The following is a 144,179-nucleotide window of genomic DNA, read 5'->3' as shown; positions in this document are numbered from 1 at the left end:
ATAATTATTCCCCCCTCTCCTTTTTATCATTATTTTTTGGGGGTGGGTGGGGGAATATGTCATTATAGCTCTAAAACATTCCAAAATATCGTGGGGCGTTTAGCCAGGATGGCGAGAAGAGATTCCTGTAAGCATCTAAGCATCCCTGCGCATGAGGAGAGGACATATGCGCATCATATTCTGGCTGGAAAGGTTACAAGTATCCATTTGTGTAAGGGAAGGTGCATTAGTGCTCCGCTTTCCTTCCCTGCACCAAATCAATCTAAGTGCTCCGAAACCATGTCTGCCACCCGGGGAACTGGGCAGACCAGACCGCTTAGAGATCGTAAAATATTAATAATCCTCCTAATTGACACTCCCCTTTCATCCCCCCCACCCACTGGTGCCCTTAGGAGATCCATACAAGAAAAGAAGTGTGTTTGGAGAGAGAGAGAGAGAGAGGAGATTATGATCCAACAAGATATTGGTGGTTCTTATCCTTTTGACCCTATATGGATTGATTTCCTCTGAAAATGGGGGGTACTTCAGTAAGGAGTGTGCAACATTTAAGGGGTTTCAGATCAATTGTGCTCCTGCCAAGTAGAATTTAAAGGAGGAGGGCGGGGGAGGGAAAGGAGAAGGAAAGAGCAATGGGAATCATGTCCTAGAGGCAGAGACAGTAACCTCTCCAGCAGTATGGCCACATATATGGTGTCAAGGAGTTCCTGGGGCAGTTTTGCTCACAGACTGTCCATATGGTGCCAGCTATTAGAACTGGGTAAAGTTGCCAGCTGTCGCTAGGCCTAAACACTGGCCGTAGTTTCTGGCTTGCACGACAATAAAAAAAAAGGGGGACAAACGAAACTTGTTCAGGTCGCGCTCCTGACATCTGGCGAGAGGAGAACGTGTACCATTGACAAGCCAGAGAGAATGGGGTCTTTCTTTCTTTCTTTCTTTCTCTCCTGCTGATCTTTTCCTGCTCATTGAGCAAGTTTTGACTTCAGGATCGTTGGTGCTCTTTTACGACTCGTTTTGGTTTGGCGTTTCCGAACTATAGATTGAGCTGCTCATTTGTGCCTATAATTTTTTTGACAGGTCTATACTGGCTGGGAGTTGTACTCCAGCACATCTGTAGGGCTACAGGTTGGGGAAACTGTCTTAATAGCATGTATCTCGTGTGCAGATGTTCTTATTGTTTTGTTTTTGTGGAGTTGATTTGACTTGCTTTTAATAGGAGTTCCATTTTTGTAGGAAGAGAAACAACTAACCCTGATAGTAATGAAAACAGGCCCCGATCCAGTGCATATTTAGACAGAAAAATGTCCTACAACTTCCAGCGTGCCCCAAATAGCCATCTATATGATTGTGTCCTTCATAGAATCATAGAATAGCAGAGTTGGAAGGGGCCTACAAGGCCATCAGTCCAACCCCCTGCTCAATGCAGGAATCCACCCTAAAGCATCCCTGACAGATGGTTGTCCAGCTGCCTCTTGAAGGCCTCTAGGGTGGGAGAGCCCACAACCTCCCTAGGTCACTGGTTCCATTGTCGTACTGCTCTAACAGTCAGGAAGTTTTTCCTGATGTCCAGCTGGAATCTGGCTTCCTTTAATTTGAGCCCGTTATTCCGTGTCCTGCACTCTAGGAGGATCGAAAAGAGATCCTGGCCCTCCTCTGTGTGACAACCTTTTAAGTATTTGAAGAGTGCTATCATATCTCCCCTCAATCTTCTCTTCTCCAGGCTAAACATGCCCAGTTCTTTCAGTGTCTCTTCACAGGGCTTTGTTTCCAGACCCCTGATCATCCTGGTTGCCCTCCTCTGAACCCCCTCCAGCTTGTCTGCGTCCTTCTTGAATTGTGGAGCCCAGAACTGGACGCAATAACCAGGGCCGAATAGAGAGGAACCAGTACCTCACATGATTTGGAAGCTATACTTCTATTAATGCAGCCCAAAATAGCATTTCCCTTTCTTGCAGCCATATCGCACTGTTGGCTCATATTCAGCTTGCGATCTACAATTCCAAGATCCTTCTCGTTTGTAGTATTGTAGTATCTTTACTGTATTGTAGTCCATATCACTGGTCGTTCTATTGTGTTGAAAGAGTTGTGACAACACAGTTGTCATTTCATTGGCTTCCAGTTTTATGAGGGCAGTAATGACGTTTCCAATTCTTAGTTTCGTTTCTTTTTCTTATGCATGGGAAATCAATCTGAGGGCGATTTATTCAATGTTGCTCAGTGATGCGAAGGCCTTGGAAGCATTGCTGAACTTGGGTGCAAACCGGGTTCTATGGTTGACAGAAACTGTTTTTAGCTTAGAAAAAAGACGGTTCAGAGGAGACATGGCGGAGATGCCTAAAATTATGTATAGTGTAGAAAAAAACCACGAATAGAGGGATTTTCTTCCCTTCCTCTCATAATACTAGAACTTGTGGCATAGAAGCTATGAGACGGGTTGACAGCAGATGGTTTAAAACAGAAAGAACAGAACTCTTTTTCATAAAACAGCAACAGAGTTTTGTGACACCTTAAAAAGAAAGAAAGAACATATTTATTGTTTCATGAGCTTCAGGGACTATGTTGAGCCCTGGCCCACGACAGCAAGTGCCATGATGACGTGGTTAGTCTGTACGGGGATGCAAGTCTCTGTTGCTGTTTCTGCCGCAACCGAATCTAACACCACCAGCCCTCTGGAAACGCCTCTCTGATTGTACGGCGTATCTATTTGTGCCTTGTGAGATCTGCTGCTGCAGGATATGTCCGCTAGCTTTAGATGTGGCTTTACAACGGGATTACACAAGTTCATTTCTTTATTCTTTCTTTCTTTTAAAGCATTTTGCCCCGCTGTTCATTTGAAAAGGCTTCCGGATCAGTTTATGCACAATCGATGAAAACAAGGCACTCCCTGACTGCGGGCTTACGATGATACCGAAAGGATAAAGGCATGGGGAGGGCAGAGGAGAAAAAGCAGACTCAGGCATGAATTCTTCCAGCTCAGGTTTATGAAGGATGGAGAGGTGCCTCCAGGGCCGGCGCTATCATAAGGCCAACTAGGCAGCCGCCTAGGGCGCAGACCTCAGAGGGGCACAGTACTGATCTTTAAGGGTCCTTTGGGCTGCCGTGGCGCCCCTCATTTGGGGTAGAGGGGGAGTGGCCTCTGCTTGAATGGGCGGAGCCCAGCCAGCCACCCGTGGGGACCTGCTTGGCAGGTGGGGAGCCTCCGCTGGAGCCGGGAGTGGCGTGCCGCGGGCTGGCTGAACGGGCAGAGAAGGTACCCCGCTGGCACTCCCGAGCACCCCCTGGGTGGGAAGGCGAAGCGAGCAAGGAGAGGCTTTGCGTCGCTCCAAGACCCCCCACCTCCCCCCACAGCTTAATATGCGCCACTCTTGCCAAGGCGTCCTCCAAACTTCTGCCTCTCAACCGCCTCTTTTCCCCCTCTTCTCCCCACGTCAGATTCTAGGGACGGATCCTGCAGACCTTTAAGGGCAATTTCTTTTGGGGGGTGCAGGTGCCTTGCCTTGCCTTGCCTAGGGCACAAAATAGTCTGGCACCGGCCCTGGGTGTCTCTCCCTGGTTGGATTAATGGCCAGGCTCCTGCTGTGAGGGCCCACGTCCTCACAGGAGCTCCCTGGAGCTTCTGCTCCTGGCTCTCGCTCCGGCTCAGACAAAGGGGATGGTGAGATGGAGGAACAGGAGACGCCCCGGCCTCCTTGCTCCGTGGCTCTCTGTCTACCAAACAAGCAAGTGGGAGCCATGATGAGGAAGAGGAGGAGAAGCAAAAGCAGCTGGTGACCATGACGGGCAGAAGGTAGACTCACTTAGGTAGGGTGACCCTATGAAAAGGAGGACCGGGCTCCTGTATCTTTAACAGTTGCATAGAAAAGGGGATTTCAGCAGGTGTCCTTTGTATATATGGAGAACCTGGTGAAATTTCCTCTTCATCACAGCAGTTAAAGCTGCAGGAGCTATACTAGAGTGACCAGCTTTAAAAGAGGGCAGGGCACCTGCAGCTTTAACTGTTGAGATGAAGAGGGAATTTTACCAGGTTCCCCATATATCTAAATGACACCTGCTGAAATTTCCTTTTCAATACACCTGTTAAAGATACAGGAGCCCTGTCCTCCTTTTCATATGGTCACCCTAACTTAGGGAGGGATCTATGGAAGGTGTCTTGCTCAAAGCCCCCCCCCCCAAACCTGGAGCCCGCACTGGGTTTACCAATGGCTGTTAGTGAAGTTCAGCGGAACTATACATAGGAAGCTGCAGTAGGCCCAAATATATCCACCCAATGTTAGAGTGACCCTATGGAAAGGAAGACAGGTCTTCTGTATCTTTAACAGATGTATAAAAAAGGGAATTTCAGCAAGGACAGATCTACACCAAGCAGGATAGAACACAGTTCTAGCTCTTCCTTTGAGGAAGATTCCTCCAGTAGAGGCATGACCTTGGGGGCGGGGGGAATCCATCCACCCTGCCTTGAGCAGACAACCTGGTGCCTCCAGATTTTCGGGACTTCAACTCCCATCAGCTCCAGCCAGGGATGGTGGAAACTATAATACAAACCCATTGGAGGGCACAGGTTACGTACTCTATCACCAGATTTTATTTAAAACAAATTCAGAGGCAAATTTAATCATCTTCTTCACGCAAAATATATTTTTTAAAAAATATATATATCTGAGGCATTCCAAGGAAAAGCCAAAGAACTATTTTTAAATCTGGAAAAACTGTCTAGATTGGGTTCAGGTGTCATTTGTATGCATGCATCACCTGGTGAAATTCCCACCATCACAACAGTTAAAGCTGTAGGAGTTATACCAGAGTGACCAGATACAAAAGAGGGCAGGGCTCCTTTCACCCGGAGCTGCATGCGTAACAATGACACCTGCTGAAATTCCCTTTTCTATGCAAGTGATAAAGATACAGGAGCCCTGTCCTCCTTTCCATATGGTCACCCTACCCAATGTTTTCATTTACCCAGTATCTAATTCCTAAACCAAAGGGACCTGGGGGGAAAAGACCATGCCCATGTTTTGCATTTTGGATTAGTCTTTCTCTGTGTCTGTAATGAAGGGGAGACATTCTTACTCACAAGACAGTGAGAGGGTGGGGAGGATTTAAACATTTGGAAAATCCAAAGTTTGGAGAACTGCACCTAAAATTGGCTTAAAATTGTTCACAGATTTGGAATAGATGCCACACCTTTAATAGATAAAAGCAGGAATTTTGAAACAAGCAGCTGCTGACTCTCTCTCTCTCTCTCTCTCTCTCTCTCTGTGTGTGTGTGTGTGTGTGTAATATATAATTTCTATGGGAACTGAGAGAGGAAATCTTGCTGCTTTTATAACCAGGCCATTTTTTGTAAGTATCCTCCATTTACAAGGTTAGGATCAATTAGATTCTGGCTAGCTTAGGGTGACCATATGAAAAGGCGGACAGGGCTCCTGTATCTTTAACAGTTGCATAGAAAAGGGAATTTCAGCAGGTGTCATTTGTATATATGGAGAACGTAGTGAAATTCCCTCTTCATCACCACAGTTAAAGCTGCAGGAGCTATACTAGAGTGACCAGATTTAAAAGAGGGCAGGGCACCTGCAGCTTTAACAGGTGTGATGAATTGGAAATTTCACCAGGTTCCCCATATATACAAATGACACCTGCTGAAATCCCCCTTTCAATACAACTGTTAAAGATACAGGAGCCCTGTCCTCCTTTTCATAGGGTCACCCTAGGCTAGCTATCCTCTACAGTCCCTGCGTGGGCAACTCACGGCCCTCCAGACGTTTTGGTCTACAACTCCTGTAATACATCACCATTGGCCATGCTGGCTAGAGCTTAGGGGAGCTGAAGGCCAAAACATGTTGAGGGCCATAAACTGCTCAATCCCTGCACTGAACCTGTGTTTAGCTTTGGTATTATTTATTTATTTATTTATTTCATATATATACCGCCCCATAGCCGAAGCTCTCTGGGAGGTTTACAAAAGTTAAAAACAGTAAACATTAAAAAAGTATACAAAATTTAAAAAACAATAAGAAACATTATGATGATGATGATGATGATGATGATGATGATGATGATGATGATGTGAAAAAGTCGTCAGTTCAAATCTTGCACCGGTCACAAACACGTTAGAGCAGTACGACAATGGAATCAGTTGCCTAGGGAGGTTGTGGGCTCTCCCACCCTAGAGGCCTTCAAGAGGCAGCTGGACAACCATCTGTCAGGGATGCTTTAGGGTGGATTCCTGCATTGAGCAGGGGGTTGGACTCGATGGCCTTGTAGGACCCTTCCAACTCCGCTATTCTATGATTCTATGGTAGGTGACCTGCAGTAATAAGCCGGCAATGTGCTGTAACTTGGGTCATTCTGTAGGATGACTGAGAGGACTCTCTCCAGAGCCCGGTGCCCTCTTTATATAGTGGACTGCAATTCCCCCCATGCCCAGCTAGGCAGGGGGAGGGTTGGGTAGATGAGCGAGTGGAAAGGCTCTTCAAGGTGTTCGGAAGAGAAGCACCGGAAACATCAAGGACAGCCCAGTTCACATACAACCTATTTTGCATGTTGAGGTCAACTGGATTTGACTCCGGGACGAATTGGATCATGTTGAATGAGATCAACTCACCATATGAAAATAGTTCTTGGGCAGATGTTAATGGGGGGCGGGGAGCACCTGGGAAACGAAAACAAAGCTGAAGTGCTCCTAATTCCATCACTTGTGTGTAGGGCCTAGAGTGGCTGGGTGGCCCCTTTTACAGATGGCAGTCCTCAGTTTGAAGGTGTCTTCTATTTGTAGGGCTGTCCCGTTCAATTGCAGTTTAAAGATAAAGAAACACAAGATGTGTTTCCCATCAACAGTGAGCACCAGGGCAGGCGAGCATGCAGGTCCTCTGGTCACAGTCTTCTGCACTAGGGTGAGATTTAAGAACATAAGAAGATTCCTGAAGCTGGATTTGACCAAGGGGCCATCTATCATAGAATCATAGAATAGCAGAGTTGGAAGGGGCCTACAAGGCCATCAAGTCCAACCCCCTGCTCAATGCAGGACTCCACCCTAAAGCATCCCTGACAGATGGTTGTCCCTCTAGTGTGGGAGAGCCCACAACCTCCCTAGGTAACTGATTCCATTGTTGTACTGCTCTAACAGTCAGGAAGTTTTTCCTGATGTCCAGCTGGAATCTGGCTTCCTGTAACTTGAACCCGTTATTCCGCGTCCTGCACTCTGGGAGGATCGAGAAGAGATCCTGGCCCTCCTCTGTGTGATGACCTTTTAAGTATTTGAAGAGTGCTCTCATGTCATTCCCTCATGCCCAGAGTGCTCTAGCCCAGCACTCTGTTCACACAGAGGCCCATGGGAAACCCACAAGCAGGACATGAGTACAACAGCATTTGCAGTATTTCTATTTAAATTGAAGCCCGTCATGGGCCATGGTTCTAGGGTGGCCATGTGCCCAACTTTACAGAGGGCAGTCCTCTGTTTGAAGGGGTGTTCCGTCTACGTCCAATTTGATGTTCAAGAACCGCAAGAAAGCAGAGCTGGGTCTTTTAAATTGCCTTTCCACGCTAAGCAGACTGACCAGGTGCCTAGATCACCTGGTTACAGTTTATGATGGAATATATTGTTCTGTGTTTTAGAATTTTAGATTTTGTATACTCATTTTTATCTTAATTTTAGAATTTCTGTGAACCACCCAGAGAGCCCTGGCTATGGGAGCGGTATATAAGTGTAATAAATAAATAAATAAATAAATAAATAAATAAATAAATTGCATTTCTGTTTAAATAGTACTAGTTCCAGTAGAGGCTGGTGGCTCCCATGTCAGTGGGGCAGTGAATCCCCTCTGGAGAGCTCCGTTAGAGTTCTGACTGAAATCCAGAGTGGATTCCCTGCCCCACTGACATCGGAGCCACCACTGAGTAATTCCTTCTAAAATTGCCTTGATACATATAAATCAACATATGCGAATTTTATGCAAACATGTGTCCGCTTTGGTCCTTTTGTGGGGGATGGTGATGAGTCAGTGGGTACCCTAAATGTCTCTGTCTGGACTCTGAATGGCATCGCTCTTTCGTTCTGCTCCTCTATGGTGAAGACCACCTCTGCTTTTCATTGGAGGTTAAAGTCCGTTTGATGCCTGTGTGGACTGTCATTTTTATGGACCTCCAGTACTTTTATGAGTCTGTGATAGCTGCGGATCGTCTACGTGGCCTCCCTCTCGCCTCCTCTGAGCTGGTGCACCTTCACGGTTGAGGGAAGCTGAAACTCGTGGGCACGAGAGAGAATTTGGCTCTTTTCCCAGCTGGCAGCGTTTCCTTTTAAACCACCCAGACACATACTGGGATTATCCAGAGGCAAAGTCAAGTCAAGGAGAGTTCAAGCCCCAGTATTACGGAGTTGGCTCCCTCCTCGCCTTGTCAACTCCTGTCTTTGAGGGGAGGGAGTGGCCAGTGGCCATTTCGTTGTTGCCCCATTTTAAGAAGTTGAATTGCCTCTCTTAAGGCTTAGCTACTGGCAGACAGAAGCTAAAAGATGCTGGTAGTTTTGGACACATCCCCTTTGCCCCCGGCCCCCACTGGAACGCACCCCCCCCAAGGGCTTCTCTGAAATTGAATCCGGCCCTCCAGCTGTGAGAGATTCAGTAGCCCTGACTCAAGGAAAAGATGGGATACCCATGCAAAAGTTAAATAGTTTGGCAAGTAGAGACACTCGGAAGGTAGAGAATGGATTAGATTTATGGGCAGCCTGTTACCAAGGGCTGTGGCCACGTGGCCTATAGGAAACCACTGAAGACTGTCCAAAAATTTTATTTGGTGGCTGCACAGAAGTGTTTGTGGGCCTGGCGTTAAATGCATATGGCTGTCTGAAGTGGCGTATGTCATCGCATGTAATGCTAAAAGAAGAAGTTTATTTTGTACGCATAAACGTGCAAAGCTGCCTTTGGCTCTTTGTCCATCTAATCTGGTAGTGTCTGCCCTGACTGGCAGCCGCCCCTTCAGGGTCTTGGGCAGAGAGAAGGGGCTTTTCCATCACCCGCTATCTGACAGTGCTGGGGTTTGAACCTGAGACTTTCTGCATGGAAGCCAGGGGCTCTGGCACGCTTTAAAACGGGGACTTAAACTGACAAACTGGCTTAGCAATACTACAAACGAGAAGGATCTTGGAATTGTTGTAGATCACAAGCTGAATAGGAGCCAACAGTGCGATGTGGCTGCAAGAAAGGCAAATGCTGTTTTGGGCTGCATTAATAGAAGTAAAGTTTCCAAATCAGGTGAGGTACTGGTTCCTCTCTATTCGGCCCTGATAGGGTGACCATATGAAAAGGAGGACAGGGCTCCTGTATCTTTAACAGTTGCATAGAAAAGGGAATTTTAGCAGGTATCATTTGTATATATGGAGAACCTGGTGGAATTCCTCCTTCATCACAACAGTTAAAGGTGCAGGAGCTATACTAGAGTGACCAGATTTAAAAGAGGGCAGGATCCTGCAGCTTTAACTGCTGTGATGAAGAGGAAATTTCACCAGGTTTCCCATATATACAAATGACACCTGCTGAAATTTGTTTTTCAATACAACTGTTAAAGATACAGGAGCCCTGTCCTCCTTTTCATATGGTCACCCTACCTGGTTAGGCCTCATCTAGGGTATTGCGTCCAGTTTTGGGCTGCACACTTCAAGAAGGACGCAGACAAGCTGGAGCGTGTTCAGAGGAGGGCAACCAGGATGATCAGGGGTCTGGAAACAAAGCCCTATAAAAAGAGACTGAAAGAACTGGGCAGGTTTAGCCTGGAGAAGAGAAGATGGAGGGGAGACGTGATAGCATTCTTCAAATACTTGAAAGGTTGTCCCACAGAGGAGGGCCAGGATCTCTTCTCGATCCTCCCAGAGTGCAGGACGCGGAATAATGGGCTCAAGTTACAGGAAGCCAGATTCCAGCTGGACCTCAGGAAAAACTTCCTGACTGTTAGAGCAGTACAACAATGGAACCAGTGACCTAGGGAGGTCGTGGTCTCTCCCACACTAGAGGCCTTCAAGAGGCAGCTGGACAACCATCTGTCAGGGATGCTTTAGGGTGGATTCCTGCATTGAGCAGGGGGTTGGACTCAATGGCCTTGTAGGCCCCTTCCAACTCTGCTATTCTATGATTCTATGACCTGGCCCACTTCCCTCCCCAGGCTCAGTTCCTGGGGAGGAGATAGGGAGATGAATCCGCTTGTTTTTTATTTATTTATTTATTTATTACATTTCTATACCGCCCAATAGCTGGAGCTCTCTGGGCAGTTCACAAAAATTAGCTGTGATTCCCCGGCATGCTGGCCCCTCCCAATGGGAAGGCAAGTGGTGCAAAGGGGGAACCCCTAGGTAAGGGAACAGGAGGGAGCCAGAGAGCCAGGGATTCTGCTCTCAGCTCTAGGATGGACCAGCATTTAGGGCAAAGATGACAGTGACTTTCACGATGAAATCCATTCCAAAATCTGTGAGCTCCCATTCCAAAATGGGAACGTTTGGGAGGAAATATCTGCTTTTTGGGGTACCAGATACACACAACTTTGCCAGGAGCAAATAGAGAAGGGTTGTAGCTCAATACATTATTTAATTATTATATTATTATTATTATTATTATTATTATTATTATTATTATTTACGACCCCGTAGCCGAAGCTCTCTGGGCGGTTTACATAAGATTAAAAGACTTAAAAACAAACTACAGAATTTAAAACTGCAAAAACATATGACATACACATGAACAAACATTTAAAACAACTACAAATAGCTTTGAAAACAAATCTGGGATCAGTAAAGCTCATCACATATTGCTAAATGCGTGGGGAAAGGCAAAAGTTTTAACCTGGCACCAAAAAACGTTGGCGCCACGCGGGCCCGGTTGGGGAGATCATTCCGTAACAGGGAGGCCATCATAGAAAAGGCCCTCTCCCGTAGGGTTTGCATGCAGTAGGTCTCAGGTTCGATCTCTGGTAGCATCTCCAGGTAGGGCTTGAGAAATCCCTGCCTGAAACCTTGGGTTGCTGTTGCCGCTGCCGCCAGTCAAGTAAACAGGATTGCGTGTGCATTCTATGCGCTGCATTGTTGCTGTGGAAGAGCCACATTTATGGTTGTGTGTGGGATTCCTTATTTCAGAGACCTCTGCTTTTTCTTGTAAAATAAAATTTCTAGGCTTTAGAGCTGTAAAGAGAAGCTTCAGGAGCTATACACACACACACACACACACACACACACACACACACACACACACACACACACACTGCAGTGAGATGCATTGATCTGTCCGACCCGAGTTTTCCATTGAAAACCTGTTCAGTGAGGGAGGGAGGCCAATGTGTGGGAGCCAATGTATGTTTTGTGTCAGCCGCACCACCTCCAGGGAGTTGATTGGGGCTGTGTGCCTAGTTCCCAGTCCAATGTCGGAACCGCCCGTCCACCCTGCAAGTGTGCTGGGTTTCGTAGCTTCTTCTGACAAATAGAAAATCTCACTTTCCAAATGCCAAATGCAATGCTATTGCATGTCTTCTGTCAAATACAAAGCACTGTTGACTGTCAGCTGTCAAGTACTGTGAAAAGATCAAACAATTAAAATCGGTTCCCAGTGGATGTATCGCCTCTTGCTTAAAGATTCCGGAGGTCTTGAGAATCGAATCATAGAATAGCAGAGTTGGAAGGGGCCTACAAGGCCATCGAGTCCAACCCCCTGCTCAATGCAGGAATGCACCCTAAAGCATCCCTGACAGAGGGTTGTCCAGCTGCCTCGTGAAGGCCTCTAGTGTGGGAGAGCCCACCACCTCCATAGGTAACTGATTCCATTGTCGTACTGCTCTAACAGTCAGGAAGTTTTTCCTAATGTCCAGCTGGAATCTGGCTTCCTTTAACTTGAGCCCATTATTCCGTGTCCTGCACTCTGGGAGGATTGAGAAGAGATCCTGGCCCTCCTCTGTGTGACAACCTTTTAAGTATTTGAAGACTGCTATCATGTCTCCCCTCAATCTTCTCTTCTTCAGGCTAAACATGCCCAGTTCTTTCAGTCTCTCTTCATAGGGCTTTGTTTCCAGACCCCTGATCATCCTGGTTGCCCTCCTCTGAACACGCTCCAGCTTGTCTGCGTCCTTCTTGAATTGTGGAGCCCAGAACTGGACGCAATACTCTAGATGAAGCCTAACCAGGGCTGAATAGAGAGGAACCAGTACCTCACGTGATTTGGAAACTATACTTCTATTAATGCAGCCCAAAATAGCATTTGCCTTTCTTGCAGCCATATCGCACTGTTGGCTCATATTCAGCCAACAGGTGGTGAATATTTGCCATCAGGATTGGCAGAGGCGTTTTGGAGGGGAGCAGGGCTTGTTTAAGCTCTAAAACCAGATGACGGAGGGATTAAAAATAAGATCTTGGTCAATGGCCAGCTCTAGGAAAGGCGGACGGATCTCGGTTGCTGTGATACAATGGAAGGTGTGTGGAGCCCTGTTTTATAGCCAGGATCACCCTTTGCAGTTATTTGGTGGAATGCAAGGTGGTGAGGGGTGGGAATGGCCGAACGCCGATACGAAATTCCTCTCTAAAGCTTAAATACTGACAGTGAGAAGCGTCAAGTTAAAATATGCTGGTATTTCTGGTATTTTGGACTGTACCCCCATTGTCTTTGGCGCCTGTCCATCACTGGGATGTGGGCCCCGGAAACTCCTCTGAAATGGAATCCGGCTCTTGAAGGGCTTCGATTCCGCTGATCTAAAGGGATGTCGGAAGTCTGGCTGGAGGTGGCGGACGGGGACGTTCACCCCAGCCACTGACAATGAGACCAGGAACGGTGTTTTCCAATGTTGGGGAAGAGGGATTTAAGCTTATTTTAATGGCAAGACAAGATGGGACTAGCAGCCCCACCCCCCGAGATGAGGGGGTGGGATTCAGATAAGGATCATGATACTGGGGGAGGGGGTTTAACCCACCCCCAATGTACCATTTCCTCAATCCATATTGTGTTCCCTTCTCTTCTCTTTGGCCCATGGGGGGAAATGTCCAGAGGTATTTCTGTAAATGTCCCACAATAGGGCAAATGCCTTCAAGGAGGATTTCAGTGGGGAAAATAAAGGTTGCGGAAGGGTTAATCTTGTTTACCACCATTTATTTTATTTATTTATTATTTATTTATTACATTTCTATACTGCCCAATAGCCGGAGCTCTCTGGGCGGTTCACAAAAATTAAAAACATTCGAAGTATAAAACAGCAGTATAAAACCATAATATAAAATACAATATAAAAGCTCAACCAGATAAAAACAGCACCAATGCAAAATTACAAATTTAAAACACCAAGTTAAAATTTATTTATAGACTGTTAAAATGCTGGGAGAATAAAAATCATCCTTATCAGGGCCCCCCTACGCTTGACTATTATTTAAAAACATTTGGGGGGGGGTTAATTGTGACTCTCTCGTAGCATCACATTTCATAGAATCATACTGAAAAGATCAAACAATTGAAATTGGTTCCCGGTGGATGTATCGCCTCTTGCTTAAAGATTCCGGAGGTCTTGAGAATAGAATCATAGAATAGCAGACTTGGAAGGGTCCTACAAGGCCATCGAGTCCAACCCCCTGCTCAATGCAGGAATCCACCCTAAAGCATCCCTGACAGATGGTTCTCCAGCTGCCTCTTGAAGGCCTCTAGTGTGGGAGAGCCCACAACCTCACCAGGCAACTGATTCCATTGTCGTACTGCTCTAACAGTCAGGAAGTTTTTCCTGATGTCCAGCCGGAATCTGGCTTCCTTTAACTTGAGCCCATTATTCCGTGTCCTGCACTCTGGGAGGATCGAGAAGAGATCCCGGCCCTCCTCTGTGTGACAACCTTTCAAGTATTTAGTTGTTGGGGGGGGGGGTGGTTCTGACAATCTCCTTCCATGAAGGTTTTCCATTAAATACTTGGCCAAGCATCTGTCAAGGTTGCTTTAAATTTACGGTATCCGATCTCCAAGATGACCCAACCTGTCTCTTTCAACTCTTAGGATTCTTAGACTAAATATCTTTTCTTAGCACAGATAACATCGTCTTCACCTTCAGGGAAAGTCTGTCCCCAATGTTTATTTATTTATTACATTTCTATATTGCCCAATAGCTGAAGTTCTCTGGGAGATGGGTAGACACAGTGTTGGGGATTTTGGGGTGTGTGCTTTTAGCATATGTTTTCCAGGGATTCTAGTGCCTCTGCTAGTAAGAGGGCTGGTAGGGAAAGAAAAGTACTGATGCTAGAACTGCTAAGGATTTAGGTTTGGTTTGGTTTGGTGTTTCATAAAAGGCCTGTGTGTGTGTGTAAATAAATCTGTCTGGTTCATGCAAGTGTTGCATTGCCTTTTGTTTAAACCTAATCACAAGACAGCAAGATAATGTGCAGTTAATTTTTTTTTGATTGTAGTGATGAGAGTGAGGTGAAAAATTCCTTGCAAGCACCTACGGCATTATTTTGCTTGAAGGATGTCCGTTTATCTTGAAGTTGTTGCTGGAAAATGGAGTATCACCTTACTGGGGCAGACAGTTACTGATTCACACAGACAGTTCAGATGATGGTCTCCTTGTGTGTAATGTGTCATCGTAGAAATAACTTTTATATCATCTCCTGTCCTATCAAATGCAGTGCTCTTCAGTGCAATTGACGCATGCAAGGAGTTGTGAATCATGACTGGCTCAGGAACGCTGGAAATTATAGGCCATTTTTCTGTCTAAACATGCATATGAGTTTACCCTAAATGTTTCCAGTTGCCAGAAGGGTAGCAGTGTCAGGCTGTTTTTTTAAAAACAACCAAGAATCTTGTGTCACCTTAAAGACTAACACGTTGATTTTGGCATCAGCTTTTCTGAATACTGTCTGCTTTGTCTGATGCACCTGATGAAGAGGTCAGTGTCTGTGAAAATTTGTGCCAAAATAAATTTGCTAGCTTTTAAGGTGCTGCTAGATTCTTTGTTGTTTAGAGATATAATGCTGTATGTAAACGTGTTAATATTTTTGTGGAAAACCTGAAAACCCTAACAGGTTTGTCCCTACATTTAGGGTCAAACAGCTGGCACAGACACCATGATCCTGGGTACAAAATCAAGCCAAGTCCCAGCAGAAAAATAATCTGGTTGCTGTTGTATGAAATCCTATTGGGCTGAGGCTTTCATCCCAAGCATGCTGGGAACAGATTTGGCTTGAAAGCATCCGGAGAAAAGCATCGAGGGTCAGGCTGTTGATGGTTTACAGCCAAATTTGCCTTCTGGGGAAGGCGGCCTGATCCGACGCATTGCTTACCAAGAGTGGAGTCCTGCTATTTAGGGCCTGGGTCTCCAACGTGGTGCCCGTGAGCACCAATGTGCCTGCAGAGACTTCTCTTGGTGCCTGCCTGTCTCCGTAACCCTTCTGTTTTTAAGATTTTTTATTTTAAAATATTTTATGTTTGTACGTATGTATTTGCATGCTGGCCTGCTGCAAAGTAAAGTGCTGCCCATCAGCACCATCTTTATTTGGATTCAAAAGAGTGAGTTTGTGTTTTGGGGCTCAGAACCCACCTCTGCCTTGCACTTAGGTTTTTGAGCAAGGTATTCATAGAATCATAGAATAGTAGAGCTGGAAGGGGCCTACAAGGCCATCGAGTCCAACCCCCTGCTCAATGCAGGAATCCACCCTAAAGCATCCCTGACAGGTGGTTGTCCAGCTGCCTCTTGAAGGCCTCTAGTGCAGGAGAGCCCACTACCTCACCAGGCAACTGATTCCATTGTCGTACTGCTCTAACACCCAGGAAGTTTTTCCTGATGTCCAGCCGGATCTGGCTTCCTTTAACTTGAGCCCGTTATTCCATGTCCTGCACTCTGGGAGGATCGAGAAGAGATCAGCCTCACCAATTTGCCTCTTAGGAAATGAGTATTTGATCCACCATGGCAGCTATTTTGTGAGCAAACTCCCCCCCCCCCGCTATGTGGAAGCCATTTCGTGAGAGTGCACATGGCGTTCCAAATTCCAAATGTGCCCATTGACCCAAAAAGGCAGAGGACCCCTAATTTAGTGTGTGTGTGTGTAGGGCTAAGTATATAGGAACCTAGGAAACAGCCTTATACTGAATCAGATTCTTGGTCCATTTTGCCCAGTATTGGCAGCACTGTCTGGCAGCAGCTGTCCAGTGTTTCAGGCAGGATTCTTTGCTAGCCCTACCTGGAGTCTCCAGGAATTGAACCTGGGCCCTTCTTCATGTAAGGCTGGGGCTCTACCGCTGAGCTATCCCCCCCTCTACATGTGTGAAGGATTCGTAGAATCATAGAATAGTAGAGTTGGAAGGGGGCCTATAAGGCCATCAAGTCCAACCCCCTGCTTGGATTCGATGGAGCCCTAGATTTCATCGTGCGAGGATGTCACAGCAAAGGTGGGTTTTGAGGCAAGAGAACGTGGTTCCTGCTTCTCTATAATCCCCCTTCAAAATCCACCTTCAAAATCCACCTTTTCTAAAACAGCTGTGTATTCCTCCCAGGTAGTGCACCGAGATTAAGATGTTAGTCCTCCAGATGTTTTGGACTACAACGCCAGTCATCCATGACCATTGGCCATGCTGGCTGGGGCTGATAGAACTTGGACTCCAACAACCTCTGGAAGGCCCACAGGTCTTAGTTATTATCCCCAATGCAGTAAAGATACATATAATTAAATTTGCTTATAGCTCTTGCTAGACTTAACACACTTGTGCCTACTTCACTCTCTCTCTCTTAATAATCAAATTTTCCACTGTATGTTCCTCAGGGCAGGGGACTGGGCCCCTTTGCTTTGCTGAAAAATACCATGTAGTTGGACAGCACGCTCTAAATAACATTTACTTTTTGCTGATGAGGGCTAGTTTACCACAAATGGTTTCTCCCCTTCTCACCACCTCGATCATATTTATGAACGTGTATGAATTGTATGAAACATCTACTCACTGGGCCCTTACTACAAAACGGGTGGATTTTATTTATTTTTTTAATTTCCTGGGACCTCAAATGAGCAATTACTGTTTGGAAGAAGACAGGCAGCGTTTCAGTCTCGAAGCCTTCAGGTGAAGCATCCTTTAAAATGATATTTCTTCTCCTTTTGTGTGATTCACACACACACCCCATCTCCTTTTTCGATATGGTAGCCAGGAAGCGACAGAAAGGGGGTCGGGCAAAGAGAACAGACAGCGGTCGACAGTGAACCAGTACTTCCTAATTAAAATCTAATCCTCCCAAGCTTACAGTTCTAAGATTTTCATCAAGGCAAAAGCCTGCAGGCTTGTCGAAGAAGTGTGGGCTTAGGGAGGGAGGGGCCTGGACGGACGCTTGCTACTCGGTCAACAAAGCATATGGTCACCACCATGATTGCTAAGATGCGATTAAGGTATCTTAGACTGTGGGGCCTTTGCTCTCAGCGGCAAACGTTGCCACGGCGGTCCGAGCCTTTGTAACCACGCTGCGGCATGACGATTCAGAGCCTTTCGACGGCATTTTTTTTAGTTTGCGAGCTGCTTCCGGCTTTATTGTTTGCATGTGTTTTTAAAATCTCTCCCTCCCTCGTTTGGTTTTGAGGCTTTGCACTGCAACAATAAGAAGCAGCAAACCAGTTAAGGCTTTGCCACGGTCGGGGAGAGAGCCACTGTTTTTCCAGGGTGGGGAACTGAGGCTCAACGAGGCTGCACCGCACACGATGCAGGAATAGGTGTGGACAAGGGGTGTGCCGGGTGTGCCCAGGCACACCCTAATGGCTCAACCAATTAGCATCTCATCAGTCTTCCTCTCCCCTGCAATGGCCCTCCCACAGACAGACAAGCTGAGCGCGTAGCAGGCACCAGTGTCTACAGTGTTTGATAAATAAATGAATAAAAATGTCCTTTAGAATGTGAGTATTCAATAAATGTTTACCTTAAAAAAAATATCCCTGGGTGCACATCCTAATGAAATGTGCTGCGCATAGAATCATAGAATCGCAGAGTAGGAAGGGGCCTACAAGGCCATCGAGTCCAACCCCCTGCTCAAGGCAGGAATCCACCCTAAAGCATCCCTGACAGATGGTTGTCCAGCTGCCTCTTGAAGGCCTCTAGTGCGGGAGAGCCCACAACCTCCCTAGGGAACTGGTTCCATTGTCATACTGCTCTAACAGTCAGGAAGTTTTTCCTGAGGTCCAGCTGGAATCTGGCTTCCTTTAACTTGAGCATGCCTAGGGTTGCCGGGCAGAAACCCAAGACTGTCCCAGAGTTGGCCCAGCCCTGCTCCTTCGCAAATGATCCTACCTGATGCATGGGCTTGTGGCATTCTTGCAGTAAATTTTTTAGGTGCACAGTTAAACTATCTTAAGGGTTCAATTCTATGCATATTTAGACAGAAAAAAGGCCTACAACTCCCAGCATTCTCCAGCCAGCTTGTCTAAACATGCATAGGGTTGCACCCTTAGGTATACATCTGGCATAAAGAGCTGCGTTATTCCAAGTCAAACCACGGGTCCATCTAGTTCTGTATTGTCAACACTGGCTGGCAGCAGTTCTGCAGGGTTTCAGGCAGCAGAGGGCTGTCTCGGTTTTACCCGGAGATTGAACTTGCAACCTTCCACACGCAAAGCATGTGCTCCACCACTGAGCCATGGGACTCCACCACTGGTCTACTGGCCCAGTGCTTTCTACTCTTGACTGGCAGAGGTTGCCCTGGGTCTGAGGTGGCAAGAGAGGTCCTTTCCAGTTCTATGACTTCATAGAATCATAGAATAGCAGAGTTGGAAGGGGCCTACAAGGCCATCGAGTCCAACCCCCTGCTCAATGCAGGAATCCACTTTAAAGCATCCCTTACAGAGGGTTGTCCAGCTGCCTCTTGAAGGCCTCTAGTGTGGGAGAGCCCACAACCTCCCTAGGTAACTAATTCCATTGTCGTACTGCTCTAACAGTCAGGAAGTTTTTCCTAATGTCCAGCCGGAATCTGGCTTCCTTTAACTTGAGCCCGTTATTCTGTGTCCTGCACTCTGGGAGGATCGAGAAGAGATCCTGGCCCTCCTCTGTGTGACAACCTTTTAAGTATTTGAAGAGTGCTATCATGTCTCCCCTCCATCTTCTCTTCTCCAGGCTCAACATGCCCAGTTCTTTCAGTCTCTCTTCATAGGGCTTTGTTTCCAGATCCCTGATCATCCTGGTTGCCCTCTTCTGAACACGCTCCAGCTTGTCTGTGTCCTTCTTGAATTATGGAGCCCAGAACTGGACGCAATACTCTAGATGAGGCCTAACCAGGGCCGAATAGAGCGGAACCAGTACCTCACGTGATTTGGAAGCTATAGCAGCCCAAAACAGCATTTGCCTTTCTTGCAGCCACATCGCACTGTTGGCTCCTGTTCAGCTTGCAATCTACAACAATTCCAGGATCCTTCTCGTTTGTAGTATTGCTGAGCCAAATATCCCCCATCTTGTAACTGCATTTGGTTTCTTTTTCCTAGATGTAGAACTTGGCATTTATTCCTATTAAATTTCAATCTGTTGAGGTAGGACTTGAGATAGAAAACCTACTACATGCCAACGATGTGCCCTATCTCAGATCTGTAGTTCTTCCCCAAGCCTACAAATGTAATAGTGGCATGCCCAAGGACACGCATTGAGTCTGTGTCAGAGGCAGAACTGGGACCTAGGCTTTCCAGCTTGCCTTTCCCAACCCCTGAATCACAGCCCCATCTCTGGCTTGGCTTACGGGAATGGCTTTGCCATGGTTTGTTAATTCATTGTTTCCATTCCCGAATTGGTATACATTTAAAATGAATTAAAAACAGCCTCAAACACAGCAAATACAACACTATTCAGAAGCAGTGGGAAAATTAGTAACCAAATACAGTGGTCTGGGAGATTCAGGACAGATAAAAGGAAAGGCTCCTTCAAACAACTGTGGAATTTGCTGCCACGAGATGTAGTGACGGCCACCAATTTGGACGCCTGTAAAAGGAGGCTAAACAAATTCAAGGAAAAGGTTATCAATGGCTGCTAGTCCAGAATCAGAGGCAGTATGCCTATGCAAACCAGTTGTTGGGGAACATGGGTGAGAGGGTACTGTCGCACTCATGTCCTGCATGGAGCGTGTTCAGAGGAGGGCAACCAGGATGATCAGGGGTCTGGAAACAAAGCCCTATGAAGAGAGACTGAAAGAACTGGACATGTTTAAAGAAGATGGAGGGGAGACATGATATCACTCTTCAAATACTTGAAAGGTCATCACACAGAGGAGGGCCAGGATCTCTTCTTGATCCTCCCAGAGTGCAGGATATGGAATAATGGGCTCAAGTTACCGAAAGCCAGATTCCGGCTGGACATCAGGAAAACCTTCCTGACTGTTAGAGCAGTACGACAATGGAATCAGTTACCTAGGGAGGTTGTGGGCTCTCCCACACTAGAAGCATTCAAGAGGCAGCTGGACAACCATCTGTCAGGGATGCTTTAGGGTGGATTCCTGCACTAAGCGGGGAAATGGATTTGATGGCCTTGTAGGCCCCTTCCAACTCTACTATTCTATGATTCTATGTGTGTTTCCCACAGACTGCTGGTTGGCTACTGTGTGAACAGAATGCTGAACTAGATGGAACCTTGGTCTGGTCCAGCAGGGCTCTTCTGACGTTCTTATGGACTCTGATATTGCCTACATGGAGGAATCACAGTGGCAGAAGGAGATGATAAAATTCCTTCCTGTGCAAGTGCCAAGCACCCTCCAAGGAGGCGTGGATATTTTTTGTAGTGGGTGGGGGACCATGTCACCTCCCCTACCCCATGTGATTCCTGCACACACACGTTGTGGGAGAGTTGCAGGACTCAAATCTAGTAATGTAAAAACATTCCTTCTTCAACCTGGTGTGCTGGACAACAACTCCCATAATTCCACAACCAGCCATGTAGGACATTTTGGTGCCTTAGGCAAAACTTCTGAAAAGCTGCATGTGGAAGTAACGTGTGGGTTAATTCAGGGAATGTAAGTCCTGATGGATCCAATGAAGTCATCTCCATCTATCCCAATAACCTGTCTCCAGTGTTGGCCAGTTGGATGCCTTCAGAAAACCAACGAGCAGCACATGAAGTCAAGAGCCCGTGGGGTATACTGTCTTTCTCCCTGAGGTGCTAATTTTCTATTTGAAGGGACTTTGTTTCAAAACATGGGAGGGGGGGGATTAAAGAATGGTATCTCCCATCCACTACCTGCAGTGGAATGGCTGATTCCACGATTCTACCACATCATCCTGATGCACGTGGAAACCAGGCCAGGGGAGAATTGGGACTGAGACGTTGAGGAAGAAGCATGGCAGCCACCATAAAGAGCCACCTTCCGCCATCTCCTCCTAACTCTAAATGAGGGGCGTGACTCTCCACAGTGCTGCGAGTTCTTGTGCTTCCCTGAGAGGCAGACGACGGAGTGGAGCGCTGGAGCTGGGCCATTTGCAATACCGCATCTTGCATTCTTGTATTGAGAGGAGACAGGGCAGACGTCCTGTTTTAAGCGGCGCCGGCTCGAATTCTCGAAAAGCGAATGGAAAAGAACGGTGTGTTTTGAGGTCAAGGGGAACTTATGTCTGTGGCCATGAACCTGTGGTGGCTTACTGCACACGGGGCTGTTATCGCTTGATGTTTCAGCCACTCAGAGATGAAGACAGGTACAATAGTAATAATAATAATAATAATAATAATAATAATAATAATAATAATAATTTATTTCTTACTCACTTCTCCGATTGGATTGAGGTGGGGAACAGCAATCATAAAATACTGATATAAAACATAGCACACACTGTTAAAAACATCCTAAAAGCATCCTAAAATTCCACTGGATAGGCCTGCCGGAAGAGATCAGTCTTAATAGCTTTCTTAAATGCTAAAAGACTGTAAAGTTGATGAGTCTCCTCCGGCAGGCCATTCCACAGTCTGGGAGCAGCAGAGAAGTAACTGGGTAATGGTTGTCAGCCTAACTTTGACTGAAGTAGATTCTTCCCAGAGGACCTGAGTGTGCGGGGCGGATTGTACGGGAGAAGGCGATCCCGCAGGTAGCCTGGACCCAAACCATGTAGGGCTTTAAAGGTGATGACCAACAATTTATACTTTGGCAGCCAGTGAAGAGATTTTAAGACCTTGGTGACTGGCAGCTAAGTAGGTAAGGTTCCGCTGAAAACCCGTGCTGATGGAGGCGAGGCGACTTTTCTAGGTGCGCTGGTGCGTCCACTGGTGCAAGTCACCATTCGACGCTGCGGTCGTCTTATGACGAACAGGCTTGTGCAAAACCATCCCCTTTGCGTTGAATGAGTGGCTTCTGCATAGTGCTTAATGTGGTACATTCGGAGAGGCGCCATTTGAGAAATACTAATAATCTAGGATGAGCATTTTGGATGTTGAGGCTCTTTTGTCCTGGGCTGGAACGCTACGGGCCTCACTTGTGAAAGCGTGCAAAGACCAAACAGCCGTAGAATCTCCTTTCTTGGGAAGTGTGTGTGTGGGGGGCGAATCCCTTGTCTTTCCTCTTGCTCCTCTTCTCCTGGCAGGTCTGACTCGGGGTGAAACACACTCCTGTCCTGTGTATGGCACTGGTAGAATTCACTGTGAAAAGACTCTGTCAGTGAATTACCATAGGGCCATAAACAGAGCAGAGAAAGAACCACGAGATAGTGCTCCTCTCCACGGCTGTGCGAAACCGTTGCCCTGCTCGGTAGCCCTCGTGCTAACGTGCCCAGTGCCAAGATAAAGGCAAGCGAGCCCTGCCTGGCATGCGGACTAGTCCACGGGCTGGTAAAGAGAAGGCTTCCACCCTGATGGAGTATCCACATGCACAGTGCGCCAGTTGGGCACCGGTGTCGTATCTGCTCCTGGTGTCTGAACCAGGCTAGGGCCCTCCAGACGTGTAAGACTGCAACTCCCATGGCCATTGGCCATGCTGGCTGGGAATGATGGGAATTGCAGTCCCACACATCTAGAGGGCAGCAGCCTGGAGAAGGCAGCTGTGAACTGCGCCAATGCACCATCCCATTGTGGAACTGCTGTGTCATCGTCCAACAGCAATATGAGAAGCTAATGTTGCAGGGAGCCCTCCAAGCAGAGCCTGGCTCAGCCAAATGTCTTCTCCTAAGGTTTTCTCTTCCTTCTCTTCCCCTTCTCTTCCCTCTTGCAGGGTTGAGATTTCTAATTCCCCCTGACCTTTGCATGGCTGTTGTCCATTTTCAATGTCCATTTGCCTGGGGGCTTCGTAAAGGGTTCTATGTGCTTTGGGGGGACAGGACATCAAGAGAACGGGTGTAACGCTTCTGGCTCAGCTGCCCTGCTCCAGGGAAGAGACCTGGAATCTGCGGAGAATCCTCTGCTTGGCCCTTTTTGGCACTAGCACATTTTTGCTGTTGTCTATATACGTTGAGCAATTATGTGTAGTGCCAATATGGGAGAAGACGGAGAAGCACGACGGCTTTAGCCCTGTCCCTGGGGGAACAACCGCTGCAGCTACTGGCATTTCGCATTCCTTTAACGCCCTTGCAGTTACCTGCTAGCCCGGCTTGCCAGCTCCTGCCACGGGTTTGTGGTCTTCCTCTTCTTTATGCTCTTGTGTCCACAAAGGCGCTGGTGTCAAATCCCATGCTGTGGTAGAACCAAGGGCCTTTGCCCAGATTTGTAAACTCAGGGTAATGTCAATGGCTATACACAGTGCAGTTGGGACTGTGGGAGGAACATGAGACGAAGCGATAGGCCCTAGATGGCTTTTTAGGAAGGGATTTGGCAAATCCATGGAGAGGCCTGTCAGCCAAGATGGCTGATGTTTAGTGGCAGTAATGCCTTTGGGTACCAGATGGTGGGAATTAACAATAGGTGTAAGGCCGGCTGTGAGCCACAGGGTGCTTAACTAGATGAACTTTTGGTCTCGTCCTGCAAGGTAGTTCTTATGGGCTTATGACTTGCATCTCAACATGGATCCTGTGCACACATTGCTCAAACACAGAGTTTTGTTTTATCTTGAAAATTTCAAAATGCGGACTTGAAATTCAACCGTAACATTGACAGAAGTCTGGGTGCTTTGATGAGATGGCTTTTGCGGTAAGCAGCTTCAGATCGTAGAATCATAGAATCGTAGGGTTGGAAGGGGCCTACAAGGCCATCAAGTCCAACCCCCTGCTCAGTGCAGGAATCCACCCTAAAGCATCCCTGACAGATGGCTGTCCAGCTGCCTCTTGAAGGCCTCTAGTGTGGGAGAGCCCACAACCTCACCAGGCAACTGATTCCATTGTCGTACTGCTCTAACAGTCAGGAAGCTTTTCCTGATGTCTAGCCGGAATCTGGCTTCCTGTCACTTGAGCCCATTATTCCGTGTCCTTCACTCTGGGATGATCGAGATGATGTCCCCTGAATATCATCACCATCAATTCCTCCTGCCCACACCCTCTGCTTTGGTTTGCTTGTTTGTCCACTCACAGTTCTTTCTAAGGCAGGGAGCAAGGCCTTTTCTGCGGTGACTCCCTGTTAGGGTGAACACTTATGAATCTCCGAAAAAGAGGAAATGCATCACTAAAAATAAAAAGAACAAAATAGGTATGTGATCGTTTAGAAATAAGTATTATTTTAAATAGAAAGGCAGTACATCTCACCCTAGTGTGGGTGGTTGTGATTCAGCAACCAATTCTTTGTTGATGGGCAACTGTTCTTATGGCTGTTTATCTTTAAACTAGAAATGGATTTGACAATCCTTCAAATAGAGGGCTTTCTAAGAGAGGACAGATGGGTAGCCCGCTTTCCCTGTGCGAGAGAACTCCCTATCGAAACAGGCACACCTGTTGAATTTGGGATGCAATGCAATGAAAGGGCTGTTCTCTGAGAGACACACACACACACACACACACACACACATATCAGTGAATGATGACACTTATTGATCTGTGATTGTTTCTAAATATTGTAAAATGGAAGAAATCTGTAAAAAAAAAAGCCTAATTAGCAAAGGATTGTAAGCCTTTGGGGAAGGACTTTACATATGCTTGTCCTACGATTTGTCTCTGCCCATTTTCAGTTGTGGTTGTGATGGTGGTAGACCTATGTATTTTATTTATCTATTTATTTATTTATTTATTACATTTTTATACCGCCCAATAGCTGAAGCTCTCTGCAGCTTTTATGGAATTTCCCTAGGAAAAATATTCCTAGTATAATTTTTTTAACAAATTAGAACTTTGCACATTAGCAAGACACCCGATAATAGTACAATTGACGTAACTAGGACAGATCCTCACTAAATGCAACTGGTGCCCCATAAACAGAGGTTGAAGTTAGAAGGCAGGAATCTTCCTCGAATTCTGGAGCCGTTGTAGCCTGGAAGAGTTGGAGCAAAAGGACTTATGTCATGGGTGGGCAACTGATGGTTCTGTCGGTGTGGGGTGTATGGGTGTGCATGTTGGAGAAAGGTGAGTAAGGATTGTGCAATGTAAACCTGAACATATTTTCTCAGAGGTAAGTCAGACCCTTTGATTTCAATGGGACTTACAAGGCCATCGAGTCCAACCTCCTGCTCAATGCAGAAGTTTGGGATTAGAGGCCAAATGAATGAATTAAAACTGTGATGTGTAGTGAACTGATCAGCTTAAATTGATCTGAAGATGTTTACTATATTTCTTCGATTCTGAGACACAGTTTTTCCCCCATATAAACATCTCTAAAAACGGGCTGCGTCTTAGAATCGCAGGTGCGATTATTATTCTTAGAATCAAAGCTTTTTTTTCTGTTGGTTGTACTGAAATTAGTGTGCGTCTTACAATCGATGGCGTCTTACAATCGAAGAAATACGGTAATTAGTTTAAAAAGTGATGCTGATTAATCAGGATTGTTATTTAAAAGACATTTTAATGTACATAACAGTATTTGAAAATCTTTGGAAGGCGTGCAAGCGGCAATGCGTCTCACGTAAGATGGTCGCCTGCTCCCACATGTGGGTACCATCCTTTCAAATCAAAGAAAGTAAGGGATGGATCCAGATTGGTGCCCATTTGGTACCTCTATCCTGATGGTGCTAAGATGTTCATTGTGTTACCAGTTGAAGGTGGCCATGCTGGGGTTTTCCTGCTAGGGTCACCTTTGTATTCTTTGAAGGGGGCCCTTTGTGGTGTTATTTTCTGGTCTTTTTGGGGGGATACAATCTCCTTCAAGAGATTTATTTTACTGCATTATTGCCTGATCTTCCTCGCCCCACGGCCTCTGTTCTCCTAGACTCTCCTCCGCTTTTGGTCCTCTTAATCTCAATGCACGGGGAAATTGAATCGAACCTTCATAGATCTTCCAGCGAACTTTGCTGTAATAGATCAGCTGCTCCAACCTTTTCTTTGACAACTGGCTGGCAAAGCCACAAACCTGTGAAGTGAAGGTGTAATGGAAGCACTGACGGGATATTCTAGATGTATCCTTGGTGGAGCTTTGTCAGTGGCATCGGCTAGTTTGGCTCTTCCGCTTTCCAGGATGGCTACATCTTTACGGGATGCTATGAAAGTGGGAATCCCGTGAACCATCCACATTTATTTCAGAGAGGAATGAGTCTCTCCACCGGCCCTTTCTTCGCTACTTTGAACTAGGTCAACCTTTGTAAACCGCCCAGAGAGCGTCAGCTATGGGGCGGTATATAAATGTAATAAATAATAATAAATAATAATATGAGCGTCATCACACAAGGGGAAGTCGCGTTTGCTTCCCGTCGCTTCTCCGCCTGTGCGTTTGTCCCTCATTACTTTCTCTTTTGAAAGAGGAAGTAAACACCGTGCTTGTGGCCCATTCAGTGGGCCGTTTTGATCCCGCTGCTTCTCCTACACACAGCAGGAGATAGCAGCAACTTCCGTGTTTGAAATAAATCGGACTTTCCAGGTGTTTTTTTGTGGCGCGAAGAAGGCTAGAAGGGGCGGGAGGCACACAATGTCGTGAGAGGGACCCGCGAAAATCCGTGAGTGCCCAGTAACGAGTGTGCAATAAAACGCTCGTCTGATGGAGCTCTGTGACAGCATTCCTCAACCAGATGCCCTCCAAATATGTCGGATTACAGGTCTCATCATCGCCAGACATTCTCCGTAATTCTAGATGCATGGGTTACTCTGTATGGAGGGAAATGCACTCTGTATATGATCAGAGGGCATGCTGGCTGGGGGTGATGGGAGTTGTAGTGCAGCATACCTGTATGATACCAGATTGTGGGGAGGCTGGCCTATGATACTAGTAAAAACAAGAACTCCAAGATTTAGAGAAGGTCCGTAGCTGAGTGGGTATACAAAGAGGAGGCCCTGAACCAGCTGGAGTCACAGGCAACCAGTCATCCATAAGAACTGGTGTTCCTGGGTTCATAAATACATCTCTTCTGTAGCCACCTCAAAAGACTTATCCAGTGAGTTCAACAAAACTCAGATGAGCGCTGCAAACAGGATATGCTTGCAAAAGCTAATAATAATAATAATAATAATAATAATAATAATAATAATAATAATAATATCATCCCACCTTTTCCCCAATACTGGGACTCAAGGTGGCTTTACAAATTAAAACATGTACAGTTAAAAACAAATAGATATACAAAAAAATTAAAATATAATTAAACATGGTGCAATATTAACACATTTAAAACCTTTAAAAACATTTTAAATGCGAATAATTTTTTTAAAACCCAATATATAAACAACACAGCAACAGAGGCCCAAACTACTCCCCAAAGGCCTGCTGAAACAGAAACGTTTTAGCCTGCCTCCGAAAGCACACCAAGGAGGGAGCCAGTCTAGCTTCCCTGCGAAGGGAGTTCCAGAGTCCCGGGGCAGCCACCGAGAAGGCCCCCTCCCGCGTTCCCACCAGGCGTGCCTGTGATGGGGTGGGACCGAGAGAAGGGCCTCCCCTGAAGATCTCAGGGCACGGGCAGGCTCCTAAGGGAGAATGCGGTCTTTCAGATAACCTGGACCCGAGCCTGCATACATTTGCTAGATCAGGGTGTTTCTGTGTAGATTTATTAGGAGTCTTGAGATAAGGAAATAGATACAGAAACAGCCGTAAAAATCTATAAAGTACTTCTGAAATACTGTTCCATGGTTGCCAACTTTTTTTCCTTTTTAATACCACTGTCCTAACTGCCTCTTTCTTTGTCAGGCTCCATGTGATTGCCAAAGGCCACAATGCAGCCCAGGTTGCACACGGTGCCGTGAATCGCCACCATGGAGGCGGCAGTGCCTGACTGGAAGGCTGAGGCGTCCCAGCTTTACCATTGTTTTGGGCGGCTTTCCATTTCTTGAATGGTTCCCAAACAATACTTAAGGGGAGTTTTCCAAAAGCTGAGCGTGCTCAATCAAAGCAAAGCACTTTGCAAGGCAGCTCCTCAGCAGGCGCTGCAACAGCTCAGCTCCTTTGCAAGGCAACGGAACTTTTCTAAACATACAGCTCAAGTAGACCGAGGCCCTTTCTACACCTGCCTTCCCCCCCCCCCCCCCCGGGATCGTCCCTGTGCATCCAAATGGCACACAGGAGATCCTGGGAGGAGACAGGGATGATCCCTCCATTTTCCAGGAATAACCCTTAGGTGTAGAAAGGGGCCCTAGTTGCTTGGGGTAGTTAGAGAAGTTTCTTAATTAACTGTTCCTGTCTGCTTCCCAGAAGAAGTACTTTGGAAGTGTTGTGCTGAGAATTAGTAAACATGATAGCACTCTTCAAATACTTGAAAAGTTGAGCAGGTTCTCCTCTTGATCCTCCCAGAGTGCAGGACACGGAATAACGGGCTCAAGTTACAGGAAGCCAGATTCTGGCTGGACATCAGGAAAAACTTCCTGACTGTTAGAGTGGTACGACAATGGAACCAGTTCCCTAGGGAGGTTATTATTATTATTATTATTATTATTATTATTATTATTATTATTTATTTATTTATTTATTTATTTATTTATTTATTTATTTAGATAGCACCATCAATGTACATGGTGCTGTACAGATTACACAGTAAATAGCAAGACCCTGCCGCATAGGCTTACAATCTAATAAAGTTGTAGTAAACAATAAGGAGGGAAAGAATGCAAACAGGCACAGGGAAATGTAAACAGGCACCGGGTAGGGTGAAGCTGACAGTATAGGGTCAGAACAAACTTAATATTTAAAAGCTATAGGGAAAAGAAAAGTTTTTAGCTGAGTTTTAAAAGCTGTGATTGAGTTTGTAAAGGTGGTGGGCTCTCCCACTTTAGAGGCTTTCAAGAGGCAGCTGGACAACCACCTGTCTGGTATGGTTTAAGGTGGATTCCTGTGCTGAGCAGGGGGTTGGACTGGATGGCCTTATAGGACCTTTCCAACTCTACTATTCTATGATTCTATGAGAGCAGAGCACTTGAAAATGAATGAATGAAATTTCCTATCCAGAACTGAAGGATTGCTTAAAAAATACAATTAAATAAGATACACCACCTTGTTTTTCCTTTGAAGTAAAACTATGGTCTGAGCCAATTGACCTTTTAAGATATGAACATTTGAAAGTGCCTGATATAGAATCGGACTGTGCAAAGTATGTGTTCTACACTATAAAAACACCCAGATTTATTTATTTAATAAGTTCTTTATGCTCCACTTTTCAAACTAAGTTCCCAAAACTGCTTACATGAAAAATCTCCCTGTTCAGAAGAAACACCACCACCGTCCGTGTACCTTGCACACAGTACAAATACAGCTCTCTGTCCTGAGGCGCTTACAGTCTTAAATGTCAACAGAGAGGGGAGGCTTGAGTCAAAAGGAATAAACACGCGTGGTTGGGTGTGGAAACGTAATTACATATATTGATTGATTGATTGATTGATTGCATTTCTATACCGCCCAATAGCTGAAGCTCTCTGGGCGGTTTACAAAATTAAGACAATTCGAAACAAAACAACAGTATACTAATGCTTTGTTTCGTTTGGGGATGAGGATCAAAGTTTTAAAACCAAGGCAGGCCCGGCCCTACCATTAGACAGAGTGAGATACCTGTGTCAGGCAGCAGATTTTAGGTGTCATGAAAGGGCCACAAAGTGTTTATTTAGGGTGCAATCCTATGCAGGTTTAGACCAAAAAGACCTACAGCTACGTTAGCTGGGGAATGCTTAAAGTTGTCTGACTTTTTTCCCCTGTCTAAATATGCATAGGATTGGGTAGGGTGACCATATGAAAATGAGGACAGGGCTCCTGCATCTTTAACAGTTGCATTGAAAAGGTACAAAAGAGGGCAGGGCTCCTGCAGCTTTAACGGTTTTGACGATGAGGGGAATTTCACAAGGTGCTGTACGCATAACAATTACACCTGCTGAAATTCCCTTTGCTATATGAAAGCTACAGGAGCCCTGTCCTCCTTTCCATATGGCCACCCTAGGATTGGGCCCTTGATTTGTTATTATTGCACTTTGCTGCCAGGGATGGAGAGAAGTGCTTGTGAGATTTTTGGCCCCATATTTCTTTTCTTTTCTTCTTTATTACATTTCTAATCTGCCCAATAACTAAAGTTCTGTGATTAAAAAAAAACTAAAATGCCGTAAAACATTTTAAAATTTAAAATACAATGCAATGCAAAATAATTTTTAAAAGCTTGGGTTTGGGTACTTTGCACCTTGACATGGATGGTTGGGTGGGGGAATCTCTGTTGCTCCACTTCAGGCGGCAAAATCGCTTGGGCTGGCCCTGATGAACGGATTCACAGAAATGGTGCATTTTTACAAGGGATTGGAGAGGGGTAAGCGAGAAAGGAGCAGTGCCATGTAGACGTTCTGAAGGGCACTGAAGGACGCAGAGAAGAGCTGCTTAAGGACACAGGACCTTGAGCTGCTCTAGAGGGTGGAAGAAGTGAATTGCTGAGGCCCGTTAGAAACGACCTGGCAGCATTTACATGAAGGAAGTGTAAGACATGGCCGCCATTTTGTTTCAGTCACCAACATGAAAACAACCTCATTAGCAACTTGTTTTGTTTTTGCTTGCGAGGAATAAGTGCTGCCGTTTATTCCCTTATGGCGTCCAAGATAATATGCAGCAGTGTAACACCTCAGTCCCTTCTTACGCAGCTGGGACATCGGTGATCACGGAGGTGACCATTTTGAAAAACAAGGGTTGGGAGAACCAGCCTGTGGATGTTGGTTGAGGGGGGAAATGGCCACCTCCAAAGGTGTATGAAAACCAGTCAAACCAAGAACAACACTTGGAACTGGTGCGTCTTAATCCCCAAAAAGAGATGTTCAGACTTCCGTAAGGTTTTGTTTCAATGACTTAAAAGCATTCTAAATTTTTTTCATTTCCAAATGTGTATTCTGCCTTGAGATCTTGCAAGAGGGCTTGTACTGAGACTCTCCCACCCTAGAGGCCTTCAAGAGGCAGCTGGACAAGCATCTGTCAGGGATGCTTTAGGGTGGATTCCTGCATTGAGCAGGGGGTTGGACTCGATGGCCTTGTAGGCCCCTTCCAACTCTGCTATTCTATGATTCTATGAAAAAGTGCAATGCAAAAATATTTTTTTGTGAACCGCCCAGAGAGCTTCAGCTATTGGGCAATATAAAAATGCAATAAATAAATAAATTTCCATGTGAAAAATGCGTTGTGTACAAACGGTAAAATACTACAGAACACCCTAAAAATGGAATGAGTCTGGAAGTCCACCCATGCACCCCAGACTCAAGAATAAGCATGGCGGACCTGATGGTTGTGACAATGAGATTTACTGGTAATCCACTTTGGAAAACTGGGGGGAGGTTATCAATCAATCTTCCCCAAAGTGGCGGCTTCCAGCTGTGTTGGATTACAGCTCCCATAATTCCCGGTCAGCATGGGCCTTGGCTGAGGATGATGGGAGATGTAGTCCAACGCAGCTGGAGGGTGCTGTATCGGAGAAAGGTGCTATATAAATCAATATGTTTCCTTCATGCCATACTGAACTGTGCGTTGAATATGCTCTGTTTTAGGCAAGGCAGACCTGTCGTCCTGCTGCAGAAGGAGCAAACCAAATTTCTACCTGGACGCACCGGATCAACGCGAAAAGGAGCAGAGGCAGCGTGGACATCCTGGAGCCTCTCTTCTCTCCTTTGCCAAAGAATTGCACTGGTCAGGATGCGTCCTGCTTGGGTCTCTTTCAAATCATTCTGCTTAGCACTCACTGGGTCTCTCTCTCTTGCTGTGTTTGGCAATGGTAGAACTCACACTGGTGAGGTATCAGGATCCGGTGGTTCTAGACTTGCCAACTACCGCTTGAGGGTCAAAGCCGCCGTGGCCTCAACCTCCTTCTGGGCCACCAGTTGACCAATTGTCCTGCTTCTGGGAGAACAGGACAGCTAGCAAACACCTCCCTCGGTCAGTGGCTGAGAGCAGGGGCAGCCAGAAGTGAATTCCCAAATTCTCTGCCTACTCAGGTCACAGAGCTACTCGTGCTTCGAGCAGTGCATATTTCCACTAAGCGTTTGGGTTCAGGGCAGTAAAGGTGACGCAGGTCATGAGGACTAGACACTTTAACAAAAAAGAATTAAAACCGCCCTCTTCAGGAATGCAAGTTGGATGCCTCAGTGAGATAGGGGCTGCCATCTTGAATTTATTGGGTATAAATGTTGGTGTAGATAGGAGGCAAGCTCTGGTGCTGTGAAGTTTGCAAAAAACTTTTATTGATGTCCAAAGAGCTCAACGTTTCGGATTAAAGAATCCTTCGTCAGGAGCTGGAAAAGTTGGTAAAATGCCAGATGTTGTCACCTCGAACTGCTAGCACGGGCAAATTATTCCTGATAGACTCAGCTTCTATACAGGACGCTGTCCAGTGAACTGAAACGCAGCATATGACAGCAACATTTGGCATTTTACCAAATTTTCCAGCTCCTGACGAAGGATTCTTGAATCCGAAACGTTGAGCTCTTTGGACATCAAAAAAAGTTTTTTTGCAAACCTCACAGCACCAGAGCTTGCCTCCTATCTACACCTGTTAGTTGGTGCTTTCCCCCCTCCCATTCATATAGGTATAAATGTTGGCAATAAGGTGCATTTATGGGGTGCATTTATGGGGCACCAGGACACCGTAACCTGAACATTTAGAGCCTTTAATAATCTCTCTTTGTGTCATTAGCTGTTTCTCCCCAAGAAGACTAGACAGTTACTTTTTTCTATATAAAACTGAAGCTGTCTGTGCCTCAAAACTACTTTTACAAACCCTTGGAAAACTGTGTATCTCAAAACACTGTAGAGCTGGAAAGGTGCTCACAAAGGTCAACGAATCATCAAGAGGTTGGAGCAACTCCGCCTATGAAGAAAATTTAAAAGGTTTGGGGGCTTTTTAGTTTAGAAAGTGAGTAAGGGGGGCATGACAGAGATGTATGCAATTCTCCTAAAGTGTTAAGGTATACAGAGCAAGAATGCATACTCAGGGTCTTTTAGCAGGTAATTGATTTGTGTTTCTGAGTAATCCTGAGTACTCTTGCTCAGGAATTTAGGATGTACATTGCAGGGTCAGTCCAAGAACCATGTGATCTGGCATACCTTGCTAGAATCACAAAAAAACAGAAGAGTTGTCCAGAGGCTCATACTCTATCTCGGCCTTTCTCAACCTGGGGCCCTCCAAGCGTGCTGGACTACAACTACCATCACCACCAATAAGCACATCTAAACAGATGATGGGAGCAGTAGTCCAATGTAGGCTGGGGAAGGCTGGTTTACCCTCTGTCGGTTTCTGTCCGCCACTTCTGCTCTAACAATCAGGAAAAACTTCCTGACTGTTAGAGCAGTACAACAATGGAACCAGTGACCTAGGGAGGTTGTGGGCTGTCCCACCCTGGAGGCCTTCAAGAGGCAGCTGGACAACCACCTGTCAGGGATGCTTTAGGGTGGATTCCTGCATTGAGCAGGGGGTTGGACTCGATGGCCTTGTAGGCCCCTTCCAACTCTGCTATTCTATGATTCTATGACTCCTGAGTCACCACTGGCCATTGCTAGATTCAAGGGACGAGCTTCCACATCAGAACTTGCTGGTAGATTTAGGGTGACCATATGAAAAGAACAGGGGTCCTGTATCTTTAAAAGGGAATTTCAGCAAGTGTCATTTGAATGCATGTAGCACCTGGTGAAATATTGTCTTCATCATAACTGTTAAAGCTGCAGGAGTCCTGCCCTCTTGACCAGGTACAAAAGAGAGGAGGGCACCTGCAGCTTTATCTATTGCAATGAAGAGAGAATTTCACCAGGTGCTGCATGCATACAAATGGCACCTGCTGAAAATCCCTTTTCGCTACAGTTGTAAAAGATACAGGAGCCCGGTCCTCCTTTTCATAGGGTCACCCTAGGTAGATTGCCCTGGAGTCTTGTATTTATTTACTAGAAACTCACTGTTATGGTTCTGGGGGAGAAGATCACCATGAAATAGAGTGGTCTTCCCCACCCTGGTGCTCTCCAGATGTGTTGTACTGCAACTCCCATCATTCCCAGAGCTGGGAAATGACGGGTGTTGCTGTCCAACACCTTTGGAGGGCACCAGGATGGAGGAGGCTGAAACAGAATTTTCTCACCTTACGAACAGCAGAAGGAATAGGCTTGGGGAGCAGTGGAGGCTGGTGGCTCCAATGTCAGTGGGGCGGTGAATCAGGTCTGGGTTTGAGTCAGAGCTCTAAAGGAGCGCTCCAAGGTGCAGAGTTCAGACTGACACCCAGAGCGGATTCACCGCCCCACTGACATTGGAGCCACCAGCCTCCACTGGGAGAAGATTGATTCGAGGATGAGGAGGTTGAATGCCTGGAATACCTTCCCTGCAGCATATCTGTGCTCCCACAAACCGCTTCCCTTGCATTCCTGTCTCCGTTGCTGCAAGGCAAAGATACAGACTCTTTTGCTCAAGGTGGAAAATGTGTCCCTTGCAAGGCTTTGCACCCCTGGGCCTTCGGTTGATCTGGTTTTTTCTTGGGTGGCTGACAAGAGCTGGCAGATTAAATTTTGTGAACCGCCCAGACAGCTTCGGCTATTGAGCGGTATAAAAATGTAATAAATAAATAAATAAAATTATTATTATTATTATTATTATTATTATTATTATTATTATTATTATAGCACCATCAATGTACATGGTGCTGTACAGAGTAAAACAGTAAATAGCAAGACCCTGCCGCATAGGCTTACATTCTAATAAAATCATAATAAAACAATAAGGAGGGGAAGAGAATGCAAACAGGCACTGGGTAGGGTAAACAGGCACAGGGTAGGGTAAAACTAACAGTATAAAGTCAGAACAAAATCAAGTTTTAAAAGCTTTAGGAAAGAGCAAAGTTTTTAGCTGAGCTTTAAAAGCTGCGGTTGAACTTGTAGTTCTCAGATGTTCTGGAAGAGCATTCCAGGCATAAGGGGCAGCAGAAGAAAATGGACGAAGCCGAGCAAGGGAAGTAGAGGCCCTTGGGCAGGCGAGAAACATGAATCGGGATCGGCTTTCGACAGGTGTCTCCCACGGGGATAGGAGCCCCCTGGGCTCTCTGCAGGCTGGAAAAGCAGCATGCAGGCAGGCTGCCAAGAACGAGGCGGGCAGGGCTCCTGGGTCTTCCCGAGGCTTGCTTGTGCCCCGCTGCTTTTATACCTGCCAATCTTTGAAAGTCAAACTGGAGAGACAGGCCACCCCCCACCCCCCCTTTGCTCATTCTAGCCAAGTGGGATCCTACGCTATTTAGCATACTGGTGTAGGAGAGACAGATCTCAGAAATGTTCACATGTCAGCTCACAAAAGCGTTTTAGGGCAAATTTTAAAAAATAAACACACTGCTAAAAAGGTGTGCTGAGTCAGAAGCACACCACCCATGTTCCCCGCCTTCAGCAGACAGAACAAATGGGGATGTGTGTGCAATAAAGTCCGATGCCTGCCTGAACATGGAAAGTCAGTTGTAATTTCACATGCAGCTTGCATGTAAGTGCTAAAAGCCGCCTGTCGCAGCAGCTCTGGTCAGCTATGAGCATTTCTGTGTCTATTTGGGCTTTTAAAAACAGCATGTCTAGAGTTGCAGCATTGTTCTAGTTAATCTTGGGGTCTCCAACGTGGTCCCTGTGGACACCAATATTCATGCCAGGCTCCCTGCTTCTTCCAACGTTTCTTTTATTAAGGTTTTACACATATAATTATTGTAAACTGCCCAGAAAGATTCAGCTATAATATATATTTTAATACAGAAGCTGGCATGTTAGAAAGCAAAGTGTTTCCCTCCGGTACCATCTTTGTTTGGGTTCAAAAGAGCAGTTCTTCATTTTGGAGCTCAGATGCCACATCTGCCTTGTAATTGGGCAATTGGGTTCTTGAGCAAAGTGTCTCCCCAGTTTTCAGTCTCCCCAGTTTTGCCGTCGGTGAAATGGGTGTTTTGCGACTGGTCATGCCCACCATGGCAGCCATTTTATGAGTGGGCAAGCTGTCCCCAGCGGCCATTTTGTGCACAGATCCAATTCTGCAGGAGCCCTGCCCTCTTTTAAATCTGGTCACTCTGGTATAGCTCCTGCACCTTTAACTGTGGTGATGACGAGGGAATTTCACCAGGTTCTCCATCTATACAAATGACATCTGCTGAAATTCCCTTTTCTATGCAACTGTTAAAGATACAGGAGCCTTATCCTCCTTTCCATATGGTCACCCTACTCAACATTCCAAGTGTGACCACTGACCCCAAAAGGATGGTGATTTAATTGATTTGACTTAGCAAGTAAAATACTTTGGGGTGCAATCTTATGGTGCCTGGAAGGGCAGCCCAGGGACCTTAGGACACAGCAGAGTGGGAAAATCACAGGCCGAGGAGGTCTGCCTTTGGAAGTCTTCCACCATTGTAGACATTGCTTCCAATAATCTTTATTTATTTATTATTACTTATTACATTTCTGTAAAAATGTAAAATGGAGACCTGCCAGTGCAGGCTCAGGAGGGATTTGGGATTTGCCAATTCCTCTGCCTTAGTTTCTCCTGTTCCTAAAAGATTGCCCTGCCCATTGCTTTAAGAACATCAGAAGTGCCCTGATGCTGGATCAGACCAACGGTCCATCGAGTCCGGCACTCTGCTCACACAATGGCCAACCAGCTGTCGGCCAGGGACCCACAAACCAGGACGTGGTGCAACAGCACCCTCCCACCCATGTTCCCCAGCAATTTACTGCCTTGAATACTGGAGATAGCACACAACCATCAGGGCTAGTAGCCCTTGAAAGCCTTCGCCTCCAGGAATTGATCCAACTCCCTTTTAAAACCATCCAGATTGGTGGCTTTAAATGTCTTTTTAAAAAGGGAAATGGTTCCTCGTGCAAACATGTACAAAAAACTGGAGGGCAGCAAAACCCAGTTGCCACAGAAGGAGAAAAATGCCTCTACTAAGATCAGGCTTGTTCTGAAACAGGCAGACATCTTTGGAAACAAAGCACAGCTTGTTTTATACGCAGATCGAATTGATTTAAAGTCATACAATCCAATGATTGGGACTTCTTCAAGAGGAGGAGGGCCGCAGAAAAATTAAACCATCTTCACTGGGGGCTCTCCTCCCTCCCTGCTTTAAGAAAGGAAACAGTCAATTCTTTGACCTGCTTTTTATTTTTGCAGATGGCATTCTTGTTTTGCCAACCATGGTGGGTGGTGGCGACTGATGAGCCCTGCTGGATGGCAGTGAAGTCCCACGTCGGGTCCACGGGAAATCAGTCTGATTTCTTTCTAAATTAAGACCCTGTCTTTTGCCCCCCGCCCTGCCAAGCCACAAGCATCTTGTATCATAAAGCACAATCCGAATGCTATAAAATCTAATTACAGCTTCATGAAAAAGATATCAACCAAGCAGATTAAGAAGCGAAGAGCCTCTTGTATTTGGTGTACCCTTACCATTTCTCTCTCTCTGTAAGAATCACCCCTTGTGGCATATAGAGCCATATATCTGGAGTCTCCGTCTCTCGCTTTCTCACCCCACCCCACCCATCACTTCTTTCCCTCCTCAGGACATCTTTTGCTGCAGCAGGTAAGATGCAAATGCAAATTCTTGTGTACCATTGGCTGCACTGGCAACTGAAAGCAAAATCTAGGCCACGGCCGGCTGACAGCGGTGTTTTGAGAATAAGCTGTTTGGATATTGGATGAGGACTGGATTAGGGCCGAAGGCTGTCAGCACTTAAAAATAATTTCAGATTCACAGCTGAGGTGGGGGCGGGAGATGCTCTGAGCAGGGGCCAGAACGGAAGGCGGAGGGCGTTCGCTCGGGTGAGGAGGCTTATGGAGCAAGGTGGGGTCTGGGCAGCGTTGCCAAGCGACCTTTCTTTTACCAGTACCACTAGGAGAACTGTATTTTGGCAGGTATTTATTTAAAAATATTTGCAGACAGCTTTTCCTGAACTCAAAGCAGTTTACAAATACAGTAAAAAAATAAATACATCCTAGAATATAGCAATAATAAATAATAATTATTCATAATAAATATGCTGCACCGCCACGGCTCTTAACAGAGTTACATGAGTGGCAGATGCACCCTGTTCGCCAAGTCTAAAACATGGGAAGAAGGTGGGAGAAATGCCTTTATATTTAAAAGCTTGTTCATCGCTGGGAAGGAAGCTTAAGCCAAAGGCCACGAGGAAAACATCGGTTTTTAGGAGGGACCTGTAGGACTTAGGGTGGCCACACAAGAATCACCCCCAAAGAGGCAAGGCATTGCAAAGAAAGAGGGCAGTAATTTGCATATGGCAATTTATATATAGTGTGTGAATTTGGAAATAATTCCTATAATTTAAATAGAAATAGGGTGCATCTCACCATAGTGTAGAAGACCAGGTGAGCTGGGTGCCTGCCTGCTCAGGTGTTCACTGTGGGTGCTCAACCACCCCTATGGTTCTTTACCTTTAGAATCCAATATAAACTTCTCCTGTTGACCTTCAAAGCTTTTCACGGTCTAGCTCCTGCCTATCTCTCCTCTCTCATCTCACACTATTGCCCCGCTCGTGCTCTTCGCTCCTCTGATGCCATGCTTCTCGCCTGCCCAAGGACCGCCACTTCCCTTACTCGGCTTCGTCCTTTTTCCTTTGCTGCCCCTCATGCCTGGAACGCTCTTCCAGAACACTTGAGAACTACCAACTCAATCACAGCTTTTAAAACTCAGCTAAAAACTTTTCTTTTCCCTATAGCTTTTAAACTTTGAGTTTGTTCTGACTCTATACTGTTAGCCTCACCCTACCCGGTGCCTGTTTACACTTCCCTGTGCCTGTTTGCATTCTCTTTCCCTCCTTATTGTTTACTACAACTTTATTAGATTGTAAGCCTATGCGGCAGGGTCTTGCTATTTACTGTGTGGTCTGTGCAGCACCATGTACATCGATGGTGCTATATAAATAAATAATAATAAATAATAATTAGAGGACACCTTCACATAGAGGACAGTCCTCTGTAAAAGAGGGCACTTGGCCACCCTGCGAAGTGAGGAAGCTGGACAACATGTAGATCAGACTTTCCCAAGCTGATGTGGAAATCCTTCCCCGGCTACCTGCACGTAGAAATAAGCCTAAATAGCAAGACCCCGCCAATCGCTTAACTCTGAAAAGGCCTTTTTGTCATCAATCACTACGCAGAACAATTTTGCAGCGTGGTCCAAAAAGCCATGAGTTGGTCCTGACCACCTTCTGAGATCATTCCACAGTCTCGGAGCAACTGCAGAAAACGGCTCCTGCTCTGTGCAACGGAGGATTTGGCCGTGCGTATTGCAGGCGTCCAGAGCCAAATGTGATCGGAGGCTCATAGAACAGCTTTTGGCCTCCTGCAGGGAGCGAGGCCATCTCTCAAGTTAGGGCTGAAAGACTTCCGTGCCGAAATTTAAAGGCAATCAGCACCAGCGCCTCGAATTGGACCTTGGGACCTTCCAGGCATCCACAGTGCGGTTGTCACAAAATGGCTGAAAACATCCTCCCCTTCCTGTGGTCAACAGCATTGTGCACCAGTTGTAGCTTCCAAACTATAGCGAGTATTAGGGATGGCTGACTCTGGACAGCGCAGGTTCCAGGCATTTAAGGGCAAGACACTCTCCATGGGACCCTTCCCTTCATGAATCATAGAATCATAGAATAGCAGAGTTGGAAGGGGCCTACAAGGCCATCGAGTCCAACCCCCTGCTCAATGCAGGAATCCACCCTAAAGCATCCCTGACAGGTGGTTGTGCAACTGCCTCCTGAAGGCCTCCAGTGTGGGAGAGCCCATGACCTTCCTAGGTAACTGATTCCATTGTCGTATAGAATAGCAGAGTTGGAAGGGGCCTACAAGGCCATCGAGTCCAACCCCCTGCTCAATGCAGGAATCCACCCTAAAGCATCCCTGACAGATGGTTGTCCAGCTGCCTCTTGAAGGCCTCCAGTGTGGGAGAACCCACCACCTCCCTAGAGACTACCTTCTCCTCACCATGGTCATCTGCTGCTCATGCTCTTCCTCCTCATTGCTCCCACTTGCTTGCTTGGCACGCAGAGAGCCAGGGAGCAAGAAAGCTTCTCCTCCTAAGAACGTAAGAAGTGCCAGGCTGGATCAGACCAAAGGTCCATCTAGTACAGCACTCTGTTCACACAGGGGCCAACCAGCTGTTGACCAGGGACCAACAAAGCAGGACATGGTGCAACAGCACACCCCCACCCATGTTCCCCAGCAACCGGTGCACACAGGTGTACTGCCTCAGATACGGGAGATAGCACACAACCATCAGGGCTAGTAGCCATGGATAGCCTTCGCCTCCAGGAATTGATCCAACCCTCTTTTAAAGCCATCCAAATGGGTGGCCATCACTACATCTTGTGGTAGTGAGTTCCATAATTTAACTATGTGCTGTGTGAAGAAGTGCTTCCTTTGATCTGTCCTGAATCTCCCACCCATCAGCTTCATGGGATGACCTCAATGGGTTCTAATATTATGGGAGAGGAAGAAAAATGTCTCCCTATCTACATTCTTCACACCATGCATAATTTTGTCCACCTCTATCATGTCTCCCCATAGCCTCCTTTTTTCCAAGCTAAACAATCCCAGCTGATGTATCCTTCCCTCGTAGGGGAGATGCTCCAGCCCCTGAATCATTTTAGTTGCCCTTTTCTGCACTTTTTCGAGCTCCATAATATCCTTTTTTTAGACTTGGTGACCAGAACTGCACACAGTATTCTAAATGTGGTCGCACCATAGATTTTTGTAAAGGCGGTATGATACTGGCCGTTTTATTCTCAGTTCCTTGTCTTATAATGCCTAACATGGAGTTTTCCTCCTCCTCTTCGCCACCGGTGTCTGGGCCAGAGAGGAAGGTGACCACGCAGGTTGCAATGGTGAAGAAGAGGATGCAGAAGGCATAACCTTGTGCGGTAGGTTATGCTGAAAGAATCTGATTGGCTGAAGGCCACCCAGCAAAATTCATGCCTGAGTAATGATTTGAATCTGAGCCTCATCAACCTGAATCCAACGTTCAGACCCAGCCTTCAGTTGCTTTCCAGATATGTTGGACTGCAAGTCCCATCATATCCAGGGCCATGCTGGCTGGGTCAGAGTCTTGCACTCCCAATACATCTGGATGACACCAAGCTGAAAAAGCCTGCCTTATGTACGTATCCTCCCATGAGGAAACCAGCCGTTCTCAGCATCTAGCTGTCAACAGATTTGCTGTGACTTCAGTTCAAAATTGTGAGGCAGCAACCAATATGGAGCAAGAGATCAGCAGGGCCTAATCCTGCAAGGCCAACAAAGGGCCCTACTCATCCAGACCTTTCCTCCATTTTTCCTAATAGTATCTAAGTAGTGTGAGCAACGATACCTTCCAAAAGGAATCTTTCGCCAGATACAGTACCAATAGTTTCAGAATGTCAGTTCTAAGAATCAGTGCTGTCCAGCGTTTAGGATCCGTGCCATCCTTGTTTTAGCGCCCAAAGGCCCAAGTTCTAGTGTTCCCTCTGACCTGGATTGATGCAACACTGGGCTAATTATTCTCTTTTAACCCCTAAGTAAGAGGGGAATCATCATCAGCCTACCTCACAGGGCTGTTGTGAGGACAATACCAATAAAGATAACCAAACACGTTGCAAATGGCTCCTGTATAAGTGATTAGTTGTATTTATTCATTGAACTGATTTTTTTTGGGGGGGGGTTGAGCTTCCCTGGAAAACTGCTTGCATAACTGTGCTGCACTAATCAAGACACCACATTTCCTTTATGAAGCATCGTTAACTTAAAGGCGTGTTCGGTTTCAAGATGGCGGCAGACAAATTGGAAAACTAGGCTCGTAAAGAAATAGAGGCCTAACCTACACGGAGCAGGATATTGCACTATGGAAGCAGTATGTAAGAGGCAGGAGCCACACTCCTGCGTTATAGCGGTATTGAAGTGCACTGACAACTATTGGGGCCCATTGACCCAGACCATAGACTGCTTTCATACCACTATATCCTGCTTGGTGTGGCTCCTGCCTTTTATATACCGCTTTTATAGTGCAATATCCTTCTTGGTGTAGATTAGGCCCAAAGGGCAGAATTGAAGGGACTGGGGATGCTCAACCCGGTGTGGAAATGTCAAGGCAGGATATCAAAGGGAAGGATCCATGGTGGAACATTTGCCTTGCCTGCAGAACATCAAAGGTTCAATTCCCAGTAGGGCTGAAGCGTTCATAGAATCCTAGAATAGTAGACTTGGAAGGGGCCTACAAGGCCATCGAGTCCAACCCCCTGCTCAAGGCAGGAATCCACCTCCAGTAGAACGTTGCGGAGCTGCGGTTGCCACCAGAGTAGGGCCCCGTCTACATGGAAACGCTTTCAGAAGCGTTTTCTCGCTTTGTCTGGATTTTCATGACATCGCTTTGGTGTGTCAGTGGCACACCGGAGCAAGAAAAATGGGGCATATGCACTGCCTAAAAATCTGCTTTCGCAGGTCGAACGGTGCTTGAAACTGCCTTATTCTGGGATTGGGTTGGTGGAGTCCCACCAGTAGAACTGAACGTCATCAACCCTGTAGATGCTGGTCAGCGAATGAGAGAAGCTTGTTCACCACCCGTTTAAGGGAAGAGATGAATTAGCTCCCTGTTGTTCACCGGGGGGGGGGGGGGCGGAGAAGTAGGGTTTCAGCGCTACTGGGATACAGTGCAAACTAGATAGAGGAGCAGCAAAGGGGGGGGGGACCAGTAATGAAAGCCTGAAACAGCGCTATTGCGAAATAGCGCTAACTGGCTAGAAAAGAAGCCTAAGCCTGCATCCAAAAAACACGCTACTGCCAATGGCCAGGGGTGGGGAGAGAATGGGGGCCGGGAAGGGACAGCCCTAACCCTTGACCAGGTCACAGTCTGTGCCCTAGGCACGCCTAGCATGCAGGATTTTATTTTTTTATTTATTACACTTATATACCGCCCCCCTAGCTAGAGCTCTCTGGGCGGTTTACAGAAATTCTAAAATTGAGATAAAAACGAGTATACAAAATTTAAAATTCTAAAACACAGAACATACACACATAAAGCATTAAAAACCGTTAAAACCAAACATGTGGGTGATTAAGATGTGCCGCCATATGCCTGGGCAAAGAGGAAAGTCTCAACCTGGTGCCGGAAAGATAGCAGCGTTGGCGCCAGGCGAGCCTCGTCAGGGAGATCGTTCCACAGTCTGGGGGCCACCACCGAAAAGGCCCTGTCCCTGTTGCCACACTCCGAGCCTCTCTCGGAGTAGGCACCCAGAGGAGGACCTTAGATGTTGAACGTAGTGACCGGGTAGATTCACGTCGGGAGAGGCATTCCGACAGGTATTGTGGTCCCAAGCCGTGTGAGGCTTTATAGGTCAAAACCAGCACCATGAATTGGGCTCGGAAACATACAGCAGCCAGTGCAAGCGGACCAGAGCAGGTGTTACATGGTCGAACCTTCTGGTTCCCAAAATCAATCTGGCCGCTGCATTTTGCACGAGCTGCAGCTTCCGAACCGTCTTCAAAGGAGTGAGGGGACACGGCAGCAGAATTGTGCAGGAGCCACTTTGAAAGAAAAAAAGACACACAAAACGACTTTCCGACAATGCGCAGTCCTCAGGGGAACGCTGCGGGGTTGCTGCGGAGCAGCGAGAACGTCACATGTCACAAATGACCCTGATGTGCTCTTGCTCTGTGCTAAATCACTCGTGTATGTTGGGCCTAGGGAACATTGAGCCAGTCGAAGCTGGTGGCTCCAGTGTTGGTGGAGTGGTAAATCCGGTCCAGATTTCAGTCAGAGCCAGTCAGAAATGTAAAAGAGCTATCCAAGGTGATTCCTCTCTCTTGCTTCACACCTTGGGCTGGTTCTCACTGAAACTCAGGCTGCATTCACTGCTCTACTTGCAATGGAGACGCCAGCCTCTACTGCCCTGAGCACGACGGACCAAAGGATGGACCTGCTTCGATTGGCATGACGAGAGTTCAGGAGAACGTCAGAGGTGTGGGAGAGATGGGTTGGTCCTGTCCTGGGAGAAGAGGACTCTGCTTTAAGTTACAGTGTAGATCTGAGTCAAATGGTGAAGGTGAAGCCAGATTGCAGCTGGACATCAGGAAAAACTTCCTGACTGTTAGAGCAGTACGACAATGGAATCAATTGCCTGGTAAGGTTGTGGCCTCTCCCACACTAGAGGCCTTCAAGAGGCAGCTGGACAACCCTCTGTAAGGGATGCTTTAGGGTGGATTCCTGCACTGAGCAGGGGGTTGGACTTGATGGCCTTGTAGGCCCCTTCCAACTCTGCTATTCTATGATTCTATGATCCTGTCAGCCCAGCAACGATGGAGCAGAGCACCCAGGAAGAAGGAGGAGGAGGAGGAGGAGGAGGAGGAGGAGGAGGAGGAGGAGGAGGAGGAGGAACGATGTTCCTTGGAATTCTTCAAGGCAAAGCCGTCCTCAGAGTTTAAGAGTTGTAGGTTCCCCACTCTGCAACACAGAGTGGAACAGCCAGCTGGCCGGCTCCCCACTGAATCTACGGTTCTATATTAAGGGAAAGTATGCGTCAGGCCCTCGGCCAAACCTGCCCCAAGGGCTTGCACCTGCTTCAGCAAGGTGTACAGAAGGCCTGGCGGCTGAAACCATGGGACTGTGGAGGTTGGTGCACCTTGTTCTATAAGAACGTAAGAGATCCAGGACATATAAACGGAAGTGTTCAGAGGAGGGCAACCAGAATGATCAGGGGTCTGGAAACAAAGCCCTATGAAGAGAGACTGAAAGAACTGGGCATGTTTAGCCTGGAGAAGAGAAGATTGAGGGGAGACATGATGGCACTCTTCAAAGACTTAAAAGGCTGTCACACAGAGGAGGGCCGGGATCTCTTCTCGATCCTCCCAGAGTGCAGGACACGGAATAACGGGCTCAAATTAAAGGAAGCCAGATTCCAGCTGGACATCAGGAAAAACTTCCTGGCTGTTAAAGCAGTACGACAATGGAATCAGTTACCTAGGGAGGTTGTGGGCTCTCCCAAACTAGAGACATTCAAGAGGCAGCTGGACAAACATCTATCAGGGATGCTTTAGGGTGGATTCCTGCATTGAGCAGGGGGTTGGACTTGATGGCCTTGTAGGCCCCTTCCAACTCTGCTATTCTATGATTCTAAGTCCTTCTTCACACAGCGCATAGTTAAATTATGGAACTCACTACCACAAGATATAGTGACGGACACCCATTTGGATGGCTTTAAAAGGGGGTTGGATAGGGTGACCATATGAAAAGGAGGACAGGGCTCCTGTATCTTTTACAACTGTAGCGAAAAGGGATTTTCAGCAGGTGTCATTTGTATGCATGCAGCACCTGGTGAAATTCTCTCTTCATTGCAATAGATAAAGCTGCAGGTGCCCTCCTCTCTTTTGTACCTGGTCAAGAGGGCAGGACTCCTGCAGCTTTAACAGTTACAATGAAGACAATATTTCACCAGGTGCTACTTGCATTCAAATGACACTTGCTGAAATTCCCTTTTCTGTACAACTTTAAAGATACAGGAGCCCTGTCCTCCTTTTCATATGGTCACCCCAGGGTTGGATCAATTCCTGGAGGCAAAGGCTATCCATGGCTACTAGCCCTGGTGGTTGTGTGCTATCTCCAGTATTCGAGGCAATAAGCCTGTCTGCACCAGTTGCTGGGGAACATGGGTGGGGGGGTGCTGTTGCACCATGTCCTGCTTGGTTGGTCCCTGGCCGACGGCTGGTTGGCCACTGTGTGAACAGAGTGCTGGACTAGATGGACCCTTGGTCTGATCCAGCAGGGCTCTCCTTATGTTCTCATCCCCTCGAGAGGCCTGTTGTTAAACTAGTTCTTGACTAGGGGCTAGGAAATGGTCTGATGGCAATAGCAGAACTTACGATGTTCCTGGATGGAGCTGTAACTCTCGACAGGTAGCCGGCTCCACAGGAGCCCTTGCTGTCATCCCCCACCGGCCCTTTCTGCTCAATAGGATCTCAGTCGGCCCCTTTAATCTCAGCTAATCATTTCTTAATTAGAAGGTCACGGCTCTCCTGTTGGAGCCCTGCTTCCAGCTGCCACAGTCTGGGTAATCCTTCCCCACAACTTCCACTCGTATTTTCATGCACTGCAAAGGAACCGGCGGCGGAAGACCGGGAGGAAGGCATGGAGGACCAAGAGTCTGGGCAGGAGCAAAAGGAGAGAGCGGCAGGTGAAAATTGCAGAGAGGAAGGGCGTTATGAGAAAAGGAATTGAGAATAAAACAGCCAGTATTGTACTGCCTTTATACAAATCTATGGCGCGACTACACTTAGGATACTGTGTGCGGTTCTGGTCACCACACCTAAAAGAGGTTATTTTGGAGCTGGAAAAAGGGCAGAAAAGGGCAACTGAAATGATGAAGGGGCTGGAGCATCTCCCCTAGGAGGGAAGGTTGCATCAACTGGGATTGTTTAGCTTGGATAAAAAGGAGGCTAAGGGGAGACATGATAGAGGTGTACAAAATTATGCATGGTATGGAAAATGTGGACAGGGAGGCATTTTTTCTCCCTCTCTCAAAATACTAGAACCCAGTGGGGTCATCCCATGAAGCTGATGGGTGGGAGATCCAGGACAAATAAAAGGAAGGACTTCTTCACACAGCGCATAGTTAAATTATGGAACTCACTACCACAAGATGTAGGGATGGCCACCCATTTGGATGGTTTTAAAAGGGGGTTGGATCAATTCCTGGAGGAGGAGAAGGCTATCCATGGCTACTAGCCTTGATGGTTGTGTGCTACCTCCAGTATCCAAGGCAGTGAGCCTGTGTGCCCCAGTTGCTGGGGAACATGGATGGGAGGGTGCTATTGCACCATCTCCTGCTTTGTGGGTCCATGGCCAACAGCTGGTTGGCCACTGTGTGAACAGAGTGCTGGACTAGATGGACCCTCAGTCTGATCCAGCCTGGCGTGTTCTTATGTAAGGACTTTTCCAACCTTGTACTCTGGTTCTTTTTATCTGGAGATGCCAGGGTCCGAACCTGAGCCACCCACGCACCCACCCACATAACCTCACCAATCACGATTTCTCATCATTTTTCCTATGGGACTCCCCGTTCCATTTTATTCCCCATTTGATCCACTCCAGCTACGGTTCAGTGTGTTTCTGAGGCTTCTTGAGAATGAGACCATAAAGAGCTTTGGAGCCAGGAATGAATAGCTGAGGACATCTGACCGTCTTCTCCTCTAACTGCACCCCAAGTCTGGGAGGTATTTAGGAGAAGGGCAGAAAGACTCAAGCAGCATTGGTAACCCCGACTCATGAGCTTCTGCGGTGACTCATGCCATGTAGCTGAGAACTGCTAGGTGAGAACACCAGAAGGGTTGGATCAGACCAGGAGTCTGCCTAGTCCACCGTTCCATTTATGCAGTGGCCAACCAGCTGCCTGCAGGAAACCCACAAGCAGGAGTGCAACAGCACCCTCCTGCCCATGTTCCCCAGCAACTGCCTCTGATACTGGAAGCAGCAGAGAGCCATCAGGACTAGTAGCTATTGATGGATTTCTCCTCCAAGAATTTGTCTAACCCCCTTTCAAAGCCATCCAACTTGGTGTCCATCAGTATGTCGTCCATAGCTTAACTCTGCAACTGTGTGAAAAACCCCTTCCTTTAATCCAGTGGTTCCCAAACTTTTTCAGGTCACCGCCCCCTTGGTTCCACAAACTCATGCCCAGTGCCCCCTACTCTACCCTATAAAAACCATTATTCAGAATAGCGGTTTTCAACGACCCACTAAGGAAGATAATAACAATAAAATTCAAAACAGTAACGATTAATTGAATATTTATTCAAAATCCGAAGCACCCGCCGCAGGCTTGCTGAGGGAGGGAGAGAAAAGAGAGCGAACGCCTCTGTTTTGCAGCCGGCGTGGCGGGGCACACCAAGCAGGATATGTCTCTTCATTAGTGTTTTGGTGCTTTTGAAACACTTCAATTCACCGTTAAAAGGACTCTTCTTAAACGGTATTAATACATGTGTGGATTCTTCCCCTATATGGCTTGGGACCAAACTACCTTCTCCCATAAAAATGTCTCTGGGTTTTAAGACCTTCTCGAGAGGCGCTTCTCGGAAAAGACCACCTCGAGTGCTCTCCTGCCGCCCCTTTGCCTCTTAGCGCCCCCCTATGAAATCCCACCACCCCCAAGGCGGCAGTCCTGCCCACTTTGGGAACCATTGCTTTAATCTGTCCTGAACCTGCCACCAATCAGCTTCACGGGATGACCCCATTGAGTTTTAGCATTATTTGAGAGGGAGAAAAATGTCTCCTGAACCTGCCCCCTTCATATAGGCTCTCTGTGAGCCCCTGCCAAAGGAAGTGAGGCAGGTGGCTACCAGGAGGAGCAGGGCCTTCTCTGCTGTGGCAACCTGGCTGTGGAATGCGCTCCCTAAGGAGGTTCGCCTGGCACCTACACCGTATTCCTTCAGACGCCAAGTGAAGACCTTTTTATTCTCTCAGCATTTTAACAGTCTGTAAATTTAATTTTAACTTTGTTGTTTAAAATTTGTATTTTAAATGTGTATTTCTGCACTGCTGCTGCTTTTATCCTGGTTGTGCTCTTATATTGTATTTTATATCATGGTTTTATACTTTGAATGGTTTTAATTTTTGTGAACCGCCCAGACAGCTTTGGCTATTGCAACCTTCCTCAACCTGGGGCGCTCCAGATGTGTTGGACTACAACTCCCAGAATGCCCCAGCCAGCTGGCTGGGCATTCTGGGAGATGCAGTCCAACACATCTGGAGAGCCCCAGGTTGAGGAAGGCTGGGCTATTGGGTGGTATAAAAATGCAATAAATAAATAAATAAATAAATAGTTATAACTAAAAATTAGCTCTCTGTGCTAATTAGCTCCTTTCCCAAACTCTAATTTTGTGCCTAGAACCTGAAGGCTATGCCCTTGGCTCAAATTCTACAAATCCATACAAGAGATGCAAATATATCTACCATCAGCTTCCTCAAACCTTTAGTCTGACCAGAAGAACATGAGAAGTACCATGATGGATCAGACCAAAGGTCTACCTCTACCCTGAGCCAGGCCATCCATTCATCCCGCCCAGAGTAGCCTACTCTGGGATGGAACTGGTACATTCTAGCACCGCCTATTTCTTACAGACACAGGACACCATGCTCTCGCGGGAAGGCACAGGGTGACAGTATGAGGGGTGGGTGGGCATGAGGGGACGACCAGAGGCGTTGAGGGAGAGGCAAGGAAGGAATAAACACCCCATCCAATGAACACCAGGCCTCCGGTGACATTAGCCCCATTTATGTGAGTTCCAGTGGGCCCAGGAAGTCCTAGATGTTCCAATCCTGAAAAGTACAGGAAGGCTCCATGTAACTTAGATTGATTGTTCCAATGATGTGGCTGCAAAAAAATGCAAACACAATTTTGGGCTGCACTAAAAGAAGTATAGCTTCCAAATCATGTGAGGTACTGGTTCCCTTCTATTTGGCCCTGGTTAGGCCTCATCTAGAGTATTGCGGCCAGTTCTGGGCTCCGCAATTCAAGAAGGACGCAGACAAGCTGGAGCGTGTTCAGAGGAGGGCAACCAGGATGATCAGGGGTCTGGAAACAAAGCCCTATGAAGAGAGACTGAAAGAACTGGGCATGTTTATCCTGGAGAAGAGAAGATGGAGGGGAGACATGATAGCACTCTTCAAATACTTGAAAGGTTGTCACACAGAGGAGGGCCAGGATCTCTTCTCGATCCTCCCAGAATGCAGGACACGGACTATGGGCTGAAGTTAAAGGAAGCCCGATTCCGGCTGGGCATCAGGAAAAACTTCCTGATGGTTAGAGCAGTATGACAATGGAACCCATGACCTAGGGTGGTGGTGGGCTCTCCCACCCTAGAGGCCTTCAAGAGGCAGCTGGACAACCATCTGTCAGGGATGCTTTAAGGTGGATTCCTGCATTGAGCAGGGGGTTGGACTTGATAGCCTTATAAGCCCCTTCCAACTCTACTATTCTATTATTTCAAATATATCTTGCTAATGCTTGAGGACTAGAAGCATGCTGTACAAGCACACACACACACTGAGACTTTCACAGATCCAGTTTCTATACGAGACAAATAAACCCAGTATTAAGCGCTGTGTTTTGTCACAGAGCAGAGAGAGAAGACTCCAACAACAGCATGTTATGGACACATCTGTAACAATTTATTGAATGAGGCAATAGACAGAATTGGGGAAAACAACAGGTACTTCCATGCTCTGCTATAGGGCTGGGGTGAAAACGTGGATGTTTTTTCTTTGGGTCTCAGGGGAATAATTTTCTCAGTCTATTAGAACGTTATTCTGTTGCCGAAAAAAGGAACACCGACTTTAAAGTCACACCTGACATCTTCACAACGACAATAAAAAATATATTTAAAAATTAAAAAATTAAATCGGAGACCTGCGGTTTGTTTCTGTGGGAAGGAGCTCCCTCCCCTCCATTTAAGTCCAGCGGGGAAAGAAAGTACGCAAAGAACTGTTGAGACTTTCCATTTTAAAAACTCAAGTAAAAATGCAAATCTGGGGGAGGGGGGAAATGGAAGAAAGAAAGAGAAACTTTGCTTTGAAAGGCCGAGATGGACGTGGAGAGGTTTGGTGCATGGCGTCACGTGTAAAATAAAATACGAACAAAACTAAATACTGTGTGTTATTCCAGGAGAAAAGAGGCAGAATCCATCTGTAAAGGAACGTTTTGCTTATTTGGGGGCAGAAGAAGGTGAAGGTGGGCAAATTTAAAAAAAAATCAGCTTCCAGAAAGGACAGGGCTGTTCAACTATGCTGTGGGATGGGACAGCTGGCCTTCTCACCCACCACCCCATGGGCCAATGTTGCTTGTGTCTGTTTCTCTGCTGAGCACAGTGACTGCTGTGCTCCTTCCGTGTTTCCTATCTTTCTTTTATGATGCCTGTGCATGCTGGCGCATGAGTCCATGCGCAGCAAGACAGAGGCTGGGACAGGACTGTTGGCAGTCAATGATGAGACACCGGCAAGGAGGCCTCTGTGACGGGGTGGATGTGCCTTCGCTGGGCCGCCTTGAGAAGCGTGGTGGGCTCAAGGTGGTCCACATGGGCTGCTTACTGGGGGGAAAAATGAGGCTTTGGGCAGTTTCCTTCCGAGGCGCAACAGCTGTTCAGGGGCGCCAGACACAGGCGGAGAATATAAGAATGCCTGATGTGGAGTTGGAAGCCATGGGAAGGAGGCACCTTGGACTAAGCAGTGCTGAGGGCTGGAGGAAAGGGCCTGGTTTAGGCTTCGCCACACCTGCCACCAACAGCCCAAGGCCAATGTCTCAGCCACGTAGGTCTACTCTGGGAAAAGCAGGGAAAGTGTGCAGAAAGGACTGCACAAACGTGTCCCTTCACAATCCCCTCTTTGTTTGGACGCAAGCAAAAATTGATCAACAGGGAAAGGGGTGGAGGGGTGCGTGTGGGGTTCAAGCATGGGCATAAAAAACGAAGGAAGCGTGGCGCGAACTGCTCCAACAGGCCACCAAAGGACCGCGGAAGGAAGGCCCCCTCCTTTACCTGAGGGGGATCCAGAACCAACGGATCGCAGCCCCCGGTGTCCCCTCGAGGAGATTCTTATCCTTTTAACGCCACCTCAAGAAGAAGAAAAAAGTCTTTTCCAGATAGTCTCTTCAAACTCTCTCTCTCTCTTTTCAAATTTATGTCCATGTTAAAATGACACCTAATTCTCACCACGAAGACGGCAGGAGAAACTGGCGCTTGGAGCCTCTGCAGGGATTGGGGGGGGGGGGGCAATGAAAATCTGCGGGGAGCCCCGCCGCCCCCAAGAAGAGAGGGCCATAAACCCCTTCACATCTCGCCCCGGCCCAAATAAAGGATGGTCCATGCAAGGTAGGAGAGGAAGGTCTCCGCTCAGTCTGCCCCGGGTAGGGCCTTTCTCATTCTCCGGCAAGACCTGAGCGGTGCTATAATGGCTCCAGCATACGCCCTTTGGCTCTCCCTATTTCTTTTTCCTTTTTTTCCTTTTTCTTAACAAAACCTTTTGCTTCCAAAGCTGCGAGACTCGAAATGTCACCTGATTGCATCTCCGGAGAGGCGTCGAAATTTGTTTTTATGCCGTACAAGAAAAGGAGGAAGCTGCAGCGCCATGATCCTGCCGCTTCGCCGCCCGTCACTGCTCCAGCGTCACGACTTCTACCGCCTGGCCGTCCATGGTTACGGTGCTGTCTGTTATCCTCGCGGCCACGGGCGCCATGGCGACCTGAACGGGACCGTTCCCCTGCGCAAGGCTGGTTACCACGGTCTGGTACATGCTCACGGGGATCTGGACAAGCCCTGAGGAGACAAAGGGAGGGGAGAGGGTTAGTTTGGCTGGGGCGGGTCAAAAATGACGACCCACAACGGCCAGAAAGAAGGCTGGAAGAAGCACGCCGTTCCAACGCCAGGTTCCTCAGGGCCCACCCTCAACAGGCCTCCTTCCTCCAAGTGGTTTTAATTTTTGCGAACCGGCCAGAGAGCTTCGGCTATTGGGCGGTATAAAAATGTAATAAATAAAATAAATAAATATAAATGTGAGTCTACGTTCTCCCTGCCATCGGGGAAAGGATGATCGGGGACTGGGAACAAAGCCCTTTGAGGAGAGACTAAAAGAACTGGGCATGTTTAGCCTGGAGAAGAGAAGATTGAGGGGAGACATGATAGCAGTCTTCGAATACTTAAAAGGTTGTCACACAGAGGAGGGCCAGGATCTCTTCTCGATCCTCCCAGAGTGCAGGACACGGAATAACGGGCTCAAGTTAAAGGAAGTCAGATTCCGACTGGACAGCAGGAAAAATGTCCCAAGCAGGGAGCAGAGTCGAGCCAGGTGTGCCCAAGCTCAAATGGCCCACCAAAGAAGATTGCTCCAGCTTACTCAAGTAAGTGAGCCACGCTGCATGATAGAGAAAACAAAAAAGGGTGCTGCTATGCTCATTCAACCTGATCCCTTCTGGCAGTCAGCAACCCGTTTCACTTGTTTCCTGATTGAGCCATTTGTCTCCTTTTGATTCAAAGATCGCTCGCGTGCCCTGAGTAAACACCGGCTTGCCTATACAACCTCATCTTTTCCACTTACTTTTGTGGTGCACACCTGGGCCAAAGCAAAGCTCCAGCCATTCCCCCCCTCTCTCTGTTACCTAGGGAGGTTGTGGGCTCTCCCACACTAGAGGCCTTCAAGAGGCAGCTGGACCACTGTCTGTCAGGGATGCTATAGGGTAGATTCCTGCATTGAGCAGGGGGTTGGACTCGATGGCCTTGTAGGCCCCTTCCAACTCTGTGATTCTATGATTCTTTCTGTGCCACACCTGTCACCTCCTCTGCATCTTGTTCTCTGGGAAGGATGTGACTTATTAAGACTCAAATGTGCCAGAACCTTGCAATTTTGTGAGAGGAAAATGCCTCTTTTGTACCAGTAAGGCCCTACCCAAGCACCGGCGTAAAAATGATACGATATCCTTTGCAAAAACCTTGCCCTGGGAAGCTCAATGCCTGAGCCATGTTCTAGAGGCGACACGAAGATGACCTGGGAAGGTTCGCCGTGCCACGGACCATGTCTAATTTGGTCGATCCTGTTTAGGCTTTGCGACTCCTGAAGGTCACCCCACTTTAACCACAGGAGGCGGCAGAATGTGACTGCATGTCCTCACGTCACTTTGCTGCGCAGACAGGAAAGCTTAAGCCTTAAGCACGCTGACCCCGGTGTCCGAGGCGGCTCCAAATTTGACAGCCGCCCATAGGGCCCTGCCCTGGTTGATCTTTCTCGGGTGACCTCGGAGCCCTTGGCGCACCGCCAGATAACAAAGCCCCGCCCAAGAAAGCAGGTAGAAATTCGCCCAAGGAAATCACAAGGCAAGCTAGGGTTTCACTGCAGAAGCATAAACCAGTAGCATCGGAAGGATCACACTGGAAGTCTCTGACACGAATTTCCCGGAGCAACTGGGAAAATGTACGTGGGGTGTATGAGCATCTTCATATTCTCTCCCGGCTAAACCAGACAACACATCTGAGATCCCTAATGGAATCTCCTACCCATATTCCCCAACAACTAGTGCATAAAGGCTTACTGCCTCTGATACTGGAGGTTGCACTAAAACCCATCAGGACATCAGAACCCAAGAAGAATCATAGAATAGCAGAGTTGGAAGGGGCCTACAAGGCCATCGAGTCCAACCCCCTCCAAGAGCCCTGCTGGATCAGACCGAGGGTCCAGCTAGTCCAGCACTCTGTTCACACAGTGGCCAACCAGCTGTTGACCAGGGACCAACAAACTTCCTGATTGTTAGAGCAGTACGACAACGGAACCAGTGACCTAGGGAGGTTGTGGGCTCTCCCACCCTAGAGGCCTTCAAGAGGCAGCTGGACAACCATCTGCCAGGGATGCTTTAGGGTGGATTCCTGCATTGAGCAGGGGGTTGGACTCGATGGCCTTGTAGGCCCCTTCCAACTCTGCTATTCTATGATTCTATGATTCTAAGAAAGCAGGACATGGGTGCAATAGGAACCATTTATTTACATTTTAGTAGCAAGGCTTTTGATTAGGACCACCTCGTCAGGGGAAGGAAGGTTTAACCCAGCCTTCTCCAACCTGGCACTCTCCAGATGTGTTGGGACTAAAACTCCCATCATCCCCTGCCAGCATAGTTTGGGATTATGGCAGGGATCCAGTTGGAGAAGTGGGTGAACCTTCTCCCCCAGGACCTGATTCCCAGTAATTCACCCACCCTTCCAAACCTGCCACTGCGTCCGTTAGGAAAACCCTAACCCTATGCAGGAAGACCTACTGGAGAAAGTGTACGTTGCTTGACCACAAACTCCCTTCTGCCTTCATGCTGATTCCATTAGTTTAATAGTTGTAGACCGGTAATTTGATAGTTGAAGACCAGCAATTAAAATTTAAAATCAGAAATTAAAAGTTGAAAGCAATTTTTTTTTAAAATTAAAAGTTAAGAACTTAAAAAAAAGAGCTCAGAAGTTCAGATACTAGTTAAATTCTTGCCATTAAATTCTGAGGTCGAGAAGTCTGGAGAGGTATTTACAATCTGTAATGCGTAGATAATTTTAACCGCTAAGCAGGGCAAAATTAAATGGGAGTAAGCGTCACAGACCGTCTTTCTTCCTCCGGTCATAAAAATATAAAAGTCCAGGTCAATAATAAGAATACAGCGATTTCAGATGGATTAATCAGAAGAGGTATATAACCTTTTCCTCTTCACCAACAACTGACTATCCGACAAAACAAATCGTAAAACCAAAGGTAGAGAAATACGAGAGAATGGCAAACTCCCTGAAAAAACTGGAACTAAAATCCTAATCTAACGAACAGTTTCTAGACTCTAATCTCACTAATAGAAGGAAGACAGCTTACCTACAGTGTGTTTTCAGCCCTGCAACCGAGAACGATTCTCTAAAATCGATTCCACTAGTTACATTCTGCTTTGATCAATTCGTTTGTTGATGCCGCACCCCAAACCTGCAAACGATGGGTTGTGCCTGACCTCCAAGCTACTGATCCATCTGAACTGAGCCACTGAGGAACCACAAACAATCCTGTGGGTCTCTGAACTGCTGGGCCTGGCAAAAGGTGCAATGGCAAATAAGCAGATACCTGTTGTTCTGTGCAGACAACTATTTCGTCGTTATAGTTCAAGCTACAGAAATCTACCATAAGCGTCTTGACTATAAAATCTTGACTACACCCCAGAGTAGGCCATTAAAACCTGCGAAGGCTCTGAATTCCCTCCCACGGCACGATCCAGACTATTCTGTGCTACAAGCCGAGATCAAGTAAGTTTCAGAAAGGGGTTCTAGATAAAGCAACACCATAGAACCAAGCCACAGAGGTACATGGCCACTAGCACTGGCGTCCGCAGCACATTTCATTAGGGTGTGCACCCAGGGAATTATTTCTTTTTAAAAGGTGAACATTTATTGAATACCCAGTCCTAAGTAACATAAGCTCCAGCAGAGGCCTAGTTGCTGAGGGGGTGCTGCTCCTGGCACAGAGATTCCTCAGGGGTGGTAGTTCTTCAGTGCAGCAGCAGAGCCGCCGGAGAGCACCATTCCCAGAAAGGCCCCCTTAATTCGGCACTTATTGTCCAAGGCATTAGGGTGTGCCTGGACACACCAGGCACACCCCTTGCGCACGCCTATGGCCATTAGCCGTTTTGACCTGAGATACAGGAACATAGGAAGCGTCCTTCGCCAGAGTTAGACCCTTGGTCCATCTAGCCCAGCTTTACATAGGAACAAAGGCCTTTCATCCACCTGTTTGGTTAAAAACAGCAAGAACGTTAATTTGTGGGACAAAAGCTCCTGGTTTACTGTACAGATATTACTAGTCTTTAGTTATAGAGTGCCTCAAGTGCAGTGGTGGTCTAAGGAGTAACATGAGCACAAGAAAGGGCTTCTGCCCTGAGAATTTTATAATCTAAACTCTGACAGTGCAGAAGCTAGAGAAGGATACAGGAAGCGGCTGTGTGATCTGCAAGGTTTATATTTTCTGTGTTTCACACCATTTTTGAACTGGCGATGATGAAAGAAACATTTCCGAAGACGCAGTTTAACAAGGCGTGTTGTCGCTTACACGCCTTGTTAAAAAGGTGGGCAAGGATGTGAAGGAAAATGGGGAATTGCCTCGGCGTTGCTGGACAGAGAGCCTGAAGCCTCAATCAAGGGTTCAAAAAAAAAAAAAAAAAAAGGGGAAGGGAAGGGAGGACAAAGAAAAGGCAGATCGAAAGACAGGGGGGTGGGGAATGAAAGACAGAAAAGCAACGAACAGGAATAAAGAGGTCATTGTCCAACAAGGTTACTGTTGGATGCAACTTTCTAGAAGCAAGCGGGCTGCCACCCAACCCTTCCTGGGCAGTCATTCAGCCTGATTTCACCTCACATACAGCACGAAACTTAAAACACTGGGAACTGCCTGTGCAAGCGCGAGCACGTGCACGCCCGTTCTTTTCTGCACAGGGATTAAGCCAAATCGCTTCAGTATCCGACGCAACGGCCTTTGTGACTGCAGCGCTGCGAAGCCAGAGTGGGCAAGCAATTGGGGGTGGGGGGCTGGGCAGAAGAGAGAAGGCAGAGAGAAACGCACTCCGCTGCACCCACGAGCGGAGCTGGCCGCCCTTGGGAGGGACATGACTAAAGCCCCTGAGATATGGTAATCAGGCCTGGGATTGTCACCATGCCGCATCTGCCCCTCTGATTAGCCTTAATCTAGCTGGCACATGTTAATCTAAAGCTTGGGGATTTCGGACCCTTTCAATGGTATTAAAGAGAAAATCCCCTTGCTCACAACTTGGGCCGGGGAGGGGGGGTGTATCTGGGACTGCTGTTCCCCTGACGTTACAGCCGTAGCCTCCTCACATGGAGAGGAAGCAAAGGGTGGGCACAGACCCCCCAGGGACATCTACCAAATCCCGTGAGGTCCTGGTTCCTCTCTATTCAGCCCCGGTTAGGCCTCATCTAGAGTATTGCATCCAGTTCTGGGCTCCACAATTCAAGAAGGACGCAGACAAGCTGGAGCGTGTTCAGAGGAGGGCAACCAGGATGATCAGGGGTCTGGAAACAAAGTCCTAGGAGGAGAGACTGAAAGAACTGGGCATGTTTAGCCTGGAGAAGAGAAGATGGAGGGCAGACATGAGAGCACTCTTCAAGTACTTGAAAGTTTGTCAAACAAAGGAGGGTCAGGATCTCTTCTCGATCCTCCCAGAGTACAGGACACGGAATAACAGGCTCAAGTTAAAGGAAACCAGATCCCAGCTGGACATCAGGAAAAACTTTATTATTTATTTTATTTATTTATTTATTACATTTCTATACCGCCCAATAGCCGGAGCTCTCTGGGCGGTTCACAAAAAAAACTTCCTGACTGTTAGAGCAGTACAACAGTGGAATCAGTTGCCTGGTGAGGTTGTGGCCTCTCCCACACTAGAGGCCTTCAAGAGGCAGCTGGACAACCATCTGTCAGGGATGCATTCGGGTGGATTCCTGCATTGAGCAGGGGGTTGGACTGATGGCCTTGTAGGCCCCTTCCAACTCTGCTATTCTATGATTCTATGATTCCTACACAGTGAAGGAATGATAACCGCGGCAGAGCACGCTGCCTCTGAGGCCTGGTCCAGAACGGCAGCTCGTTCAGGACATGGCTGGTTGATTACAGACCGAAGCCAGCTTTAGGGAACGTATCCTGCCAGCCTGAAAAACGCTTGGCCAGTTGCCAGTCTCTTTTCTCGGCAGAATCTCAAGTGCTGCCTCTTACCTTTAAGAGCCGATACCAGTGTTTGCCAACCCAGTGCACTCCAGATGTGTCGGACTTCAATGCCTATCATCCCCAGAGACTGCACCATCTTGGGAAAGGTTGGCCTACACAGTTTGAGATCTAGGTAGCTCAAAGGCCACCTCGATAGTCTGCATGCATCTGCCTCGTGCCACGATCATTGTTGGAGGTCCTTCTGCCGTCAAAGCTTGGTTTTATGCATATTTTTTGCTGAGTTGTTATCCGTGTGTACCAAGACATAACCCTTTTGGAATTGTTGTAGATCACAAGCTGAATAGGAGCCAACAGTGCAATATGGCTGCAAGAAAGGCAAATGCTATGTTGGGCTGCATTAATAGAAGTATAGCTTCCAAATCGCGTGAGGTCCTGGTTCCTCTCTATTCGGCCCTGGTTAGGCCTCATCTAGAGTATTGTGTCCAGTTCTGGGCTCCACAATTCAAGAAGGATGCAGACAAGCTGGAGCGTGTTCAGAGGAGGGCAACCAGGATGATCAGGGGTCTGGAAACAAAGCCCTATGAAGAGAGACTGAAAGAACTGGGCCTGTTTAGCCTGGAGAAGAGAAGATAGAGGGGAGACATGATAGCACTCTTCAAATACTTGAAAGGTTGTCACACAGAGGAGGGCCAGGATCTCTTCTCGATCCTCCCAGAGTGCAGGACACAGAATAACAGGCTAAAGTTAAAGGAAGCCAGATTCCTGCCGGACATCAGGAAAAACTTCCTGACTGTTAGAGCAGCACGACAATGGAACCAGTTACCTAGGGAAGTGGTGGGCTCTCCCACACTAGAGGCGTTCAAGAGGCAGCTGTACAGCCACCTGTCAGGGATGCTTTAGGGTGGATTCCTGCATTGAGCAGGGGTTTGGACTTGTAGGCCCCTTCTACCTCTGCTATTCTATGATTCTATGAAGACTAGAACCCTATCCAGAAGGATCATGACTTGGTACAGACCGACAACACTTCAGGGAAAAACACGGACAAGCAGGGAGCCATTACTCTGATTTTCATCAGCCAACCAAGCAGTCTAGATGTGATCAGTCGGTTGTGTCTTCTAACCAGACAAGCTGGCATCTGTCATGATCACCATTCATGATGGAATCTGCAAGCTGATCTCCCTGGTGAGACAGTCATTGTCCATCCACTGAAGCAGAGCATCCTTCAACGTTGCTTTTATTTGCATTCACTGGTTCTCCTCTCTGACTATCTGATTCTGAAAAGGCATGAGAAACCATTGGAGGGGCCTGGTGTGGAATCTGGACCACTTGGCCACTTCATCACTATCCCCAGAAATTGCACAAGGACCATGAGTCCACCTGAGAAGAGGAGTGGACCTGATGTGTCAACTTGTTCATCTGGTTTTGCTTGTCTGCCGACATGCGGAATTGTTCACGTCCAGTTGAACTCTCAGGTGCTCCAGAATTTGCAACGGTTGTAGGCACTTCTTTTCTTGACTCACCACGAAACCACGACCTTTTTGGCATTCCAGTGTGAGCTGGACTTCCCAAAGACCCTGGAGCTCAGAGCTGGACCAAATCAAGATGTCTAAATAGGAGCAAAGGTACATTCCCTGCAGCCAAAAGCATGCCACTTTGTGAACACCCAAGGAGCTGATGTGAGGCTGAACAGTAGGCCTTGTACTAGATATGCTTGTTGCCATAAGCAAAACATTAGGTTTTTTTTCTGTCAGATGGGTGGATTGGGGTATGTAAATAGGCCTCTGAGAGGTCCAATGACTACGATCTGATTCTCCAGGGTGGACACAGCATATTTGTGTGTTTCCATCTGGAGATGCTTTTCTGAAAATTTGTTGAGTCACTTTAGATCTAATGTAGTCTGCACTTCCACATTCTTTTTTAGAAACAAGAAAATCCTGGAACAGACCCCGGAGCACCTCTGGGCATGTGGGACTGGTTCTGTGGCGGCTATGTCTAACATATCTTGGTTTGCGGCTATCATATGTCGGTATAGTCCATGGTTGTGTGAGCCCTTGGTATGCAATATGAAGGACATAGTCTCCTACAGCCAAGGATGTGCCAGGCTGCATGGCTTTGGAGCATGGCTTCTTGTTGCCTTTGGAGAGGGAGGAAGAGGCTGCAGAAAGAGCTGGACTCTTTCCAATGGTTTACAGCAAACTTCCCCAACCTGGGGCCCTCCATTTGTGTCAGACGCAAATTTCCAACATTGACAGCCAGCATGAGCCAGCAGGTTGAGAAAAACTGGTTTAGAACAGGGCCACTTGGATCACCATTTATTCATAGTTCTACTGAAGAAAGCCCTTCAGGTGTTCCAAGGGGACTGTTGAGTCTTGGGATCCTTGCCATAAGAAGAAGGGCTTTTCTCTTTGTTTTTGCTCTCCATCAGAACAGGCTCCAGAGAATCAACATAGAGCTTTCAGGCTGAGAACGCTCACCATTCTTGACCAAAAACCGGCCTTGTGGTGAGATACTGCACCGGGCTACGACATTGGTGGCCACGGCCTTGGTTCTGGAGTTAGCTGAACCACTTCCAGGGACGAGTCTGAGAGAAAAGCTTGTGGCAAAGACAATTTCTTCAGACCATCCTTGGCACTTCTAAGGATGTTTGGGTCCGCCTAGGCAATTTCCGATGTCCAAATGGGTACCAGGAGCAAAGATCGAGTTACTGATAGATGGTCTCAACGGCCTTGGAGAGGACATGCAAAGCTTTCGCCTGGATGTCCTGTGTCTTCCCTTGAAAGCTCCCCCTCGCAGTACAGAGAGCAGAGACTACTGAGTGCCCTGAGAAAGAAGCAGGACTTGGTCTTCCCATCGTATTACCCTGAAAACCTGCCCAATGTGCCCAAGTAGGCAACTGGGCAGTTGGTGGAGCTGCCATGCACGTATGCTAGCATGGACTGTCAAATGGACCTTTGGAGGCTGGCTTCTGGGATTAGAAATTAGTGCCAGAACTATGAAATCTCTGGTTGAGGACCTACACCTGGACACCATGCTAGAGAGTTTACGGTTTCTCCTGTGGCATTTATTTGTGCCTCTACATTTTGTAGTCTTTGAGGGATTGGTTTGACCTACGACTTGTCCATGAGGTTTCTAGGCCCATGACCTCCTCTGCCACTAAGGTCAAGGATTCCGGTCCTGCCTGGTTCCCTTTCAATTCGGGAGAGGGCCGGGAAGACTCCTTAAAAGAAGCCCTCCCCATCTCCTACCCCTTTGCTGTTATCCGGTCATGGTCCGGATCCGCCTCAAACTGGCCGTCTTGGGCAGCATCCAGGCCAAAAGCTGTAGCGTCTCCTGTGGGTGCACACCCTGGTTTGTATCCAACCCCTTCCACCACGCCTGGAGGAAAGGGCACAACTGTGCAGCACTAGGAGCAACCTGCCTCTAACCCCTGGAAGAAAAGGCGGGGGGGGGGGGAGGCAATGGAAAGTATATCTCCATTTCCTGCATGCCTTGCCCTGGGAAAAGGTGTGCTAGGAAAGGCGAGGAAGGACGGGGCGGGGAAAATAAATGGCAGCGAATGCTGCGGTTTGTGTATGGCTGCTTTCTCTCTTCCCCTAGGCTGGCCCCTCCTCATTACGTGGCCTGGCCTAGCCCTGGGGAAAAGGCTGGCTGCAAATGGCTTGGCAAATGAATGCCCTCTTACTTCAGGGAAGCAAGCAGAGAGCTGCCGGTCACCAATACCGGTTGGTCACCAGTACACCTAGGGGTGACTACATTTACACCAACTTTAAAATCACTCCACTGGCTGCCAATTAGTTTCCGGGCGAAGTACAAAGTGTTGGTTATCACCTTTAAAGCCCGACATGGTTTGTGTCCAGGTTACCTGCGGGATCGCCTTCTCCCATACAGTCCGCCCCGCACACTCAGGTCCTCTGGGAAGAATTTACTAAAGTCAGCCAAAACTAGGCTGACAACCGTTACCCAGAGGACCTTCTCTTCTGCCGCTCCCAGACTGTGGAATGGCCTGCCGGAAGAGATCCGCCAACTCAACAGTCTTGTCGAATTCAAGAAGGCTATAAAGACGGATCTCTTCCGGCAGGCCTACCCAGTTGAATTTTAAGATGTCTGGTTGTTATTTTAATAATGTATTAGTTTTATATGTTTTAATCAGTTTTATGTATTTTATAATATTTTTGCTGTCCCTGTCTCGATCCAGAGGGAGAGGCGGGTAATAAATATATTATTATTATTATTATTATTATTATTATTATTATTATTATTATTATTATTGGCCCAGACGCAGAGAGCCCCATCACATGGCCGCTGCTTGTCTATGCTGCCTGGGGAAAGGTCGGTACGGGCTCTCAGCGTCCTCATTCTGCTACTCTCTACCTCAGTGGGCCTAACTGAGGGGACCTCTTCCCTAAACCACTGAAGGGCTTACCCCTGACTAGGACATGTCAGGGAAAGAGAAGAAAAATCTGAAAAGGAAAGAATTTTTTTTAAAAAAAGAAATGCCATAAAACACCCTCTCCCACAACCTTTTGCCCTAAATATCAGCAGGCTTTAAGGAGCTTCACTGATGTCCTCCTACCTGGGTGCTGGGCAGAGAAGGCCTGGGGAGGTTGGCGGAGGAACCCTCACGAGAAGAAGTCAAATCATCAGCTCTGCTGGCTTGTCTGACTCATAGAATCATAGAATAGTAGAGTTGGAAGGGTCCTAAAAGGCCATCAAGTCCAATCCCCTGCTCGATGCAGGAATCCACCCTAAAGCATCCCTTTAGGGTGGATGAAGCCTTCCTGCCCTTCTTCAGAGAACTGGGCTAACCCTAGATAAAAGCGAAGGAAGCCAGCAGGACCCCAATATTGACAGGAATAACTCACCTCCACCGCTGATCTACCTCTTGGATGTATAAGGCAGAGGTTTATGAGTGAAGTGAATTCAGAGATTGCTGCAGGGTAATTCTGAACAGGCTTTTAAGAGGCTGCAAGGCTTTTCATGATCGAGAGTCTTTCTCAAAACCTTTTTGGAAGTCGCAGCAGTGAATGTCTTTTAGGAGGTTTTTTAGGAAGTTTTAAAAATGTATACTCTGTTTTTAATCAGTATTCATGTATTTTATACTTGCTGCCTCGATCAAAATGGAGAGGCGAATAAGAAATAAAATTATTATTATTATTATTATTATTATTATTATTATTATTATTATTATTATTATTAGTCTACAATATCAACCCTATCTTGTTGGACATTCTCAAAATAATCTATAATTCTGGTGAGGCAGGATTTCCTGTTGCAGAAGCCATGCTGATTCTCCTTCAGCAAGACTTGTTCTTCCATGTGTTTAAGAATTCTAGCTTTAATAATACTTCTTACCCATTTAACCTGGGGCAGAGGTTAAGTTGACAGCTCCATCCAGTTCCTCCTTAGATGCCTTTTAAATCACTGGCGTTACGCTGGCTAACCTCCAATCCTCTGCTATGGAGGTGGGTTGAAAATGACAAATTGTGTATGCTTGTTAAAAGAGTCATAATTTTACATGAGTTTTTTTTTTTAAAGAAAGCCTTAAAACTCCCTGAAAGCAATGTTTGACAAACTAGAAGGATTACCCTATGAGTTTCCCAGTGGCACAGGACTCGATGGCGCTTTGACCAGATTCAGTCGTGCTCGTCTTCTCTTCCACTGGGTAAGGAATTAACTTCAAGAAACATGGAAAAGTGTAGCAAATCAAGCAATTCTTATAATTAGGGACTATAAAGACTGAAAGATGCAAGGAATAACAGAGAGATCTGCTCGGGGGAAGTCCCACTCGGTACTCAAAACACATTGCAAAGGCTAGCAAGAGTCCCTGAGGGCAAGCTAGTCACTCTGAGCTAAAGGCCACTTGGCCAACGTCATGGCCAACCAAAGAGGTTTATGGATCCCCACGACCTCCGTGCAGCAGTGACTGCCCCATAGCTGCTTCTTCCTCTCATTCCAGAATCTGCAATGCGGTGTGTGTGTGTGTGTGTGTGTGTGTTCAAGTGGTGGAAATATGCTGCTTCTTTCCTGCACGCTCCCAGCGCAGCTGTTTACTGGCTATGGATTACTGCAGTCACATGATCCGCTTTCCAGCAAAGCCAAGCTGTCCCTGGGACTGAGAAGGTCACTGGGAGATATGGGGCTTGGAAGAGAGAGAGAGAATCATAGAATAGCAGAGTTGGAAGGGGCCTACAAGGCCATCGAGTCCAACCCCTGCTCAATGCAGGAATCCACCCTAAAGCATCCCTGACAGATGGCTGTCCAGCTGCCTCTTGAAAGCCTCTAGTGTGGGAGAGGCCACCACCTCCCTAGGGAACTGATTCCATTGTTGTACTGCTCTAACAGTCACGAAGTTTTTCCTGATGTCCAGCTAGAATCTGGCTTCCTTTAACTTGAGCCCGTTATTCCGTGTCCTGCACTCTGGGAGGATCGAGAAGACCGTCCTCTGTGTGCAGGCAGGCAGGCAGGCGGGCGGGTGCTACTCTCCACACTGCACCAGAGGGCAGCCCAAAGGGAAGCTCTGTTCCTGGTACCACGTTCAAGCCAGCCAGCGCATTCATCTCCTTAGCCGGCCGTTCCACCAAGGGCCAAAGCAAGGAAGGGCCTGCGGGATCAGCCAGCTTCTCTCCACCCCATTCATGTGCCGAGTTGCACTCAAGAGCCACGGGAAGGGAGGCGATGGGCGAGGAGAATCCCTCACGGAGAACTGAGATTGCAGACCCGCGGTGCGTGCCAAGCGCTCTCTTTAATCGGTGCCGGGCCTTCCTCAAATCCCAGCTGAATACGGCTTGGGCAGGAAGCACCAAGGCCATCCCAGGCAGCATTAAAGGGTAGCGCAAGCAGGGTGGGGCACGACAACAAGGCTTCCCTGGGTAAAACGCAGAATGGAGATCTCCAAGGCACAGCCAAACATCTGTCCCTGACCTTCCTGCAGCTCGTCTCTCAGCACAAACCGCTGGAACGATAATCTCCCCTCTGTGCGGGAGCCAGAGAACGGATGGCTGATGCATTATAAATGACCCACCCAAACCATCCTGCACGGCCGGCTGCTGGTGCTGCTGAAAATGGGTTCGCAAAACGCAGCCTGCAATCGAGGCAGCTTTTCCCAGGTGCAAACGCCTCATTCACAGGCTGGGATCCTTCCCCGTGCCTTTCTCCTTCTGCAGCTGGTGCCGTGGGCCATGGCCTCCCCTGCCCGGTTAGGAAAGAGCTGCCCAACCATACTTTAAGCCAGGAGTGGGGGAGGAACCTCAGGCCCACGGGCCAAATCCGGCCCACCCGGGTTCTCCAGATGGCCCCGCCCCCTTTCCCCATCCACCGACCGCTTCGTGGTTTCTTAACTTGTGTGCGGTTTCGTCTCCATTCTAAAAGGTTGACACGAGGCCTCCCCTAAGGGCAGGAAGTGCTTTAAATGACAATATGATGGGATTTTGGGCCCGCCCCTTTTGCCTCTGGCCCCGCCCACCCCGAGAGCCTCTCCAAAACAGAATTTGGCCCCTGGGCTGAAAGAGGTTTCCCATCTCTGCTTTAAACGGTAGAGGATCTCAAACGCACTCGGTGAAAGAGGACAAGGAACCCCGTCTCACGCAGCCCGAAAAACAGGGCTTGACTCAACGCACAGGGCCAGTCCGTGCTGTTAACGCTGCTCCTGCCAAACTGGATGTCTGCTGTTGGAGGGCCTTGCACCCCTTCTAAGTTGACGTTCTTCAGGACCGAGAGCAGGACTGCATGCTGGCTGTGATTCTGAAGCCCACAGAACGCAGTACCGGGCACAGAATTCAGCATCCCAAGTTTCTCAACTTTCCGTTAAAATAAGTAGGGGGAAAGAGCAAGTTTCTAGCCCTGATGTTTCTGAAAATATGCTTGAAAAGATGTAAGCCATGCAGTGGCTGAATGAGTATGTCCAGTGGCTGAGGCTGCTGTGCAGAGGCTTCTTGGATGCGCAAAATCAAGATCATAGAATCATAGAATAGCAGAGTGGGAAGGGGCCTTCAAGGCCATCGAGTCCAACCCCCTGCTCAATGCAGGAATCCACCCTAAAGCATCCCTGACAGACGGCTGTCCGGCTGCCTCTCAAAGGCCTCTAGTGTGGGAGAGCCCACAACCTCCCTAGGCTATGGGTTCCATTGTCGCAAGTTAGATCATGCAAGTTAGGAAAAAATGCAGAAGTAGGCACAGTAACTGGAAATTCCTCAAGTTTGCTTCGTGAGGCTTAATTAATTAGTTGCGTGAAGCGCCATTTTTGGCACAAAAGTGGGATGCAAATTTAGTAAGAAGATGGAGCAAGGGATGCAAGAGCAGGGAACTTCAAGGCCTAACCCAGCTGCGCTGTCACTTGTCCCACAAGGAGATGAGACGGTGATCCGGCGCATTCCACCAACCCTGCTGAAATACGTATTTTTTTCCTCTTCCTTCCCCATCCCTTTTTCCTTGCATGCCGTGTCTCTTTTAGACTGTAAACCTGCGGGCAGGGACTCTTTTGTTTACTGGTCGTTCCTAAGCCACTCTGGAAGGCTTCCCTGGCTGAGGAGTGGAATGAGAATGCTTTATAAATAATAAAAAGGTATTTCTTCCATCCACGCTTCTGGAAGGCGGGGTGGGGTGGGGTGGAGCTATGGAGGGGACGAAAGCCCCATCATATGAGTGTGAGAATCATAGAATCATAGAATAGCAGAGTTGGAAGGGGCCTACAAGGCCATCGAGTCCAACCCTTGCTCAATGCAGGAATCTACCCTAAAGCATCCCTGACAGATGGCCGTCTAGCTGCCTCTTGAAGGCCTCTAGCGTGGGAGAGCCCACAACCTCCCTAGGGAACTGATTCCATTGTCGTACTGCTCTAACAGTCAGGACGTTTCTCCTGATGTCCAGCTGGAATCTGGCTTCCTTTAACTTGAGTCCGTTATTCCGTGTCCTGCACTCTGGGAGGATCGAGAAGAGATCCTGGCCCTCCTCTGTGTGACAACCTTTCAAGTATTTGAAGAGTGCTCTCATGTCTCCCCTCCATCTTCTCTTCTCCAGGCTAAACATGCCCAGTTCTTTCAGTCTCTCTTCTTACGGCTTTGTTTCCAACATTCTCACTCCGCCACCATCCTAGCTTCTATTTTTTCACTAGGCACTCTGCCCGCCTGCTTTCAAGCTTAACTCCGCAGCCCTCCTTGCTGGGAAACCGTGTTTGTTTTTAAAAGAAAGCGGAGATTCTCATGATGCCAAGATCTCGGTGTGTGCGCATGATGGGGGAGCCAGAACCTGAGGAGGGGACAGAGCACGGTGACAGAGTGGGTGCTTTACATGAAGAAAGCCCCAGGTTTAATCCTCGGTGTCTGCAGTTAAAGGGTCTTAGGAAGAGGGCTGGTCAAAGAGCCATGCCTGCAAGAGCTGCTGCCGGTCAGAACAGGCGGCACTGGGCTAGAAGGGCGAACAAGCGGACGCACAGCAAGGCAGCTTGGGACGTTCAGAATTCGTTCTGCAAAACCATCGCCCAAAAGCACTCGTCGAAGTGGAAGAGGAGCAGCTTTTCAGCCTCCGGAGATGGTTCAAACCTCTAAGCTCCTTTGCGGGTTTCACGTTCGCTAAGGCCCAAAATGGCTGCCAGCTTCTCCTCCTATGACACGGGCCGCGATTCCTTGGCGCAGTGCAGAAGACAGCATATTGAAGCGGCGGTGAGCACCAGAGGACGGCCATCTATTCCTTTAAATGCAACGCTAATGCCTTGTAATCAGCTTTAATTTTTAAACAGACCCCGGTCCCTCCTGTCCATTTCTCCCTAATTCGGGCCTCGTGGAAGGTAAGACGGCCCTGCGCTTTAAAAAGGCCATGACGCCATCGCCCGTGACAGCTGGGGGGGTGGCGGCGGGGGGGGAGGGAGGGACAGACTCCACGGCCCGATAATGGGAGAGGATGTCAGGACTCCCAGCAGGGAAGGAACGGAACAGAGGGGCGGAGGGAGGCGGCTGCAAACGTGTCCAAGAGCTGGAAGACACCAAGGGCAACATGCAGACATTGAGCATTTCTGTAGCTTGTGCTACAGCACCGAGTCTGGTGCTGGCTGGGGGATTATGGGAGCTGCAGTCCGACGCGTCTGGTGGGCACCAGGAGGAGGAAGGCTGAGCTAGCGCTTCAGAGGGTCAAAGCACTCCACTTCGTAAACACCGTAAAGGCAGCCGGCAGGGAGGGGTTGTGGCTCAGTGTGACAGAACACCTGCTTTGCACGCAGAAGGCCCCAGCTTTGACACACACACCCCATATCTCCAGGTGGGGCAGGGAAAGAATCCTGCCTGAAAGCATTCAGAGCTGCTGCCAGTCAGTGTCGACCCTACTGATCCAGCTGGGATTCAGCAACTCCCTACATCCCGGAAATGATCACCATTTACATGGCAAGTGAGGAACCAGCGCGTAGAGCGCGTGGCTTGCCCAAGGCCGTTTAGGCAAGCTCGTGGCAGAAGCAAGATTTCTCCAGCCCCACTGTGGTGGGACTATGTCCCGGGGCTGGAGGAAAAGGCTTGGGCTTCCCAGCCCTGGCTGGTCAACAGGAACCTACTCGACAGGCCCAGCCGGTCTTCTGCCCCACTGAGTACCCTGGAGGAGTGCAACACTGCCTCCAGCGGCCCCGTGGCAGGCCGAAGAAGAGCACGTGCCGTTCCCGCTGGCAAGGATTAGTGCCCAGGAGCGATTTAGGACAGCGAGCGAACGACGCGGCGTGGCAGAGACGGGGATTTGCAGCAAGCCGCGTTCCCCTTGCAGAGGGAAGCGGAGGCTGCTTGGGCCCTGGCCGCACCGGACAAAAGCCCCGCAAAGACAAGGGGCCCGATAAAGCGAGCCTTGGAGGCCGTTAAAGATGCCAAATAGCACGCTTGGCTTTCGCTGCCAGTGTGGGAAGGGGGGGCTAACTGCGCGTTGCTCCCTTGTCCCCCCCACCACCACCTAAAGGCTCCAGAGTTAATCTTCCCAGGCGGTCCTGAAAGCCGTGTTGAGAGAGAGGGAGGGAAGAGGGAGGGAGGAAGAGATGACCACAGGATAGATCACTCAAAAAAGCGACTTTCTTCTCTATTTCTGGAACTAATAGCTAGGAACCTGACCTGTCGATAATAATAATAATAAAAAAGGTTCTAGTCCTCATGGCTGTGAAGCCATGGCTGCTAAAATCTCCGTAGCCAGAAAAGTGGCTGAGTCAGGTTTCCAGCAAGTGTGAGTTGGGGCTGGCATAGCTTAATAGCGACACTGGAATTATACAAAACAACAACAGGAGCAATTATGCAATCGAGGAGGAATTAGCACATTCACCCAATTTATGGCGTTCATGCAGGCTGCAGAATCTAGCCTTTTCTTTTCTTTTTTTTACTGCAGAATTTGGAATAACTAGGTGCAGAGTTTCATCTTTCCCAGTGCGGGAGTACAACTCAGCCCTGCTCAAGGCCACCTCCCCTAAAGAGCGACGTTTGCCAAGGTGCAGCTAAGGAATATGATTTTAACGGTGGGGCAAAGCGCGTAAATGGGTGATGGCAGGAAGCACGCCTCCACGGAATAACCACTGCTGAGCCTTGTAATCTGGGATCAACAATTCATCTGGTGCCAGCAGGGAGAAGAGAGACTGTAAAAGAAGCCACGACAGGACCGGTTGGCAAAGAGCCGGTTGGCAAAGACGAAGCCAACCAGCTCTTCCACAATGGAGCCACCCAACGGCGCCCCCCACCCCATCTGGGTCCTCTGCCACTGACTCTCTGCCTAACAGGGCGTGGAGGGGGGAGGAGGAGAGAGAACTTCAGCCTGACTCCACCAGCTAGTGAAAACATGGAAAATAGAAATATGGCTATTTTTTTTGCAGGACAGAATAGTAGGTTTACAGAACATCGACAAAGCTCTTGCTAAGAAGTGAAGCCCGGTTCGGAGAATGTGTAACAGGATGATTTAACGAGCCCATTTGGTTGAATCAAATCTAGGGCAAAAAATGAATTGGCTGGTTAATACCATTGCCTGCTAAGACTCTTCTGCCCCGCTTTCGCCCAGCAAATGTGACCAATCGCGTTGTTTAGCCCTTAATCTGCCATGCCGGCCAAGTTCCACGCTGCCGAGGCCACGGCGATTGGCCACCCTGGATAGCTGACGTGCTTATAACCGGGCAGATCGCTCCTCGGAAACCGGGAGAAAAGCCGGAGAAGTTAAAAACCCAAATGCAAGATCCCAAGAGACAGACGCAGGTGCTCAGCGTTGCACTGTGCAGGTTCCTCAGATGGGAGATAGAAAAAGCACGGCTGCATTGTTCCAAAAAGGGAAAGAGATCGTCCGGTTATATAAGAACACTAAAAACGGCACGGTGCTTCCAAGAACTCCCCCACGGCTTAGCCGGAGGCGCAGGCCTTTAATACCTCCAGAGGTTAGAGCGACTTACAGGTGAGAGGAAAGGGCGAAGGGGATGGCAAAGGCGCAAGGCAGGGCTGCAGGGCAGGAAAGACCCAGCAAAGCAAGCGTTGCTTCCTCCGAGGCTGGAGTCGGGCTGGGGGGGGGGTCGATTGACCAGTCAAGCATCGGTCAAACATGGTCAAATAATGGTCAAATATCGTTTGAAAGCATTCACTTTTATTACAAGCAACAAAAAAGATACTTTAATCATCTACAGATTTGATGCTCACGTGAATTACAAAAAACAAAGGAGTCAAACTGTTATTCAGAAACAATGCACAATTTTTTGAAAGTCGAAAATGATTCTAGAGCCCGAGTCCCGTCTCTCACAGGAACTTTACAGCCAGGTCACACGGTAGGGACATGCCCCGTTTCTTCCAGCCAGCCAAACGCGAGTCCTGGGCGCTCCTCGGCCACCCGGGGCCGCCCGCATCCCCGTTTGGAGACGCTTGCCGTTCTGGCGGGTGGCCAGCCGGGTTTGCTCCAGGGCTAGGGGCCAAGCGGCTGCCGACCCGTGCCCTTGCTCGCAAGCGATGCCACGATCACATGGGCAAGCAGCCACCGACACGTGGGCATTCCTGGGATATTTGACAGTATCTGACCACAGTCAAATAACAGGTTGCGAACGGACAATCTCTGACCGGCAGGCCAATCCCACAGCCAGTCCTGACGGGAACAGAAGCCTCTCGGACAGAAACCCACCCACCCCTGCGTCTCTGAACGAGCCAGGAAGAATGGCCCGGGCGACAGGGCTGGCAGCTCTCTGCCCACCCACCTTGATCTTTAGTTTAAAAGGGATGCCAAGGTGCTCTCTGTGCCGCTTCCTACAGGCCAGATGATGTAGGAGTGTGTCAGTGGGATGCCCCAGCTGAGGCTCACGGGGTCAGCAGGGGCTTCGCTCCCCACTTCCTCAGGGGCAACAGGAGCTGCAATAATTAGATGCAAGGTGTCAGGGCAGTGGGGATGTGTGCAGCACAGAAGCTAAGACCTGCCCTGCTGGATCAGACTACAGGTGGGTCCCTCTAGTCCGGCACTCTGCCTCCAACGCTGGACAGCTGGATACCTCCAGGGAGTCAACAGCTCTGCTCTGGCGCTTGTACCCCGTTAGCACGACTTTTGGCTCAGGGTCTGACTGATGGCCGTAATTTGGGAGGGGTGGGTGTGGGTGTGGGAGTATTTGCCCCAGGTCAGACTAGCCGAGGAAGAAAGCATGACATCAGTTCTTCAGCAACGGCAACGGCTCATTCTTGGCTCCCGTGCGGGTGGGATTAGCTCCCTATACAGCTCTAAATGGATCGGGCCCACCTTTCCCATATCAACCCATAAGTGGGGCTGGGGATGCCATGCTCAAAGGGGCCGTGCAGTGGGGGGATTCTTGCAGGAGCCTCCATCCCCCTCAATGGATGCCCTTAAAACCTCTTGGCCAAGGACGTCTTCTATTGGGCCAGGCTGAAGCAGCTGCTTAGTGCAGCCTCTCCCAAGCTGGTGACCTCCGGATGTATTGGACTATGACTCCCATGTTTCTAGCTGGATTATGGGAACGGTAGTCCAACTCATATTGAGGAGCACAAGGTTGAGGAATAGCCCTAGATCTGTTTGCGTCGCTGGGGTGTTTCAGCGTCACACATTTTGGGTATATAGCTGAGCGTATGTTAAATGACTTGTTTACCAACTGCGAGGCGGCCTGAGCTCTTGGGAGCGGAGCAGAAGCGCAGTAATGAAGCAAACAAACAGATACGTCCATTTCTATGGTTATTGCCTTCTCTGGGGATGGAGCACACGACACAACTGAGTAGATAGCAGAACGCAGCTTAGGGCAACACCACGCGGGCAGTCCTAGGAAACTGCCTTGGACTAAGTCAGCCCGTTCACTGGTCCACCTAGACCAAAGGCAAGCAGTATCTACTAGTAGATCTCTGGGTGATTTGCAGTACGTCTCCAAGGCTTTCTGACCCACCCAATACTTCAACGGAAACATGTAAAAAGGCAAGGAAAAAAATCTCTAGAATTGTGCTAATTGCTTGTATCTCAGCCTCGGTATTCCTCATCTGTAAAATGGGAGTAGGGCTAATCGGTTGCTTTTGACCAAGTTTCGGTTCGGCTCTGCTGACCCAGTTTTAGAGTGCCGTCATAGAACCCCTGTTCTCTGGTAACTCACATGCCGATTTGTACAGACTCCATTTCACGGGGTGAAAAAGGTAACTGAACCTGAACAATCGAGCCACCATTTTGTGTCTGGCTCTGGATGGTCATCCTCAGTAATAATAAAAAAAAGATCCTGCAGGCCTGAAGTTTGCCCACCTCGAAACTAGACCAGCACTGACTACTCGGAGAGGAAGGGGCTCTCGGGCAGAGGTCTTTCCCATCCCTACTACCTGACCCTTTTTTTTAGTAGAGACGTTGGGGGTCTGCATGCATAATCTGTGTTCCACCACTGAGCACTGGATCCTCCCGAGGCTCAAAGGCCACATTCGCAATCGCTTCACATGTAAGCTAACAAAGCAGAGGGCTATAAACACAGCAGTGCCCCAGCTTGCACTTCCTGTACTCAGAGAGCTCCCCTCACCCACCCCGGCCGAAATCAGGTACTGATTTCCTTTCGAGACACGGAACGGCCAAACAGGTAGATTTAAATTCCCTTGCTGGGAATCTCCTTCTTTGGTTACGAAATGGGCCAGTGGGACTTTGCGCCCCAATCGTCAGTCCAAGAGGGTTTACACGGAGGGGAATCAGGAAGAAACGCAATGACGTATCTGTATCTGCCTACCGTTCGCATCTTGAACCCCGGTGAGCGCGCCGACGGCTGCTGCAGTTTCACCAGACAAGACAATTTGCCCTCCGCCTTGGAGCGTGGCTTCCGCAAGGGTGGCCACGGCATGGGCGGCGGCTTCACTGCAAGAAAAAAAAAAAGGCCACAACGTGAAAAGGGAACGCCCAGGGTGGGATACGTGCTTTGCATGCAGCAGGGCTGGAAAAGGGCCCCCGTTTGCAGAAGCCTAGAGAGCTGCCATCTGAGTAGACCAGCCTCCCCAACCCTCCATATGTGTTGGAATATTATTCCTGGCACACCTGGGGCATGCTGGCAGTCCAACTCAGCTGGAGGGCACCAGGTTAGGGAAGGCTGGAGTACTGTAGGCAACAATCAGCAAGATAAACCAACTTTCCGGCTCAGTTTAAAGGCGCCTCTTTGTATCCTTAAAGATGCATCTCGAAATGGGAGAATGAGAGCAGCAGTCACTGAGCTCATAGTAATCATAGAATCATAGAATCATAGAATCATAGAATAGCAGAGTTGGAAGGGTCCTACAAGGCCATCGAGTCCAACCCCCTGCTCAATGCAGGAATCCTGAGCTTAGAAGGTACCATGTCGGAGAGGTTGCAACGGAGGCCCAGGGAGAGATAGGAGAGAGGTGGGCTGGGGAGTCTTGAGGCAGTATCCAATGGTACCCCTACACAGAGTAGACCCACTGAAGTTGACGTAGGACTATCACTGGATACTGCTCCTGAGAAACTTAGGCCTAATCTACAGCAGGCAAGATATTGCACTATGGAAGCGGTATGAAAGCGGTATATAAAAGGCAGGAGCCACACGACGGCTTTACAGTGGTATTGAAGCGCACTGACAACTGTTGGGGCCACTTGAGAAAGACCATGTACAGCTTTCATAATGCTATATCCTGCTTGCTGGAGATTAGGCCATAGTGTCCATACGCCGTCTAGGACCGACAGAAAGGATTCAGACAAGCACAGCAAAATGGATAAAACGTTGGCCGGGGGTGGGTGGGGTGGGATCCTGCTGCAGGAACTGGGTAAAATGCAACGTAAGTCCTGGTTAGAATAGATCCGTTGAAATGAATGGGGCTTAAAAACAGTCATGACTAACTTAAGTCCCATTAGTTTTAATGGGTCTACTCTAAGCAGGACTTACGTTGCATTTTACCCTCAGTTTCTTTTTTTCGAAGCGTAGGCTGCGGCAGGGGTGGGGTGCACAAGCGTCCCCCACCCACCCACCCACCCACCCCAGAAAGAATAAACGCCTTTTCTCTCCCGGCTGCATGTGCCGCCCTCCCAGCTCTGCCCAAGCTGACTACAGTTAGCCACCATCTCTCTCTCTCTCTCTCTCTCTCTCTCTCTCTCTCTCTCTCTCTCTCTCTCTCCCTCTGTCAGCACTTGAGCCAGCTCAGGGACTCGTTAGCAGAACCTCGGGGGACACCATTAACCTGCTACCATCAGAACGAGGATGGAGCGAGGGAGGGCTGGGTTTTCCCCATAGTGAAGCTGCTCTTCCTGACGAAATCCTGCGCTGCTGCAGCTGCTGTTGAAAAGCTGGGGGTCAACTTTGCAAACCACCAACAAGGCAGTTATTAAATATTCCAGGTTGGTGGCAGTGGGGGGGGGGGGCGCAGCTGGGCACCCCATGATTTCCCCTCCACCCCAGTCCCAGCCATTGTGTTCATTTGGATCCTGCAGTCGCCCGCGTGCAAAAGGAAGGCTGCTCACATGGGAACCAGACAGGCACCCCGCCTTGGCTGTGGCCACCTTTGTTTTCATAACAGGATGGCAGCAGCGACAGCCAAGAGCTTGGGTTGGAAGCCGGGACGTTCCCAGTCCAAAGCTCAGCTCTCAAAGTGGGTGTCGGCAAGCTATTTTCTCTCAGCCCTCCCCTGCAACATGGGGACATTAACAGTGGGCGGCTTCACAAGGCTGTGGCTCCCTAAAAGAACTCTAAAAGTGAATGCGAAGCGTGACTCCATCCAGGATGGAGACGCGGGTCATAATGAGATGCTGCAGTACGACAATGGAACCAGTTGCCTGGTGAGGTTGTGGGCTCTCCCACACTAGAGGCCTTCAAGAGGCAGCTGGACAACCCTCTGTCAGGGATGCTTTAGGGTGGATTCCTGCATTGAGCAGGGGGTTGGACTGGATGGCCTTGTAGGCCCCTTCCAACTCTGCTATTCTATGATTCTATGATCCTCTGTTTCTGCCCTGCGCTGACAAACCAGGCATCCTACACCTCAAGCAGCTTTCCCAACCTGCTGTTTTGGACCACAACTCCTATCATCCCCAGGCCAGCATTGCCAATTACCATGCCATAGTCCAGTAGGGACTAGCAGGGGGTTGGACTCGATGGCCTTGTAGGCCCCTTCCGACTCTGCTATTCTATGATTCTATGCTTCCGCCTCAATGACTCAAGGCCCTGAAGCCGATGGGCTGTTCAAAGCCTAGCACAGTTGCCCAGCTGGAGAGAGAACCCTGGTCCACATTGGAGAAGGGCTTGCCCGCTGCTGCTGCAAGTGCTTCCACTCTTTTTTGGTGCCTGTCGATCACCCCTGGTTCTTTGCCCTGACACTGTGTTTTCTCTCTCTCTCTCTCAGCATTATTACCTAGGGTGACCCTATGAAAAGGAGGACAGGGCTCCTGTAACTTTAACACTTGCATAGAAAAGGGAATTTCAGCAGGTGTCATTTGTATGCATGTTGCACCTGGTGAAATCCCCTCTTCATCACAACAGTTAAAGCTGCAGGAGCTATACTAGAGTGACCAGATTTTAAAGAGGGCAGGGCACCTGCAGCTTGAACTGTTGTGATGACCAGGGAATTTCACCCGGAGCTGCATGCGTAACAATGACACCTGCTGAAATTCCCTTTTCAATACAACTGTTAAAGATACAGGAGCCTTGTCCTCCTTTTCATAGGGCCACCCTATTATCACCACACGTGCCTGTTAAAAGAGCCATCACATTTAAGAGAACAAGGACTTAAAAGGACAGATGTGGGGGGTGCATGATGGGCATTATTGCAAAATTGGCAGGAGAACTGGAAGGAACCAGAGGTAATGCTGGTCCTCAGGCTAAATGGGCTGCAAATATTTACAATGTCTCACCACACACACACAGCTGGGAATGTCCTATGGAATGTCCCACTGCAATCTCTCAGAATAAGAGAGAACCTCCCCACTTGGCAACGCCGTTCATGTTTGGGCAGCACGGGCATGTCAAGGAGGAGGGCCTTCTCTGCCGTGGCACCCCGGCTGTGGAACGAGCTCCCCAGAGAGGTCCGCCTGGCGTCTACACTGTACTCCTTTCGTCGCCAGCTGAAGACCTTTTTATTCTCTCAGCATTTTAACACTTAATTTTAACTTAAATTTAAACTTTGCTGTTTTAATTCTGTATTTTAACCTATATCGATTTTTGCTGTGTGGTTTTAATCCTGGTTGTGCTTTTCATATTGTATTTTGTATTCGTGTTTTTAAATTGTTGGTTGTTTTTATGCTTTTCGTGGTTTTGATTTTTGTGAACCGCCCGGAGAGTTTCGGCTATTGGGCGGTATAAAAATGTAATAAATAAATAAATAAATAAATAAGGTGTTAATAATTGAATTGATACTTGAAAAATTATGTAGTAGGGATAAAGAAATGGTCAACATTTCCTGTAGTGTAGCTGGAATAAGGGTTTAAACCCTAACCCTAACCCAGTCCTACCAGGGTGTTTCTGTGTGGGCCAGTGTCAACAGCAAAATCCCGACCTAGTGGCAGTTCATCTGAGAACGGAACATTTCAACTTGCAGGAGGCAATCATTCTGAAATTTAACTTCTCCTTGGCTAAAACTGGACCTTAGACGTGAATGACATGTACTTTGATTTCCGCCAAGGGTGAGAAGCGGAGCATAAAAATGCATCACAATATTGGTAATCTGACAGCAGAGTCAAGTGTTTCATTTTTGACCATTCAGAACCAAAATTCTAAATCCCTCGTGGTTAATACAGATGCTTGGTTTGCCCACCACAAACATTCCAGTTAGATCCTTAAGTTTTCTTAAGCACAGTGAGTAGTGCAAGACGTTCAGTCGGTACAACCCTATATTAACAAACACGGGGAAAATATATTGTGCTTTGCTTCAGAACTGTAGAGCTCTCTAAAGAAAAAAAGTCAGTCCCTTAAAAATGTAGAATCATAGAATAGCAGAGTTGGAAGGGGCCTACAAGGCCATCGAGTCCAACCCCCTGCTCAATGCAGGAATCCACCCTAAAGCTGACTTATTTGGTAACGTACAGGCTGACTTATTTGGTCTCTTGGATTGTAATTAGCTTCGCTGCTGCCAAACGATACTGGGTTTTTTTGGCTAAGATACCCTAGTTGAGATTCCAGGAATGTTTTGGACAGTTTCCGCTATTTCCTACAATGTAAAGCAGTTCTTGCTTCTTTTCCAAGTCGTTTTGGAGAGTGTGGATAGCAAGGAATTCCCTCCCCTCGGGAGAATGCAGAGGCGAAGTGGCTCAAACCTGGCCCCCAGCCCGAGGTTCAAAGGATGCCTCCCGACCCCACACCCTCCTGCCAGCTGCTCCCAGGACGATTCTTCCTCCACGTACCTGTTGAGCGCCATGGTGACCGTCGCGCCTTGCTGCATCTCTTGTGACGCTGCCACTGCAGCTTCTGCCAGAGATGCCACCGCCTGCGTGGCTTCTGAGGCCTGGGTTGTTTGGATCGTCATTTCCCCGCCTTGTAGCGTTGCCCAGTTCTGTTCCACCTGGTTGGATGGAGAGGATGAGGCAAACATTGGCTCAGTTCGGACAACACGTTAGTCAACACAGCGAGGAAACTCCACTCCACGGTTGAGTTTCTAAGGGGTGCTGCCCACACAACATGTTCTAACTCCAGCATTGTGTGACTGTGGGGTACCGCAGAGCTGAGTAAAATCCATCGTGACGTTTGATGGACAGTTCCTCCACCAGTCCTCTTGATGGTATCCCATCAGCCATTGCTGCAAAAACAAACAAACCCCAAAACGCCCAATCCCGCCGGCTCTCCTAGAAGGGCACTCACTCCTTTCGCCGATCTTGCCAGGGAAATTTGCACCCAGTGGGAAAAGTCAACTCAACACAATGGAAAACTCCATGAAGCCCGACACAACACACAACACTACAGTTGTGCGGGGACTCTCCTCTGCACAGCGTGGATATTCTGCGTGGGGTGTTTTCCAAAAAAACTCCACTGTTGCATAGAGTTTCTCCCCCAGACAACCCGTTTCTCAACGGTGGCGTAAAAACTCCACCGTGGAGTTCTAAAACCACCGTTGACTAACGAGTTGTCCGAACTGAGCCATTAAAGAACTTCTACTGTCTCTCAAGAAACTATTCTTGGAGCCCTTCTCGCGTTAAGGTTTCAAAGTCTCGCCAGCGCCCTCTCAAGTCTCTCCTAGGGCTAAAAACAAGCACAAACATCGATGGCAGATGAAAACACCCACCATGACCTAAAAGTGGTACCCAAGGAGGCTGTACCATCATTTGTGTGCGTGTGACATATCATTCTGGCATGCAGACTTCAGGAAACAAGAGAGAAGAAATCTCTAATCCGGGCTACGATATGCCTTCCCTATACAGCGACGTTATCTTGCGCTGCCTCGGTGCCTGGTCTATTTGGTGAGGTTGCTGGAAGTCCAGTCCGGACATAGAATCATAGAATATAGCAGAGTTGGAAGGGGCCTACAAGGCCATCGAGTCCAACCCCTGCTTAATGCAGGAATCCACCCTAAATCATCCCTGACAGAGGGTTGTCCAACTGCCTCTTGGAGGCCTCTAGAGTGGGAGAGCCCACAACCTCCCTGGGTAACTGGTTCCATTGTTGTACTGCTCTAACAGTCAGGAAGTTTTTCCTGATGTCCAGCTGAACTCTGGCTTCCTTTAACTTGAGCCCGTTATTCCGTGTCCAGCACTCTGGGAGGATCGAGAAGAGATCCACTGCCTTTCTAGTGGGTGGTTTAAAGCAGCTTTCCACAACCAGGTGCCCTCTAGATAAATGACGCCATTGCTCTGAGGATGGTGGAAGTTGCAGTCAGACGTATCTGGAAGGCTGCGGATTGGGGGAGGCTGCTCCAAAGCATAAAATGGGACATGCGCCTATCCAGCCGTGTAGAGAAACCACCTTGCAATGACTTCAGGTCCGTGCTACTTGTTAGCAAAGGCACCCTCGGCTGTGGGCATCTTCTCGAGAAGGCTATTTTAACACATCAGGAATCGCTTCCTTCATCAGACGATCCACCTGCCATGCGCAAAGGGCGCAGGGTTCCTAAGAGGAGTGCTCACAGCTCAGGGGAAGAGCAGAGGTTCAAACCCTGGTATCTCCTGCTCAAAAGGGTTTTGGGCAACAGGAAAAGACTTCTCGGCCAAAGATTTTGGAAAACTGCCGTTGGTCAAAGAGCAGCCAGTGCTGCGTGAAACGGGCTCACAGTCTGACCCAGCTTTGTACGTTTTTATGCTCAAACATCAGCAAAAAACATCAGGCGAAGTGGACGGTGGCGGCGTTTGCTTAGACAATGGGGGGCTTGTCTCCCAGAGCCTGAAACTCCTGTGGTGGATCCGAGGGAATGTTCAAGGCCCGAATCTCAAACAAAACAACCTGTTTCTAGCTGGCCTTTCAAATGGAAATGCCGGCTAAGAGGGAACAAGGCTGTTTTGTGCTGCCACCTATTGCCTTGAGAATTGTATCCCTTCCCGGAGCAAAGTGGGGCTGACCACTCGGCTTGGCCACAAAAGGCCGGCAGCCCTGGGCTCCTGTCCAAGAGGCAGACGGGAGAAAGGACAAGCCTCTTTCTAAACGGGAGCTGGAGGCTAGGCACAAAAACGGCTGGCAACAGAAGCACAGGAATGCTCAAGGTCTCCCCCATCCCCCTAGCTTTAAGGAACGTTGGGAGGGTGGGTGGTTGCTGCTGCACCATGTCCTGCTTGTTCATCCCTGGCCGATGACTGGTTGGCTACTGTGTGAACAGAGTGCTGGACTAGACGGACCCTTGGTCTGATCCAGCATCAGGGCGCTTCTTACGTTTAAAAAATTATTGGCTTCTGCAATCTGTGGCTACTAACTCTGTCTCCCACAACACCTATGTCAGCCCTTCTCAACATGGTGGCCTCCGGAGGTGCTGGACTCCAATTCTCAGCAGCCTCAGCCAGCACAGTTTTATGCTCCGCCTACAGCTCCTATTTAGAAAGATGCCCGGTTCTTTCTCTCATCCTCCTCTTGGACCAGAGCCGCCCTTTTCTGGCTGGACAATGTGGTGCCTGCCGCCACTATGAAGCCTCTGACTTAATCCCCGATTCCATAGTCCAAAGAAAAAGAAGTTTATGCACGTTTAATGTAGACTATAAGCCCTTGGAGGGTCTTTCTGGATCTCGATTTTGTCAGCTACCAATTACCATGTGTCAAGGTTGGCATTATTTACCTGCCTCGCAGTTATCAAACACCCACACCAGAATATACCCACAGTACATTTAAAAGCAGATCCTATATTTCACCTGTTTCCCTCATAGCTAGGGGGAATGTTTTATTCAACCCTCTCCCAGGTTTTCAAGTGGTGATGCTTGGCTTGAGAAGGGTTTATGCGACGGGCCTAGTATAGGTGTAACATCGCACCTGCGTACCTTCATAACCTCCATGAAGCCTCTGACTTAATCCCTGATGCCACAGCCCAAAGAAAAAGAAGTTTATGCACATTTAATATAGACTATAAGCCCTTGGAAGGAGGGCCCTGTTTTCCTAGATATTAATTCAGCGCCACCCATGCCAAGGGTCACATACATTGATGGCACTGGGGAAAACAGTTCTCAGTGCCAACAAAATCGAAGGATTAAAGAAAGTAATGGATAAGGAGACCTTAAGATTATAAAGTCAAAACCTCACTTTGGCCAGCTGATTTGAAAACTACTTCTACCTTTGGAAGCGTGTCTTGATAAACATGAGACATGAGAGCACTCTTCAAATACTTAAAACGTTGTCACACAGAGGAGGGCCAGGATCTCTTCTCGATCCTCCCAGAGTGCAGGACACGGAATAACGGGCTCAAGTTAAAGGAAGCCAGATTCCAGCTGGACATCAGGAAAAACTTCCTGACTGTTAGAGCAGTACGACAATGGAATCGGTTACCTAGGGAGGTTGTGGGCTCTCCCACCCTAGAGGCCTTCAAGAGGCAGCTGGACAGCCGTCTGTCAGGGATGTTTTAGGGTGGATTCCTGCATTAAGCAGGGGGTTGGACTCGATGGCCTTGTAGGTCCCTTCCAACTCTGCTATATTCTATGATTCTATGCACCAGTCCAGTTGTTCAGAAAATATGGGAAGCCCTAGAGACATTCAAGCAAAGCCTGGACTTAGATGACAAATGTGCTCTGCTGGATCCATGACCTTGCTGGTCAAAACACACTTCTTTGCACGCATGGATTTCAGCCCACGCAGACTTGATGTAAATATAATTGTTTTATACATTGATTCGTCATTTTTCTAGCGGAGAAAGCTCCCAAACTAGTCCCTTTGTGCCACGTGCCTGAGGAAGCTGAATGGGCCAAAATTTCAGAAAGGCCAATTTAAGCAAGATGCAAGATTTTCCAGCTGCAAAGCGGTTCAGCAATGTTACAGTATCACGGGCAGTTGTGGAAGTTCGTTCCTTGGAAAACTTCCAAGAGGAGGTCAGTGAAAGACCTGCTCAGTAGTTTTAAGGTGGGCCTCCCCAAACCTGAGGCCCCGCCAGGTGTACTGGACTACGGCATGGTAATTGGCAATGCTGGCCTGGGGATGATAGGAGTTGTGGTCCAAAACAGCAGGTTGGGAAAGCTGCTTAAGGAGTAGGATGCCCGGTCTGTCAGCACAGGGTAGAAACAGAGGATCATAGAATCATAGAATAGTAGAGTTGGAAGGGGCCTACAAGGCCATCCAGTCCAACCCCCTGCTCAATGCAGGAATCCACCCTAAAGCATCCCTGACAGGTGGTTGTCCAGCTGCCTCTTGAAGGCCTCTAGTGTGGGAATAGAGCCCACCACCTCCCTAGGTCACTGGTTCCATTGTCGTATTGCTCTAACACTCAGGAAGTTTTTCCTGATGTCCAGCTGGAATCTGGCTTCCTTTAACTTCCTTTAACTAGCCCGTTCTTCCGTGTCCTGCACTCTGGGAGCCATTTGGCTCTCGCCCACTAACCGCATCCCTTACCTCTCCGTCAGTTACTGCAGAATAGTTGACCTGCGCGACTGTTACGGTGGTCGGCAATTCAGAGGCATCTGCTAAGGTGGCCACCGTGGCTCCTGTGCCCACCTGCAACACAGCATCACAAAATAGTTGTCAGTGAGACGCGCCACCGTTTGAATCCCTCGGTATACTCGCGCCCATAGCTTCTGAGACGCTGGTTAAGATCGTACATACGTACCACGCGGCCGAAGTCAAGCATCACAAATATCTGTAAATTTATTCATTTGGATTTTGAGCCTGTCCCAGCCTTGCAGCTGATAGTAGGTTATTTTTTAAAAAATATTTTAAGAAAAAGAGATCAGTAATCTCTATACGTGCAACACCTACATAGAAGCGTTCCCCAACCCGGCACCCTCCAGATGCAGTGGGTTACAATCTCCAGAATCCCCCAGCCAGCATAGCTGGCTGGCACTGATGGGAGTTGTAGTCCAACAGATCTGCAGGGTCCCTGGTTGGCGAAGGCTGACCGATAGGCTGAGTTCGGACGACACGCTAATCAATTGGCACAGAATGGGAAACAACCATTGATTAGCGTATCGTTTGAACGCAGCCATAATCTTGAGAAAGTTAGTTTTGCTTAATTGCACAGTCCTATGCATATTTATACAGAAAAAAAGTCCCATGCATGTTTAGACAGAAAAAAGTCCTACAATTCCCAACATGCAGGGTGTTGTAGGACTTTTTTTCCTGTCTAAACAAGCATAGGATTGCACCTTAAGTCACCTTGAAATCAACTAGACAGGTTACTTGTGAGTAGCTAAAGCCCAATGCCTGGACTGGGTCATAATCTTTGTTACAACACCAAAGCATTGTCACTTGCAATAAACTCCGGATTAATTTTTGTGAACCGCCCTTAATTTTTGTGAACCGCCCAGAGAGCTTCAGCTATTGGGCGGTATAAAAATGTAATGAATAAATAAATGACAACGGCATTGGGGCTTCAGTTACTTACAAGTAACCTGTCTGGTTGGTTTCAAGGTGACTTAAGGTGCAATCCTATGCATGTTTAGATAGAACTACAGAGAAAATACAATTATTATTATTATTATTATTATTATTATTATTATTATTATTATTATTTCTTACCCGCCTGTCCGTTTTGATCAAGGCGGCGAACAACAGTAAGTATAAAATACATGAAATACTGATTAAAAACATAGCATACATTGTTATCCTGAAAAAACATCCTAAAAGCATCCTAAAATTCCACTGGATAGGCCTGCCGGAAGAAAGATTTATTTATTTTATTTATTTATTACATTTCTATACTGCCCAATAGCTGGAGTTCTCTGGGTGGTTCACAAAAATTAAAACCATTCAAAGTATAAAACAACAGTATAAAACCATAATATAAAATACAGTACAAAAGCTCAACCAGATAAAAACAGCAGCAATACAAAATTACAAATTTAAAACATCAAGTTAAAATTTATTTATAGACTGTTAAAATGCTGGGAGAATAAAAAGGTCTTCACCTGGCATCTAAAAGCATATCATGTAGGTGCCAAGCGAACCTCCTTAGAGAGCTCATTCCTCAGCCCGGGTGCCACAGCGGAGAAGGCCCTCCTCCTGGTAGCCACCTGCCTCACTTCCTCTGGCAGGGGCTCGCGGAGAAGGACCCCTGAGGATGACCTTAGGGTCTGGGCAGGTACATATGGGAGGAGGCGTTCCTTCAGATAGCCTGGCCCCAAACCGTTTAGGGCTTTGAATGTCAATACCAGCACGTTGAATTGGGCCTGGACCAGGACTGGCAGCCAATGAAGTTGTAAAAGGACTGGCATGATGTGGTCTCGCCGGCCAGTCCCTGTTAGTAACCGTGCTGCCCTGTTTTGTACCAGCTGCCCTGTTTTGGACCGTTTTCAAAGGCAGCCCCACGTATAACGCATTGCAGTAATCCAAACGAGAGGTTATCAGAGCATGGATCACTGTAGCTAGGCTATCTCTGTCCAGATAAGGGCGCAGTGGGTATATCAGCCTAAGCTGATAAAAGGTAAGAATGCTTAGGTGATAACATCATATGGGATGCCCCACAAACAGAATGAAGCATTGGTAATTCTACCCTAAATCCCTAGTGTGGAAGCAGCACATATCTTTGACACCACACACACACACACTTTCTGGAGAAAGGCTGAGATTAATTAGCCTATTAGCCCTAGAACTTTGCTTTCCTTGCCAGAATGCAACTGTAGGATTACATGACCCTGAACAGTGAAGCACACACAGAATAAAGGTTTGCTCAGCACTGCAGAACCGCAACCACTCCAGACACGCCTGGGATCTCAGGTCAGTTGTCTGGGTCGGAAAGTAGGACTTCCAGGCCTATTCGAGACCTAACATCTTCTTTTTTTTTTTTTTTTTTTTTAATAATTTTTATTCATTTTCAACACTATATAAACATAAATGAACATTTCCAAAATATAATTGAAACAAACACAATAAGAAAAAGAAATACATCAAATATCTGCTTCATACATATTGAATAATTGTTGAGTACAAATATCAAAAACTATTACATATGCCTTATCACACTACAACATTTTCATTCTTAACATAAAAGTGCACCCCCCACCTCGGGATCATTCTTGAGTCCAAAATCTAATCGTTTCTTCTGATGGTGGTTTCCCATTTCCCTTAGTAAACACGAACACTAGGAACTGTTTCCAAATTCCTTCGAACTCATTTATTTTAGTTACGCCTTTTCTCCACTTAATATTACATGTCAGTTTATCATTAATGGCTATGTCCCATACTACTTTATACCACTCCTCAATAGAATATTCCCCTTGGATCTTCCAGTTCCTAGCTATCATCAATCGTGCTGCAACCAACAAACTCGATATCAGCTCTATAGTTCCTTTTCCACACTTTATATCTTCAAATAGTGACAGCAATGCTATTTTTGGTGTTTGTTCTATTTTCATTCCCACTATTTCTTCAATTTCTGAGAACACCATCTTCCATAATCTTTGTACATATTTGCATTGCCACCACATATGTAAATACGTTCCTTTTTCCCCACATCCTCTCCAACAATTTGCTGAATGTTGATCACTTATCTTGTTCAATCTAACCGGGGTTAGGTACCACCTCCATAAAATTTTAAAATAATTCTCCTTTATTCTTACTGATAAACTTCTCAACACTCTTTGTTTCCATAGTCCCTCCCAGCTCTGTCGCCCTATTTGTATCTTCAAATCTGATTCCCAAATCACTTTCTCTGTATTCTCTCTAAACTCCTTCTCTAACAATATTTTATATATTTCACTCATTAATCCTTTTGAAACTATACTACCTCCTTTTCCTTTCTCCTTACTTACTACTAATTCTTCAAACCTCGTCATCTTTCTGCACATTCTATTATCTTTAATCCACTTTTTATTCCATTGTTCTAATTGACCATATTCTAGCCAAGATAGCTTCTTCTCCTTTAACAAATTTTCCATATCTTCTCTTGTTTTAATATCTCTTACCCAATCCTTTAATTTTATTTTATTTTTCTCTTTTAATATTTTACATAATCTACCCTTTAGATCCTCTGGGAAATTCTTTAACATTATTATCGGTGCTAAGGGAGAGTTGCTCGGAAGCAGCTTCCCTTTAAATTTGCTCCAAATTTCCCATTGAGTCCTCAGGAGTGGATTATCTATACTTCCAACCCATTTTCTTCCTCCATCTTTAAAAAAAACATTCTCCAGATTCATCTCTACCTTACTTATGATTTTTTCTTCCATCCAGTATAAATCTCCTACTCCCATAATTGCTTCTACAACATGTCTTAATCTATTTGCTACGTAGTATAATTTTATGTTTGGGAGACCCATTCCCCCCTTTTTTTGGCTTAGGTACCAATTATTTTTATTCACTCTTGCTCTCTTTTCTCCATTACAATATTTATTAATAATATTTTGCCAACTTTTTATCTCGGTTTCTGATATTTTTATAGGTAGCATCCTAAATACGAAATTAATTTTAGCTAGTATCTTCATTTTTATCAAAGCTATTCTCCCAAACCAAGATAAATTTAATCTTTTATATTTCTCCAATTTCTCTAATACCTCCTTCTTTAACCTCGTTAAATTTTCCCTTTCTAAATTCTCTAGATTTTTTGTAATTTTAATTCCCAAGTATTTAATCTCATTCTTAACTTTCAATTCCATCCCCTTAAATTCCCAATCCTTTTCTTCCTTCTTAGTATAGTTAAACAACATCATCTCTGATTTAGACCAATTTATTTTTAACCCTGTAATTTCCTCAAATTCCCTCAACTGATATTTAATTCTTTCTAATTTTCTTAATGGATTCTTAATGGTCAATAAAGTATCATCCGCAAACATGTTTAGCTTTATCTCCCTTACCTCTCCAATTCCTTCTAATTCTTTATCCTCCCTTAGTGCCTTCGCCAAAACTTCCATAACCATTACAAAAAGGACCGGCGAGAGCGGACATCCTTGTCTTGTTCCTCTGGCTAGTCGTATCTTTTCAGTAAGTCCGTCATTTACCACCACTACCGCCGTATTTTGGGAATATAACTGTTCTATTACATTTTTAAATTTATTTCCAAATCCCAATTTATCTATAATACTCTTTAGTGCCTGCCAGCTCACACAATCAAAAGCTTTAAAAATATCTAATGCCATAATACCTGCCTTAATATTTGCTTTTTTTATTACATTTATTACATTTAAAACTCTACCCACTAAATTATGCATATGTCTTCCTACCACAAACCCACATTGATCTGCTCCTATATATTCTGCCAAAAATTTATTTAATCGTTTGGCCATAATAGATGTAAAAATTTTAGCATCCTGATTTATTAAAGAAATAGGTCTATAAGAATCAGGATTAGTCAAATCTTTATCTGGTTTTGGGATCAGAATTATCACTGAATGTTCCCATGATTCAGGTATCTTCTCTCCTGATAATATCCTATTATAAAGTTCCATTAATTTTGGAACTAAACAATCTTTGAAGACCTTATAATATTCTGGACCCAAACCATCTGCTCCTGGTGATTTACCCACTTTTAACTTATCAATAACTTCTTCAACTTCTCTTTGAGTTATTACTGACTCCATTAACTCCTTATATTCTGATTTTATTTCCTTCTTTATAAACCTTCCAATATACTCCTCCACCTTTTCTTGTTGAATTTCTTTACCCTTGTACAATTCCTGATAAAATTCCTGAAAAATTTTTATTTTAGCTTTCATTGCATGACAATAATTCCCTCGACTATCTTTCAACGTTTCTATCCCATTCCTCCCTTTTTCTTTTTGTGTGAGCTTGGCAAGCAACCTCGAATTCTTATCACTGTTTTCAAAATATTCCCTTTTCATATACATTAAATTCTTTTGAATCTCTTCTATATTTAAGTTTTCTAATTGTTTCTTCTTAGCTTGTATTTCCACTAATTTATATTTATCTTTACTTCGCCAATATCTTTCCTCCAAGTTTTTAATTTCTATCTCTAACTTTTCCTGTTCTGCACGTTGTTGTCTTTTTAAACTACATGTTTCTCTAATACAGATTCCTCTTGCTACAGCCTTCATGGTGTCCCAAATGACTGACCCAGCTGTTCCTCCTTTTTCATTAATTTCCCATGCCTCCGACAGTTCCTTCCGAATTTTATCTACTATTTTATTGTATTTCAATATCTTTGTGTTCAACTTCCATCTATATGCCTCTTTATAATCTTTCTTAACTGTAAATTCTAAACTTAACAAGGCATGATCGGTTACTTTTATTACCCCCATTTCCATTTTACAAATCCTCGTTGCAAAGTCTTTTGAAACAAATATATAATCTATCCTGGAGTATGTATGATGAACTGGGGAAAAGTATGAAAATCCAGGCCTATTCCCGTAAAGTAAGCGCCACGAATCTAAATAATCATTTTCTTTTACTAATTTATTCAATATAGTCATATTGTTCCTCTTTTCAGCATTAGTGGGATTTGACCTGTCCCTTTTATTATCCATAACCATATTAAAATCCCCAGCTAATAATGCATACCCCTCCTTAAATTCTTCTATTTCTTTGAACAGCTTTATAAAAAATTCTCTATGCCTCTCATTTGGGGCATAAACATTAATCAAAGTATAAACCTTTCCCTCAATTTTACCTTTTAACATAAGATATCTACCCTTATCATCCTTTTTTACCTCTTCTAATATAAACCCACTTTTTTTTGAAATCAAAGTGGCCACTCCATTTTTTTTTGATGTCCCTAATGATTTTTCATAATAGGCTAACCACTTTAATTTTATCATATTCGAATTCTCGGAGCCTTGGTGTGTCTCTTGGATCATTATAATATCTGATCCCTCTTTATTTAGCATTTGTTCTATTCTCTTCCTTTTCACGACTGCCCCTAAACCTTTAACATTGAGTGTTGATACCTTTATCTTTTTATCCATAATCACCCTTTTGAAATCTCTTCCGATCCCTTGTGCTCAGCAATTCAAACTTGCTTACATAAAAACACAAACTCCATACATAAAACCCACACCCTCCTACCCCGATCCCTCTTCCCCTACCTTCCCCCCCTCCCCACCCCCCCACTCTAATCCCCCCCCCCCATATCCCCGTGAGTCTAATACTCCAGCCATCTACTTTAAAGGGGGAGGGGGGAGGCAGTGCTGTGCCTGGCCGGCAGGTCTCTATATTAGCATTTTTATTTGCAATTATCTCCAACATAATTAACAATTCTCTTACTCTCCAGATGTCCCAGCCTCATTCCCTCCCCCACCCAGACCTAACATCTTCTCTTGGGAAGGAGCAGTTGCCATGAGTTCTCACCTGGATGAGAGAGACTGTGCCGTCAGGATTACTGAAGGTCTGGACCACGGTTTGGGATGGAACCAGATGTGCTATACTGTGTGTGGCTGTGGCAGGCTGTGTTTGCTGATCTTCAAACGCATAGAGCAGGTCCTCACGGCCGTGCTGCTTGTAGCAGTTCTTCACAATAGTCCTCAGCGCCTGAGTCCAAGATACCTGCCGGATGGAGGCGGAGCGGAGGGGAAAGAAAAGGGGGTTAAGGCACATTCAGGACTTCATGGCTGATCAAAACGGGCATTTATTTATTTTATTTATTTAAGCATGTTTATGCCGCCATTCAGCCAAAAAAGGCTCTCACGGCGGCTTACAAAAGTATTTCTTGACAGTCCTTGCCCACAGACTTACAATCTAAAAGACATGACACAAAAGGAAAGGGGATTGGGAGGGAGGAGGAGGCACAGAAGCATAAGCAGCAGCAGCAACACAGATAAATCAATAACCAACCTCTGCAATAATCCTGAAGGAAGAGAGGGAACCCCTGGTAAATTTCACCCACTATAAAGGATTTTTAAAGCAGGAAAAAAAATGCTTCCAACAGAGCATCAAAGCACACCAATGGATAATTTAGGCCGGATCTACCCCTTGCATTAAATCGTTACGATCCCATTGCGGTGTTTTGGATAATGTGGAGTAAAAAGCAGGAAACAACACTGTGAAAGTGGAATCAGGAATGTGTAGTGTGCTCCAACTGTTATCAGGGCGCTTCAATACCGCTATAAAGCAGTAGTGTAGATCACGGACCCCCAGAAACCATTGTGTGTGGACTCGCTACCTTTTACCACATTTAACTGCCCTCTTGCTTGTGTGGCAATAGGACAGGCTCCTCCACTCCTTCAAAGCTTGCCACTAAATAGTGATTCTAGCCTCCATTAGATGCTAGACTCGATGGCTAGACCCTTCCAACTCTACTATTCTATGATTCTATGATTAGTGACTGTGAGAATAACATCAGGGATTCCTGGGTCTCCTAAATTAAACCAGGATAAAAGAGTGACCTTCTCCGGGCATGTCTACATGAAGGATTATCCTGAGGATCGCCCCGGGATCGTCCCTGTGCATCCACATGACACACAGGGGATCCAGGGGGCAGGGGGGGATGATCCCTCCCTTTCCCCGGGACGGCTTTAATCCTGACTTTCCCCGCGGTCTTGGACTGCGGGAGTCGGGACGTGTGGGCAGCCGTCCCGGTTTCTTCCCGGCTCCTCGCGAGTAAATGCGAAGAGCCGGGAATTGTTCATGGGGCACAGAGCTCTTCAGAAGCTCTGTGCCCATTGGGGGTGGGAGAGGGGAAGTGGGATTTTTTTAAAAAACAACAACACCGACCTTTGCGATGGAGCGCTCGTGCGCTCATTTTCAATTAAAAAAAATGGCGGGCGCAACGTCCTCCCGGGACGTTACACACTGCATGTAGACTAAGGGGGAGGATCTCGTGATCCGTCTGGGGGCACCTAAAGTCAAACGTAACAAGTTTTAGGCACCGGGCAGAGACCATTTTTTATTTGCCCTATTAAAAAGAATCATAGAATAGCAGAGTTGGAAGGGGCCTACAAGGCCATCGAGTCCAACCCCCTGCTCAATGCAGGACTCCACCCTAAAGCATCCCTGACAGATGGTTGTCCGGCTGCCTCTTGAATGCCTCTAGTGTGGGAGAGCCCACAACCTCCCTAGGTTGTAAACATTTACCTCCCTAGGTAAAACATTTACCTCTTTTCTGTTCCTTATTATAACTTCCAGATCGTTTTGATATTGGCTTTATTTCTCATTCAATTGACCGCCATCTTGACAAATTGTAAAACAGAGCAGGATTTTGTAATATAAGTAAATATTCTGCTTTGAGTTATATTTCGCATGGAGTTTATCTGCAGCTGCTTCAAAAACAGCCAAGCTGGGAACTGGACAATCAACTTGGCAGACAAAAAGCCCAGCTTCTGAACTTGGATAGGAACGCAAATATGTAAAATCGTAGCAAGCTTCTCCCGGAGGATATGCTTTCAAAATGTTATGCTTTGGGAGGTTCCGTTTTGACACCTCAGCTTTACTTAAAAATCAGGCAACTAGACTATCATCTACCTCAGGTGGATCTAAATGATTATCTGCCAAGTGATAACTTTCCACTACACACATATAGCCAGTGTGGGATATCAGTTAGAGTGCTGGGCTGATTTTCTGGAGATCCGGGTTCTAGTCCTCCACCAGATCATGAAGCTCACTGGGTGGCTTTGGGCCAATCACTGTCACCCAGCCTGACCTACCTCACAGGGTTGTTGTGAGGATAAAATAGAGAGAAGGATCATGCAAGTCACCTTGTGTTCTTTGCAAGAGGAAAAAGGGTGGGCTATAAATGTAATAAATAAATATAACCGGTTTACTGTCTATATCTTCCTGCCATCATAAGGAGAATTGCACCACGCAACAGATGCAGATGTGTAATTAAATGCAGCACAAGATAAAATGTGGAAAAGCCTCCCAAAGAAGTTTGCCTGGCCCCTTCGCTGCCCATTTTTAGAATGGCATGAAAACGGCTCTTTCGGCAGCCACGTTGCTCTTTTCACTGCTTTTAGCTACAGCCCAAAATACCTGGAGGGCATTTGTCTGAGGGGAGGCTGCGTTAGGCCACTGATTTAAATAATTCTAATCCAAGGATACCCAAGAGTGCGCTTGCAGCTGCAAACACACGTCTTGATTAACCAGATTATTGGCTGGGAAGGAGCTCAGAATATTAAAAAAAGAGGAAGATGTCCACGTATTGCTGGGAGGGAATTCCGGTGGATCCAGTCTTTAATGATAGCATTGCTGTTTCTTGCATCCCCGGAAACAATTAAGACTACATTTTTCAGGATGTGGAAGACTAGGGACACGTCTATACCAGGCGATATCCCAGGGATTCCCTGTGCGTCCAAATGACGCACAGGGGATCCCGGGAGCAGGGAGAGAGGATCCCTCCCTTTCCCGGGGTATTGACATACACTTTTGTTGCGTTTTTTCCCACAGTCCTTGGACGATCCCAAGGACCGCGGGTGGTGTGGCTGCCCATCCCGGCTTCTTCCCTCTTTCCCGTGAGTAGCGGGGGTCATCAGACGGAAAGAGCCAGGTTTGGGAGAGTCCAGGGCCATTGGGGGTGGGAACTGGGTCAGGGTTTTGGTTTTATTAAAAAAAAAAGTACTTTTTCGCTGGAGCACAGGTGCGCTCCAGCTCCTGTCTTTTTTTCTTTTTTTAAAAAAAAAGGCGGACATGACGTCCTGCTTCCTCCCTGGAAGTTGCGCGCCGTGTGTGAACCCAGGGGAGGATCTCACAATCAGCATATCGTGAGATCCTCCCCTGGTGAAGACATGCCCTAGGTTAGGTTAACGGGGGTGGGAGAAAGCAAGGCAGCTGTTGAAGGCTGAGAGAAACACTCGTGGAAGTCCATTCTGCAGGATGTGGTGACGGCCACTAACAAAAGAGCATTTTTTTAAAAATAAATAAATAGATAAATTCATGGAAGACAAGTTGCGAATGGCTACAAGCCAGGATAGTCAAAGATGGATCCGCAGTGCCTCTTATAACAAGATGCTGGTGACTAACAGCAGGGGAAGGCTATTGCCAGCCAGAAATGCCCTGCGTGAGCACTCCTGAAGCACCTGGCTGGCCCCACTGGAAGGAGAGAGCTGAGCTACGCACACCTGGGGCTAACCCAGGACAGCAATTCTCTCGTGTCCTTACCTGATCTACGCAATTTCTCACAACAACTTAACAAAGTCCCAAAGACAGATCTATAAGCCAAGCCTTTCCACTTGCCATACCAAGGAAGAGCCCTTTGCAGAAGCAAGAGGGCATTCAACACACACCCTCTGCTTCTGCTCCTCTGTCCGGACGTCGCTGCGAACGTTGGCCCACGGAATGTCTTCCGGCCACCAAACGGGCTTGCAGCTCTCCTTGCCCCAGCCGGGCTTCCCACGCCCTGTCGAGTATTTCAGCATTTCAGGGATGAATGCCCGCAGCTGCGCCTGCAGCGTTAAGAACAAAACAAAGGGTTTGGAAATCAAAGCTCCGCAGAAGCAAATTATTATTATTATTATTATTATTATTATTATTATTATTATTTATATAGCACCATCAATGTACATGGTGCTGTACAGAGTAAAACAGTAAATAGCGAGACCCTGCCGCATAGGCTTACATTCTAATAAAACCATAATAAAACAATAAGGAGGGGAAGAGAAGGCACCAAACAGGCACCGGGTAGGGTAAAACTAGCAGTATAAAGTCAGAACAAAATCAAGTTTTAAAAGCTTTAGGAAAAAGAAAAGTTTTTAGCTGAGCTTTAAAAGCTGCGATTGAACTTGTAGTTCTCAAATGTTCTCAAATGGGTTCATTACAGGTCATATAAAGTGCTAAAGGAGACCGTTCAGGCCTTCTGGGATCCACTCAGCCTGAGAGCAAAAAGGATCCCTAGCAGAGGCAGTTTTCCTGATTTCACGTCAAGGCAGGGCCACTGGAGCCAATTACCATCCGACGGCCTGAACATTAGACTTGTATTTCCTGCTTTGCCTTCAAACACTGAGAGCTGGGGTGGTCTGGAGTTGCAGCAGAGGCCTTAGGAAAGATTTGGGTCCAGGGGTTTTTTTTGGCTCATCATTTCTAAAGTTGTTACAGTGGTTTTAATTGTATGCACATTTTGTATGTTTTTGTGGTTTTTAATTTTTGTATATTGTTTTTAAATGTATTATTATTATTATTATTATTATTATTATTATTATTATTTACATTTATATATCGCCCCATAGCCGAAGCTCTCTGGGCGTGAGCATTAAAAAAGTATACAAAATTTAAAACCATCAAAAACATAAAAACAACAGTATAAAAACAACATTATCCATTTTAAAAACAACAGTTCTGGGGTCCATTAAAAAACAAAACAAACTTAGCGTTGTTAAATGCTGTTAAATGCCTGGGAGAAGAGAAAAAGTCTTATGTGAACTGCCCAGAGAGCTTCGGCTATGGGGCGGTATACAAATGCAATAAATAAATAAAAATAAATTTGGGATTTGATTTTAGCAACATACACGGCCTGGTCCTGGAGGGGAGGCCTCCCCGCTGCTTTTTATGAAGTATTTGACTGCGGTGACCGAAAACCAAACTGCCAATATCCTAATGCCTTGCTAGTGTGAACACACTTGGGAGTACTGTATACAGTTCTGGACACCACACCCAAAAATTGAAAAGATGGAAACCACCAAGCCAAATTATAAAGGGGTTGGACGAATGCCGCCATGAGGAAAGATCACAATGTTTGGGACTGTTTTGCTTAGAAAAGAGGCAAGTAAGGGGAGGGACATGATAGAGGTGTACAAAATTATGCATGGCGGGAGATTTGGGGCAGATAAATGAAGGTACTTCTTCACTTATATTCTCTCCAGTAATGGAGGCAGTATGGCCAGATGTACACCAAGCAGGGTATAACACTTTGAGAACAGTTTGAAAACTGTCTATGGCATGTCTCCTGGGCCCCAACTGTTGTCAATATCATTATAAACCCTTTTAAAGCAGTAGTGTGGATCATGTCTATATCTCTCAATAACGATTGCTGGGAGGGTTCATATCCTGCTTGTGGGTTTCCCATTGCGGCCACTGTGGGGACAGAATTCTGCACCAGAGAGGCCTATGGCTAGATCCAATTGTAGGGCTCTTCTTCCGTGAAGGTAGTGCATTTGGATACTGACGTAATCAGGACTGAAGATATAATGTATTATTTTACTTATGAAGGGACCACATTTTCTATCACTACCAAGGTGCTGAGGGTACCTATGGCTTGGCATAGTCTTTACGTCCCCCCCTTATTTACTGATCAGGTCTACAAGCTGGAGGGGGTTCAGAGGAGGGCAACCAGGATGATCAGGGGTCTGGAAACAAAGCCTTATGAGGAGAGACTGAAAGAACTGGGCATGTTTAGCCTGGAGAAGAGAAGATGGAGGGGAGACATGAGAGCACTCTTCAAATACTTAAAAGGTTGTCACACAGAGGAGAGCCAAGATCTCTTCTCGATCCTCCCAGAGTGCAGGACACGGAATAACGGGCTCAAGTGACAGGAAACCAGATTCCAGCTGGACATCAGGAAAAACTTCCTGACTGTTAGAGCAGTACGACAATGGAATCAGTTGCTTGGTGAGGTCGTGGGCTCTCCCACCCTAGAGGCCTTCAAGAGGCAGCTGGACAACCCTCTGTCAGGGATGCTTTAGGGTGGATTCCTGCATTGAGCAGGGGGTTGGACTCGATGGCCTTGTAGGCCCCTTCCAACTCTGCTATTCTATGATTCTATGATTCTACGATTCATATGGAATATCCTGCTTGGTGTAGACGAGCCCTTTGTCTCTTTATTCCATTGGGTTATTTAGGATGTTCTCCACTTTTGCCTGACCATAAAATAACTGGAACCTCCTCCCTCGGATTGGGACTGGATTCTCCATCCCTTCCATTGATACCCGACACAGGAATGGCTGCTTCTTCTGCTTCTGCTTCTTCTTCTTCTTCTTATTATTATTTATTTATATAGCACCATCAATGTACATGGTGCTGTACAGAGTAAAACCTCCTTGCAAAGGAGGTTTTGCTGGTTGTTCTGTGAATGAATGCAGTAGCTATGGAAAGAGCCCGATAGCACCACCCAGTGACTACGCCGAAAAATCTCACAAGAATTACACCCCAGCATGTTGAAAACAACAACCAGGAGTGAAAGCCCCTCAGGTGGAAGGAGCAGGGGGTTGGACTCGATAGCCTTGTAGGCCCCTTCCAACTCTGCTATTCTATGATTCTGTGATTCTATGTCTGTGCTGGAAATATAGGTACACAGCCATAACTGCTTTGAGATGATGGAATACCAGTATGTTGCTATGCATGTATTTGTGGCCAGAAAACGGTGGGAGATATTGTCCCTTATACAAATGCAATAAATAAATAAAAATAAATTTGGGATTTGATTTTAGCAACATACATGGCCCGGTCCTGGAGGGGAGGCCTCCCCGCTGCTTTTTACATTGTTATCTGTAAAATTCCCCCTAGCGATAGGTTTCAGAAGGTGATTCTTGAAAGAATTTCTTTTTTGAAAGGTGGGAAGAAGATTTGTTATCTATCAGATGACAGGGATAAATGTAAGATATATAAGACCTCTACATCTGCCCTTGTAGCTCAACGGATTAGGTTTTCCTGCACATTGCAAAAGGTTGGACTATAATCTCAGTGGTTCTCAACCTGGGGCACTCCAGATGTGTTGGACTGCATCTCCCAGAATGCCCCAGCCAGCAGAGCTGGCTGGGGCATTCTGGGAGTTGTAGTCCAACACATCTGGAGCGCCCCAGGTTGAGAAAGGTTGGACTAGATGATTCTTGTGGTCCCTTCCAACTCTACAATTCTATGATATGGTACAGAATTGGTTTTAATGGGCTGGGAAACATCTATCTTAAAATGTATCTTCCAATGTGATAATGGTGTATGTTGGTGATGACCAATGGTTTTAGCAAATAAATTCGACCGACTGACATTTACAGGACATGTAAACACTGTCTTCGAAGATCTGTTCATGCTATGTGCCCAAAAAGGGCAGATTCAAATTATGTCAATTAGAAAATGTATGCAAATATGCTTGGTTTTGGATAACCATGCTTCTCTTTTGCATGCTCTTTTTTTGTAAGAGGATGTTTTGGTTTTGCAAACTTTGTAAAGAGAGAGAGAGAGAGAGAGAGAGAGAGAGAGAGAGAGAGAGAGAGAGAGAGAGCATGCAGAACAAAGGTTTGGAGAAATAAGAGGCACTTGAGGGTGTGTGTAATGAGCAGAACAGGACTACAGCTCAAGAGAGAAAGACGGAAAGGAAGTTTTCCCAGGCTGGCTCATAAGACATCAACTATGCATCCACACGGGTTTGAAAGAGCTTTCAAAATGGTAGCCGTCATACTTGGAATTCCCAGATGCCCAATTGCAGTGACAGTTCACAGATCCAAGCTTGCCATGTTCCCGCAAAAGACAGTCTTGAATGCACAACGCATGAATGATGCCGGGAGAGGCGACTGGCTCCAGATAGCCTTCCCCAACCAAATGCCCTCCAGATGTGTTGTGACTACAACTCCCACCATCCCCAGCCGGCTGGGGATGGTGGGAGTTGTAGTTGCAACACATCTGGAGGACCCCAGATTGTGGAAAGCTGGCATCACGTCAATGAGGGAACACGCACAGTTATAGTTCAATATTATTATAGTTTATTATTTTATATATAGTTTATTATTTTATTTATTATTTATTTTATTTTATTTATTACATTTATATACCGCCCCATAGCTGAAGCTCCCTGGGCGGTTTACAAAAGTTAAAAACAGTGAACATTAAAAAAGTATACAAAATCCCTCAGTTGAATTAAATTTGCTTTGAAGTAAAAGAGGTAACACCTATTATTTCTTAGGTCCGGATGAAATGAGCAGAGGCATCACCTGTTTTTAGCAAATGTGACCTCCCCTCCCATTGTATTAAAATATTCATTAGAAAAAAAACTAGCTGTAATACGCAACACTGCTGGGTTAAGAATGGCTGTGAAATCAAACCTGCCGGGCCTGTCACAAGAGAGATAGGTAGCCTCCCATCTATGGAATGATTTTTTAAAAAAAGTACCTTCCCCTCTTCCCTACAGAATGCTAAACAGTAAAAAGTTTTCCAGATTTGCTTTTCTTTTCTAAGTGTTGGCTTCGGTAGAATCTTTTTCTTTCTTCCCCTTTTTTAAAACACACACACACACACACCCAACCCTTCCTCAAAAAAAGCTCGAGGGAGTTTGCATAAGTACATTCGGAGACAGAGGAGGTGACCATGTAAACAGTGAAATGATAGCTCTCGGGACTGCAGAAACCGTGGCTGGTCCAAAAAGCTGGCAAAGCTGTTGGGCGGTACCCTTGGGCCACAGGGAAGCCAAGTCCCATTATTGTTCGTTTTAATGCCCTTGGTCCAGCCTAAAGGGGAAGAAGATGCGAGGGAGACTGGAGCAGGCAGGGACCATCAGAGCCTGCTTCAGTTGGACCCCCCCCCCCACAGGGCTAACATCTTCACCTTGTGGGGAAGAAGGAGCTGTTGGTTTGCCCCTCCATTGGGAGATGACAGGATGGAGCAGGGCCTTCCCACCAGCCTAAACAGTCTCTTTAATTTCTTTTTATTTTCTCCCTCATAGAATCATAGAATAGCAGAGTTGGAAGGGGCCTACAAGGCCATCGAGTCCAACCCCCTGCTCAATGCAGGAATCCACCCTAAAGCATCCCTGACAGATGGTTGTCTAGCTGCCTCTTGAAGGCCTCTAGTGTGGGAGAGCCCACCACCTCCCTAGGGAACTGATTCCATTGTCGTACTGCTCTAATAGTCAGAAAGTTTTTCCTGATGTCCAGCTGGAATCTGGCTTCCTTTAACTTGAGCCCGTTATTCCGTGTCCTGCACTCTGGGAGGATCGAGAAGAGATCCTGGCCCTCCTCTGTGTGACAACCTTTTCAGTATTTGAAGAGTGCTCTCATGTCTCCCCTCAATCTTCTCTTCTCCAGGCTAAACATGCCCAGTTCTTTCAGTCTCTCTTCATAGGGCTTTGTTTCCAGACCCCTGGTCATCCTGGTTGCCCTCCTCTGAACACGCTCTTCCCTCTTCCCTCCCCATCCACTTTTCCTTGTGTGTCATGTCTTTTTTTTAGAATGTAAGCCTGAGGGTAGTGACTGTCTTCTTTATTGATACATTGTAAGCCGCTCCGAGAGCCTTTTGGCTGAGGTGCGAGATAAAAATACTCTAAATAAATAAAATAAATAAGTAAAGCACAGCAGTGGAAGACCATGGGGGCACGTGAAGCTGCCTTGTGCCCCTGATCCCTTCGGGGGCAACTTGCCGGCGGTCACATGCTGGCAATGTGGAAGGCCACCGCTTTTCTCTCTCTCTCTGCTCCCCCTTTTTCCTCTCTACCCAGCCACTGCTGCGGGAGGGACAGTTCGCTCTCACCAGAAGTTTGAGCTGATCGCTTGCAGGGGGCTTTGAAATTATTACGCTTGCAGCCATATGTGGCCCGAGGGCCACAGGTCCCCTGATTTAAGTGGAGGTGCCAGGGATTGAACCTCCATGTGCTCTACTTCTGTGCTAGTCCACCCCCTCCTTGAGCATCCTCAAAGATCTGCCGGTGTCACTCTTGGTATCGCTTTTAACAGTTTGGTACATGACCGCCTCAAGTTCCAAGAAGCAACAGGCGAAGAGAAGGCCCTAAGACAGCCTTCCTCAACCTGGGGCGCTCCAGATGTGTTGGACTACAACTCCCAGAATGCCCCAGCCGGGGCATTCTGGGAGTTGTAGTCCAACACATCTGGAGCGCCCCAGGTTGAGGAAGGCTGCCCTAAGAGTAGCCGACGCAGTCCAGGTGAGGCCAAGTTTCACCTCCGAGTCAAAGAGCGCCGCTTCGCTGCTTTGCACTGCCGAAGCGCTTCGCTTCGTTTCCAGATGGATTAATTAGAGGGGCCTCAGGAGCGGAGAGTCGTGAGCCGCGGCAAACACTTGCTCGGGGCCTCGGAACCGCCAGGGAGGCAATCAAGGGGAGCGATGCCGCAGCGCCTGCGAGGGCCGCTCTAATTGCCAGCATAACAAGAACAGCAGTCACCACCTCCTCAGGCCTCCTGCTTCTAAAAGCCTCACATGGGCTCCTAAGCCAATGGAAGTCAGACAAGTGCAGCACAGGGGTTTGAAGTGTGCCCAGCATCACCTTGAGCCTCAATCTACCTGCTCCTCTACTGCTGTCCAGAGCTCTGGTATCATGGCTCATGTGGCATCCCAGAGACAGTGAAACACATTGAAATACATTCACCAGCCATGGGACATTCATCTTTGCATACAGAACCATAGAATAGTAGAGTTAGAAGAGGCCTATAAGGCCATCGAGTCCCCCTGCTCAGTGCAGGAATCCACCCTAAAGCATCCCTGACAGATGGCTGTCCAGCTGCCTCTTGAAGGCCTCTAGTGTGGGAAAGCCCACATAAGAACGTAAGGAGAGCCCTGATGCTGGATCAGACCAAAGGTCCGTCTAGTCCAGCACTCTGTTCACACAGTAGCCAACCAGCTGTCCGCCAGGGATGAACAAGCAGGACATGGTGCAACAGCACCCTCCCACCCATGTTCCCCAGCAACTGGAGCACACAGGCTTACTGCCTCAAATACTGGAGATAGCCCACAACCATCAGAACTAGTAACCATTGATAACCCACAACTTCCTTATGTAACTGATTCCACTGTCATACTGCTCTAACAGTCAGGAAGTTTTTCCTGATGTCCAGCTGGAATCTGGCTTCCTTTAACTTGAGCCCGTTATTCCGTGTCCTGCACTCTGGGAGGATCGAGAAGAGATCCTGGCCCTCCTCTGTGTGACAACCTTTCAAGTATTTGAAGAGTGCTCTCATGTCTCCCCTCCATCTTCTCTTCTCCAGGCTAAACAGGCCCAGTTCTTTCAGTCTCTCTTCATAGGGCTCTGTTTCCAGACCCCTGATCATCCTGGCTGCCCTCCTCTGAACACGCTCCAGCTTGTCTGTGTCCTTCTTGAATTGTGGAGCCCAGAACTGGACGCAATACTCTAGATGAGGCCTAACCAGTGCCAAATAGAAGGGAACCAGTACCTCGTGTGATTTGGAAGCTATACTTCTATTTAATGCAGCCCCAAAGAGCATTTGCTTTCTTTGCAGCCACATCACACCGTTGGCTCATATTCAGCTTGTGATCTACAACAACTCCAAGATGCCTTCTCATTTGTAGTATTGCTGAGCCAAGTATCCCCCATCTTGTAACTGTGCATTTGGTTTCTTTTTCCTAGGTGTAGAACTTGGCAGTCATGCTCCAGCTGAACCTTTTCCACAGCTATCACATCTATGTTTCTTCTGCTGCCCCTTATGCCTGGAACGCTCTTCCAGAACATTTGAGAACTACAAGTTCAATCGCAGCTTTTAAAGCTCAGCTAAAAACTTTTCTTTTTCCTAAAGCTTTTAAAACTTGATGTTGTTCGGACTTTATACTGTTAGTTTTACCCTACCCTGTGCCTGTTTACCCTACCCTGTGCCTGTTTGCATTCTCTTCCCCTCCTTATTGTTCTATTATGATTTTATTAGATTGTAAGCCTATGCGGCAGGGTCTTGCTATTTACTGTTTTACTCTGTACAGCACCATGTACATTGATGGTGCTACATAAATAAATAAATAAATAAATAAATAAATAAATAAATAATAATAATATGTTATACGGACATTTTAGCTGGCACTAAAACCAAATCTTATGAGCCAGTTGCTCCTGTCTTCCTTGGAAACTGACTTAAAACTTCACAGAATATATGTCAACATATAACTTTCCACATGTTAGGGCCACATGTATACAACAGATCCTTTTGAGTTTTAGGGAAATAAATTTCAAAAATTATTGGTCATGCCGCCAGACCTCATGAAAGTTGGCTTGTTCACTAGCAAGCAGTAAGCCTACTGTACGTTTCACAAAAGTAAGTGACTCTCAGCAGAAGTGTGAGAGAAAGCGAAAGAGAGAGAGAAAGAGAGAGGGAGAGAGAATGCACACACCACTATTGTGCCAATTATTTATCTATAATAAGCAAACTACTCCCCTGTTGCTGAACATGTGAGTAACCCCATTGTGAACTATTGCATCATGACTTCAGGAAAGCTCCTTTGAGAGAGAAAACTCTCTGAATCTACATTCTACAGTACCAAATCCCATGCCATGAGCTCTTAGGGAAGTGGAAAACTTGGGGGTCGGAAATTGGGGGAGACAGAACTGGCCCTCCCTCGGTGACAAAGGTGGAGAAAGAAAACCTGCTCGAATTCTACCTAAGGTGATGGGCTGGCCCCACACCCAGCAAAAACGTCCTTGTCTTCTCTTTGGGGACGCCGAAGGAGGGTCCCTAGCACAGAGGTCTGGAGCTCATTTCCAGAACTCCTCTGCTGTGTTCCACCAATCTCTCTCCCTCTCTGCCAGCTCAAAACCCACCTTCAGGAACCCTTCACTTAACCCCCTCAGTCCTCATCCCTCAGTGAAACCAAACGCAAGTACGTGCATCTGCACTTGTTCGTCTCACATCAGCCTTCCCATCTCTCACTGTTCGCAGCTCTGATTTTTAATTTGGATTGCAAGCTCCTTGGGGCTTACCTTACTAAGCACAAGACTATGCACGCCGATTCATGTACATTTATTATTACGTTATTATTCTTTATTGCATTTATATACCGCCCCATAGCCGAAGCTCTCTAGGCGGTTCACATAAGATAAAACATTTAAAAACAATATACAAACATTAAAAACCACAAATTTCACATACATTTAAAACCACTGTATCAACTTTAGAAACGATGAGCCAAAAAAACCAGACCCTGGTTCATTACATATTGCTAAATGCCTGGGAGAAGAGAAAAAGTCTTGACCTGGCACCAAAAAGATGACAATGTCGGCGCCAGGCAGGCCTCATCAAGGAGATTGTTCCACAATCGGGGGCCACCACAGAGAAGGCTCTCTCTCTTGTTGCCGTCCTCCGAGCTTCCCTCAGAATAGGCATCCAGAGGAGGACCTTAGATGTTGAACGTAGTGTTCAGGTAGGCTCATGTTGGGAAAGGTGTTCTGTCAGGTATTGTGGTCCCAAGCCGCGTAAGGCTTTATAGGTTAAAACCAGCACCTTGAATGGGCCTCGGAAACATACAAGCAGCCATTGTTGTTGTTGTTATTATTATTATTATTATTAGTCTCGCTGGTTCACATAAATAATGTATTTTGTATTTTTCTGCCTTGATTTATGAATTACTGAATGCCTGGACTATTGCATGTAGAAGGGTAGTAGAGGAAAATAATACATTTTTTTTAAAAAAAAAAAATATTATTATTGATGATGATGATGTAATTTCCCCAGTCACCCCTAGTTCACTATACATGGGAGAGGGCTTTCTCTGTGGTGGTACCCCGACTGCGGAATGCCCTCCCCTTGGAGGCCCGACTGGCACCAACGCTGACTTTATTCTGGCGCCAAGTAAAAACATGGCTTTTTAACAAAGCCTTTGTGGTTAAATTCACCAGGCTTGCACATTGCTTTAACTGTTTTAATTGCTTTTCCTGCTTTTAAATTATATACTGGTTTTAACTTGATTAACTTGATTTGTTTGTAGCTGTGTGTGTGTATATATATATATATATATATATATATATATATATATTTATAGTGTATAATTTTATCTGTACGCCGCCCTGAGGTCCTAGTGATATAGGGCGGAATACAAATGTTTAAAATAAATAAATAAATAATAAATACATAAAACTAGCAAGAATGGAGACCTGCCGGGTTTTCCTTTGCCCCATTTGCTGCAATTCCACAAAAGCGAGAAAGGGAGGAACAATGAGATTAACTACGGGGAGTGTGTGTGTGGGGGGAGAGAACACTTTCAATCAAAATGCCACTTTTACACCATCGGCACCCAAAGCCATCACCCCCAGAGCCTTCGTGGACAGATACTGGCACCTTAGCTCAGCCTTGCAAAGAGCCAGGATGATGACTGCAAGGCTAGGGTGACCACGTGCAAAGGAGGACAGGGCTCCTGTATCTTTAACACTTGCATAGAAAAGGGAATTTCAGCAGGGGACATTTGTATGCATGTCGCATCTGGTGAAATTCCCTCTTCACCACCACAGTTAAAGGTGCAGGAGCTATACTAGAGTGACCAGATTTAAAATAGGGCAGGGCACCTGCAGCTTTAACTGTGGTGATGAAGAGGGAATTTCACCAGGTTCTCCATATATACAAATAGCACCTGCTGAAATTCCCTTTTCAATACAACTGTTAAAGATACAGGAGCCCGGTCCTCCTTTTCATAGGGTCACCCTATGCAAGGCATTAGGATATCGATCGCGTTAGGCCTCAGGTTGTCAGATCCCCAAAACGCCTCCAAACCCCAGAACCCCGCTATCCAACTCAGCAGGGGCTCTGCGAAAGCTTTCAGATCCTACCACTGAAAATGCTGGGAACGGATCCCAGGGCTTTTTCTTTTATTTAGAAGTCATGTGCTCTATCACAGAGCTGCACCCCTTGGCGGGTCTTCTGAGCGAGCAGCATTGTCAGAGGCACGGTTCAAGCTGCAGCACGGCAGACTGGGGGACAACTGCTAAAAAAGTGGTATCCTTCTCTGCAGAGCCGGCAGAGCCAGGGAAGGCCCCTCAGAACGACAAACATCACAAGTGGTTCTCCCACACTTGGTAGAAAAGGTAGCAGCATCAATGAGAACACCTCAGCGTAGAGCCATTTAGCAGAGTCACTGGGGCTCCCCATGGAGAGAAAGGATTAAGTGTGTCTCCAAGGAGTTGTATATATATGAGAGAGAGAGAGAGAGAGAGAGAAAGAAAGATTGATGCTTCACTGGAAAAATCAATAGGCCAGAGACACTCAAAGCGCCCCTTTGCTACTTCTTTTTTTTTCAAGTTTCCACCTTATCTGGCTGCTTACCTGGGTCATCTTGTCCACAGAGACTGGAATCCCATCGATGGTTAAAGGTGGCAGCTCCGAGTTCACCTCTTGTGGCGCAGGTGCATGCTCCAATAGCGCTGACTCCAAGTCTTCCAGGATCATGCTCTTGTACTTGCGCACCTGTGGGGAATCAGAAAGGCTCAGGTAAACAAGGTGAAGAGCAACAGGAGAGAAGAGGATGCTAAGTAACAGGAAAGGGGGGGGTCGCTGTGCTCTTCCTCGTGGTGCCGCGCGGCGGAGCGAGCAAACAACAGCACAGCTGCCAGGTAAAAATACCCACCGGCCCCAAAGCTCTCAGACTAGAATTGCGTTAAGGAGAGATGATGAAACTGCAGGCAACACCACGAAGAGGAGCACGGCCAGGATTTCCAGAGAAGTTTGCAGGCAGGGCAGGATTGCCACCGTGGGCCAGACCGGACTGCAAATGTGGCCCTTACCACCCTCTGGTGCTTGCAGTATCAGCCCACATAGGCCCTGTTCAGAAGACACCTTAAACCATGGCTTTAGCCCTGGTGCATAAAGCAAAACACCTCATTCACCGTGGTTAAAGCCATAGTTTAAGGTGTCTCCTGAACGGCTTTCTGGCTTAACCTCCATGGTTAAAGCCACGGCTTAAGGTGTCTTCTGAGCAGGCTCATAAAGTCTACGACTAATTTTTATTTCTCTTTAACTTGCAGGTGGTTCTTCTTCCTGTTTGGGGTCTTGTACATAGAAAGCTTTTCACTGTCTAGCTCCTTCCTATCTCTCTTCTCTCATCTCACACTATTGCCCCGCTCGTGCTCTTCGCTCCTCTGATGCCATGTTTCTCGCCTGCCCAAGGGTCTCTACTTCCCTTGCCCGGCTTCGTCCATTTTCTTCGGCTGCCCCTTATGCCTGGAACGCTCTTCCAGAACATTTGAGAACTACAAGTTCAGCCGCAGCTTTTAAAGCTCAGCTAAAAACTTTTCTTTTTCCTAAAGCTTTTAAAACTTGATTTTGTTCTGACTTTATACTGTTAGTTTTACCCTACCCTGTGCCTGTTTGCATTCTCTTCCCCTCCTTATTGTTTTATTATGGTTTTATTAGAATGTAAGCCTATGCAGCAGGGTCTTGCTATTTACTGTTTTACTCTGTACAGCACCATGGACACTGATGGTGCTATATAAATAAATAAATAAATAAATAATAATAATAATAATAACCTCATGGCCCAAGGCCGGTGCCTTGGCAAGCGAGCTCCCTGGAACCGTGTGTATATGCTAAGGCTGTGGTCCTTGCACTGTCTCCCATTGAGGCCACCAGCCTGAGAAAGTGACCTCAGGCGCTGAGGCTGGAGAACAACAGCCACTTCAACGCCTTGAACTGGGGACAGCCACAAGCTAGCCTGACCCTGTTCAGGTCCTCCAGGGCAGCTCTTAGGCCTAATCTACACCAAGCAGGATATTGCACTATGGAAGCGGTATATAAAAGGCAGGAGCCACACTACTGCTTTATATTTATTTATTTATTTATTTATTTATTTATTTATTTATTTATTATTTAGAATATTTATATACCGCTCCCCATTGAAAAATTTCAGAGCGGTGTACAATGTAAAATGAAAATAAAAACAGAATAAAAACAGTTCAAACAAAATTTAAAAGAAGCAATAACAGTAATCCAAGGCTGCATGTTAGAGAAAGGCTTCTTGGAATAAAGATGTTTTCAAGAGGCGCCGAAAGGAGTACAAGGTTGGCGCCTGCCTGACCTCCAGAGGCAGGGAGTTCCACAGGAGGGGGGCCACCACGCTGAAGGCTCTTCCCCTGGTGGATTCCAATCGGAGGATGGATCTAGGTGGAACCACCAGCAGCAGGCCCTTGGATGACCTCAGTGACCGGGCAGGTTGGTAAGGGAGAAGGCAGCGCTCTCTCAGGTATCCTGGTCCCAAGTTGTTTAGGGCTTTGTACACAAGTACAAGAACCTTCAACCTGGCCCGGTAGCGAATAGGCAGCCAGTGCAGCTCCCTCAGCAGAGGAGTTCCATGCTGGAAAGGGGCAGCTCCAGCATTCTGCACTAGCTCCAGCTTCCGGAGCAGCTTCAAGGGCAGCCCCACATAGAGCGCGTTGTAGTAATCCAGGCTTTAGGTTACCAATGCTTGTACCACCGTGGCCCAGCTATCCCTGTCCAGGAGAGGCCGTAGGTGGCGAACCAACCGAAGATGGTAAAAGGCACTCTGAGCCGTGGCGGCTACTTGAGCCTCCAATGACAGAAATGGGTCTAAGAGTACCCCCAAACTACGAACCTACGAACTACAAACTACGAACTTTATAGCAGTGTTGAAGCGCACTGACAACTGTTGGGGCCCATTGACACATGCCATATTCCGCTTTCATACTGCTATGTCCTGGTTGGTGTGGCTCCTGCCTTTTATATCCCGCTTTCATAGTGCAATCTCCTGCTTGCTGTAGATTAGGCCACAGTCTCCATACTCCTTCCAGGACTGATGGAAAGGATTTAGACAAGCACAGCAAGGTGGATAAAACGTTGGCCGGGGGGGTGGGGGGTGCAGGAACTGGGTACGTTCAGCCTGGGCCAGAAGGAAGAGTTAATGGGGATGAGCTGATACCTTTCAGATATTTAAAACCAGATTGGGGGGGAGGGTAAAATGATCATCTCATTCTCTTAGAATAGAAGAAGCAGCAGGTTTCATTTATGGGAAGGCCAACTTAGACCAAACATCCAGAAAACGGCCAACCTGTGAAGATCGTTATCAAAGGCTGTGCTCTCTGGTCCACCAGTAAGAGCTGTGAGAATGGTGAGTACCAGGAACGGGGCTGGCCTTTAGGAGGATTTTGAAGACTTTATTTATTATTTATTTGTTTATTACATTTTTATACCACCCAATAGCCGAAGCTCTCTGGGCGGTTCACAAAAATCATGGAACAGGAGGACTTATTGATTCGAGCTTGTATTGGGTTAACTGTAGCATTCTGTGCTTTTAACTAGGGTATTATCTGTTGTTGCTGTTGTATTTGTTACATCTTATTCATGATTTGAATCGTTTATGTACTGAATATTGTGTTTGATTAAGTATTTTATATTTTTATATACTGCTTTGCCAGGGTATTTACCTTGAAAAGCAGGCTATAAATCTAATCATAGAATCATAGAATAGCAGAGTTGGAAGGGGCCTACAAGGCCATCGAGTCCCACCCTCTGCCTGATGATGATTGATTCATCATCATCAATCTGCCTGACAGTAAGAGAAGTTCAATCATGGAACAGGAGGACAAATAAAAAAATAAACATTCTAGACCAAGTTAACTTTTTTTTAAAAAAAAAGTTGCATTCTGTAACTTGTAGGCAAATTTGCAAAATTTATGTATTTGTTTATTTTACGTAATTGCACTAGTGTGCATGCATGTGTGCGTGCGTGACACACGCACATGCACGCACAAGCACAGGTACACGGGATGTTACATCTGGAGAGCACCCCCCCTCTCTCTCTCTCACACACACACACACGCACGAGAGAGAGAGAGAGAGAACGTTTCAAGGCTATCTTCACAGTTTGCTTTTATTCTTAAGAAAGCAAGCGGAAGTTCTCAGGGTGTTGGATCCTGTGCACAGCACCGATATGTCATTGCGCATGCAGCCCTGTCTGGAAAGGCTGCGGCCCTTGCTTTCTGGGAGGTTATTTATGTATTTAATACCGCCCAATAGCCAAAGCTCTCTGGGCGGTTCACAAGAAAAGGCTGCAAGGACAACTGCTGCGGGGGGTTTAGATACTGGCTGTTGTTCCCTGTGAGGTAAAAGGAGACCATCAATTCTGCACCGTCCAATTCTCTAATGGTGAGTACTCTCTGGGGGCAGGAAGTGGGATCCAGAGGCCCTCCCACTTTAGTGGCAAATGGGATACTATTCCCATCTGCTCCGTTCACAGATCTGGTCCAGATGACACCCCATGGCTCGTCGTGGGTTATTTATGCCACAACGAGCGGTATAGAATCATAGAATAGCAGAGTTGGAAGGGGCCTACAAGGCCATCCAGTCCAACCCCCCTGCTCAATGCAGGAATCCACCCTAAAGCATCCCTGACAGATGCTTGTCCAGCTGCCTCTTGAAGGCCTCTAGGGTGGGAGAACCCACCACCTCTCTAGGTAACTGGTTCCATTGTCGTACTGCTCTAACAGTCAGGAAGTTTTTCCTGATGTCCAGCTGGAATCTGGCTTCCTTTAACTTAAGCCCGTTATTCCGTGTCCTGCACTCTGGGAGGATCCAGAAGAGATCCTGGCCCTCCTCTGTGTGACAACCTTTTTAAGTATTTGAAGAGTGCTCTCATGTCTCCCCTCAATCTTCTCTTCTCCAGGCTAAACATGCCCAGTTCTTTTAGTCTCTCGTCATAGGGCTTTGTTTCCAGACCCCTGATCATCCATGGGCACCATGCCACATATCCAACCTCTACTCAGAGGTTGTCGTGCCATGCAAACCCGGCAAGCATGGTTATGAGAGGGTTAAGCGAACCCTCGCATAACCCTAAAACAGACCATGGGTTATGCAAGTGTTATTTAACCCACGTTCGCTGGGTTCACACAGCAACTCCTCCACAGGGGTCGCATATTCAAAATGGCAGCTGCACACAATGAAGCCTCATTCTTCCTCCTGTGACTCCATGAATGTTCATTACCATCCTTGCACAACTGAAGGCACAGTGTTCCAAACCTGGGGTGCGATGAGGGGGTCTCAAGGGCCTTACCACGTTCTCCAGCGGCGCTGCACCAAATACTTTAAAAACGGGGTTGGGCTTGGAGGGCGAGATGCACAGGACGATGGCCTGCTGTCCAACGCGGGTGGTGTATTCATCCAGCGTGGCACGGAGCTTCCTGTGTCAGCCAGGCAAAAGGAAGAGAGGGTTGGGGCGTTTTAATTAAAACAAACAAACAAACAGTTTACCGCAAGAAAACTAATTCCATTCATTCGTCTTTTCCGGTATCCTAACACTACCATATAATAGAGTATTTATTTATTTATTTATTTCATTTGTATACCGCCCCAAAGCTGAAGCTCTCAGGGTGGTTCACATAAGATAAAAACACTTAAAAACAATATACAAAAATTAAAAACCACAAAAACGTGTGCATATATTTAAAACCACTATAACAACTTTAAAAACGATGAGCCAAAAAACCAGACCCTGGCTCATTACATATTGCTAAATGCCTGGGAGAAGAGAAAAGTCTTGACCTGGCGCTGAAAAGTTGACAATGTCGGCGCCAGGCAAGCCTCGTTAGGGAGATTGTTCCAGTTGGGGGGCCACCACAGAGAAGGCCCTCTCCCTTGTCGCCACCCTCCGAGCTTCCATCGGAGCAGGCACCCGGAGGAGGAACCTTAGATGTTGAATGCATTGTTTGGGTAGGTTCATGTCGGGAAAGGCGTTCCATTAGGTATTGTGGTCCCAAGCCACATAAGGCTTTATAGAGTCCAAGTCCTTTTCCGATATCCTAACACTACCATATAATAGAGTACTTCTTATAGTCAGGCTTGAAAATGTTGCCGTTTCAGCCAATATCTGCCCAAACAGAATTCGGTTGCCACAAACCAAGAAAGCTTGTTTTGGAAAAGCACTGTAGGGTTGCCCTGCCTACGGTGCAAACAGGATTGTTCTTTTCTTTTAAGAACTTGCCAGGGTGCAGCCATTTCATGACAGAAATAACCCGTATATGCTGCCTTGAGGATGGGCAGGATAGAAACATAATACATTCGTCACCTTGATCAAAAGAATACTTCAAGGGTGATATGTGGCAAGAAAGCAGCCACTGAGCCCCACCACAAAAGCTTGCTGATACCACCAGGACCGTTAACATGTCGGAAGCACCCTCCTTATCTCTACAAATAAGGAATTCTCAGGTGTTTCCCTCCAGGTAAAGAGAGCTAGTGCCACAGAGTGGGTAAGAGACTGAGATGTGAACCAAGACGCTCCTGGTTCAAATCTTGCTTCTGGCCATGAACACTCAGCGGCCTTAGGAAAGTCACCTGCTCCCAGCCTCAGTCCCTGCCTACACCACGGCCTCACCCCATCTGCAAAATGGGGATAATACCACCGGCCTGTCCCTAGCAGGGTGGTGGTAAGGATGAATGAGGTGATTTGAACGAACAGCTGTGAAATGCCTTATCCCAGCCCTCCAAATGTGTTGGACTACATCTCCCCTAATTCCCAGCACCAGATTGCAAAAGGATACCCCACAGTGCTATAGAGGTGTCACTACAACAGTTCACAAGTCACTGTATTTCTGCAGGAACCTGCGAAGCCCACAGGGCAGAGGTGACGACCTTGCACTTATTGACATGATCGTGGGAGGTAAGTGCAGCATTTCCAGCGCCCCTGATCCTGCCAGCTGTTGCTGACGCCCTTCCAAGGCACTTCAACCTCGAACACGTCCACATAGGTTTGGGGCCAGCAGTTGCTATCCAAGGATAGCCGAGAGTGTAAAGTGACTTTTAGGGCACAATCCTGTGCACCTTTTGACAGAAAAAAAGGCCTACAACTCCCAGCATCCATCCAGCAAGCCATGGCACCTGTAGGCTCCTGCAGGAACGAAGACAGCCAGCACGCACCCCCACACCACGGCCAGCTCGTATCGTGCGCAGGCAAAACAGAATGCAAATTCTTAAAGCAGCAACTTGTGCGCGGATTTGCACACACAAATTAGCACCGGCCCTCATGGCAGATTTATTTATTTAGTTAAAGCATTTTTATAGTGCCGCCTCACCATTTCTGGCATCGAGGCGCTTTACAATTCCATTAAAACCCTCAACCCACATTAAGACAATTCCATTAAGACCCTCACCCTCAAAAAGCCCTCAACCCCAATTTAAACCACCCCCTCCCCAAACTCTTGTGAAACTAAAAACGCCTTACAAAGGCATTTGAAGCAATTGAGAGGGGGAGCCTGTCTAATCTCCAGGGGCACATTATTCCATAACCGGGGGCCAGCCACTGAAAAAGCCCTGGCCCCCGCACATTCCAATTTGTAGCGGGGGACCGTCAGGGCACGCTGCTTCTGAGAGCGAGTCTGCCAATGGCGAAATACAGGAGAGAGGCGAGTGCTCAGGTATCCAGGACCCAAGCAATGCAGAGCTTTATACATAGAATCATAGAACAGCAGAGTTGGAAGGGGCCTACAAGGCCATTGAGTCCAAGCCCCTGTTCAATGCAGGAATCCACCCTAAAGTATCACTGACAGATGCTTGTCCAGCTGCCTCTTGAAGGCCTCTAGTGTGGGAGAGCCCACAACCTCCCTAGGGAACTGATTCCACTGTCGTACTGCTCTAACAGTCAGGAAGTTTTTCCTGATGTCCAGCTGGAATCTGGCTTCCTTTAACTTGAGCCCGTTATTCCGTGTCCTGCACTCTGGGAGGATCGAGAAGAGATCCTCACCCTCCTCTCTGTGACAACCTTTTAAGTATTTGAAGAGTGCTCTCATGTCTCCCCTCAATCTTCTCTTCTCCAGGCTCAACATGCCCAGTTCTTTCAGTCTCTCCTCATAGGGCTTTGTATCCAGACCCCTGATCATCCTGGTTGCCCTACTCTGAACACGCTCCAGCTTGTCTGCGTCCTTCTTGAATTGTGGAGCCCAGAACTGGACACAATACTCTAGATGAGGCCTAACCAGGGCCGAATAGAGAGGAACCAGTACCTCACGCGATTTGGAAGCTATACTTCTATTAATGCAGCCCAAAATAGCATTGGCCTTTCTTGCAGCCATATCGCACTGTTGGCTCATATTCAGCTTGCAATCTACAATAATTCCAAGATCCTTCTCATTTGTAGTATTGCTGAGCCAAATACCCCCCATCTTGTAACTGTGCCTTTGGTTTCTATTTCCTAAATGTAGAACTTGGCATTTATCCCTATTAAATTTCATTCTGTTGTTTTCAGCCCAGCACTCCAGCCTATCAAGATCACTTTGACGTTTGTTTCTGTCTTCCAGGGTATTAGCTATCCCACCCAATTTGGTGTCATCTGCAAATTTGATCAGCGTTCCCTGCACCTCCTCGTCCAAATCATTAATAAAAATGTTGAAGAGCACTGGGCCCAGGACTGAGCCCTGCGGCACCCCACTCGTTGCCTCTCCCCAGTTTGAGAAGGTTCCATTGATAAGTACTCTTTGAGTCCGATTCTGTAGCCAACTGTGGATCCACCTAATAGTTGTTCCATCTAGCCCACTTTTAGCTAGTTTGTTAATCAGAATGTCATGTGGTACTTTGTCAAAACCTTTGTTGAAGTCAAGATATATGACGTCCACAGCATTCCCACAGTCCACAAGGGAGGTTACCCGATCAAAAAATGAGATCAAATTAGTCTGACCGGACTTGTTCTTGACAAATCCATGTTGGCTTCTAGTGATCACCACATTGATTTCAAGGTGTTTACAGACTGACTTCTTTATAATCTGCTCCAGTATTTTCCCAGGGATGGATGTCAGACTGATTGGTCTGTAGTTCCCTGGTTCCTCCTTTTTGCCCTTTTTGAAGATAGGGACAATGTTAGCCCTCCTCCAGGATGGCTAACCCTACAAGACCTTGTAGCGCACTCTAGCAGCCACCGGCAGCCAATGGAGCTCTTGAAGCACCAAAGTGATAGAAGACCACTTTGGGAGCCCCTTGACCAACCTGGCTGATACATTTTGTACACCCTGTAGGCATTGGATTTGCTTCAAGGGAAGCCCTGTATACAACAGGTTGCAATAGTCCAGTCTGGAAATAACCAGGGCCTGGGCTGCGGTGGTAAGATCAGCCTCTGACAGAAAGGGGCGAACTTGGCGGAGCACATGTAGTTGATAACAGCAACTCCGAACCACGGCCCCCACCTGTGAAGACATAGTTAGGGACTGGTCAAGAATAACACCCAGGTCCCGCGCCTCAGTCACAATCCTTGGTCGGATTCCTGAAATAGGCAGATCTGCCAGCTGCTGAACTGTAGCACATTGTTCCCAACAAAGCCCCTCCCCTCCCGCTTCCATGAATGAGAAGGGAATTCCCAAAAGGAGAGCACAAAGCCAATTATACCGGGGGTGGGAGGGAGGTTAGGGTGGAGAAATCATGCTGTTTACAATGCCCTACGGAGAAAGCTGTGCACCTTCTGTGATACCACACACCTGGAAAACAGTGACAGGTGGGGAAAAGACAGCGAACTGCTGCTGAGTCCTAGAGCTCTGCATTTGGGAGAGCTCCCAAAAGCATTTCCTTGTTTTAGCAACGGTGGAGACATGTGTCAACGCAGGAGCATTGCCTGTGAAAGGCTCTAAGTCATAGAATCATAGAATAGTAGAGTTGGAAGGGGCCTGTAAGGCCATCGAGTCCAACCCCCTGCTCAATGCAGGAATCCACCCTAAAGCATCCCTGACAGATGGTTCTCCAGCTGCCTCTTGAAGGCCTCTAGTGTGGGAGAGCCCACAACCTCCCTAGGGAACTGATTCCACCGTCGCACTGCTCTAACAGTCAGGAAGTTTTTCCTGATGTCCAGCTGGAATCTGACTTCCTTTAACTTGAGCCCGTTATTCCGTGTCCTGCACTCTGGGAGGATCGAGAAGAGATCCTGGCCCTCCTCTGTGGGACAACCTTTCATGTCTTTGAAGAGTGCTCTCATGTCTCCCCTCCATCTCCTCTTCTCCAGGCTAAACTTGCCCAGTTCTTTCCGTCTCTCCTCATAGGGCTTTGTTTCCAGACCCCTGATCCTCCTTGTCGCCTACCCCTGTTGTATGTGATGCACCGGGCACGCTGGAGCAGCTTGGTACAAAGCCCTGGAGCAGAGGCACTGCTGGAATTATTCCACTGACACTGAGCAAGGCTCAGCAACACACTGCAACACCAGGCCAAGGAAAACGCGTCTGTTTGGCTGAAGGTTGCATCAGAGTTGCCCCTGGAGGAAGTGTCCCTCTGTGGGGAGAGAAGCACTCTCAACAAGCACTGGAGTTGGTTCTTCTTAAGGATCCTGTGAAGCACATTCCAAGAGACGCATTTATTTATTCCTAAGCGTCGTCCCACAGACACAGGGGAGGGGGTCCTGCCCTGCCATTTCCAACACGGGGACGGGGGGAGGGTGTGTTGGTAGCTAGCAAAGAGGAGCTCAACCATCACCATTCACAGTGGCTGGAAACGTCAAGCACAAACAATGCCAACCAGGTGTAATCTCCCCTTTTTTCTGACTGTTCTCATCTGGGCAGATGGGGACAGCCGTGCTTGAGCAGTGGTTTAGCAAAATCACTTTGAGCAGAGAGATCTTACAGAGAGGGGGCTTTTCCTCTGGACCCTAGTTTGGAAAATGCCTGGCTAGGTGGCACGGTTGGACAGAAGGTAGATTTCCAGGTATTTTGGAGTCCAACTCCCAATGTGCCTGACCACTGGCATGCAAGCAGGGGCTTCTGGAAGTTTAAGTCCAAAACATCTGGAGAGCCACTTTCTGCCCACTCCTGGCCTACAGCATCCCTGAAGAAAATATCCCACCCCACCCCAAGTGTCTGCACAAGCAGGTGATGATTTCATTTGAGCAAGAGAAGGTCCAGATGGGAATACTGACCCCATAAGGGCAAAATAACCCAACCTCGTATTTTCTGAAGAAGAACTCCCATGTTTTTCTGCATGGTAGCATCTATAAGACATGCAATTCCACGGCAAGCTTTTTATGCAGTGGCCCGTGCCAAAATGGGTCGGCGGTGTACAGCAGCCTTTCCCAACCTGGTTAAATCACTGAAACCAATACAGAAATATTTCTATTGCCTAGGGATAAGATGAGTGAGAAATACGATAAATCAGAATTGCACCCTGATGGGTTTGGTCAAGAAACAAAACAGAACAAAATCGAAACGGCAAAAACATCTGGCTCCTATCCCGATGCAGACTGTTCTGTATCAGAGTGAGCGAGTGCTGGGGGTCAGAAGGCTGCATTGCCCCTTCTCCGAACTGGCCACGGACCACGCCCTGCCCTCACCACGGAATTTGCTGCAGCCAAAGTAGCAGAAACAAAAGGGGGGAAAGGAGTGGTTTTGGGAACACATTGCTTGTTTGGAAGAAGTGCGCCCCCGGGAGCATGATTTTGCTTCCAAGCAAGGTGTGCGCTCTCTGTGCGCCTTGTTTTCAAGCAAAACTATCGCGCTTTTGTGGCCCTGGCCTCACAATGGCAGGAAGCTGGGGTGTGTGTGTCACCAATGTCAAACCCAGAACCTAGGACAACAGGGGGCACTGGTTCACCAGGCAGGTTCCTAGTTCAAGGCAGATCAATACGCAGGTCACTCACTCACAGCACAGGTCAATACACAGGCTCTTTGGATGTGGGTTCTAGTGGGAAAAGAACCATAATAAAGAAGCTTCATCGCTCAGTAAGACAGGACACCTGCTTTCATGCACAAGGCCTCACGCTCAGCCCCTGGGGACTGTAATGAAAAAGGTCCGCGGGTACCATGTGATGGAAAAGACTCCTGTCAGCCTCCCAGATGGAATTACACAAACCTTCCCCAACGTGATGGCTTCCAGATGTGTTGGACTAGAACTCCCAAATTAAATAGTGTCAAGGCACACAACTACTAATATTAAAAAGGGGTACACAATTCTTATTAACATGTATCAATTCTTAAATTACAATCCTCATATTTTATTTATTTATTTATTTATTTATTTATTTATTTATTTATTTGGATGATCAGGGGTCTGGAAACAAAGCCCTATGAAGAGAGACTGAAAGAACTGGGCAGGTTTAGCCTGGAGAAGAGAAGATGGAGGGGAGACATGATAGCACTCTTCAAGGACTTGAAAGGTTGTCACACAGAGGAGGGCCAGGATCTCTTCTCGATCCTCCCAGAGTGCAGGACACGGAATAACAGGCTCAAGTTAAAGGAAGCCAGATTCCAGCTGGACATCAGGAAAAACTTCCTGACTGTTAGAGCAGTACCACAATGGAATCAGTTCCCTAGGGAGGTGGTGGGCTCTCCCACACTAGAGGCCTTCAACAGGCAGCTGGACAACCACCTGTCAGGGATGCTTTAGGGTGGATTCTTGCATTGAGCAAGGGGTTGGACTCGATGGCCTTGTAGGCCCCTTCCAACTCTGCTATTCCATGATTCTATGATTTATTTACCACCCCACAGCCAAAGCTCTCTGGGAGGTTTACAACAGTTAAAAATAGTAAACATTAAAAAGTATACAAGATTTAAAAAACCATCAGAAACATATACACACAATATCGTCACTATAATGAAGAGTTTACCGTATCTGAGGCATTACTAGTTTGTCCGGGACTTCAAGTGATTTTCCATATGGAGTGGAGGAATTTCTCCTTCCTATCATCCATGGCAATTGCCTGTTAGGCGGTGTAGTTAAATTATGTCTTACTGATGAAGCTATTTGCCAAACACGTGAAAATATACCAGATACCTGTTTAACATTGAAGATTCCAAATTTAACTTTGGAATCTGTTTAATACTGAAGATACCCATTTGACTGTGAAATATGTTTAATGTTTCATTAACACTGAAGGTATCTAATTAACCTTGTAATCTCTTTAATGTTTCATATATTTTTTACTTAACTGTTTCAGCATTGTAATAAAAACTGTATTACTTTTTCTCACTGTCATAGTGATGATATTGTGTATATATATATATGAAAAGTGTAATTTAAGAATTGATACATATTAATAAGAATTGCATACCCCTTACTCATATTAGTTGTGTGCCTTAGAATCATAGAATAGTAGAGTTGGAAGGGGCCTATAAGGCCATCGAGTCCAACCCCCTGCTCAATGCAGGAATCCACCCTAAAGCATACTTGGTTGTCCAGCTGCCTCTTAAACGTCTCTAGTGTGGGAGAGCCCACAACCTCCCTAGGTAACTGGTTCCATTGTCATACTGCTCTAACAGTCAGGAAGTTTTTCCAGATGTCCAGCCAAAATCTGACTTCCTGTAACTTGAGCCCGTTATTCTGTGTCCGTACACTGGGAGGATGGAGAAGAGATCCTGGCCCTCCTCTGTGTGACAACCTTTTAAGGATTTGAAGAGTGCTATCATGTCTCCCCTCAATCTTCTCTTCTCCATGCTAATCATGCCCAGTTCTTCCAGTCTCTCTTCATAGGGCTTTGTTTCCAGACCCCTGATCATCCTGGTTGCCCTCCTCTGAACACGCTCCAGCTTGTCTGCATCCTTCTTGAATTGTGGAGCCCAGAACTGTATGCAATACTCTAGATGAGGCCGAACCAGGGCCAAATAGAGAGGAACCAGTAGCCTTGACACTATTTGTTTAATTTGACCTTGACAACTACTGCCTTCACTAATGTTCTGTGCGTCAACTGTATGGACTAGAATTCCCATCACCCCCACCCATGTGTTCAGATGCTCTTACCGTAACAATCGTGTCTGCTGCCTCTTGCGAATCGAGGGGTTGGACTCGAAAACGTGGGGCCGCTTCCTTTTTTTACCTGTTGCCACCGCAGCGGCCGCTGCCATCCCCACTGGGCCTGTGAACGAAAGATGGTGATGCATTTTAAGTATAGCTACACATGTGTCATTTCTAGAGAGACACTTGCAGGTTAGGTGCTGCACCCTTCTCCACGCATTCATTCTCACAACCATCTTGCAAAGTAAATTAATACTAGTTGTAAATAGGTATTCCTAACTTTTACCATGGAGAAATGGGATGGGCAAACAGGCAGTTTTCAAGCTTGTCGGGACCTCCTTTTCCCATCCTGACGCTTGTTTCACCTCATTCTCGAATGTAAGTGTGTGTATGTGGGGGGGTGGGGTTTGAACAGGAGAAAAGCACACTTTTAAAAGCATCCACCCAAGTGTGCACTTTCCCTCCATTGATTAAGGTGTGAAAATGCATCCTTTTGGGAAAATGCTCATTTTAAAGTGCACGTTTTTAAAAAAGAACATTATTATTATTATTATTATTATTTATTTATATAGCACCATCAATGTACATGTTTTGTGAACGCTATGCTTGAAAATTTCAATCACCGTGATTGTGTTTGGAACGGTAAGTGGAGCATTTTCGTCAATTTTTCGAGTGCCAAAGAAATCCTCATACATTCCTATGGGGAAAAGAAACCAGTTCTGTTGCTACTGCTATACTGCCCTCTGCTGGTTACAACATCGTATTAAAAATTCCAGTTTCAGAACAAGCGTGAAAATAGATAGAAAACAGGTCTCCTTTTACTAGTGAAAACTAACTTTTCAACATCAGAAAGAGGAACTACTTTTCAGACAGGATTCCAGGGCAGTTTTTATAGCCAGGTTTGGGACCACTGGAATCATGGAAGTATGTTCCACTAGCCAGGTGCACATTTTTGGAGAGGTGGAAGAACTGCAAACAAGTGGCATGAACTGAATTTTTTGTTGCTCTCTTGTCTTCATTCACCCAGGAAGGTAATTCTGCAACTGTTCACATCAATATGCTGCTAATCCTGTACACTAACAGCAAACTCATTCTCGGGGGGGGGGGTCTTTCCTGTACACAAAATGCCAGCACCCAGGCACAAGATAGAGGCAGGTTTGAAGGAACCTCAAGATTTGTATCAGTACAAAAAAAAATTATTTAGGGAAAAACACCCAAATGGGATTCACACAACCAACACAGCCCAATAGGAACTAAGCATACCCAGTGGACACAGGATGCTGGAAGATTGAAGGAAAACCTACACTGTACTCTTTTCGTCGCCAGCTGAAGACCTTTTTATTCTCTCAGTATTTTAACACTTTGTTGTTGTTGTTTATTCGTTCAGTCACTTCCGACTCTTCGTGACTTCATGGACCAGCCCACGCCAGAGCTTTCTGTCGGCCGTTGCCACCCCTAGCTCCCCCAAGGTCGTCACCTCCAGAATATCACCCATCCATCTTGCCCTTGGTCGGCCCCTCTTCCTTTTGCCTTCCACTTTCCCTAGCATCAGCCTCTTCTCCAGGGTATCCTGTCTTCTCATTATATGGCCAAAGTACTTCCGTTTTGCCTTTAATACCATTCCCTCAAGTGAGCAGTCTGGCTTTATTTCCTGGAGTCTGGCCTGGTTTGATCTTCTTGCAGTCCAAGGCACTCTCAGAATTTTCCTCCAACACCACAGTTCAAAAGCATCTATCTTCCTTCGCTCAGCTTTCCTTATGGTCCAGCTCTCGCAGCCATAGGTTACTACGGGGAATAACACTTAATTTTAACTTAAATTTAAATTTTACTGTTCTAACTCTCTGTATTTTAATCTTATCAATTTTGTTGTGTGGTTTTATCCTGGTTGTGCTTTTTATACTGTATTTTGTATTTGTGCTTTTAACCCGTTGGTTGTTTTATTATGGTTTTAATTCTTGTCAACCGCCCAGAGAGCTTCGGCTATTGGGCAGTATAAAAATGTAATAAATAAATAAATAATAAACCAGGGAAGAGAGGATGGAATGGCATATCCTGGAGGAGGGCATGTCTGGCAGGTAGAAACATTGAACAGGAGCACTAAGGGGACTAAACAGGTGGGGATGCTTTTGATTTATGATCTGAAATATGAAATTAGTATGGCCAACCCCTTTGACTTGGAAAGAGGGCCCACCCAAGTATATGCTTCGTGCTCAAAATGTGCACGTTCTTCTTCCAAAAGTATGGATTTTAGCATTTCAACATTCTTTAAAAATTGGAGCATCTTACATAGACAGATGTAGCCTTAATTGGCCAACTCTGCATTTCCCAATCCAACCCGATGCAAAAAGGGAAGCGATGCAAAGCCCTCCAGAAACACCTGCACCCCTAAGGTGCGAGGCAAATTGCGGAACCACCAGCAAATGTACCTGCAGCAGCCAGATGAGCGGTCACCTCATCGGTAGCCGTGGAGTTGAGAATGTCGGAGTCATCATAGGAGGTGTCCTCAGGAGAAGAGGGCGAGTCTTCATCGGCGCTGAGCATGCTGTGCTCCGTGTACGTGGCCACGTGGACCTGCTGGACCTGCTGGGCCACCGCATGGGCCTCGATGGTGGCCATGTGTTCCGTCTGGGTCACCGTGTGTTCCTCCATTAATAGCTACTGTATTGTAGGAAAAGGAAGACAGGAGCAGAAATTAGGTGGAAGAAAGCAAGTCTGAAATCTCCACTCCTATCTCAAGGATCAGAATTCAGAACGGAAAGGTGCCTTTGAACAGATGAATCCATGCTAGAGCAAATCCTGCACAGGTCTAGAACAACAGATACTTTAAACAAGATTTGAAAAATTCAGAACTCAGTGTGGATTCACATGAGGACCCCGAGACCAACAGGCACCTGGGATTATTGGACTTTCATTGCTATCAGACAATCCAAGTAATGCAGATTGTCAGGGCACAAAAGTCACTTACAACACCTCCAGTTTATCTGAGGGCGATCCTGGATGCAACTACCTCTGTTAGGCTTTAAATTTGGTTTTAGTACCTATGTAGGCTTTTCTATATTGCTGTCTTAGTTTCTGTGATGCATCTAGAGGCCTCTTACATTAGGCTTCTACAAGTCTGGTGTGTGTGTGTGTGTGAGAGAGAGAGAGAGAGAGAAAGAGATAGGTCCGCCTGGCGCCTACACTGTACTCTTTTTGTCGCCAGCTGAAGACCTTTTTATTCTCTCAGTATTTTAATGCTTAATTTTAACTTAAATTTTACTGTTCTAATTCTGTATTTTAATCTTATATCAATTTTGCTGCATGGTTTTATCCTGGTTGTGCTTTTTATACTGTATTTTGTATTTGTGTTTTTAACCTGTTGGTTGTTTTATGATGGTTTTAATTTTTGTGAACCGCCCAGAGAGCTTCGGCTATTGGGCAGTATAAAAATGTAATAAATAAATAAATGAGAGAGAGAGACTGAGTTCATTCGGTCACTGGGGAAACGAAGCCACTGTGGCGAAGGTTGTTGTGTCATGCAAAACAGGCGAGATGCCCAGTGGGGTGGCTTCTAAACCACCCCACAACCCATGCATTGTTGTAGGGATTGTGCGGTGGTTTTAAAACCACTCCCACCGTACACCTCACTGGGTTCAGACAACATGATAACCTGCGCCGCATCATAGGCAATTAGGCAAATGACAGGTGTATGACAGGCACATGTGAACCGTGTGTGCGTGTATCATGTTAAACTTTCTGCTCTTCTGTATAAATTCTGTTTCAAACTGTTGGGATTATAAAATTGTATGAGTCTAGAGAATGAATGGACTCTGCCATGGCAAAAGAACCAAAGTGTCGTTTGTTCCAGGACACAGCTATATCCTAAGCCTGTCTTCCAATGTGTTAGACTACAACTCCCAGCATGCCAGCCAGATTCTGGGAGTCCAACACATCCGAAGGACCTCAGGTTGGGGAAGATCGTCTTATGCACCGGCTACAAAACACTTGCAAAGATTGCAAAAGAAAGCCTGCCTGAGACTTCTGCTTCTAGGTTAGTAGAAAGTAACATGTGGTTAGCAACTGGCTGGACATTTCCAGTACAAAGATGCCTCATCTCCCCCAGACCGAAACAGCACAGAGTCAGATGATGACACAAGCCTGTGTGACTTCCAGAAGACCAGGCCAAGGCCATAATGTGTAGCCACCAATGGCACTACAGAGCTGATGTCTCTCTGAACATATGCTGGCAGCCAGTGGTCAAGAGAACAGAGGGTGCGTGAGGAGGAGGACTGAGCAACAGAACTCCTGATACCTGGAAAAAGAGCCTAAAGATTTGGGGAGAAGAGAGCACCTTTGGGCATCACCTTGCAGCACATTCATTCTCTCTCTCTCTCTCTCTCTCTCTCTCTCTCTCTCCTCCTCCAGTCTCGATGTCTCAGAACTGGACACCTGGAAACTATATCCCTTTTGTACGGTGTGTGTGTACTTTGGATGTTTACCCTTGTATTTAATAAATGCAGGGTTTGCCTTTAACTCCATATACAGTCGTGTGAAAAAGAAAGTACACCCTCTTGGAATTGTATGATTTTACATATCAGGACATAATAACAATCATCTGTTCCTTAGCAGGTCTAAAAATTCGGTAACTACAACCTCAGATGAACAACAACACATGACATATTACACCGTGTCATGATTTATTTAACAGAAATAAAGCCAAAATGGAGAAGCCATGTGTGAATAAGTAAGTACACCCTTACTGCTTCCATAGGAATTAAGATGCTAAGTAGCAGACAAGTGCTGCTAATCAAATGCCTGTGATTAATTGATCATCAGCAAGTATGACCACCTCTATAAAAGCCAAAGTTTTTTCAGTTTGCTGGTCTGGAGCATTCAGGTGTGTGTTAACACAATGCCAAGGAGGAAAGGCATCAGCAATGATCTTAGAGAAGCAATTGCTGCTGCCCATCAATCTGGGAAGGGTTATAAGGCCATTTCCAAACAATCTAAAGTCCATCATTCTACAGTGAGAAAGATGATTCAAAAGTGGAAAACATTCAAGACGATGTTGCCAATCCTCCCAGGAGAGGACGTCCCAGCAAAATCACCCCAAGGTCAGTCTGTGCAATGCTCAGAGAAATTGCAAAAGAGTTACATCTCAGACTCTACAGGCCTCAGTGAGCATGTTAAATGTTAAAGTTCATGACAGTACAATTAGAAAGACTGAACAAGTATGGTTTGTTTGGAAGGGTTGCCAGGAGAAAGCCTCTTCTCTCTAAAAAGAACGTGGCAGCATGGCTTAGATTTGCAAAGTTGCACCTGAACAAACCACAAGACTTCTGGAACGATGTCCTTTGGACAGATGAGACCAAAGTGGAGAAGTTTGGCCATAATGCACAGCGCCACGTTTGGCGAAAACCAAACCCAGCATATCAGCACAAACACGGAGGTGGAGGGATGATGATTTAGGCTTGTTTTGCAGCCACAGGACCTGGGAACCTTGCACTCATTGAGTCGACCATGAACTCCTCTGCATACCAAAGTATTCTAGAGTCAAATGTGAGGCCATCTGTCCGACAGCTAAAGCTTGGCCGAAATTGGGTCATGCAACAGGACAACGATCCCGAGCACACCAGCAAATCTACAACAGAATGGCTGAAAAAGAAAAGAATCAAGGTGTTGCAATGGCCCAGTCAAAGTCCAGACCTCAACCCGATTGAAATGCTGTGGCGGGACCTTAAGAGAGCCGTGCATAAACCAATGCCCTCAAACCTCAATGAACTGAAGCAACGTTGTAAAGAAGAGTGGGCCAAAATTCCTCCACAACGATGTGAGAGACTGATAAAGTCATACAGAAAACGATTACTTCAAGTGATTGCTGCTAAAGGTGGTTCTACAAGCTATTGAATCATAAGGTGCGCTTACTTATTCACACATGGCTTCTCCATTTTGGCTTTATTTCTGTTAAATAAATCATGACACGGTGTAATATGTCATGTGTTGTTGTTCATCTGAGGTTGTATTTACCGAATTTTTAGACCTGCTAAGGAACAGATGATTGTTATGATGTCCTGATATGTAAAATCATACAATTCCAAGAGGGTGTACTTTCTTTTTCACACAACTGTAAGTTGATAATGTTTGAAAGTTGGGGTTGCATGCCGGACATCTCTCTCCTCCTGTTCAATTTCACTCTGTGCTCCTGGCTGGGTGCTCCCTGCCATGTTCTGCCTCTCTCTTAATGGTTAGTTCGGCCTTCCCCAGCCGGGGGCTCGGCAGATGTGTTGGACTACAGCACCCTCTACATCTATCGCCCTCAACTTCTATCGCTGCCCCCTTCCCGGCTGGAGGTGGAGCCCTGATTGAGTTCATCTTTGCTCATGCCTTGACAGTTCTCTGACATCTTCAGAGCCAGTGCCCACCTCGACAGCCCCCCATGAAGCAAAGTGCAGCCTGGCACCCTCTAATAACCCATTAGAGTGCCACCACTTTCAGTCGAAAGCTCGGGAGAGGCAGCATTTCTCTGGCTGTTGTATGCCATTGCCTCAGAAGCGGCCTCTAGTTTAGGGAACAGCTGCAATGGAATGGGAGGCAGGACATGGAACTTCAACGGAATTAGTGCAACCAAGAAGCTCAGAGGTTGCTTGCTGCAATGAGCCTTGTTACATATCCAAGCACCGAAGCTGAACTCCTTGGTGGCTCCTCCAAAGACAATTTAGCTCTAACTTTTACTTTATATTCTCATTTTCTTAGCTATTGCCCAAATCATTGAACATAAGAAGAGACATGCTGAATCTGACCAAGGGTCCATCTCGTCCAGCACTCTGTTCACACAGTGGCCAACCAGCTGTTGACCAGGGACCCACAAGCAGGACATGGGTGCAACAGCACCTTCCTGTCCATGTTCCCCAGCAACTGGTGTACATAGGTTTCCTGCCTCTGATACTGGAGGCAGCACGTAGCCATCAGGACTAGTAGGCATGTCAGTGATGTAATGACGGTAGGTGAGCATCACAATAACAAACAATGTCGCAAAAGCACACAACTGCATACAATTAAATGTAAAACTACTTTTAAAGAACATGAAGTGAAGTATAGTTAAATCATAAGTATGAACATATTATACAGTTTTACAGATACATGACCAAGTTGTTTATAAACACAAATCAAGGTAGTTTTAAAGACAAAAAAGTCAAGTGACAAGTTGTATCAAAGTCTGGATTATAACACGCTTCTCGAAAGTATCACAAGTAAATAACAGCAAATAACAGGAATCCGACATTAGTCCCGTTTCATCGTGTTAGACTTCCTCAGATAAGCAGTTTCGTTTCGCCGTGCACAAGCAAAAGCCGTGGGAGTGTAGATTCTAGATCAGCGGTCCCCAACCATTTTGGCACCAGGGACCGGTTTCGTGGAAGACAATTTTTCCATGGACCTGGGGGGGGGTTTGAGGGGATGGTTTGGGAAGCCCCCCCTCGCCCCCCCCTGACTCCAGCGTTCTGGCTTCGCTTCGGCTGGGTGGGCGCCCAGCCGAAGCGAAGCCAGGGCGCTGGGGCAGGTGGCTTCGGAACGGCGTGCCCGGAAGTCGCTCTCCCAGAGCGGCTTCCAGCCGGGCGCACCATTCCGAAGCCACCCCACCCCACCCCAGCATCCTGGCTTCGCTTCAGCTGGGCAGACGAGATGGTGCCCCATGCCCAGGTACGCTGGGGTGGGTGAAAGCAGCTCACCTGCACAGCCCGGTTCCTAACAGGCTACAGACCGGTGCCGGTCCGTGGCCCGGGGGTTGGGGACCCCTGCTCTAGATAGTAGTCCTGTACTTATTTATAGTTTTTAGTCAAAGCCCTCCAAAGGGGAGGGTCTTTTCTTAGTCACCGGCTGACAGTCCAAATGCTTCAAGCAGGCAGAACTGTTAGACAATGGCTACTAGCCCTAAGGATTGTGTGCTACCTCCAGTATCCGAGGCAGTAAGCCTGTGTGCACCAGTTGCTGGGGAACATGGGGGGGGGCGCTGTTGCACCATGTCCTGCTTTGTTGGTCTGGCCACCAGCTGTTTAGCCACTGTGTGAAACGAGTGCTGGACTAGAAAGACCCTCGGTGTGATCCAGGATGGCACTTCTTACGTTCTTACATTAAATTTTTATTAGATTTTAGCATGTTTTAAGAGTGGTTTATAGCCACTATATTTTCTAAACACACGTCCTGTAAGAAAAGTTTGAGCTTTAAGATCCCTATATGATCTTACCACAAATGTGCTGAGAACTAACTTAGAAAATGGACGTGCAATAACTATGTCAAAGGAGGCAAATGCCAATTTTCTCCCTTGGTTCTCACCCCACCACTACCTGCTCTCCAGACAAAGGCATCCCTGGAATTCCTGCTCCATGTTGAAAGTTGCTTACTACCCTCAACATACAAGTTAACAGTGAGATAGACATATTCCCCAATATCTTTTTGTATATTTCACTTAATTCTACTGAAGACTGTGTTTCACTTATTATTAGGGACTTTGATTCTTTGGCGATTTTTCAAATATCATCTAGAACAAAATCTGTCAGATTTTTAAAATATACTTCTACTGCTTTAATAGCATTAATACAGCACGACTATTTTATGTTTCTTTTCATTTGCTTCTTACCCTTTGCGGTTGTTCTTCGTAATCTCATAGGATGCATCTTTGGAACAAGCAGGGGATTTCTCCCCCAAAGCCAATACTAACTTCAGAACAGGGATTCTGTTCAGGCCCATAACAAAGGAGGAAGGGGTCCGCTGTGATGAGTTCCCCCCCCCACCCCGATGCTACTTGTGTTTTTAAAAACCTGCACGTTACACACAAGCATTTAATGCATAGACGGGCCCAACTACCTTTTTTCCTGCCTTTTCTTTCTATTTGTAAGACTTTCTTTCTTTTCTCTTTGTGGGACAAAGGCATTTCACAACACGTTCTGCTATAGCAGGGCCATTAGCTTTAAGATTACCGCCTCTGCACATTTTCACTGATTGTTATTAGTTTATTTGCAAAGTAGTAAGGCATTTTGGCAAAAATGGTTCAACAACGTGAAGTGACCCAATGTTAAAGAGACGGAAAGGAAAGGAAAGGAAAGGAACCTCTCATGCAAGCACTGAGTCATTACTGACTCTTGGGGGGACGGCAGCTTTCGCTGACGTTTTCTTGGCAGGCCTTATAGCGGGGTGGTTTGCCGTTGCCGTCCCTGGCCATTATTCCCTTTCCCCCAGCTAACTGGGTACTCATTTTACCGACCTCAGGAGGATGGAAGGCTGAGTCCACCCAAGCCCGCTGCCTGAAACCAGCTTCCGCTGGGATCGAACTCAGGCCGTGGGGAGAGTTTCAGCTGCAGAAACTGCTGCATAACTGCTCTGCGCCACACGAGGCTCTAAAGAGACAGAACAAGCTGTAATTCTGCTTGCCACTAAGACACAGGAAGCCTAGGAAAGCAATAACCATACCAACGCAGAAGCAAGCTGTGAACCAAGTTAAACTGGAGGTCTTGGATAGGGTGACCATAGAAAGGAGGACAGGGCTCCTGTATCTTTAACAGTTGTATAGAAAAGCCCTATGAAGAGAGACTGAAAGAACTGGTCATGTTTAGCCTGGAGAAGAGAAGACTGAGGGGAGACATGATAGCACTCTTCAAAGACTTAAAAGGTTGTCACACAGAGGAGGGCCAGGATCTCTTCTCGATCCTCCCAGAGTGCAGGACAAGGAATAATGGGCTCAAGTTAAAGGAAGCCAGATTCCAGCTGGACATCAGGAAAAACTTCCTGACTGTTAGAGCAGTATGACAATGGAACCAGTTACCTAGGGAGGTCGTGGGCTCTCTCACACTAGAAGCATTCAAGAGGCAGCTGGACAACCATCTGTCAAGTATACTTTAGGGTGGATTTCTGCATTGAGCAGGGGGTTGGACTTGATGGCCTTATTGGCCCCTTCCAATTCTATGATTCTATGAAAAGGGAATTTCAGCAGGTGCCATTTGTATGCATGCAGCACCTGGTGAAATTCCCACTTCATCACAACAGTTAAAGCTGCAGTTGCCCTGCCCTCTTTTGTATGTGGTCAAGGGGGCAAGGCTCCTGCAGCTTTAACAGTTATGAAGAAGGAATTTCACCAGGTGCTGCATGCATACAAATGGCACCTGCTGAAATTCCCTTTTCTATACAACTGTTAAAGATACAGGAGCCCGGTCCTCCTTTCCATATGGCCACCCTAGCTTGGATGTGGCCTGGAAGAGTCTGGGGAAGGGGAGGTCAAAGAGAACGAGCAGGGGAAGCTACAGAGGTGAGATATTGATTTGAAACAGCATGCCAAATCTTGGGCTGTAGGCCTCAGTCATTGATACAGGACTTTCCATGTGCCACATGCTTTGCACATTTTTTCTTCACTTTTCATAATAACTTATGGGTTTGTAAGAGAAAAACCAGCTGAGAGACTGAGCCTTGCCCAAATGCATCTACTCCCTTCATGGCTAGGGTGGAATCTCAAGACTGGCCCATCTCTTCGTAAACTGCCCAACGGGCTTTGGCTATGGGGTAGTATAGAAATGTAAAAAATAATAAATAATTTTAAGAAATGGGCTCCAACTTCTTAAGTAGTTATCAGTAAATGTGGGCAACCAAAGCAGTATTCAGTATTTTAGGTACATAAATTGAGCTTCACAACTATGTGTATAACATGAAACCTGCACCGCCTTGAAAAGGAAACACATGAATACTGCATGAGATTTTCCTCTGTAGGATTTAAAGTTACAATGCAAGTTTTAACTTCTGGTTTCAAATTACACCCCCGTAGATGGGTTGCTCTGAAGTCTGAAAAAGCAGTCACTCTTTGCCCATCCATTCCCTGTACCCACAGAGGCCTCGTGGTCACTCTCAAAGTGGCCCTGTTCAGAAGACACCTTAAACCACGGCTTTCACCGTGGTGCTTAAGCCCCAAAGCCTTTAGCACTGTGGTTTAAGGTGTCTTCCGAACAGGGCCAGTAGGAAGTCTCTGTTGATTCAGAGGAAACCTGGCCATTTGCCAATCCTCAAGGACTGTTGCCTCAAAGTGAAACATCACACAATGCACAGTGCTGGAGGTTCATGCGGAGCAACTGCAGACGGAACTTAAAAGGTTCTCTCAATATCAGGCCTGTCTGCTATTTACCCGTCTTTTTGCTGTGTCATCTTGACTTCCCTTTCGAGACTGATAACAATGCAGAACACACATCTGGGATGTGGGCGCAGGGATGACTATGTACTCAGGAGTCACTTGCCTTCAAGCGATGGCAGAATGATGTTTCCAATTTCCACGGGTGGGGCTCTAATGCCACACATAACTTCTTGTCAGTCTGATGAAAACCAGTTACACAAGAATGAAATACATAGAGAGAAATGTGCACACTTGCATGATAGTTAAAGGTCACAGAATCCAGGTTTGTCATGGAATTTTAATTATTCTGGTAATGTTTGAAGATTTATTTTTTAAAAGCACAGAATACACAGTACAGCACTGGGACAGGAGGTGTCAACAAAAGGGATGACCCTGTACTGAGCTGCTGCCCATACTGATATACCACCTTTCCCCAACCTGGTGCCCTTCAGATGTTTTGGGCAATAACTCCTCGCATTCCTGACCTTTGGCCATGCTGGCTGGGGTTGATGGGAGTTGGAAGTCAAAAACAATTGGAGGGCAACAGGTTGGGGACACTGTGCTACACTATACACATCTGCTTGCATGAATATAACAAGTGTGTGGCTGTGTAGCCCTCAAACAAGGAATAGAGAGCCAGTGTGGTGTACAGAGGAGGGCCAGGATCTCTTTTTGATCCTCCCAGAGTGCAGGACACGGAATAACGGGCTCAAGTTACAGGAAGCCAGATTCCGGCTGGACATCAGGAAAAACTTCTTGACTGTTAGAGCAGTACGACAACGGAAGCAGTTACCTAGGGAGATTGTGGGCTCTCCCACACTAGAGGCATTCAAGAGGCAGCTGGACAACCCTCTGTCAGGGATGCTTTAGGGCGGATTCCTGCATTGAGCAGGGGGTTGGACTCGATGGCCTTGTAGGTCCCTTCCAACTCTACTATTCTATGATTCTAGCGGCTAAAGTTTTGGACTGGGCATCAGAAGACCTGGGTTCTAGTCCCCACTCGGCCATGGAAACCCACTGGGTGACTTTGGGCCAGTCACAGACTCTCAGCCCAACCTATCTCACAGGGTTGTTGTTGTGAGGATAAAAATGGAGAGGAGGATTACCGTATTTCTTCAATTGTAAGATGCACACTAATTTCAGTACCACCAACAGAAAAAAACACCCTAAGACACACCCACGATTCTAAGACGCACCCCATTTTTACAGATGTTTATATGGGGGGAAAAGTGCATCTTAGAATCGAAGAAATAGGGTATGTACACTGTCTTGAGTTCCTTGAAGAAAAAAAGGCGGGATATAAATGCAATAATAAATTAAATTAAATTAAAAACCCACCCTCTTGGCTCCATCCTAACATCAACCTCAATTTCAGAAAACAGGACCTAAAAGCCCAAACAAGGCTCTTTAAACTGACGCACTTTGTTTATGTAGCCCTACTTTCCTACACCAGTAAGAAGTCGCCACTTCTCATGTCTTTTGGGGCTGCCAGACATAGAACACCCTGACTTCACAGCCAGGCAAGGTGCCATGTATATTCATGCTTCAAGAGACAAGTTTCACTCTGCCAAAATGGCTGCTGAGATGATGGGTGAATTCCAAACAATTTATGAAAATCGACAGGCGTGGAAGTGAAAAATAAAGTGAGCAACCCTAATGCAAACGCTTGCACTTGGGGGAACCGGACAGTGATTTAATGCATAAGTATGAAGTACCATAATTTCATCTGCAATACAGAGACATGTGGATTGCAATTCATTCTTTGGATAGGGTTTACAGAAGATGCTTATATGTATGACGAATCAGTTCACATCAAGGGCCCTGAACCAGTGCGTTTCCAAAGTGGTCTCCCCCACCCCATGACTCTAATTCCAGTTCCATGCTGACAGAGGTGGAGGCATCTGTTTCAACAGTGACTGTACCTTCTCTCATGAACAGCCTGGTAGGTGGCACGCACACCATGCTCACAAGGCATCAGCTGTCAGTGGAACGTATTCAATTGATTTTGCAGGGCAGAACAACACTCCCCTCTCTTAACTTTACTGTTGCAGTTGTACATCAATACAGGGTACCATTTGACATTGCTTAAAACACCACTCAAGCTTTCTGCTTTTTGATGCTGAAAGTGAGCTGTGTTTGCAAAATCGAGGAAACCTGACCCCATGTCCTGGTCTATGCTGTTATTTTCCGTCTTCTGTCAAAGGAAGCAGTTTCACAACCAGAGAATACCTGAAAAGCAGCACTGCCTTAACCCCAACCAGTTTCATGGCAAGATTATGACCAGCTCTGTATCTGAAGTTCTTCATACAGGCTGATCAACAGCTTCTTGCAGCTGTGCTTTAAAATCATCTCTGCAAGAAAGCTGATCGGTTCAGTGTTGCTTTCATTGGCTCTTAAGCCATGCCTGTTGGGGAGCAGTTGTGATGAAAATGTTTTGAGAGACCTGTGCCTCTCTTCTCTCACTCATTTCGCTTCAGGTTGTCTTACTGATATCCATTCCACACATCTGTCGGGACGTGTGACAAGAAAAATGACGAAGCACACTCTGAAAACATTAAGCAGCACCAGTGTTGAGCATATTGCGCTTGTGCAGGTTTTGAAAAGCACTCTGAACAGCTCTCTGGTGAGCGAGGAGGAGGTTAATTGCAACCAGTACACAACATAAGCGAATTAAAGGCATTATTGTAAATCTACACCATCACCTGAGTGGCCATTTTGGAAAACAGCTGCGCTTGTGAAATTCAAGTAAGTTCAATACCCTTATTTTAATCCGTACAAATGCTAATTTTGTCCCAAATGTCATACTTCTATTCTAAAGTGTGTGTCTTCCCACTGTAATTAGTAAATTTATTTCATACCTGCCTCTCCCTTTGGATTGAGGCGGAGAACAACATTAGTACAAAAATACAGTATAAATCATAGAATCATAGAATAGCAGAGTTGCAAGGGGCCTACAAGGCCATCGAGTCCAACCCCTGCTCAATGCAGGGATCCACCCTAAAGCATCCCCGACAGATGGTTGTCCAGCTGCCTCTTGAAGGCCTCTAGTGTGGGAGAGCCCACAACCTCCCTAGGGAACTGATTCCATTGTCGCACTGCTCTAACAGTCAGGAAGTTTTTCCTGATGTCCAGCTGGAATCTGGCTTCCTTTAACTTGAGTCCATTATTCCGTGTCCTGCACTCTGGGAGGATCGAGAAGAGATCCTGGCCCTCCTCAGATACATATGAGATGGAGATATTGACAGCTAGTTGGTCATCAGGGGTTACACGCATTTTAAAAAAAAACAACCGCTTGCTAGGAATGGGGTCACAGCAGGAGCATCATCAGCTAGGTGCATTGTCTGCACAGAACCTCCCCCCAAAATATTGCACCAAGAGGACTGACATTTTAAAAGCAGTCTCTACTAGTGGCTTGTTTTAAAAGCAACAGTCATGAAGGGAAAATGGCCTGGGCTGTTAATGGAAAAGAGAGAGGAATACAAAGTAGCTCTTTGTTTTAAAAAATGTTAACAGCAAAATGGCTGCTGAATTCTGGCATAGAAAAGAAGTTTCGTTAGTAAGCGCCTTGAGCTGTTTGCCCAAAGGTTGCAGTACAGCCCTAAATCAAATAGCCAGTTTCAAATAATTGGCACCTCTGAAAGGCCAAACAAGTGACAGTCAAATGTTGCAAGAACAGGGCAGTGGGTAAAAGAAGCCCAGTCCTCTCCCTTATCACACAACAGGCACTGATCTCTGACACTGAAGGACAAAGGGAGAGAGGAAGCTGATAGTATAGCTGCGAGCTGTACAGGGAGCTCAACAAAAGGCTTGAATAAAAAGAAATCATCAGAGCCAGGTTCAGATCTTTCTCTTTAGTAACACGTCCCAGAGTAGAGGGGGCAACTACCAAGGAGGCCCTGTCTCAGGTTCTCACTAATCCAGCTTCTTGTTAGGATGAGATCATTGACAGATCCCTACTCTTCCTATCTTAACAGAGGGCTGATATGAAGACTGATGCTTGTGAGATACATTCGGCCTACGCTCTTCCCAGTAGTACGCAACCATCCTTAAGATTCATTAATCCCAGCTATATTTAAACATAAAAGCTGTCGGATACCAATGGAACAGCATACCACTGTGATAAAGAACTTCTCTGTGGCCTTTGGAAGATTCTTAAACACAGACATCTCTGTGTATGATTCCTAACCCTGTGCTACACCTCCATGAAAACTCAGCAATAATCCCATTCCCAAACTCCAGGTTTGGAGCCTGAGACAGGCAGGCTTCCCACCATTGCAGTGGGCTTCAAAATCTGGAGCTGAGGAAACGGCCACAAATTGCCCCAATGGCCAGCTCCATCTTCCTTTCCAGCTTGAAGCTGGAGGGATAGAAATCTTCTCTGTAGTTGCATTGCACCCTCAGCAGTTCAATGCAACTATGGGGTGTGTGTGTGTGTGTGTATGCTCCCTTCCTAACTCAAAGCTAGAGAGGAAGGTGGCATCATAGCAAGGATGGCATGCAGAAAAGGGAACATGTTATCATACACAATTACTTGTAAAAGCCAAGATTAGCTGTGGCTTTCTTCAAGTGCACATTCGATGGCAAGTTAATGTGTACCTCATGCTAATCACAACCCCTGTAGCACATGTCCCCATATATGGTCCCCACTGGTAACCCATCTATTGCAAAATGGTCGAAACCCGTTAAAAGCACACGTTATACCTGAATGCTGCATCAGCCAATAACACCACCACCCCAACTACGCTTAATGCTTGCTATTAGGAGAGAAAGCATTTGGAATCAGACATACAAACACAACCTAGATCAGCGGTGAGATAAGGCTCAGGGAAGCCATAACTCATGCTTTACATGCCTCAGCTCCCAGGTCCAAACTCTGGCATCTCATTGAATGACTCACACTAGAGGCCTTCAAGAGGCAGCTGGACAACCATCTGTCAGGGATGCTTTAGGGTGGATTCCTGCATTGAGCAGGGGGTTGGACTCGATGGCCTTGTAGGCCTCTTCCAACTCTGCTATTCTATGATTAAACGATGTTAGTGGGAAAGAATTCTGCCTGAGCCACTGTCAGAACAGACAATATTGGGCTAGATAAACCAATGGTCTGACTCGGTATAATGCATCATCATGGGTTCATATGTATGTTCAGGAATTCACTGGCCAGTTCAGGGCTGAAGCAATCCCTGAGTTCTAGTCAGTTCACAGATTCTTATAGGTATCGCAACTTGTGATTTCTGCATTGTCTAAACTTTGTGCTAGTGCAGTGGTGAGAGTTCAAGATGTTATGCTGGACCACTCAGACACGAACTGCCCCATTGGAGCAGGAAACAGTGGGCCATGCTGCCTGCTAGAAAATGGTTGGGGAAGTAAAACATAAAGCCTCATCACACATTTCCCACAAAGGGTGACCAAAGAAGACAAGTGTTATGGTTGGCTGGAGCAATGAGACGACTGGTTAAAAGCAAACGTGTAGCCCCTTCTAGCTAGCATACATAATGATACAGGCCATAATAAACAGAAGCTGAAGAGATTAAAAGATTATGTGGCTAGAAATCATCTCCCTGTTTTCTGAAAGCCATGCTTATACAACAATATTATGATTTAAAGTAGGCAGGCAGACCTTTGATTTGCACACATTTCTCCTGCAATCTTCAATGTAAGAAAATAATGGCCAATAATTATCCATTATGTTTCTCAGCAGTGTCCTCATTTTCTACAATACCAGAGGACTTTCACTTTAATCACAAAATATTCAGTTGGATTTTCCCCATGGTTGGTCCAACATCATTTGGAGAGTCACAGGCACCGTATCCCTGCTGTACTCTTTACACCACATTGCCTCTCTTCTGACATTGCATTCACATTGACCTGGTTCACACGACACAATAGCCCACCGTGGCTTAATTTACCCACAAAGATTGTCACATTGTGCTGGGTGATATTTTTGCATGGCGCCTGGTTTGCCATGTCATGTGAACCCAAGAGGCAGGATTGTTTCAGGTTTAGACAGCCCTCAAATAAACCATGGCTTGTTTTAGTTATTTGAGGGTTGTCTAACCCTCAAACAGCCCCTGCCTCTGGGATTTGCATGACATAACAAGCCACAGCAAGCTGAATGCTCAGAGGGAGGACGAGCTACAGTGGGCTGTCATGTCATACAAACCAAGTCATTATGTGCCAAAACATTTGCTTTAAGATATAGACCTGTGAAATCAGTAAGATCATCACAGGATTTGCTGGTTATACTGCTGTAACTGCTCTCTTGCAGCAACCTGGAAGTGAGCCTTCTCCAACTGTGACATGATTTAGGTGCCAATTAAAGACCCATCTCTTTAACCAAGCGTTCTCTGATGGACTGTGTTGTCCAGTGCTGTTGTTAAATTATGGTGTAATTTGTTTTAATTTTTTTAATAAACGTTTTATATAAATGTTTTTGTATTTATTACAATTTTAATCTTTTTAAACCACTTATTTTTTAAAAAAAATCCAGTGAGCAGTATATAATTTAAATAAATAATGAAGATATACAAGCGTATAGTATGTACACATTTGCTGAAAGTTTTGGGGAGGTGGGGAGAATCATAGAATAGTAGAGTTCGAAGGGGCCTATAAGGCCATCGAGTCCAACCCCCTGCTCAATGCAGGAATCCCCAGAAAGCATCCCTGACAGATGCTTGTCCAGCTGCCTCTTGAAGGCCTCTAGGAGAGCCCACCACCTCCCTAGGTAATTGGTTCCATTGTCGTACTGCTCTAACAGTCAGGAAGTTTTTCCTGATGTCCAGCTGGAATCTGGCTTCCTTTAACATGAGCCCGTTATTCCGTGTCCTGCACTCTGGAATGATCAAGAAGAGATCCTGGCCCTCCTCTGTGTGACAACCTTTTAAGTATTTGAAGAATGCTATCATGCCTCCCCTCCATCTTCTCTTCTCCAGGCTAAACATGCCCAGTTCTTTCAGTCTCTCCTCATAGAGTTTTGTTTCCAGACCCCTGATCATCCTGGTTGCCCTCCTCTGAACACGCTCCAGCTTGTCTGCGTCCTTCTTGAATTGTGGAGCCCAAAACTGGACGCAATACTCTAAATGAGGCCTAACCAGGGCCGAATAGAGAGGAACCAGTACCTCTCAAAAGGAAGTAATTTTTGGTAAGGAGCAGTATGACAGCAAGAAGAAAGGTATTTGAAAACACAAAAGGCTAGAGTGGACCATGGGTTGGGTGATCATGACTAGTGATTAAGGCTGATGTCCCAAAGGCACCTACCAGGGATTAAGTTCCAGTGATTCCAGTGAGACTTTCTTCTGAATAAACCTGCTTATGATTTTGCTACATGGGCCATTTTACAGACATTACAGTCACTTCCTTGCAGGAAATGTGTCATGTTTGAAGCAGTCCTAAAAAGCAGTAGAGACAGGGAGCAGAACTTCCGTGCCTGTTATGTATAGTGAAACCTTGCAAAATATTACCATAAAAATATTAAAGAAGTATTGACAATTTTCAGAACAAAATCAGATAAAAAAAAAACTTCCTCGTGGAATCAGTAAAGATGAACTGCCCTGGATACAGATAACACCCTACTAAAGGACATATCTGCATATCAATGTAATCCATTTTAAAACCAGTTTGACTGGCATTGCTCTCCTCTGAGTAATAGGTATGGGGAGGGGGTGGTTGTAATTTTATGAGGGGTCATTCTTCTGCATTTTCATGCAATGTGCAAAGTGGGAGCCACTGACAATTGATCCAGCATATGTTTGCTGTCCAGCTGGCTAGTGGTGCTTATAGCCCAGGCCTTTTAGGCCAGACAAAATGGGCAATTTAAACAAGGTATCTCAGATATCCTGTATCTACATAAGTCTCTTGTCCCCAGGAGCAGCCAATACAGCTCCCAAAAAATAGTTACCCAGAGGCTAACTGCATTGCTTTCAAACAATATTCACAACAGTTCCTGCCTTTCACTCCTAATCTTAATTATTTTTAAATGGGCTAGGTTCTACTCAAATCGACTGGACTTACTCCCACATAATAGGGTAGGACTAAGGAGTTAGCCACTGTCACTCACTCTCCTCTGGCATACAAATTCCTCAGCCCCACACAGTTCAAAGTCTAGCCTGGTTTAGATTAAAGCAACTTCAACACACCCAATCTCTTTTGATGTGCAAAGGGACAGGCAAGCCGTACTTCCCCTCTGACAAAGCTGTTCCAGTGTTCATTTATCCTCAATGCTTTATCAAATTCTGAATCTTCCACTGATTCTTACAGACTTGTGCTCTGAAAAGGATGGCAATAGGCAAGACCTCAGTCTCTTCCTAAATAATGAGCTTCTATGACACATCTGGTGAGGAAGGGGGAAAATCTAGGAATCATTTCGCACACTCTGCCCAGTCAACAGATTTTGGAGGGCGGGGGAGAGGGATCAAACAAGAAAGATAATCTATATGAAAAAGTTGGAGCAACCCCTTCAAAAAAGAAAAAAGAAAGCACTTGCAAAATATTTAAAGCTCAAACTGAAGGAATCTCCAACTCATTGGGCCCAGATCTAGAAATGTAAGGTGCTTTCAGCTGTGTTGGTCCCCAGCTGATCAGATTACAGATAATGCAGGCAGGCAATGAAGAAAATTGCCCAAGGACAGCCTTCTCCAACCTGGTACCCTCCAGATGTTTTAGAGTACAACTCCCAGGATTCCTAAACATGATGGGTGGGGCTGTGGAGTTGAAATCTAAATTATCTGGAAGGCATGAGGTTGGGGAAAGGGCCTTTCCCACTACAACACCTGTGCCCTAAACATGGAAGGGAATCAGTAAACCTCATTGCATTTTGGGGGACCAAATCAAACAATGCCAGTCTCCCTTGTATATTTCCTGAGAGATAACTCCAGCAGCAACCTCTGCATTGCTATCAAGAATGAAGTGCCAACTCTGTTTACTTCAGGACTATCCCCAGCAGAATGGAACAGGAACTTGGGAGTCTCTCTCTCCCCACACAGTAATGGATTCAAGGGGAAAGAGATCAGTCAGCAATTACACTCGCTTTATCAGCAGATGTCAGGCATTAAGCTCCTACTGTGCCATTCCCTGATCAGTTAAAATTTCTGCCATGTTCCTTTCCCCTCTTCTATACAGTACTATAAGACCACAAAGAATGCTAGGGAATCAAACCAGTCCAGGAACTAGAACATAAGCGCCATGCCGGATTAGTCCAACGGTCTATCTAGTCCAGAACTCTGTTCACACAGTGGCCAACCAGCTATCGACCAGAGACCAACAAAGCAGGACATGGTGCAACAGCACCCTCCCACCCATGTTCCCCAACAACTGGTGCACACAGGCTTACTGCCTCGGATACTGGAAGTAGCACATAACCATCAGAACTAGCAGCCATGGGTAGCCTTCTCCTCCAGGAATTTATCCAACCCCCTTTTAAAGCCATCCAAATGGGTGGCCATCACTACAACTTGTGGTAGTGAGTTCCATAATTTAACTATGCGCTGTGTGAAGGACTTCCTTTTATTTTTCCTGAGTCTCCCACCCATCAGCTTCATGGGATGAACCCACTGGGTTCTTGTATTTTGAGAGAGGGAGAAAAACGTCTCCCTACCCACATTCTCCGCACCATGTATAATTTAGTACACCTCCATCATGTCTCCCCTTAGCCTCTTGAGTTTTCTTAAGATCTGCTTGCTCCCTTTTCATGAATACAGATTTGCTTTCTTCTTACAAGAATGTAAGAATTCTCCACCCAGAGAGAGGCGTGCATTTATTTCTTCAGACAAACAGGTCTCTTCCTTCCATACAGCAAACTTTAGTAAGGAATGAAGAAAAAAAAGACCCCACTGGAGATACAGATAGAGGCTCTGAAAAGAAATTAGGTACCTCCCCTACTTTTATCTATAGGTCCTTTCTGCACTTTCTAAAGGGTGCAGGATGGGCATAAATCAAAATTAAGAGATACACGTCTTTATGAAATCACAGCCTGGAAGGCATAAAACGATTTCCCTCCCCCTTACTGATATGCAATGACTTTTCCTGCCAAAAGGAATCCTAAAAAATCAAGCAGGGTCACCCCCCAAAAGTAAAAGGCTTGGGAAGGCCATTCAGATGGGAGAATTGAAGAACCTCAACAATGGAGATTGGGGGAGTTTGGGCTTTGGCTGAAGTATGTATATGGTGCCCCCCTCCCCGAATCAGGTGACTGCCTCCCCTGTTAGAAATTATTATTTTCTATCAGTAGATTGTTTGATTAATGACGGCGTTTTCGTCTTTCAGTTTATAAAGCAGTTTTAGGCCGTAGCTAGACCTAAGGTTTATCCCAGGATCATCCCTGGTCTGTCCCTGCCTGAGCGCTGGACGCCCTGTGTGGCACTTAGATGAACAGGTTTGACCCCAGGACAATCCTGGGACAAACCTTAGGTCTAGCTACGGCCTTAGTGAAACAAGACAGCAAATCTCTATATTCATAAATAGGGAGTGGAGAGATTCTTAAAGCCTGCTGTAGCTCCTGGGACTGGCCAATTTCCTAGCTTCCCCTGACCTCTTATCCCTTATATTTAATAATAATAATAATAATAATAATAATAATAATAATAATAATAATAATAAGTTTATTTATTTATTTATTTCTTACCGGCCTCTCCCTTTGGATCGAGGCGGGGAACAACATTAGAACAGGAATCAATACATCTTAAAAATTCTTGATTTTACATTGATCTGGATAGGCCTGTCAGAAAAGGCTAGTCTTTAAAATTTCCACTTCTTAAATTAAGGGGAGTCAAGGGGGGGCACCCCTGCCCCACACTAATAACAATAATAAAAAATCCCATTAACGAGGTAGGCAATCTTTGTTTAAATGTAATTATTATTATTATATTTATTTGTATCCCTCCTTTTGCACAATGCTGGGTGAAACATACATTGGGGTGGGTGGGTGGGGAACAAAACCATAAACGTTTTAAATACACAACATTAGAACAGGAATCAATACATCTTAAAAATTCTTGATTTTACATTGATCTGGATAGGCCTGCCGGAAAAGGCTAGTCTTTAAAATTTCCACTTCTTAAATTAAGGGGCGTCAAGGGGTGGGGGGGCACCCCTGCACCACAATAACAACAATAAAAACCCCATTAACCAGGGAGGCGATTGTAAGACATTAACATAAAATTGTCAGACATTAACATAGATGGAGGGCCAGATTATTCTCCCAAGGCTTAATTGTCCCAGGCTTAAACGAGGGAAGGATTCTATCTCCCCACATCCAAGGGAGGAGGAGGAGGAAGAAGAAGAGGGAGGAGGAGGAAGAAGAGGAGGAGGAAGAGGAAGAAGAAGACCCCATTTTGACACTGCCGTGGTGTATGTATGTATGTATGTATGTATGTGGAGGAACCACGGAAAAGGCGCGCGCGCCACCCGCCTTCCTCCCGCCCAGATTAAGAAACAAACAAATGGAGACTGACCCCAAACTACGGCCTACCGGGGGGGGGGGGGAGGAAGATGAAAACATACGAAAGGAATCCTCCCCCCTCCCCCCGCCGCAGAGAGGGGAAATAAACTGGCTTTTTATAACCCCCCCCCCGTGTCGTGGAATAAAGCTTTTCTTATTTCCCATCCTCTCGTCGTCGTCGTCGTCCCCCGCGGCCGCCGCTGAGGAGAATCGCCGTCGCTTTCCTGACTGACTGACTGACTGCCCCCCCCCCCCGCGCCACGGCCTCTCGCCTTGGCCTCCCCCTGCCCGCCCCCCGCCCCGGACCCCGCATGCCGGCGGGGCCTAGCGCGGCCTGGGCGGGCCCGGCGGCGGGGGTGGTGTGGGGGGGGGAGGCCGCGCGCGCGGGGTGAGGCGTCTGAGGCGTCCGAGGCGCCGGCGCGGGGGAGGAGGAGGGCGAGGAGGTGCGGGGCCCCCGCGTTGCTGCGGCTGCGCCGGGTCTGGTGCGAGATGAGTGAGGAGCTGCTGGGAGATTGCGCGGTAGGACACTCACCTCAGAGCGGCTGCGCTGCAGCGGGCCTGCGCCGTGGAGCCGCCGGGAAGCTGAGGGAGAAGACGCGGCGGCGGCGGCGAGGAGGAGGGTGAGAGAGAGGGAGAGCGCGAGCAGGCGGGCGGCGGCGGCGGCGCTGCTGCTGCTGCTTCCTTGGCTGCTGGGCGCGGGAGACCCGGACACGCGAGGGGGAGGGGAGGGGAAGGGAAGGGACGGGCGGGGCGCGCGCCCCTCTCGGGCCTACCACGGCCTGGCCGAGAGGAACGGGCGCGGCGCTGATGGGCCCCCGGCTAAGGCGAGAGCGGGAAAGGGAGAGAGGGCCACGGGCCTAGCACTGGCGGGCGGGCGGCACTCGAGTCTAGCGGCGGCGGCGGCGGCGGCAGCACCAGGCCGAGGAGGGGGGAGGAGGAGGAGGGGGAGGGGAGGACGCACGGCGTGAGGGGAGCCGCTGCGCCGCCATGATGGGAAGGGCGAGGATAACTCGACACGCTTCACACGCACCCCAGGAAACACACACACACACACCCCTTGGGTTGCTTTTTGGTGAGGGGGCGCGTGAAGTGGAACCAGCCAACGCTGAGAAGTGGAGGGGGGAGTGAAGTGTTCTGGAGAGCCAGTAGCGTGGATTTGGGAGATACCAGGTCGGGAATGCGGGCGCCATTTGTGGAAGGTCGCTTTCTCTCTCTGCCCCCCCCCCCCAACCCCGAGCTACTCCGGTTGAGGTGATTTGCGGCCGCCATGCTGCGAAGGGCACGAGCCGTTCAGAGCCGGCGCCATGTTGGGGCGGTCAGGAGGTTTTAAAGCAAGGGAAAGCAGGGCGCCATGTTCGTGAGGTCTAAAGGCATTACTTTTGCTGGACTACGGGCGCCATGTTGGGTTGGTCGGGAAGCAAGGGAAAGCAGGCGCCATGTTCGTGAGGTCCGATGGCATTATTTTTGCTGGGCTGCGGGCGCCATGTTGAGAAGGCGGGTTCCCCCCCCCCCATAGAATTTAGATGGGGGCGAGTTGTGGGCACACTGTGGAGGAGGCTGCAGAAATAGCACCTGAAATGACAGGGGAAGGCGGGGTAATTAAGCAGGGACGAAGAAAAGCGGGGGTAGTAACACGGAACCCCTGAGGAAAACAAGCACGTATTAGGAATAACACCACACACACACACACAAAAACCTCGATTCGTGTTGTGGTAAAAAAACACACAACAGTGGTGGAGACCTGACACCACTGGAGAGGGACTTCGAAATAATTCTGACGAATAATCCAGTCCTCTAACACTATATCCTGTTTTGAGGTACAGAGATTTTCTCTGCTATTTATTTATTTCATTTCATTTCTATACGGCCCAATAGCCGAAGCTCTCTGGGCGGTTCACAAAAATGCATAGAATCATAGACTAGCAGAGTTGGAAGGGGCCTACAAGGCCATCGAGTCCAACCCCCTGCTCAATGCAGGAATCCACCCTAAAGCATCCCTGACAGGTGGTTGTCCAGCTGCCTCTTCAAGGCCTCTAGTGTGGGAGAGCCCACAACCTCCCTAGGTAACTTATTTATTTATTTATTTATTTATTACACTTATATACCGCTCCCATAGCCAGGGCTCTCTGGACTTTTTACAGAAATTCTAAAATTGAGATAAAAACAAGTATACAAAATTTAAAAGTCTAAAGCACAGAACATATACACATAAAGCATTAAAAACCGTTTTTTAAAAAACTGGTTCTGTTGTCGTACTGCTCTAACAGTCAGGAAGTTTTTCCTGATGTCCAGCCGGAATCTGGCTTCCTTTAAATTGAGCCCGTTATTCTGTGTCCTGCACTCTGGGAGGATCGAGAAGAGATCCTGGCCCTCCTCTGTGTGACAACCTATCAAATATTTAAAGAGTGCTGTCATGTCTCCCCACAATCTTCTCTTCTCTAAGCTAAACATGCCCAGTTCTTTCAGTCTCTCCTCATAGGGCTTTGAAACCATGAAGAGCATAATAAAAACCATTAAAACCATGAAGAGCATAATAAAACAACCAACAATTTAAAAGCACAAAATTCAATATAAAAAGCACAACCAGGATAAAACTACACAGCAAAACCTGATATAGGTTAAAATATGAGATTAAAACAGCAGAGTTTAAATTTAAGTTAAATTAGATGTTAAAATGCTGAGAAAATAAACAGGTCTTCAGCTGGCGACGGAAGGAAAACAATGTAGATATTTATTTATTTATTTACATTTCTATACTGCCCAATAGCTGGAGCTTTCTGGGCGGTTCACAAAAATTAAAAACATTCAAAGTATAAAACAACAGTAGAGCAGTACTAGGTTAGAGCAGTACTGCTCCAGGTGCCCTGCCCTCTTTTAAATCTGGTCACTCTAATATATCTCCTGCAGCTTTAACTGCTGTGATGAAGAGGGAATTTCACCAG

General features: G+C 46.8%; 1 protein-coding gene across 3 annotated transcripts; it reads right to left on the bottom strand.

Annotated features, from left to right (window-relative positions):
• Nucleotides 1-50,505: 50,505 nt before the first annotated feature.
• On the bottom strand, nt 50,506-141,857 carry NRF1 (nuclear respiratory factor 1). Of its 3 annotated transcripts, none has more exons than XM_063134618.1 (11): nt 141,770-141,857; nt 121,108-121,339; nt 118,688-118,802; nt 110,052-110,178; nt 105,317-105,457; nt 93,599-93,802; nt 89,778-89,972; nt 82,941-83,042; nt 78,341-78,498; nt 73,740-73,864; nt 50,506-52,665 (listed from the first exon to the last, which is right to left on the bottom strand). In XM_063134618.1, exons 2-11 carry the CDS (start codon nt 121,328-121,330, stop codon nt 52,502-52,504), a joined length of 1,554 nt encoding a protein of 517 aa, XP_062990688.1. In that variant the 5' UTR covers nt 121,331-121,339; nt 141,770-141,857; the 3' UTR covers nt 50,506-52,501. The 3 variants fall into 3 exon arrangements, with proteins under 3 accessions (XP_062990688.1, XP_062990690.1, XP_062990689.1); XM_063134620.1 differs by having other exon boundaries at nt 93,644-93,802; XM_063134619.1 differs by lacking the exon at nt 50,506-52,665 and adding an exon at nt 71,130-71,898.
• Between the last annotated feature and the right edge of the window lie 2,322 nt (nt 141,858-144,179).

The sequence above is a fragment of the Elgaria multicarinata genome, chromosome 9, assembly GCF_023053635.1.
Source record: "Elgaria multicarinata webbii isolate HBS135686 ecotype San Diego chromosome 9, rElgMul1.1.pri, whole genome shotgun sequence".
Lineage (NCBI taxonomy): Eukaryota > Metazoa > Chordata > Lepidosauria > Squamata > Anguidae > Elgaria > Elgaria multicarinata.
This window is presented reverse-complemented; position numbering and strand designations above follow the sequence as displayed.

Bases quoted from the DNA above. Each gene is read 5' to 3' on its own strand.
- NRF1 (XM_063134618.1), bottom strand. From the start codon at position 121,330: ATGGAGGAACACACGGTGACCCAGACGGAACACATGGCCACCATCGAG. The intron at 118,803-121,107 runs GTACATTTGCTG...TTTCGTTCACAG, and splicing joins CGCTCATCTGGCTGCTGCAG to GCCCAGTGGGGATGGCAGCG. The intron at 73,865-78,340 runs GTACGTGGAGGA...TTTTTCTTGCAG, and splicing joins GTCACCATGGCGCTCAACAG to TGAAGCCGCCGCCCATGCCG.